The sequence below is a fragment of the Acomys russatus genome, chromosome 12 (assembly GCF_903995435.1).
Source record: "Acomys russatus chromosome 12, mAcoRus1.1, whole genome shotgun sequence".
NCBI lineage: Eukaryota > Metazoa > Chordata > Mammalia > Rodentia > Muridae > Acomys > Acomys russatus.
The window spans coordinates 8898313-9032952 of record NC_067148.1 but is presented as its reverse complement, the minus strand read 5'-3'; the positions used below and the strand labels follow the sequence as shown (position 1 = coordinate 9032952).

Genomic DNA, 134640 nt, shown 5'->3' with positions numbered 1-134640 from the left:
GCATCTAGACATAAGATACACATAAAAAACAAACAACAACAACAACAAAAAACCCCACGTCTTTAAAAAAGAAATAGCTTTCAGAATGTTGCCTTAGATCATTTACACCATTAGGGTGCTCTAAAATGAATAACCAGTCACATTTCAGGGTCCGTATTTGGACCTCCATTTTACTTACTGTAAGGATCTAGACTCCATTTTCCTCTCACCACGTATGTTCAGCAAACAGTTTGAGCTTTGACTGGTGCTACTGATCTTCACTAAAGGCCCGGATTCTCCTCCCGGTTTCTTTCTTTTTTTTTTTTTCCTTTTCTTTTCACGTTTTTCCCTTGTCATTTTCTGTAGGATTTGTGGCTGCCCTGGACTCACTTTGTAGACCAGGCTGGCCTTGAACTCACAGCGATCTGTCTGCCTCTGCTTCCCGAGTGCTGGGATTAAAGGCATTCCCACCACCACCGCCTGGCTGATAAGCACACATTTGACACTATGTGTGTGATCAGAGGACACCCTCGGGTAATAGTCCATGCCTTCCATCTTGTTTGAGGTAGGAGGCTCTTGTTGTCCATTGCTGTGGACACCAGGAGAGTTGGTCGACAGCCTCTAGATTCTTCTGCCACCACCTCCTATCTCGCTGTAGGCATGCTGGTATTTCAAATGAGCACCACCACATGCATGGGGCTCTAGGCACACTCTTGGGGTCTGTGCTCTGGTTCTTACACTTGCTTAGCAAGTGCTTTATTCACTAAACTACCTCCTCCAGCCTGGCAATATTTTTTTTAAGGTTTTTTGTTTTGTTTTGTTTTGTTTTTTTGAGACAGAGTTTCTCTGTGTAACAGTCCTGGCTTTCCTGGACTCGCTTTTGTAGACCAGGCTGGCCTCAGACTCACAGAGATCCACTTGCTTCTCCCTTTCCAAGTGCTGGGATTAAAGGCGTGTGCCACCACTGCCCGGCTAATATTTTTAAATGAATTAATGAAGTTATTTTTTAAATCTCTCACCTAATATAATAAATATCAATGGGTATAACTAATGAACAAATACTCTTTAGGGCCCTCGATGGTTTTGTGTGTGTGTGTGTGTGTGTGTGTGTGTGTGTGTGTGTTTTACATAAATGTCAAGCAATCTTGAGACCAAAAAGTTTGAGAATGAGCTCTTTATATAAATGTTCCCAAAAGCATGTTCTTTCAGGGGTTGGCCCTTGAGGTATTCTGATTCTACCTTATTTCATGGAATAATCGGTTACCGTGTTTATTTAGTTTATTAACGCCTAATTGTGGTTATTGAAATGTACTAACAGGTACACATGTGGGCTCGCATTTGAAAGGCTCACCAGCCTATGGCCCTATCATATTCTAGAACGCTTTCTGGTTTTTGTTTTTGTTTTTGTTTTTTTGAGAGAGAGCATTTCTCTGTGTCACCTTGGTTGACCTAGACTAGCTCTGTAGACCGGGCTGGTCTCGCACCACCTGCCTCTGCCTCCCAAGAGCTGGGATTACAGGAATGTACCACGCCCTGCTAGGATACTTTCATTTTTGCCGGAAGTGACGTGTTGTCAGGGGCGCTGCACGCGTCTTCCCATTCTTATTCACTCAGCATGTCCCTTTAGAAGCCAAAGGTTCTGCCAAGGTCTGCAAGGAAGAAGTACTGTTTTGTTTTGTTTTGTTCAGGTAATTCTCAAGGTTTATTTGAGCATAATACTTTTTTCTTTTCTCACCTAAAACCAAATCCCATTCTACGAAACGTACTTTGAAAAATGTCCTTCTAGAGCCAGGCGTGGTGAAGCACGACTGTAATCCCAGCACCCAGGAGGCAGAGGCAGACGAATCGCTGTGAGTTCGAGGCCAGCCTGGGCTATAAAGCGAGTCCAGGACAGCCAAGGCTATACAGAGACCCTGTCTTGAAAAACCAATCAACCAACCAAACAAACAAAGAAAGAAAAATGTCTTTCTGCCTTTTTCCAATATTTCTCTCTTGACTATCCACTATGAGGTGGGCGGGGCTATAACCATGTTCAATGTCTCTTTGGCTGTCAGTGGATATAAGTAGCATTAAGCTACAGAGGCTCGCCATTTCAATCTGAATTCTCCTGCTTGGCTAGCTCCCAATTGCTTCTCTGGCTATTTCTGCTCTTTCTCTCTAAGTGTTTACCATAGGGTTAGATATTTCAATGTCTTACATAGAAATTCCCCCAGAATCCACCTTTGATGGGGAAACGCTGTAATTTTGAATAAATGACAATAAGCTATAATAAGCATATCTTTTAAAAGTTATTTTCAATATCAGAATAGAGCCAGAAATAAGTCACCATCGTCACAGGGAGTTCCTTATAAACAGCATCCAGTTTCTCTTGTTGGCAATCAATGCTCTGATTTGTTAGCAAGCTCTACTTTTAAAACTTCTAGTGTGAGATAACTTTATTTCTTTTTGATCAAGACTGACAATATAGGCATGCTCTGCAAGCCATAAATACTGCTCCAGATCACCAGGAGAATCACTATTTCAGGCTTACCTCGATGATGATCCTGGAGTCAGGACACACCTATACACACCTTTCCCAGGGGCTGAGCACTTAGACCTGGGGGAGGAGCTGGTGCTGGTTGAAGCAATTCAAGAAAGTGAAAGTGTTGTGACCCTGGTTCCCAGCCAGGGCCAATTTGACCAACTGTTGATGTTTATTGCCAACTTAGCTGGATCTACAGTAACCAAGGAGCCAAACCTCTGGGCAAGTCTGTGAGTTAACTGAGGTAAGGAGGCCCACCCTAAACCTGGGTGGCACCATCCTGGCAGGTCCTGAAGGAAATAAAAAGGAGAAAGTGAGCTGAGCAGCAGCACTCACCTCTCCACTTCATGGCTATGTGCAGTGTGACCAGCTGCCTCAAGCTCCTGTTGCATGACATGCCCTCAATAATGGGCTGTCCCTGAAACTGGGAGCCAAAACGGAACCCTTCCCTCCTAATGTTTCTTTTGTCAAGTTTTGTTGTTGTTGCTTTTGTATTTTTTGTTGTTGTTGTTGTTGTGGTTTTTTTTTTTTTTTTTTTTTTTTTTTTTTTGGTATTTTTGTTTTTCGAGCCAGGGTTTCTCTGTGTAGCCTTGGCTGTCCTGGACTCTTTTGTTGACCAGGCTGGCCTCGAACTCACAGCAATCTGCCTGCCTCTGCCTCCCGAGTGCTGAGATTAAAGGCATGTGTCACCACGCCTGGGTTTCTCAAGTATTTTGACACATCAAGGAGAAAAGTAGTGAATGTAGGCAGAGGTGCAGAGTAATAAAAATATGAAGCAAAGCTTCAAAGTGAAAAGTCAATCAGGGCCAGCCAGGTGTAGTGGTGCACACCTGTAATCCCAGCACTTGGGGAGGCAGAGGCAGATGGATCTCTGTGAGTTTGAGGCCAGCCTGGTCTACAAAGTGAGTCTAGTACAGCCAAGGCTACCCAGAGAAAGGAAGGAAGGAAGGAAAGAAGGAAGAAAGGAAGGAAGAAAGAAAGAGAGAAAGAAAGAAAAAAGAAAGAAAGGTCAGTGAGGTAAATAAGCAGAAAGCTAGAAAAACTAGAAGGACAGGAAGAAAGAACAGCGTAGGTAAGTTAGAAGGACACTGACTGTTAAGGACATTGAGCTGTTATGGATGAATTATGGATTTTTAATGAGAAACTACTTTATTAAAATCATATGTATATTATTAATTCATATGCCACTTTTTTTATCTCATAAGAGAAATTATGAATATTCATGTTTATATTTATGAATACATACATAAAAATAATCTTGAAAGAATGCAGCAAGCTTTGCTCGGTGGTACTTCTGGAACAGGAGCAGGGGCTGGGAGTAGAAAGAGGTGATGAGAAGGAACGTCTCAGTCACCCTCATTTCTACAGCACTTCAAGTGTCACACACTGTTTTAGAGTATTATGTTAAAAGTAGAGTATTATGTTAAAAGTAAGAAAAAAGGATATAAAGCAAAATAAAATTGAGAAATACTGAAAAGCAATGTAAAAAATATGTATAATCTTATCACCACTCCACTAGAAGACCAGCATGAATTTTTTTTTCCTACCCCCTTTTCTCTTCCATTACTTTTATTTTTATATGTGTGGTGTTTTGCCTGCATGTATGTCTGTACACCATCTGCATGGGCCAAAAAAGAGTGTCACATCCCCTAATCCTGGAGTTAAAGGCAGTTGTGAACCGCCATGTGGAACTCAAACTAGGGTCCTGGAAGCATAGCCACTGCGCTTAACTACTGAACCATCTCACCACAATTTTAGATATATACATGGAGTATGCAGTAGTGTTGTTTGCTTGGAGCCTCCCATATCCTTCTGTCTGAATCCCCTCAGAGACATCTCAGAGGTCCACATGCCCTTTTATCTGCTTCTACAATCACGAAACCTTGACTTAAGAGGGTGTCTGCATCGTCCATGCAGGACCTAATATAGCCATGAGGCCAGTAGCAAATTGCTGGCTAGAGACAGACAGGCAATGTGATGGTGACTAGGGAGAGACAGTGTGGTGGTGACTAGGGAGACACAGTGTGATGGTGACTAGGGAGAGACAGTGTGATGGTGACTGGGGAGAGACAGTGTGATGGTGACTGGGGAGAGACAGTGTGATGGTGACTGGGGAGAGACAGTGTGGTGGTGACTGGGAAGAGACAGTGTGATGGTGACTGGGGAGAGACAGTGTGATGGTGACTAGGGAGACACAGTGTGATGGTGACTGGGGAGAGACAGTGTGATGGTGACTAGGGAGACACAGTGTGATGGTGACTAGGGAGAGACAGTGTGATAGTGACTGGGGAGAGACAGTGTGATGGTGACTAGGGAGACACAGTGTGATGGTGACTGGGGAGACACAGTGTGATGGTGACTAGGGAGAGACAGTGTGATGGTGACTGGGGAGAGACAGTGTGATGGTGACTAGGGAGACACAGTGTGATGGTGACTAGGGACAGACAGTGTGGTGGTGACTAGGGAGAGACAGTGTGATGGTGACTGGGGAGAGACAGTGTGATGGTGACTGGGGAGAGACAGTGTGGTGGTGACTGGGGAGAGTCAGTGTGATGGTGACTAGGGAGAGACAGTGTGATGGTGACTAGGGAGAGACAGTGTGGTGGTGACTGGGAAGAGACAGTGTGATGGTGACTGGGGAAAGACAGTGTGATGGTGACTAGGGAGAGACAGTGTGATGGTGACTAGGGACAGACAGTGTGGTGGTGACTAGGGAGAGACAGTGTGATGGTGACTAGGGAGAGACAGTGTGATGGTGACTGGGGAGAGACAGTGTGATGGTGACTAGGGAGAGACAGTGTGGTGGTGACTAGGGAGAGACAGTGTGATGGTGACTAGGGACAGACAGTGTGGTGGTGACTAGGGAGAGACAGTGTGATGGTGACTGGGGAGAGACAGTGTGATGGTGACTAGGGACAGACAGTGTGGTGGTGACTAGGGAGAGACAGTGTGATGGTGACTGGGGAGAGACAGTGTGATGGTGACTAGGGACAGACAGTGTGGTGGTGACTAGGGAGAGACAGTGTGATGGTGACTGGGGAGAGACAGTGTGGTGGTAACTGGGGAGAGACAGTGTGGTGGTGACTAGGGAGAGACAGTGTGATAGTGAGTAGGGAGAGACAGTGTGATGGTGACTGGGGAGAGACAGTGTGATGGTGACTGGGGAGAGACAGTGTGGTGGTGACTGGGGAGAGACAGTGTGGTGGTGACTGGGAAGAGACAGTGTGATAGTGAGTAGGGACAGACAGTGTGGTGGTGACTAGGGAGAGACAGTGTGATGGTGACTGGGGAGAGACAGTGTGATGGTGACTGGGGAGAGACAGTGTGGTGGTGACTGGGGAGAGACAGTGTGGTGGTGACTGGGAAGAGACAGTGTGATAGTGAGTAGGGAGAGACAGTGTGATGGTGACTGGGGAGAGACAGTGTGGTGGTAACTGGGGAGAGACAGTGTGGTGGTGACTAGGGAGAGACAGTGTGATAGTGAGTAGGGAGAGACAGTGTGATGGTGACTGGGGAGAGACAGTGTGATGGTGACTGGGGAGAGACAGTGTGGTGGTGACTGGGGAGAGACAGTGTGGTGGTGACTGGGAAGAGACAGTGTGATAGTGAGTAGGGAGAGACAGTGTGATGGTGACTGGGAAGAGACAGTGTGATAGTGAGTAGGGAGAGACAGTGTGATGGTGACTGGGAAGAGACAGTGTGGTGGTGACTGGGGAGAGACAGTGTGATGGTGACTAGGGAGAGACAGTGTGATGGTGACTGGGGAGAGATAGTGTGATGGTGACTAGGGACAGACAGTGTGGTGGTGACTGGGGAGATGCAGGCAATGTTATAGTGAAAGAAACTCTGTGCTTGTAAGGAGTAGAAAATTTCTGGGCATAGCATAATTTAGAGTTCCTTTACTAACAGAAAATATAAATAGATATTTGTGAGCATATATGTGTGAATGTAACTTTGTGTGGATATATGTGTATATGGAGAAATACACACATATGCATAATTCATATTACAATGAATGCTGGTTCAATTAGCATCGTCACTTTAAGGCTTACTGTTTTAATTCTTTTATGTTTCTTATCTTACAGAGTGTAGTGGTGCACACCTTTAATCCCAGCATTTGGGAGGCAGAGGCAGGTGGATCTCTGTGTTTGAGGTCAGCCTGGTCTACAAAGTGAGTTCCAGGGTAGTCAGAGTTACATATCGAGACTCCATCTGGAAAAAAACAAAAACAAAACAAAAGATTCCCTTTTTGAGGTAGGAGACATCTTAGTAAATGCTTCTTATGCAAGCATGAGGAACTGAGTTTGATTTCAAGTACCCACGTAAACAAGTTGGGCGTGGTGGCGTGCGCGTGTAACTCTGAGGAGACAGAGACAGGTAGGTCCTTGTACTCAGTGGCCAGCCAGCCTAACCAATATAAAGAGCCTGTCTTAAAAAACAAGTTGGTGAGATGGCTCAGCAGGTAAAGGCGCTGGCTGCATAAGCCTGATGACCTACGTTCTAGCCCTGGATCTAGAGAAAGGGGAAGGTGAAGAACACGTTTACTCAACACACATACAAACACACACACACACACACGGACACACATACAGAAAGACACACACAGAGACACACAGACAGATACAATACAGACACACACACAGACACACATACAGAGAGACAGACACACAGAGACACACAGACAGACACAATACAGACACACACACACAGACAGACACACAGACAGAGACACACATACAGACACACACACAGACACACACACAGACACACATACAGACAGACACACACAGAGACACACAGACAGACACACACACACAGACACATACAGACAGACACACACACAGAGACACACAGACAGACACAATACAGACACACACACACATAGACACACATACAGAGAGACAGACACACAGAGACACACAGACAGACACAATACAGACACACACACACATAGACACACATACAGAGAGACAGACACACAGAGACACACAGACAGACACAATACAGACACACACACAGAGACACACATACAGACACACACACACAGACACATACAGACAGACACACACACAGAGACACACATACAGACATACAGACACATACAGACAGACACACATACAGACACACACACACAGACACATACAGACAGACACACACACAGAGACACACATACAGAAATACAGACACATACAGACAGACACACACACAGAGACACACAGACAGACACACACACACAGACACATACAGACAGACACACACACAGAGACACATATACAGACACACACACACACAGACAGACACAATACAGACACACACACAGACACAGATACACAGACAGACAGACAGACAGACAGACACACACACACACACACAGACACACAGACAGACACAATACAGACACACACACAGACACAGATACACAGACACACACACACACACACACACAAGAGAAGGTAGATGGCTCCTGAGAAATAACATCTGGGGCTGACCTCTGGCCTCCATGAACATGCGTGCACACACATGTGCACCTGCATGAATACTCATTATGTACCCACATGCACACACATGTACAATATTTCTCCCATCTTGCCATATAGTGTCTGCATTTGTTCTTCTCCTTGTGTGTGTTTTTAAGGCAGTGTCTTTCTGCCTGAACTCATGATCCTTCTGCATCAGTTCTACAAGGGCTTGGAACACAATCATGTGTGTTAATAAGATTATCTACCGTGCAGTTTCTGAAATTAATATTTTAATGGCTGTGTGTGTCATTCTGTTTCGTATGTCTTATGTATATATTTATCTCCCATGGGCAGACACTTAGGTTGTTTCCACATTTGACTCATAAATTAACAAGAAAACATTCGCCCATATCTCTCTGTCCTAGGATAAATTTCATCTTTAGGATGAATACTAAGATAGGGGGCAAGGGATGGCTAAATTGCCATTGCTGCCAATGTCCATGTCATTCACCAGAATCAACAAGTTAGAACAGTTCAGTTGACAACCCACAAAGGCGTTAAACTTCCTTCCAGCTTTAGTGAATTCGATAAAAATCTCATTTCTTCCATATCCCTTTGCATGAGCAAATACAGGTTTAGGGCTTTAAAAAAAAAACAAAACTTAATGAATTTTCATTAAAACCCAAGAATAAAACAATATTGATAAAATGCAACTTTCTGCTCCTACCCAAAGACTATCTATGCGTTAGGCTACCGAATCCCGAGCTCTTTGACCAGACATGATGCTTGCCTGGCCGTGTCTGCAGAGCTTGCCCTCGGGTGTGCATTCCACAGCTCCCACCTTTGCACTCAATTGTAAATATTGATCCTCACACTCTCATACACACTCTGGGCTCCGTGGACTGTGGTCCTGGGGACAGAGCTGCTTTTCACCTCCACAGCCAGAATGATTAGCTTTGGCACCCTAGGACCCCATTGACTTGAATATTGAATGAGTACATAAATGCAAGCATGAATGAGGCATCACACATATGCTAATGAACGAGTCAACAAATAATAACAAGGAGGCATGAGGATGTACATTTCCCATCTCTGAGCTCCTGCCTCCAGGTCAATAAACTTCACATCTATATAAATCGCCTATCTGCAAAGTATGGGTGCTGATGAAACAGATATTCGTAACTTGGAGTGAGCTGCTGTGGTTGGGGATAGCTTCTGTCCTGTGAGGGATTCGCCACTGAAAGGTAATTCCCATCCTGAGGTGTTTAGAGGGCGGAGATGTGCTTCACTGTGGATTTTAGAGATGGGGCCTTTGGAATGTAACAAAATTAGATAATGAGGCTTCCTCATTGAATACTGGTGGCCTTGAAGAAACGAAGGGAGATTATTGCATCTTGTTATGATGTGTCGGTTGACATCCCCGGGAGGCCTGCTCTTTTCTGAAGAAATAGAGGAGTTATTTGGGGGAGAGGGAGGTGCTGGGGGGGGGTTGAGGTGACTGAAGGGATGGGAGGTTTGTTTGGGATGTATGAAATGAGAAGAAAAAAACCAACCAAACAACCCAGGACAAGAACCAGTTCAAAGTCAGCCTCGGTACATGGTGAGTTCAAGGCCAATTTCCTGATTACTTTTCTATCAATGTGATAAAAAACAAAAACAAAAACAAAACAAAACAAACAACAACAACAAACACCATGACCAAGGCAACTCATGAAAGAAAGCGTTTAATTTGAAGCCTATAGTTTCAAGAAGTTAGAGTCCATGACCATCACGGTGGGAAGTGTGGCAGCAGGCAAGCAAATATGGTAGTAGAGCAGGGGCTGTGAGCTCACATCTGGAGACACCACCATCTGGCAGAGTGCTAACTGAACCATGCAGGCTTTTGAACCATCAAAGCCCACTCCTGTTGACACACCTCCTCCAATGAAGCCACGCCTTTCCAACAGTTCCCCTACCTAAGGACCACGTGTTCAAATATATGAATGCGCCTATGGGGGGAGGCAGGAGGGAGTGTTCTCATTTAAACTAGCATACTCCACTCCCTGGCCCCATAGACTTGCAGCCATATCATAATATAAAATACATTTAATCCAACTTCAAAAGTCTCCATAAGTCCTTTACAGTTTTAACACTGTTTCAAAGTCTCTTCTGAGACTCAAGATGATCTCCTAACTGTAACACCTATAAAATAAAATAAATTACATACAGTGCCACAGAATATACATACTGATTAAGTAAACAGAATGAGCTAATTGGCAACAAAGCTATAATATATAAGTGCAGGTTTACTGGAAGTGGCACAGGAGAGGGGAGTACACCCTGGGGGTGGGGGAGGAAGGGAATGAGAGAGAGGGTAGGGAGGTGGGGGAAAAAGGGGGCCCTGGAACCAAAATGTCTGGTGTACATAGTGAATCTCTGGGAGAGGGGAAGCCCCGCCCCTAGGTAGTAGGCAGGCCTGCCAGCCACGCCCTGCAGCAGGACCTAACATCCCAGCCTTTTGTTGATAATAAATGAATAAGGGGCACAGAAATCTGGTCTTTTGACTGCTTCCAGCTGACAGTAGGAAGGTGACAGGGGGTCAAAGGCTGAAGTGTTGTCCAAGTCCAGGAAAAGTGGGCTATTGTATTTGCTGTTCAGGATCTGAGAGACCATCTGTGGCTAAGAAACTTCCGGTCTAGCTGATGCAGTCTGTGAGGTTTAGACCGGAGCACCTGCGTTCTGGATGCAGCACCTGGCAGATGCTGGATAATACATATGTTAGGGGCAGAAGATAAAGTTAAGGAATTTACATTTGAAACTGTTAGGCCCATGGTCTTGGTAGTTGGGGGAGGGGAGTCCCAAACCCGGGAAATGGGGGAGGAATACTTATCTGGAGTGTGACCTGTGGATCTCCTGAAGCTTACAAGAGTCTTTTTAAGTTAGGCAATTTAAAATCTGATGTTAAAGCTCTGAGCAGTCTAAACACAACAGTAACATAGTGGGGGAAGAGTTTTTATGTACCTTTACCCACCTTACAACACCTTCTCAGCCTGAAACACTTCTTAGATCCCAAGACCTTATATAAACTTCACACTTCTCTGAGAAGGCCGATGAAGCCTTGGTTTGTGTTGTTAAACTGATCCTCAAACCCATCAGAGACCTGAGAAAAATAAATTCCCGCAGGGAGCATAATCCAAGTGGCTTAAGTATTGATTAATATGACAGAGGCTTACCCATTAATCAGATGGCCTTCCCAGTAGGCTCCTGTGGCGTCAGTGGCTTTGTTCTGAGCACAGATCTTAGGGCAGCATTGCAGCATCAGTCCTGGCCCAGCAGATCTGAGAGGTCTTTCTGCGAAAGAGGACTTTGGGAGAATGACTGACCTTATTTTTGTAGGGGCAAAATTAATGCCATATCCTATATGTAATTTATACTCTGCAGTTAATGATGGTCTGTATGAGAACTTGTCCTCTAGGTGACTTCCCTGCGTTCTGGGAATGACACCTGCCAGCACTCTACAGAAACTGCACAGGGACAATTAGATACAATTAACGCCCAATGATCCTCTGAGATAAAACAGCTTCCCTGGAGATTCAGCCTCCTGGACCCAGCCTGCTGGAAGGTCTAGATTCCTGAGACTTACAACTTTCCCTGGAGATCCAGCCTCCACCCAACCTGCCTGAAGGACTGCATTCCTGAGACTCATGACCCCAGCTTATGGTTTTGTCCTTACTTCCCTGTGACCTCAACCCCTAATTACAGTTTTCCCTTATGAACTCATTGCCCTTGAAGCTCCAGTATCACTCTCCTAGCCTGCTGCGTCAGGAAGGATGGTGATCTGAAGCTCTGAGCCCATAATACAGGACCCTGTGTACATTGCATCGGTATCGAGTCCTGGTGGTCTTTTTTGGGGATCTCGTAATCTGGGTAATCTCGGCATAACATTTTGTCTAGGCAAAATGGGGGGGGGGGGTCAACTCTCCAGGTGTCCCTAGATTGGGCCTTTGCAATGGGCCAGTTCGGGCAGATTTGCCCAATATCACAACCACATTATGCCCAAGTCTTCTTAGAGGCTTTAGGGCCACCACTAGAAGCTGGGGTCTCCATCACATTAAGCTATGTTTTGTTTTTTGTTTTTTTTTTTTTCGAGACAAGGTTTCTCTGTGTAGCCTTGGCTGTCCTGGACTCACTTTGTAGACCAGGCTGGCCTCGAACTCACAGCAATCTGCCTGCCTCTGCCTCCCGGGTGCTGGGATTAAAGGCGTGAGCCACCACGCCCCGGCTAAGCTTTTTTAAATTAACCATTTAAATGTTACTCTACAGATTCCCTGACAGGTTTGAGGACCATCATCTATAAAAATATAGCTGATCTAAACAAAAGGTAGCTCCAGGTGAGGGGAGTAGGGCAGTCTTTAGGAATGCCAGGAAAGTGGAGGCGTTCCTTGGAGGGGTTGGGGAGAGTGTCTGGGAGCATGTAGGGGAAGGGGAGGGATGAGAACACACTTTTTAAAAAAACCTGGGCAGATGTAATTTGGAAAACAAATTCATGCAGACACCCAGGGGCAACCCTGTCTCTCAGCATTTGCCAAATCATAAGAATATGAAAGTGGCATCCCAATTCGATAGCCTGTGTTTTATAATTAAGAATATAAGATATAAAAAAATATAAGATAATAAGACTATGTTTAATAATAAGATATAAGGCAATAAGATAATAAGGTATCAGGTACCAGGCAGCAGAGATTATGTTATAGAGGAGTTTATTAAATGAACATGAGGAGAGAAAGAAAGGGAGAAGGGGTACCCCAGAGAGAGAGAGAGAGAGAAGAGAGAGAGGGGGGGGGGGAGGGAGAGAGAGAGAGAGAGAGAGAGAGAGAGAGAGAGGAGAGAGGAAGACAGAGGAAGAGAGGGGAAGAGAGAGGAAGAATAAAAGGGAGGGACGAGGTAAGATTGTCCTTTGGTACAGCCCTGAGCAGGGCTAGGCCCCCGTGGCAGGTAGGAATGACATCACAGGTAGGCAGACTGAAGCAGAATCCTAACACTGTGATTGCTTAGTTTGGTGAGGTAAATCCACAAACAGATTGCTCCAGAACATGAGATTACCTCGGAACAAAGGCCTGGTTTTGTTCTGGCAGACGCGTTCTCGCATGGCCATGTCTACACAGAGCCAAGTCCAGGGGAGTCCCGGACCCCCCATTCAGATACCTGATGTCTCTCAGCAGCCGCTGGAGGTACAGGATAACTTACCCAGCGCAATGTTGCATCGTGCGGAGAGGGAGGTGGGAGAAAAGCCATCCCCTCACCGCCCTGAGTCACCAGGCTGGGTACTAAACTTCTCCCAGGATTAAAGACATGGACTCAGAGCAGGTGGAGAGCGATGAGGTATAGGGAGTGTGGCCCCAGGAGTCCGGCCTGCCGGGATAAATAGGTCTCATCCTCTTCTGAGACACAGGCACCAGATGATTGATTAAACGAACAGAATGAGCTAATTGGTGACGAAGCTATAATATATAAATGCAGGTTTATCTCGGCACGGAAAGGGGAGGAGAAGAGGGAGCATGCGCTGGGGGCGGGGAAGGGAAGGGGAGAGGATAGGGAGGTGGGGGACAAAAGGGGGCCCTGGAACCAAAATGTCTGGCTTATATAGTGAATTTCTGGGAGAGGGGAATCTCCGCCCCTAGGTAGAGGGTAGGTCATGCCATCCATGCCCTGCAACAGGACCTAACAGTTACCTTCCCAAACTGGGGCACACTGAGGAAATTCTGAACCAAAGCAAGAGCAAAACCCAGCAAGTGCCTTGCCTCTAACATTACATTTCCTGGTGCTTTTTTTTTTTAATCTTCAAACTGTGCCCACCCCCACTTGCTCTCTTTTGTTTTAGACTTGCATAAAACATATATTTATGCATATTTATGCAAGTCTAAAACACACACACACACACACACACACACACACACACACATAATCAGAGTTAATATTAAGCTGTCTTGAAATTTCCTCCATTAAAGAAATTAGTTCATTAGTTTTCAATTTAGCCTCAGGTGGATTCTTAGGATAAGTGTTAGATTCTTCTGGCCTGCCCAAGCAATGTCTTATATCATCACCTGCCGTAGGATAGACGGACCCCACCATACCAGCTCCCCCCCCCCCTTCGCATCCCCTTTCTCTCCCTCTCTGCCCCATCTCGCTCTGAACTCATGGCTTGTTTTCTGCCTCTCCCTTCACCCCAATAAACTTCCTTATATTAGGTCTATTGTATCTAATTTCTCAGGGGCACGCCTTGCCATGGACCAACATGGTACCCCCTGCCTCCACACCATTATATGTCATAACATTGATGTCATGACCTCAGAGGGCTCTCCTGGTGTCTGGACACATCAGGATCTTTCGGCTGAGACACCTGCAGGCAACAGATTTGCTTTCTGGTCCACAGATTGTCAGGCCCTTCACCCAACCTCGGCAATTGCTGAGTTAAATGCCTCTCTGAGACTGGCCATGTCTCTGGATGAGGTTTCATTTTTCCAGCACTGTTTTTGGTTTTGCTTTCTTCCTCTCTCATCCTCTTGGCTTCTTGTAAATGCTGGTACCGGGTAACTGTGTCTGCTCATGCTCCTAGCACTGGCCCCTGTCTGAGTAAATAACAGTTTACCAGAGCAGTTCATGCCTTCTTTAGTTCAGCCTCCCCTGGGATCCTTGGGACGCCAGGAACTCGGGCTCTGGACTTAACTCATCCATCAGAACTGTGTCCTGATATAACTGGCTTCTAAACTTATTGAATCTGGCCTCAGTATACTTCCCAAGTGATAGAAGGGGAAACAGGAAAGAATTCTTCTTTTTTTATTCCATCTCCTAGATCCAACCTCCGTTTCATTCTGTCTTATCTCCCTCCTCACACTGGGTAGTTGTCTTGCCCCTAAGTATGCGACAGGTTGGGGCCAGATGGGAACAAGAACTGCAGCACACACACGCACAGGCGTGCACACACACACACACGCACAGGTGTGCACACACACACACGCACAGGCGTGCTCTCTCTCTCTCTCTCTCTCTCTCTCTCTCTCTCTCTCTCTCTCTCTCTCTCTTTTCCACTGCAACAGCTGCTCACCAAACCACCTTTGTGGTGTGTGTGGATCATTTGTCTGTGAATTTGATTCTAACTTCTAGCTGGAGTCCGATTCCTCCACATGGCTCTAGCCTTGGGCCTGCCCACGTGGACCCACTCACCCCACGTGCCCTCCTGCACTTTGCTCTCATAAGAAAAATAATATCTTAGGATTGTGCTGTAAATTCTTATCTAAGGATTTATAAGTTACTCATTGGATATGGTTTAAAAATCTATATAATCTGCAATGATATTTGGCTTTAAACTTAGATAACAAAAAATTTATAATTACATACATGATTTGTCTATGTGTGTATGTAATGAATTCCACTTCATATGTGTATATGTGCATGTAACTTGAATGCAACTCTCATTTAAAGATGTATACCCACAGAAATACAAATGTTTTAAATAACAACCATGTCAACCACATGGCTTGCAACCTGCCATGTGACTTCATCATCATAAGATGACCAAGAGGTATAAAACAATATTTATAAAAGTTCTTAGCCCTAATGAGCCCTGTGTATATTATTGCATCTTATTTTAGACTAAAAAGCACTGAGTCATTTTAAAGTGGTATGGATTTTTAATATGATGGTAGAAATTGTAAGTTTATATATATAATACTGTATATATGATTCAGGCCTGGGTTAAAATATTATTCAGATGATGATGAACTTCAAGTTAAAAAGGTCTATTCAGATTAACAAGCTAATTTATGTCTTTGCTAGTATGTGGTCATTACATGTTTATATTCTATATGTCTTAGTTATAGATCATAGACTTTTAAATTATTAGATATGGTTAAAACTCATAACTTGGGGTTAGTAATTGCTTAGATAAACTTAGCATAATCTTAAACCATGTGACATGATTCCATAAACACTTAAGTTGAGATGTATTCATTTTAGACACTGAATTGTTTACACTGATAGAACTTGGCTTTGCCTTCTGAAAATTATGATTATATTCTGTCTTCACACTGTAAAATGTACTTTATTTTTAATATAACGAAAACACAATTGAGAGATTTTAAACTTTTTAAAAATTTTGGATGCTTAGAATATTAAAAGGTTAAAACTCACTGCCTTAAAATATGTTTAGCCTTGTTTTTGCTATAATATAGCTTTAGATTTTTATAAACTGAATTATACAGGAAACTATTATGTTCTATAATGGTATATCACATAAAGGTCAGAAAAGCCCTAGTCTTATGAAAGCTACTAAATTATTGTAAACTGTTAATGATAATTTAAAAATACAAGTTATAGTCAGTCACCTTATAAATGATCAAGTCCTTTAATGTGTCCAGAAATATATTTGTAGTCATGCTAAGAACTAATGTAATTAATTACATTAAGCTTTATTTAACTTCCTGTACATATTTGCAAAGTTAAGCAGGAAGTAAGAAATAAGACATATGGTCCTTAAACAATTCAGAGATCTGCAGAATATGGCATTTAAACTGATTAATAAAAAAGATTTTCATGATATATATGTCAGCTCCTGCCAACACCCCTAATATCCTCCAAAGAAGATGATGGGCACAGAAGAAACTACACCTGAAACTTGCTTTAAATGTGGCAGAGCTGGCTTCTGGGCTGTAGCCTGCCCTTGCCTCAACTGCTGACAGCACAAACTATGGACAATGGGGCACCGGGACGTTGACTGCCTCACTTTGCTAAGACAGATGTTTCAGCAGCCCCTCCAAGTTCCTGCTTCACAGAAAAGTCTGTCAGTTCTTCTGGGGCTAGTGGCTGAAAATGGATGCCCCACCAATCCAGAAAAGGCTTAGGTGACTGCCTAAGTAGCTGGTAAGCCTCTGCCATTTTTTTTAGACTGTGAAGCTGCTTGATCTGCACTTCCTGATTACTCGGGTGAAATGTATCCTTCTCGGGTCTCTGATGGGTTTGAAGACCAGGCTAGTGAAAGATTTATCAGTTTAACAGCAGAAACCAAAGTCTCAGATGCCTTCTCAGGCCTCACTCTCCCAGAGCCACTACCACTAGGTCTAGACACAGTCTACCTTGTTACCAGACTCAAAAGACAGGTTTCAAGGTAACTTTTTACTATTCCTTTATCTAAAGAAACTCACTTTACAGTGACTGCTCTCAGTAATCAACTGTGTCTCATGGCAAATAAATGGATAGGAAAAAGTATGTAAAGCTTATGTAAGGCCTGAGGATACAGAAGCTTACGTTATGAGGACCTAAAAAAATGTTTGCGGGTCTAAGAAGGTGTTTTAAGGTGGGTAAATACAAGATATGAAGGTTAGAGAACTTACAAGGATATAAGAACGTGTTTGAGAGCCTAAGAAAGTAACATAAGGTATATAAAAGGAATGGAAAATGCTTTCGATTTCTTCCTGTTTCTACGCTACTGCTGTATTAAGACTTCAAAGTTCAGAGCTTTAACATTGATCAATGGAGCTCTGATTTATTAATCTAACTCTAGTAAAACAACATTCCACTATATGATCCACTATCATAGTTCCAAGCTCAAGATTTTAAATTCTCCTTGATCGATCTTTCTTTCTTCTTTCCCCTGAGACAGGGCTTCTTTGTGTAACAGCGCTGGCTCTTCTGGAACTTGCTCTGTAGACCAGGCTGGCCTCAAACTCATAGAGATCTGCCTGCCTCTGCCTCCCAAGCACTGGGATTAAAGGTGTGCGCCATCAACGCCCAGCTGGTTTTTCTTTTAATTATAAAAGTGTTTCTTATTGTGCTAAATTTATATACATTTAGTCTTCTGAATAGAAGGAAGAAACCCCTCTTTCATGATGTGTAATCATACTGAAAATCAGAACCAAGTGAGTGCTTGCCCCGTCTGCTTCACAAAAGGATTCTGTCTTCCCTGAGCTCACCTTAAACTGTATTCATGCTGTTAACCCAAAGTCATTTCTCAAGTGTCTTCTCTGCTATGTGGGTTTCGATGTAAATTACAAACAATGGTGATGCTAACATGTCTAAAACTTATCTCTTTTGTAAACTGAAAAAGATTCTTACCAGCTTCAGAGCCCAGCTCTCAGGGAAAATGAACTACAGATGAATACTGTCAGTCCACAGCCTAAGTTTCCCACCTACTTCCTGTTTCAGAGGGTGGGATTCCTTCCCCTTTCCCTGTTTTTCCTCCATCAGCAGGAAGCAGTCCAAAGAACACTCTGCCGTCACTTCTGCCCACCATTACCCCTTCCTAGTTCTTCATTTTTTAATTAAACAAAAAGGGAGGAATGTTAGGGTATTGGCGGTTTTGCTGGCCTGCCCTTAGGGCCCTAGCAAAGTCTTATGTCATCACCTGCTGCCAGATAACCCACCACCACAGCTCTCTCTCTGTTCCCACTGCTCTCTGTCCCCTCTGTTCCAACCCTCTCTCCCTCTCCACGCCCCCCTTTCTCTCCATCCTTGCCCCTTCTCTCTCTTGCCCTTGTGGCTCTTTGGCTGCTTCTACCTTTTCTCCAGGCCTTCCTCTCCCTCAATAAATCCTCTTTATATCAGATCTGTTACATGGCTCGTAATTTCTCAGGGGCACACCCTGGCATGGGCCTGCCATGGCATCTCCTCACCACATCATTGTATGTCATAACAATAAGAGCACAAAGTAGGCACAATCTTTGCCCGAATTCATAAGAATGGTCTCTAGCCTGGTTGCTAATATTGTTCCTCCCTGAAACCTTATTAGCTCAGCCTGCATAGTCTACACTGTTCTCCGCACTACTGTCTTCCAAGATCCTATGAGGATGCCCTGCTAAGCTCCGTTTATATTTCTTCATTAGCTTTCCAGCCAGGGGGTAGTGGCACACGCCTTTAATCCCAGCACTTGGGAGGCAGAGGCAGGTGGATCACTGTGAGTTCGAGGCCAGCCTGGTCTACAAAGCGAGTCTAGGACAGCCAGGGCTACACAGAAAAACCCTGTCTCGAAAACAAACAAACAACAACAAAAAATTACCTTTCTAGTTCAAAAATCTCAAAGTCTTCCATATTGTTTAAAATATCACATGGTCAGGCCTGTCACAGCAATAGCCCACTTCCTGGGACCAATTTCTGTCTTAGTTACTTTTCTATTGTGACCATGATCAAGGTCACTTAGAAAGCATTTAACTTGGGTTTACAGAGGGTGAGTCCATGACCATAATGGTGGAGGCCATGGCTGCAGGCTGGCAGGAAATGAGCTAGAGCGGCAGCCGAGAACTCACATCTTGCATCACAACCGTGAAGCACGGAGAGATAATGGGGGATAGTGTGGGCTTTGGAATCCTCAAAGTCCCCATAGAGGGATTTTTAATTCAACAGCAAGGCTACTCTGGCTGGAAAAACAGACACACCCTTAGCACACAGTTTTAATCACTCTGGCTGGAATGCAGACACACCCTTAGCACACACCTTTAATCCCAAACAATGAAAGTAAAGTTACTTTGCAGAAGGAAGCACCCATGTTTGAAAGTGACATCTAATTAAGAGGCAGACAAAGTGGTGGATCAAATAAAGATTTGACAGGATGAGTCAGGATACACCAAACTCTCCACAGAAGAGACAGGAAGAAAGAGGACTTAGGAGGGCAGTGCAGACAGACAGACAGACAGACAGACAGACAGACAGACACACACACACACACACACACACACAGAAAGAGAGAGAGAGAGAGAGTGGGGGCGAGGAAGAGGAGGAAGCTTTACAGAGAAATTGAAGAGACAACAAGCCAGATACAGGTGAAGACAGAATTAGTCAGAGAATGAGAAGGAGACAGAAGATTAGAACAGATTGCTAGAGTTAGTATGAGGCCAAACAGAGCAATTCAGTAAGAAACCAAGAGAAGCCAGATAGAATCAGTCAGCTTGGAGAGGAGTTTGAGCCAGGATAGCTGAGTTGAACCAGATAGCCAGAACTCAGAAAGAACCAGGAAGAATGAGCTTATTCAGCAGTAAGTCTCAGGGGCTGTAAACATTTTAGGCCTAGGTTAGATTGTAGGGAGGCTAGAAGCTTCCAGGCCTAGGACTAAGTTAGCAGACAGTAAGCCTCGAAAAGAACAATTACATCAGACAAATAAGAGTTACTTTAACAAGTCCCAGTGACATGCCTCCTTCACCAAAGTCACACTTGTTAATTCTTTCCAAACATTTTCCCCAGCTGGGGACCAAGTATTCGATGTATGAGCCTATGGGGCCCATTCTTATTCAAACACTCAGCTTAAGCTACATAGTAAGACCCTGTGTGATGATTTGAATCTAAAATGTCTCCCCTCAGGCTCACATTTTGAATACCTGGGTCCCAGCTTGTAGTACTGTTTTGAAAGTTGCATGACTCTCAGGACCTGGGGCCTGGCTAGCAGAACTAGGTCACTAGGTAAAGCAAGGCCCATGAAGGTCGTACCTTTCTTTGCTCTTCTTCACAGTCCACACAGTATGAGCAATGACTGTCTCATGCTCCTGTCACCATGGGCAGAGCCACGCCTTACTTTCTCCTTCTCGACAGGCTGAGAATCCTCTGAACTGCAAGACAAAACAGACCTCTATCCCTTTCTCCCTGGTGATTTCTGACACATGGTTGGTCACAGTAATATGAAAATGAAACCCTAGGGTTTGGTGCCCAAAGCCCCGGGGCTCAATCCCCAGAATCTTAAAAGGTAGAGAAACTACAGTATGGATGGATACACACACACACACACACACACACACACACACACACACGCACGCACGCACAGGCACACGCACACACACATATGCACACATGCACGTGCACACACATTCCATGTTCCCTGTCTCTTGCTTTGTGACCCTTAGCACTGGCTCAGGACCTGCCAGAAAGACCGTGACCATCTATGCAGCTCTGTGACCTTGGAGGTCCAAAATCATGAGGCAGAGTAAGCCTCTTTCAAAACAATGACTGAGCTTCTGTTAAGTGTTTACTTATAGTAGCATACATACATATACCCGTGCCTTCTAGGAATATCACAACTGTATTCCTTTTTCCTCCCTTATAACAAAATGACAATTCTGGAAGTTAAGGAAAAAGACGAGTTAAGGTAAAGTCCTTATCACCTTATACAGGGCCTGGGAACTCTTTGGCAGTACTGTTAGAAATGTTCATTGGTGCAAACATTCTGGAAATGATTTTCAGAATAGTTGTTGCATTTATCAATATAGCATCTGGCAAGGCAATTCAGTTTCTAAGGCTTTAGCTCCCAGAATGCTTATATAATGCACCGATATAAATATAAATAGATGTTAGTTGCAGTATGGCCTCTAGTAATAAAAAATTGGAAATAACCCAAATATCCATCAGTGAGAAATTAGATGAATAAATAATGTTAGATCCATATAATGGGACATGATATAGGATTTTTGAAAATGATATAACCCTTTGCTTACTGACATTTAAAGGCATATATTGTAAATTATTTAGTGATAATAGCCAAGTTGCAGAGCAGTTTATATACTATTAATAATCTATATTCTAGAAAAAGGGGGAATAGGCATAATGGAAACATGAGAATGTGCTTTGTCCAAATCCACAACACTACCTCTCAGACTGGTCATTACCGAGAGCCATTCACCCATTTAATTAACATGTATTGAGTACCTATCACTGATTACATGAAGGAATGCAGCCGAGTTCTGCAAAAACCAGGGTCTGGGTGGTTGAGGGTTGGAGTAAAAATGGAAGTATTTTTGAGGAAAAACAATAATGAGTAGCTGCCATCTCAAGTCATGGGCTGAGAATTTATTTACTCTTTTATCTTAGAAACTCTTCATAAGTGTAAATATACCCTTTGAAGGAATCCAAATGATGTAAGAAACAAGTTGAGCAAAATACCAGAAATTTCCAATTTAAGCTACCTGATCTATACACATCCCAGTCATAAATACCTGACATTGTAGAGTAGATTACAGACATCGTAGGCCTGTGTTGGATTATCTTTCAATAGATACTGTGCACTGAGACTGCTCTTAAAGTCCGGAGGCTCCCATGCATCCTTGGGCTGCAACTCAGACTTAGGGTTGGCTGGACTTATTTTAATTAGGGCAACCCACTGGTAGAAGTTTTTATTTGGGCTAGTGATTACTTTATTGGGTTACTTTTGTTGTTTTATTTTGTTCTGTTTACTCATGGGAGTCACTACAAAACAAACTCTCAGTCTTGCAAGGCTGTTCATAGGGACAAATCCTCTTCCTGCCCACTTTTTATGCTTTGCCTAGACTTTTCCAAAGGTATCCATGCCAAACACTTTTCAACTTTACTAAGAATTAATTGTCACTTATGACTCAGCTCCATGCGCCACTTTACACAACTTCAAGGTCTTTATTGTTTGTTCCTTTCCATTTATTTTCAAGTGGTTAAATTGATCTAAACCCGTATCTGACCGAGTAAGCCTGCTGTATAGAGGCAAAGTTCACTGGATTAGTGCTGTGTGTTTTATTGCTATAGTGCTGTGCAGAATCAAGTGACTTTGTTTTTTTAAAGGCTTGTTTTTTATTTTTTTTAAATATATATGTATATATGTGTATGTGTGTATATACATTTGTATGTGAATGGGCAGTATATGCATGTGAGTGCAGGTGCCCATAGAGTTCAGAGGCATTGGACCCTCCTGCAGCTGTAGATATAGGCAGATGTGGACCACCTAACATGTATGCTGAGAACTAACTCAGGTCCTCTGCAAAAGCAATAGGTCTTCTTAACTATCGAGTCATCACTTCAGCCCAAGTAGCTTCCTTTTATATGCCAGTTTTGGGCTAAGCCTTTGAAGTATGCTGCATAATACCACAGGTCCTTTCTCCTAGAGAGCAGATCCCCCTTGTACATATGGTTATAAAGACACAACCTCCAAAACCTGACGGCAATTTTTAGTGATGTGCCTGGGTGCTTTCTTTAACTGAAGTAAGCCAGGAGAAAGGGGTGATAGATGGCTTATAAGTCCCTTGGGCTACAGAACATTTTTATATATTCATGAAGAAACATTTCTTTGGGAAGAGATGTAACACAGAGTTGAGGGGCAGGGTGTCACTCTCCTTGCATCTATGGAATTCAGCAGTGTCCTTAGAACACTGGGAAACATTACTCTTAGCATACCCCTAAGTGAGTGTTTCATAGTGGATTTCTTCAACACATGTAGTAGTAAAAATTTCTTCCAGTCGCCATATTTTAGAGTGAATGTTGACAAATCAGAATGGCACGAACAAGGAAAACTATTGCGGCTGTCCCAGGAAGGCAAGATCATGGTTTTTGCAGAACTCGGCTGCATTCCTTCAAGTAATCAGTGATAGATACTCAGTACATGTTAATTGAATGGGTGAATGGCTCCATGTAATGACTAGTCTGAGAGGTAGCATTGTGGATTTGGACAAAGCACATGCTCAGGAATTTGCATAAACTAAGACCATTTCAGGGCAAAAAGAGTATTCCTATTCAGAGAAAATGGGGGCCTATTGAAATGTACGTATAGATAGATGATTACATTTGTTTTGGTAAGTGAAGATAGATGACAGCTGGGTTAGAAGGTTTTGAAATTGAGGTGGTCATGGGGCTGTTGGATGGCACTGTATCTGTGTGCTCTTAGCTTTCTCTTCAGCACGAGGATCTATAACTCAGACTGAGATGATCATCTTTCTAATGTAGTGAATATGCTTCAGGAACAAATGTTCAGTGGACACAGAACAGTTTACCAGACACTATTGCTCTCTTCCTGAATTAGTTGAAACTGAAGCCAAACATGGGTTCTTTATGGCTATGATGCTTGCATGGGAAGAATTTGTGTAGTTACCAAAATCATCGACTGGAACGAGGTCCCATTTACTTTTCAGACTCCATTTGTCACACAACTTGGTGTTAGCAGTTAAAATTTTATTTCTAGATGATACCTTGCCTAAGGATGAGATGGTAGGAAAAAAGGGGGCAATTCTGTTTGGCTTTTAAGATCAGGCAGTCAATTTGGCAGCTGGGCTTATATAACCTTTAACTTCTCCTAATTAGAAACCTTTTTTAAAGTACCTGGCTCTCCCTAGGATGCCAATTTGCTGGAGACATCTGACTTCAGCTTCCATGTGAGAAGTCAATTTGAAGGCTTAGCCAACAAAAATAACAGAAGCTTCCATTTCTGAAGCAAGCTAGCTTCCATTGTTGAGCCATTTTGGCTTTAACTCCCAGCCTGACTTAAGTTTAAACTCATTTATCTTGATTATTATACACCTTACACAGGCACCCCAATTCTCTTTCAAATAAGTCCAACTCTCATCAACCGCAGAGGGACAGAAAGCAGTCGGAGAGAGGACTGTTTTTCTTTCACTGATGTCAACAAATGGATTTGTTACTTTTTCATTGCTATGGAAAACAACTGTCATGAACAAATTAAAAAGGAAAGATTTATTTCGGCGCCTGGTTTCAGAGGTTTCAGCCCATGAAACCCGTGGCTATTATGTTTGTGACAAAGCAAAAATATCATGACAGGTAGAAAAAGTATCATTGTCATTAAACAGATTATGGGCCCTTTTCAATTGTCTATAAGTTAAAGACACGTATTGGCACCCCTGATATCAAACTTCAAGTCCTATTGAGTGGTGTCTTCAATTCCTAGTGCTCTTAAAGTGTCACTGTGGCCCTGGTCCTCACTCCTTATTGGTGCGTCATTTGCATGATACACACAGTATTATCCCCAAACTACCAACCAACAAAGTGAACCAGTTTATTCCCTCTTTCTTATGAATTAGCTTGGAAATTCTAGTAGAAAGATTAAAGAATGGGGGCATGGGATCTTGGAGTAAAGTGGGAAAAATTCAGACTCAATTAGAATTTGAAACACAAACTATCTCAGAAGAAGTGTGATTAGATGTATTGGGTCTCATATTACTGCAGCGCTGCATTTGACGCATAATTAAAAGCTAATGAGTTACCTTAAACTAAAAAACCACATTTGCCGTGCAGTCTGACTTGCAGGCAGATTGTGCTCCAAATGTTCATTTGTAAATCGAGAACTTCACACTCATCAAATCAGGAAGAAAGGGCATGTGAAATAAAATACAGTTCTGATTATATATAATTACAAAAATAGCTCTTGGAAGTAATTGCCAGCAGATAGGCGAGATGCTGTCATTGCATGAACCTCTGCCTTTTGAATTTTGTGCCGAGTACATGTGATATTTATTCTTCCTGAAAGGTTTGTTTTATTTTAAAATGTTAACAGCAACAGATATATATGTGTATATACATACATATATATATACATATATATACACACATGTGGGAAAGATTAAGCTTTGTCACAGGTGGGAGCAATCTTGGCGGGCTTTACCCTTGGGGCACCCCATGAATACCTTGTGACAGACTGAGTGGAGCCATCCTGGGTCTGGAATTCAGGAAGCAGACCTGGGAACCCCACCTGGACTATTGTCTTTCTAATGGACCCTCACCGGGAGAAGGAGCCAGTCCTTCCCACCTGACTCAGGCAGTTGGGGAAGAGAGAATAACAAAGTCGGCTGCAGAGAGAGCGTGCAGGGGCAGCGGACCAGCTGGACCAGCATGCAGGCCAGAGAGACACCTAAGGACCCGTCCCGTGGAACGGCTACCGAAAGGTTCACTCTTTTGTCCCTTTAACCTTTTTCCTTCTTGTATAAGCTAGTTGGGTTGTATAATAAAGTTTAATTGCTAAGAAACAGAGTCAACAGACACACACACATATATATATGAACATTTCTCTAGTGTGAAATTGAATATATATTATTTCTTTAAATTCTGGCCTCTTTCCTTGTTCTGCTGTTGAACTTAAATCTGTCTGGTGTGGTGACAACAAACTTCACATGATATCTGTCACTGTAAGACATGTATACGTTAGTTCTCTCCCAGTAAAAGCAAGTGTGCCATCGTGAGGTACGCTGTCTTGCCTTAGCTATAGCAACTTCTTTCTCAGGAGTGTTTACTCTTTGCCCTCTGATGGCCTCAATTTTCCTAGGTGAAGGGATATCCATTAGTACAAACCCTTGACTTTTCTATCCAGCTTCTAAGCAGGCCCAGTGCTGCCAAGCTTCCAAGATCAGACACCATTGGGCAACATTCAGGGTGCCTCTGTCATGGACTCTCTTGGCTTCTCTGGAGAGACTTACCTGATGATGAGTGTGTGGAATCAGGGATTGGGCAGTGAGAGGTCTACCTTGTTCCTTTCCTTTAACTGGGGACCTGTTGACATTAAGAAGCAGTATTGTCTCCTGGACACCCAGGTAGGTGGCCAGCCTGACTGGGAATGTCAGTCTAGTTGTAGGGTTCAGGATTGCTCAGAGATGGTCTTCCAGCAAGCAACATATGTCCACCTGAATCTCTCCAGGACTCAACAGGAAAAATAGATAGCATGTTACATGTCATCATCTTGCCTGTTCTTCAGTGATGCGTTAAAAAATAGGGATGATCTGGGCGTGGTGGGACACAACTTTAATCCCAGCACTTGAGAGGCAGAGGCAGGTGGATTGCTGAGCATTCGAGGCCAGCCTGGTCTACAAAGCAAGTCTAGGACAGCCAAGGCTACAGAAAAATCTTGTCTTAAAAAAACCATTAAAAAAAAAAAAATAGAGATGAGGAACTAGAGAGATGAGTCAGTCCTTAAAGATCTCACCACACAAATATGAGGACCTGAGTTCAGATCCCCAGTACCCACATAAAAAGCCAGGCATGGAGCACGTGCTTGTAATCCCAGCACTGAGGAGCAAGAGGCGAGAGGACCCTGCAGCTTTCTGGCCAAGCACTTTAGCTGAGTCAGTGAGCTCCTGGTTCAGTGAGTGACCCTGTCTCAAAAACAAAGTGGAAAGTGATTGAGGAACACAGTCAATATCAAACTCTGGTCTCCACTCACATACACTCATGGCCTGCACATGCACACACAGTAACAGAGTCTCTCTCTCTCTCTCTCTCTCTCTCTCTCTCTCTCTCTCTCTCTCTCTCTCTAACACACACACACACACACACACACACACAGAGTGTCTCTCTCTCTCTCTCTAACACACACACACACACACACACACACACACACACACACACACACACCCCACTTACAAATTAGGAAAAGAAACGATTTAATATGTACTTAATGCCTGTTGGTAATTTGAAAATAATGTTAAAACGAGGAAAGTCTAATATTAGGCTAACTTTCTGTGGTTTATTCATTCATCCTTTCTGTTTTTGTCCCTTTTACTACTGCCTGGCTCCACCTACAATCTTATTTCCATATTTACTTGATCCATCCCTACTCCATTCAACTGTTTAATTACTTTCCATGTGCCAAAGTAAGGATGTAGCACTCCCAGATGACGAACACAGAGCATGGAGGGAGTGACAGTAGCACACATTGCTAATGTGTGCTGTATGGCTAACAACGGTTCCAGAGAAGCAGGCAGGAAATTACAGAGGCATCTGTGCTGGATAGTTACTTGTTTTGTTTGTTTGTTTGTTTGTTTTTTGTTTTGTTTTGTTTTTAATTCTCTCATACATTACATCCCAACTGCAGTTCTCCTCCCTCCTCCATCCCCTAGTCTCTCCCCCACAACTCCCCTCTCCCCCAGACCCACTCCCCTCAGAAAAAGAGCAGGGCTCCCAGGGACATCGACAACACTGCAGAACAAGCTACTTATAAGATAAGTCATATACCATCACATCCAGGCTGGACAAGGCAACCCAGTAGGAGGAACAGGGTCCCACAAGCAGGCAAAAGAATAGCGTATTTGTCATCAGAGGGGCTCCATCCAGCAACTGATGGGAGCAGATATGGAGACCCACAGCCAAACATTAGGCAGAGCTCCTGTAGTCCTGTGGAAGAGGAGAAAGAAGGATTGGAGGAACCAGAGGGGTCAGGGACACCATGAGAACACTGCCCACAGAATCCACTGACTGGGACTCACGGGCTCTGGCAGAGATCAGGGAGCCTGTAAAGATCTGCCCAGGTCCTCTGCATATCTGTGCTGGATAGTTTTATGTCAACTTGACCCAAGCTAAAGGAGGGTATTGGGGTTTGGTCTGGTTGCTGCCCAAATGAACAGACTTATGTACCCCAAAATGTTTGTAACCTTGCCTAGAGACATATTCCTGTTTGACCAATAAAAAGCCAACACACCAGGGCTGGAGAGATGGCTCAGAGGTTAAGAGCACTGTCTGCTCTTCCAAAAGGTCCCGAGTTCAATTCCCAGCAACCACATGATGGCTCACAACCATCTCCAATGAGATCTGGAGCCCTCTTCTGGCCTGAAGGCCTTACTTTCAGGCAAAACACTGTATGCATAATAAATATATCTTTGAAAAAAAAAAAAGCCAACACACCTGGGCAGGGCAAATGGGACAGGCATGGCTAAGGTTCCTGGGCTTGTGGGACAGAGAGGTTCTTGGGGAAGGAAGCAGGCAGAGACAGGAAGTGGATCTTGGGAAGGAGATGAGAGAGAAGAGGAAAAAGGAAGGAGGCTGCTACCATGGGTTAGGTGGAGTAAGAAGCACATGGCCCATGTGGATGGAAGATTTGTCCCAGATGAAGAACATTAGCAAGTATTTGGGATTAAGGATGGGAGGTAGCTTGATAGAAATTATTAGAAGCATGGGATTGGGACAGATAGATATGGGAGATTGTCTGCCCTGCCCCAGGTGAACCAAGGCTATTTTAAAATATAACAGATGTCTATGTTTTTATTGATTGATAGTAGGTTAGAAAATACTACCATAGTAATTATAGGCTAATAATCAACATTTATAAGGCCATGCTTCTAAATTAACCACAGCAGGAGGGAACCTCAATTAAGAACATTTGTTCAAAGCATTAGCTTGCAGGCAAACCTATAAAGGCATTTCCTTCACTGCTTGGGAGGGGCCCACTGTGGGTGGGGCAAGGGTCCTGGGTTCTCTACACAACAGAGCAAGCCATGAAGAGCAAGCCAGTAAGCAGCACTCCTTACTCCCCAGCGGCCTCCACTCCTGCCTCCTGGTCCCTACCCTGGCTTCCTTTGATGATGAGCTGTGATGTCTAAGTGTAAGCCCCAACTTGCTTTTGGTCATGGTGTTTCACCACAGCAATAATGACCCTACAACAGCATCCAAGTGTGACATCGAACACGTCTAGGGCAAGTCACAAAAGGCTCCTTCAGGATGTAAGCCTGGGAAGCATCTTTAAAAAAAGAAAAGGATAAATAAACAAATAAATAAAATTTGAGACAATATTGACACTTTCTCATCGCTGCTTTCATCTGTGACACTATGCAGGAAAGCATCTCTGTTTGGGAGCTTCTTTGCAAACTTTGTGTCTAGCCCAATTATGTCCCAAAGTGGTAAGTGAATTGTCACACCCAGGACCAATTCAATCAGTCGGGGCAAAGTCGGTAAGTGCACAGTGTCTTGTTCTTCTGCAGAATCCGGTAGGCATTCTGGGTGCCACTTGGAGGGTTCGGAGTGTTGAGCTCCTACTGCCCATGGGAAAGATGCCTAGGACACAGCTATTGTGTATCAGTCAACCAGACTCTTCCCTGTCTCACAACACTGCGTCCTATGGTCCGCTAGAAAATATTCTATCTGTTGTCAAATCTCCTCCATATGCCCTACATTCAAAAAAGACCAAAGAAAAACACTAGCCATTCAGAAATAAAGAGGAATGGGTCCTCTGAATGGGGTGTGAATTCTGTTAGAAAAGTGAGCCCGTATATCAATCGTGCCAGCTAATCTACCATCTCTGTTGGCTTCTTGCTTTGAAAAGATCTTTTGTTGTGAAATGCTTCCTCTCTACAGCAGCGAGGTGCCTTTTGTGTAAATGTATGATTTACAGGATGAACTGAGCACCCTGGTACCCATCCCCCAAGATTACAAAACTGGGCAAACCCACTGCTTTATATGTCCTCCCCTTCCAATCTCACAAGTGTGTTTTGTGCTGTTTGTTTTATTATAGCAAAACACTATGTAATAGTAGCCTAAGTATGTCTCTCTAAACAGTATCTGGTTTTCTCCTTTTCTTTCGGGTTTTCTCCATGCCATAGGTAGTTTCAATTGTCAGCTTGACACCTGAGAAGAGGGAACCTCAAGTGAGGACCGGCCTCCATTTGTTTGGCCGGTGTCTGTGTCTTTAGGGCATTTTCTTGATTGCTGACTGACATGGGGAGGGGGGGGGCAGTCTAAGTTGGGCAGTGTCATCCTCCAGCAGGTGACCCTGGGCTGAATATGGGAGGTGAGCTAAGTAATCATGAGCTTGGAAAAGCCAAGTGAGCAATGCTTCTACTATGGCTGCTTCAAGCTCCTGCCTCAATTCCCGCATTGGCCTCCCTTGACAGAACATAATCTAAAAGTTGAAATAAGGCCTTTCTTCCCCAAGTTGGTTTTGGTCAGTGTTTTATCACAGTATTTACTTAAATTAACTTTAAAATTTATTTGATCTATTCTTTGACTTCTGTGACATTGATAAGATTTTTTGTTATCCATGAATGTTGTTTCCCTTTTATTTAGATTTTTGTTTAGTTCTTTCAACAGAGTTGCTTTTTCCATACAGAGGTTGTGTATCTGCTACCAATAATTTTTTTTTTTTTTTTTTTTTTGGTAGACAGTTTTGCCTTCGTGGAAATACAATTCAACTTTTACAGGTTAGTTTTGGGAACTGGCATGTAGAATACTAATTAATAAAACAACAGTTTTCTTTAACCCCGCTAGCTTCCAAAATAATTGACCCAGAGAGAATATGATTTATTATTAAGCTATAGGTACTATGCTGGACAGATTCTGAGCTATTCTAATCCTACTATTCTTAAAACCCACATAAAGCCAATCACTTGCCAATCTGATGACTAACTGGTGGCTTCTGCTCCATAAGTCTGTCCTCTGGGCCACATGCTCATCCTCCGTCTTGCCTCAGGGCTACTCCTTTCTCTCTTGTTTCCTCTCCTCTGGTCTCTCAACCACAAGCCCAGGAACCTAAACTCTGCCCACTCATAGGCCTCAACATCTTTATTTAGCCAATCAGGGATAGTTGGGGAACATTCCTTATAATCACGGTTTACAGCAGATAGTTCAACATTCATAACGATACCCACAGCAGGGTAGTAACCAGATCTCAGGTCACTGAAATCAGCATCTGAAAACACAGTACATGAGACCTTCCTCCAACACTGGCAATTTTATAAAAGTCTAAGTCCAAAAGTGTGTCTGGCAATCTCCTAAATTCTCCACACAGAAGCCTGGCAGTGGTGGTGCAGGCCTTTAATCCCAGCACTTGGGAGGCAGAGGCAGGCAGATCATTGTGAGTTCAAGGCCAGCCTGGTCTACAAAGCAAGCCCAGGACAGCCAAGGCTACACAGAGAGACCCTGTCTCAAAACAAAACAAATCTCCACACAGAAAATTGTATTGTGTACAGATTGCCTTTATTTTTTATTCCTTTTCTTCCTGCTTATCTTCACTTTTAAAATCTTCTCATCCTGGCCAAGTGAGCATCTCTGTCATAAAATAAAGTAATAAAAGTCATATTGTTACACTTCTTCATTGTTTAGAGTTTTCACTTTCATATCTACAGATGAGGTTGATTTTTCCTTTTTGTACTTGATTTTTTTTTTTTAAATCAGGGCATTTTAATCTCACAATGGGAGTTTGAGTGGCCTTATCCTCTGGAAATATGCAAGTATTGAAATCATAATCATTAAATTATCTTTATTACTCTTTGCCTGTCACTTGTTGAAATAATTATAATTCTTTTGTGAGGACTGAACGTTTCCTGTCATTGAGTTTAGTGTGTTTCATGTTCTTGGTGAATTTTGAGCATGCATATTTATTCTTTCCTGTTATAGTGTGTTTTTATTTATTGCACTTGAATGTAGGCTAAAATACCTGAGAACAGTGCTTTTGTTTTTGTTTTGGGGGGGGTAGCTTTTAAATTTTGTTCAACTTTTGTTAGGACGACCAACCTTTTCTCTTTCTGGAGAAAATTTGTAGATTAAATTTTTCTAGAACCTCCATCTATCTCATATATTTTTCAAGGTTAAGCTGTGGACGTGTTCATCAGACATTTGAGAGCACATTGGCCATTGCACATTTGCCTTCTGAGTCATCTTTACCTTTTTGAAGTTGTTTTTACATTTTAACTACTTTAAAAAATTGAAACTGCATTTATTCATTCACTCATTTATCTGGAGAAGGCAGCAGGCACAGCTCACTTATGGAAGCCATGATGTATAAAGAATCAACTCTCTCCTTCCACCACGTGTGCCCTGGGGGTTGAACTCAGATCACAGCGTTGGTGGTAAGGACCCTTACTGAGCCAACTGGCTAGCCCCGTAGGTGTATTTTTAAAAATAGTTTTATTGATATATTTTGACAGATAACAAATTGCACAGTCTAAAGTGTGTGTAAGTTTGACATATGCAAACCACCCATAAAACCATCACCACAGTTAAGGTAGCAAATACACCTGTCACCTCCCGTGTTTTTCTCATGGTCCCTTATAGGCCTCTTAAGAGTGCTCTAGAGAACTGTAGTCTCTATACTGGCTAATTCGATCACTATTCCTGCCCCGTTGTAAACTTGGGGGCACAGCTGACTCCCTGCTGATGCCCCCTTTCTGTCCTTGGGTGGATTCGTCACACCGTATTCTAGGTGCTCTGTGCAGCTCTGTGGGGCCTGTGTTCTGCCTGCAAACTCCAGCTGGTTGGTGTCCTAGCCTCCTCAGCTCTGTATCATCAGGGAGAAACAACTCCTTAGAAAACTAAAGAACCTGCTGGACTCCGACTTGCTTCTCACCCCCCAACCATAAGCTAAAACCACCCAAGATGGCAGTAGCTTGGGCCACTGGTGGGCTTTTCTCGTTAGTTTCCCACTTCATAAGAATCATTATCCTTCATTCTGATGTCCAATATCCTGAAAATTGTTGTTTCGCCTGTGTTTATCTTTAAATGAATGTGTTAACTGTTCTTGGCTTGCCTGACTAATCATTTCAAGCAACGAATATTTGATAACCTTTGCTCTTATATATTTTTCAGTTCTATTAATTTGTTCTCTTTATTTTTCCTTTATTCATTATTAAATCCATTTTCCAGTAATATTACATACCTTCATTTTCTTATGTATGCATTTAAGAGAATAAGAATCAATTTATCTCTTGGGCTACAGTCATCAGATTGTTTCCCATCGTTGATGTTTAAGGAATTCCTAAATTATATCCTGACTTTCTTTTCTTTTAAGCATTAATTTCTAGAAACATTTTAAAATATCTAAATAAATCTTCCTAGGTTTTATTAATTCCTAACATATAACTAGAGAAAGTCATCCTTCAGATACTGTTGTCAGAGGGCTGGAGAGATGGCTCAAAGATTAAGAGCACTGACTGCTCTTCTAGAGGTCCTGAGTTCAATTCCCAGCAACCACATGGTGGCTCACAACCATCTGTAATGAGATCCTATGCCCTTTTCTGACCTGCAGGTATTCATGCAAGCAGAGCACTGTATATATAATAAATAAATAAATAAATAAATAAACAAACAAACTTTTTTTTAAAGATACTGTTGTCAGATAGTAGTACACACACACACACACACACACACACACACACACACACACACTGAAAGTAGCTTATAATTTGTAGCAGATGTAATACTCATGGTACCATCACCATAATCAAAATAACAAACGGCCTTATCACCCTCAGCTTTCTCATGTCTTTTATCATCTTAGCCCAATATTTGGTTCACTCAGGATTGGCTCATACAGATGATTGTTAAGATAATATTATCTAGGGCTGGAGCGATGGCTCAGTGGTTAAGAGCACTGCCTGCTCTTCCAAAGGACCCGGGTTTAATTCCCAGCACCCACATGGCAGCTCACAACTGTCTGTAACTCCAAGATCTGACACTCCCACACCAATGGACATAAATTAAAATTAAATAAAATATTTTTAAAAGATAATATTATCTAATAGTAACTGAAAACTCAGACTTGAAATGTGTAGGATGATAAAGCAATTTTGTAACTTACTTCACACGGGACCCTGTGGGAAATGGCTTCAGAGCCACCAAGAAATTGTTAAGGTCTTAGTGCTGTGATCCTGCCGTCTTTCCATCCTCTAGGTTAGTTGTTCTTCTAGTTGCTCTGTGGCTACCCTCCCTGTATGCCAGTTTACATGCAGATATAAAGATGCCAACAGCAAAAATGCCACCTCCTTCTGTGTGCTCTTAAGAGCAAGGAAAGATTTTTATGTATGTCCCTAATTAGACTTATGTTCCCTGCCCTCATACCATGCCATTCAAAACTACGAAATGCCAATTCAATCACTTCTGTTACAGAGCTGGAGCTGAGGTGACCCTGCCCAGAAGTAAATTATCTTAGGAAAGAGAAGGTTCGGGTCATAGAGAAAGAGGAAAAGAATGAGACTTTTGCTATATGAAAGTCAATCAAGAAACACTATCACAGGAAGAGCCATTAAAAAAAGAAAGAAAAAACCCACCAGCCCCAAGATCTCATCAACTGTGTTGGAGTCTTTGGGGCTTATGTAATGGAACCACATAAGAGCTTGTCTTCTTAAGTGATGGGTTCTGGAGTTATGGAAGGCAAGAATTTGCACCCCTTCCCCACAAGGAAATGATAGCCTATAAACTCCTCTTCAACGCATGGCCCATGGTGTTCCCTCATGATATATTCAAGGGAAATTATTAACCAAGTCATTTCTCAACCTTAAGTACATCCTTTAACAGAGGAGAACTGAAAGTGGTCATTTATTTCAGCTTTATTGAAATATTAGTCTCCTCCCAAATTAATTATCTTTATTGAGTTTTTAGATAGTAAAAAAATTACATTTCACTCTGTCAGCTAGCTCCAGCTTTTCATCAAATTAAAGGGCAGAAGCCTTACTTCCCTCGAAACACTTTTTGTACAGTTCTATAAATGTAAGAGACTGCATAAAATTGTGATTGTAAAGTAATTAATTTACTCTGGGAACCTCTGGAGCTATCTTTCTCCCTCTCTGGTATCCACTGGAGGGAATATTTTGGGACTAAACATTTCCATAAAGGCAATGTATATCCTTATACTTTCACCTATAAATCATCTGCCGTGGGGTAAAATGGTTTCCACAGCCATCAGGGGAGATGCAAATGGCAGAATATTGTCTTGGCTTTATTCCTGAGGTTCAGATTTCAAGACAATAGATAAAAGTGGATGGATAAATGGGACCCACCCAAAAGCAGCAGGAATAGAGGCCAGGCTGCCAAAACCAAAAGCCTGTTTTCCTTTCAACATACCCAGCACAGCACTACATCCTCTGTAAGTGTCCAGTCTTCCAACAGCCTCTGTGGATTGATGCATTATTACCCCAACTTCACAGACAAAGAAAACAGGGTCTAGAAAGGTTAAATAATTTGGCCAGATGCCTATTGTATTTTGAGATAGTGCTGTTGCCAGCTTTGGTCTGAAGTTTACCCCACTACCTTAAGGCAAGCATGATAGATAAAATCCATCCAAATTTAAATAATATTTTTCAAGTCCCTTCTATAGTTCTTGACCTGCTCCTCCTCCTCTTCCTCTTCCTCCTTCTTCTTTTAATCTACTTGAAAAGATGGAAAGTATACAGAACCAATCACTGATACCTCCTTAAATTCTAGAGCCGTGGCCCTCATGGTGTTGTATTCAAACCAGTAGTGACAACGGCACAAGGAAACTTGTTAGAAAAGCAAGGGTCTTATCTCCACCCAAGACCTACCACAGAGGAACCTCTGCAAGTGACCACAGGATCTCTGTCATAAAGCTTTCCAAGTGGTTGTGTTAAAAGTATACTCTAGCAGTCATGTTTAACTGCCTTGACCTTGTCACATGACATTGTCATCTACCAAGTTCACACTGGACAACTGCATAATCAAGACACACACACACACACACACACACACACACACACACACACACACACACACAATCCCACCCAAAGTTCTCATAATGCTTTAAGTAAATTTATGATTTTGTCTTGGGCCATACTCATAGCTGTCCTTGGCCACATGCAGCCCATGAGCCATGGGTTGGAGATGCACATAAAAGGACATCCAGCTATAGTGCAGTTCTCTTCCAGCTACTGTATGCCTCAGGTCAGGGATAGGTCTGGCCCATGCCTCAGTCCCTGCTTAGTCTTGTTGAGCGTCTGTTGAGCTCTTCTGTTGGCAGATTTCTGTTGAGTTTCAGAGGCTTTGTTGCTATGCCTGTTGCTGAAGATTCAAGGATTTCTGCAGCAGATAAGTTATTGCAACCATTTCTTCTTTTGCCTCTAGGTTTACATGGCTTCTTCTTTTCATCCCTTGTCCTGTTGTTTTTACCTCTTTCTTTTTTTGGATTTTTCTCACGCACACTGTGCTCTGCATGACACATTTTCTTAATGTCTTTTCCTTTCCTGCTCACTCTCATAGTGGGGTGGGCTATTAATTACTGCAAAGGAAAATGTCATTTTGGAAAAAAATATAAGCACTAGCTTCTTGGCAATATAAAAAAAAAGATGCTTCCATTAAAAGCAATTCCTAAACATCACCAAAAAATGTGTTTAACATATTTTTCCTCTAAAATCAAAAATCATTGGCTCTCTCAATGGAAATGCCTTGAGGCTGGGATCACATGTAATGTACGTGAAATAGAAATGTACATCAATATAAAGATGATGTTCCCAAGAGCTTCGCTCATTTTTAAAATCTTGTGGTAAAATATGTATACCAAAAATGTCATCCCCTTCAGTGTACAGATCGGTGGCATTTAATACGTTCACATAGTTGTGCAAGTGTCACGACCTTCCGTCTATGTATCTCACTTTGTAGAATTGAAACTCTGACCTCATTAAGCAATAACTCTATCTACTGCTACAGGAATGGAGCTGCTTATGGTTTCCAGGCTCCAAGAATTGTACCAAGTACACAAAAATAGAAATGGGATGGTTTACAGAAAGGCACAGTAGAATGGGAGCGGGTAGTGAGGAGGAAGAAAGACGCTCACAGGAGGCTCAACAAGCTTTACAGAGTATTTACAGAGTGCCTGCCTCTCCTAGGTCTGTGTGTCACCCTTGCGATTTCTCACTGGTTGCTCAGCTTACTGCAAGAAGCCCAGGGACTCACTGCAGTGAACATTTGCAAGTAAAGATGTGTGGGCAGAAGGGTCCACTGTGTGACACACTGTGATGCACTGCAGCTCCCATGATGAGATTTTTTTCCCCTTGTTTTTTGTTTGTTTTTTGGTTTTGTTTTATATTTTCTTTTGGGGGAGGTTGCAAGGGCAGAAGGCAGAGAGGAAGGGATGGGAGAGGAGTGGGATTGGAGCGCTTGGTGTGAGCTTTACAGGGAAACAATAAAAAGTTAGGAAAAGGGAAAAGAGAAAAAGAAGGAGAAGGAGAAGAAGAGGAAGAGGAAGAGGAAGAAGAAGAAGAAGAAGAAGAAGAAGAAGAAGAAGAAGAAGAAGAAGAAGAAGAAGAAGAAGAAGAAGAAGAAGAAGAAGCAGCCCAGGTGGGGAAGGATTTCCAGTTTTTCTTAGCCAACTGGCTTCTTTCATATGTAAATCTGCTGCTTTTCCCAGTCCCTCCTTGAACACAATGCTTTTTTGTCTCATAAATACAATCACTCTGTGTATCTCACCACTCAGGATTTGTCCTTCCTAACTCCCCGCCCCCTCTTTGCATCTCATTAGGGTGCAAGCATGTAGAATGTGTCTGAACTCCCTTCCTGTGTGTGCACATTGTGTGAGGGTGCCAGCTTCTCCTAAGGCATCCACCCGACTCAGAACAACTTCACAGGCAAAACCTCACCCTGCTCACTTGGGTTGCGACTTCTTCCTTCTGTCACTGTGCGGTTGTGACCCTGGAGGCAAAATTATTTCCGTGAGGGACACTGTTTACTTTTACATATCATCGTTTAGCCCAGTCAACTTGGGGGCACTTAGATTAGAAAGGGAGACAGATAGTGGTGAGGAAGAGCGACAATCTGGCGCAAGGAACATTTAGGGTGCTTAATAGCCCACTTCCCTGTCAGCACCGTGCCAGCTCCGCCCCCCCCCCCCTTCCCCCCCAGCCCCTCTTCCCCCATCCCCTTCCCCCAACCCTCTCCCCCTGCCCCCCCTCCCCCACCCCCTCCCCCCAGCCCTCTCTGTCCCCCCTCCCCCTGCACCACCTCCCCCCTCCTGTGGTGCAGCAGTTCTTTGCACTTTGTCCCTTAGGCTCAGGCTTCTCTCTTTTCTTCCACTCAGACACTGTGTCTCCGGGTGTTGAGGTCTGCTCCCCTCTCAGCTTTTTTTCTTTTTTAAAAATTTAATATTTTTAATTAATTAATTCATATTACGTCTCAATAGCTATCCCATCCCTTGTATCCTCCCATTCCTCCCTCCCTCCCGCTTTCTCCCTACTCCCCTCCCCTATGACTGTTCCTGAGGGGGATTTCCTCCCCCTGTATATGCTCATAGGGTATCAAGTCTCTTCTTGGTAGCCTGCTATCCTTCCTCTGAGTGCCACCAGGCCTCCCCATCCAGGGGACATGGTCAAATATGGGGCACCAGAGTTCATGTGAAAGTCAGACCCCACTCTCCACTCAACTGTGGAGAATGTCCTGTCCATTGGCTAGATCTGGGTAGGGGTTTGAAGTTTACTGCATGTATTGTCCTTGGCTGCTGCCATAGTTTGAGCAGGACCCCTGGGCCCAGAACCGCCTGTCATAATGTTCTTGTAGGTTTCTAGGACCCTCTGGATCCTTCTATTTCTCCATTCTCTTAGCACTGGGCCAGTGGCGCAATGGATAACGCGTCTGAATACGGATCAGAAGACTCTCAGCTTTTCTTGACTCAGCTTTGACAACCTTGTTGCCTCTTCAAAACAAGACACCTGTTTATGTCCTTACTTTTGTTCTCTCCCTCACTAGGTGGTTAAAGGGATTCATCTCAGCACTACACACACACACACACACACACACACACACACACACACACACACACACACACACGAGGGGGCATCCACCACCATCCTTCTAGCTAGTCATCAGAATATGAGAATAAGAAGGGAGCACAGCAGTTGGAAATCCTGGAATAGAGCTAGCAGATATGGGCACCTACCTGTAAACACCTGTTTGCCTAAAGCCTTGTCATGTGATCCACCCACATGATGGGGGGGGGGGGAAGAAGTAGCAGATTGAAATCTCAGGTGAACTCCGCCCAGGCAGTCTCCCTGCTGGCTCCTCTCTCTTCTGGGGACTCTCCAGAAGGGGGTTCTTGGAGCCTTTGTGATGTGCCTCCCTGAATTCAGGATCTTAAGAGCAAAGCTAGAGACCTGTGATCCGATCTTCCGTGTGCACTGTCCCCTGTAACGCTCTGCAGCATGAATCCCAATGAATTTAACTTCTTGGAGGCTTTTAAAAAATTAATTTATTCAGAGAACTCAATTGTTCTCCCATCACTCGTATCCTCCTACCCTCCCACCCCCAACCTATTACCCTCCCTTAGGTCCATGTCTAAGGGGATCTCCTCCCCCACTTTATGGTCACAGGCTAACAAGTCTCGTCTTGGTAGTCTGCCTATTCTTTCTTTGAGTGCCACCAGGGCTCCCCACCAAGAGGAGGTCGTCAAATATGGGGCACCAGAGCTCATGTCAGAGTTAGTCCCTGGTCTCCACATAACTGTGGAGGATGTCCTGTCTAATGGCTAGATCAGAGTAGGGGTTCAGTGTTCACTATTTGTATTGTCCTTGGTTAGTGCAATAGTTTGAGCAGACAGCAGGCAAGGACTGAGCCATAGGGCTTTTCAATGCACAACGGCAACTGTAAGTTCGAAAGCAGGCCCTTCAGTAGCAGAAAGAGAAACCGGTCACACAGCTGTACAAACAGGTGCCAAATGAAATGCTCAAGGCAGCTGCATCGGACTTTCAGTGGGATGAGTTCAAAATCAATTAAGCACAGGAACCATGGGTGTCACCAAAATACCCTTCCCTTATTCACTGTCCCTGATACCCACGATGAAGCATAAAGCATGCTCATAGCTCCTCTTAGACGTCACACCTTCTTTCATTAAATCAAAATTTATAACTGTCAATTCTGCTCAATAACCAGGCTTTGACAGAAAGATGGCAGTCTTTATGCCAGTGAACTTCTTAGCTTGTCCTTTCTCCTCTGGTACCAGGAAAACAGCTTAATGAGACCGGCACTAGTCTTCCTATAGAGGCAAATACTATGAGGCCCATGGTAACAATGGTTAATTTTCCTTTATAGTACATGCATATTGGAGTTGTATGTTGACGTGGGTGGAGGCCAGAGGTCAATCTCAAGTGTCATTCTTTAGGAGACACAGTTTCTTACTGGCCTATTAGGATAGCCTGGCTGGCCAGGAAGTGCCAGCACCCTCCTAGGTTTGCCAGTGCTAGAATCATAAAAATACTACTTGTCAAGTTTTGTTTTGTTTTGTTTTGAATGCGGTTTCTCACAGTAACAAGAGCTTCCTTTTTGTTTGTTAGTTTTTTGTTTTTTGAGACAGGGCTTCTCTGTGTAGCCTTGGCTGTCCTGGACTCGCTTTGTAGATCAGGCTGGCCTCGAACTCACAGTGATCCGCCTGCCTCTGCCTCCCGAGTGCTGGGATTAAAGGCATGTGCTACCACGCCTGGCTGAGCTTCCTTTTTTTTTTGAGCCTATAATATAGCCAGTATTTTACACAGGTTTCTGTAATCATTTTAACAACCCCAAGAGAATAGTTTTCTTCCCATTTTGTGGATGAGAAAACTGAGGCTGGAAGAAATCAAGTAATTTTCCAGATGATAAAACAGAGCGTCATAAGTAACAACAGAGCCAGGGCTGCTTGCATCACAGGTAGATGCACCATCATTTGGAAGTCTGAATTCCTTGGAGAGCCCTTCTGTTTCTGACAGGACATGAGTAACTGGCACGAGAAAGCTGACCAATCAACGAAACAGCACTTTCTTACCAGTGTCAATTTGCTCCCACCTTCTTACCGTTGTGTCTCAAGCAGATATTGATTCTTCAAGTATAATAGAAGACTCTTTAATAACACTGTACTTGTAAAGTGTGTTTCCCCTCGGTGGCCTATCATCAGAGGAAGATGCACTTGAAGGACTTTGTAGCTGAGACACTTAAATGGTAAGAATTTCAATTCTGTGCAAGATTAGCTTTCTGAGTTTCTTGTATAAACTGCTCTAATATTTGAATGACTGTTACTCTGGTCTTGGCTCTCTAAGAGGTAGTAAGATTGAAAATAAACGTAAAGCATTTATATTACCTTAAAGTTACGTAGATGGAGTTTCTCTATGCACATGTGTTTGACTATGCTTCATAAAGTATATTAGGTAATTATTTATAGTGGCTCTATTAATCAAGTTGTCATAATATTGCGTCAAACAGTGTCACATTATTTACTATATGCACAGTGATATATGGGACTTGGGTTAAATTCGCCACATTTAGCCCAAGTTTGGATTATAAGCCTAAAATTTCTTTGCAAATCTCCCTGCCAGCCAGGTTTCTTCACTGATATAAATTCACATTGGCTAACATTAACACTTACATAAAACAGCATTGACTATGGAATGCTGAACTGGCTATCTCCTAGTTCAGGGGCTACTAATCACGGCCAACAGGCCAAGTCTGCCCATGCTCACTGCTCTCTCGTTCACTTGTCTCACCTGCGTTGCTCTCTTCTTGCTACAAAAGCAGAGCAGCTCAGCTGTTTATAGAAACTTTATGGCCCACATGGCCAAAGATGTTATTTATTATCTGCCCCTGGTCCATGATTTAGTCCAACCTCGTTAGACTAGCAGTAAGGTCACATGTCTGGATCCCTCATCATTGCTTCCATGCATTGGTGAAATACATGAACATATATTTTAACCCAAACCTTCCCAGGTTCAGGGCAAGTACATTGGCTTCACACATTGTTGGTATCCCGCTTTAACACAACCATATGTCACTGGTACTCTTTTCAACCTAAGGCCTTTGATGTTAACTAAGCTAATTTCTTCAGCTCATGATCTATTCTCTAAGCCCCTTTCAAAAGCTCTAAGTATTGAAAATCGTTTATAATATATCATTTGCCCTTGGATATTAAGATATTTTTAAATACTACAAATTTTACATTTCGTGGCAAGAGGCTCCAAAATCCAGGGAAAGCCTTTAATTACACTACAGAGTGTTGCTTAAATAAATTAAGAGATTAATTCCATATACTTGTGGAGCACTTCCAATTACTCCCTTTATTGGTACTTAGGTATAAAAAACTCCCGGATTCTCACAGAGCACAGGCCTTTGCAAAGCTTGCCTTGTTTGGAGCCAATAATACATAAGCAGAAGATAGATGCACAGGAGACAACAAATGATGGTTGTGTTCTTCATTCTTCCTACTGGGGACAGTATCTGAATTTCATTATTTTCATCTGATATTTAAACCTCTTAAATGATATTTCCATTAAAGCACATTTTTATCATGTATGTCATTGCCCTTCCTCAAATCCTACGGTTTAACAAAAAAATAATAATAATAAAAAAATAAAAATAAAAAAAAGTTTAAATAGAGGAATACTGTCTTTATAAAATACATAAAAATCCTGAATAACAAAATAATGCTAAACCAAGATTTTCATATTTATATGAAAAAACCCAAATATCAATAGCTACTATTTTGGGCATCATAATTTTTATCCATAGTAGGTATAAATCTGTGGAACAAGGGCTGATGTTATAATAATAGTATTTTCCCCATTTTAATAGAAATCCAATTATTTTCCCCTCAGTGCCTCTTCTTTTTTTCCTATCCTGTATGCTATTTTATCTCTTCAGATAAATCATTTCCTGTCAGGAGTTTTTTTTTTTTAATCCGTTTATTATAAATTCCCATTGCTTTCTTATATTATTCCCAAGAAGTATGAAATTTCAAATTCCCAAGAAAAATGAATATACTGAATAAAATATGCATCAGACAGGTTGAAGCACACTAGGACTGTCGGTAAGTCAAACCGTGCTTTATACTCACAGGGTGCTCCTCACTTTTGCACACTCTAGCTCCCTCTACAAGCAACCCAACCTACAACCCAAAAGATTCGATTTTTCTCCCTCATTTTAGCTGCGAGAGACAACACAAGCAGAATTGCGTGTTGGTTCCCAAGGCTGGGTGACGCTGCTGCCTCTCACTGTGCAGCAGCACCAGAGGCTGAACGGGTGGAGAAGGGTAATCAGCTTGAAAATCCTTATTTTGTTTTTGATGATCTCCTCTCTGTTGCCATGGAAACCGAGCTGGCGGCCACACAGTTGCCAGAATTACGTGTTCTTGTTTTCTTTATAGCTTTAAAGCATCAAAGAAAAGGTGAGGTTTTATGATTGTAACTGTACAATCCGACTTGTTTTCCAAACAAAATTTTAAACAAATATTTGTTCATTACCTGCCCCCTAGAAGGCACTGAGGGGTATAAGCGATGTGTGTGGGAGTGCTTAACCAACCCAGTCTATTGTATAGTGGATTAAAAAAAGAAGAAGAAGAAAAAGAAATTGAGAAATAAGGCTTACTTAAAAAACCTGTAATAAAGCATTAAATCTGGCATGATTTGGTCAGATAAATCTTGGAAAACAATTTGATTTCCACACCAGGCAGGACTCTCCTTCTCTTCCTGAGCACTTAAGTCTGGGTGTCATGGGTGCTGCCTTGTGCTGAGAGGACAGTCTTTGCCTTCAGCAAATAAAGGAAAAGTAAAAGGAGCTTTAAAAAGCTAAGAGGTTTTCCTGAGAACTTGAAATACCAATAAATTTAATACTTATTTTATTTGAGGGGTGGCTGTTAAGTGATTATGTGATCCCTTTTCGTATGGAAATTCACATTAATTGAAGCTTAAAGGCTTGGCAGGGCCTGAGGATGATGCTCATTTAGGATTCCTTGTCTAGCAAGCACAAAGCCTTGGGGTCTGGCACCTGCACATCTTAAAATTGAGTGTGGCAGCCTATGCCTGTCACCCCCGTACTCAGGAGGTGAGAGGCTCATGAATTCAGGGTCATCCTCGGAGTTCAGGGTTAGCCTGAGATACATGAGGCCCTGTCCCAAAATGAGACAGACAAAACAAGAACAAATAACCCAATCTGAATATATTTAAAAGCCTGTCATAGGCTTTCAGAAATAATTGATCAAATAAATTTGACCCAGAGGGAGAGACAACACACGCACCAGAGCGGAAAGTTCTGGAACTTCAGTCTCTGATCCTGTGCTCCTTATGTGTCTGCTAAGCTACCAGGTGATGAAACTTCAGTTTCACAGAACTCGCTTGGGTGAGCTCATCGATCACAGTGACCCAGGCTGCACACTGAAAGAAGCAGACAGGCGAAGGACATTGAATCATTCTAGAGGAGACTGGGAAGGAGCCACAAATCTCACTCTTCACCTGGTAACATGGGTGCTGGGGATCCAAACTTGGGTGTTCATGTTCATGTAGCAAGCATTTTACCATCAGAGCCACGTTGGGGGTTTAATGACTCGGCCTCATATTTATCTTTTATCTCAGTCTCCATTACAAAGGTCGGCCCAAGTAGCTGATTAAATGTTTTGGTGACCACATAAACTCTATTTTTGTTTTTGCCCTGATGAAAGACATACTGCAAAATGAGAAACCCATATTGGCTGAGAAGGCCAAGCAATATTGAGGAGCAGTAGAGCAGAACCCTGCTGATGAGGTCTGCACTATTGATCAGGTCTTTATTTATTACAGCTCATTTCTCAAAACAGCAATCCGGAGCGTTCACGGTCTCAGTCCTGAATCTGTCAGCCCTGTGTCCCACCTTTGGAGTTCTCCCTCAGACAGGAAGACCATCCAGTTGGGGTGCCCTCATCTTCCCCAACTCAGGCTTTGTTTTCTTCCTGGTTTTATATTCCAGAGAAGATTTTTCTTCTCCTCATCTTACTCATCTGATGGCATGCTCTACTAGTTCCATATCTGTCCATTCATATATTCTTTGTTGTCCTTCTATTAAAAAAACAAAAACCAACTTTCATACAAACAGCTGACTAGCAGATACATAGGTCAGAAGGTGGGAAGAGTGTTGGTAGTTTGTATTTAACATTCCATTTCCTATTTTTTTTTTTTTTTCTTCTGGTTTTTCGAGACAGGGTTTCTCTGTGTAACAGCTCTAGCTCTCCTGGAACTCGCTCTGTAGTCCAGGCTGGCCTCGAACTCACAGAGGTCCACCTGCTTCTGCCTCCCAAGTGCTAGGTTTAAAGGCACATGCCACCACCACCCGGCCAATATTCCATTTCTTAAAACACCTTACCCAGCCTTGTAGTGGAAGCTTGTGGTTATGTTATGTAAACATGTTTTTGCTTTGATACCAAGTGTGGAATGTGGAACTGCCTCTAACTTAGCCACATGTGATAACAGCCATGTTAGAGGGCACAGTGTGGTCTTAGTCAGCTGGGAACTGCCTCCTGCTTGGTGGCGTGGTCTTTGCCAGTGGAAAACATCCTTGTGTGGGACTCTGAGAGGGTATAAACAGGGTCCAGAGGTGGGGGGAGGGGGAAAGGAGAGAGACAGAGAGAGAGAGAGAGAGAGACAGAGACAGAGAGACAGAGAGAGAAAGAGACAGAGAGAGAGAGAGAGAGAGAGAGAGAGAGAGAGAGAGAGAGAGAGAGAGAAGTTGCTTTGAGATGCTCCTAGAGAGAAACGTTCTGGAAAACGTTTTGAGGAGATTGCTGCTGAATCGTTGTGGCCGCTGGTGTTTGCTGCTGCTGACTGCTGGGATCTTGGTGACAAAGAGTGGAACTGCCCCAAGGAACTGAGTCTAAAATGTTCTACACCACCTGTCCTACTGATTTTCTTTCTGTCCTACCTACAGTCAGTGGGTTGAAAGGGAAGTAGAGGTATTAAGGAACCCCAAATAAAGTAGGTTTTAAAAACTCAAAGCCTATGGAGCATTCTCTCATCTTCTCCCTCTCATTAAGTAATGATCTCAAAAAGATTTTTCTTTTAGGATTGAACAGTTTTAGGTGGAATGATACATAGTATTTCCAAACAACTGGTTTAAATGAAACCTGTTCCTCTATCTCAGTTCTACTCTCTTATTCCAGTCACATAAATTATTTTTTCTTTTATATACTCCTCCCTATAAAAACAGGGCATGTTTAATCGCAGCTGAAAAATTAGTAAGTGTTGAATCTCGGTAGACCACAGTGATTATTCACAGACTCAAACAAAAATCGTCATCCCAAAGAATAAAATATGTGGGAGCAATCCAGATTTCTCAGGCTATTTTTAATATTAGAAAGCTCCAAGGCCTTCAAGTTTACTCAATGGGTTAAAAAAAAAAAAAATGCTTGCTGTCCAGTCTTGATTACCTGAGTTTGATCTCTACAAGCCATGCGGAGGAAGGATTGGACTGACTCCCACAGTGTGTGCAAATTGACCTCTGACCTCCGCACCAACATCATAGCATGCTCCCCTCCAGTACATAAATGTAAAACTATCTTCTTAAATTAATAAAACCCAGAGTCAATAAATTACCCTAAATGGGCCTAGCTACATTTGCAGCCTTTACAAGGGAAGCAGAGGGTCCTAGAGTATATAATTCTTTCTAAAGGTAAGCTTGTAAACCAAAAGTACAGAGTACTTAAGAAGATCTGGGGGCTGGAGAGATGGCTCAGTGGTTAAGAGCACTGGGTGTTCTTCCAGAGGACCTGAGTTCAATTCCCAGCAACCACATGGTGGCTCATGACCACCTATAATGGGATACGGTGCCCTCTTCTGCCATGCAGGTATGCAGGAAGACAAAGCATTCATATACATAAGTAAATAAATCTTAAAGAAAATCTGATATTGTGTAAGAGAGACATTAGATATAATATCCGGAAGAAATGGGTAATTCTGGGGAATACAGAATTAAATAATCTTTGGGAAAATGTCTTTATTATTTTTGTTCTGTTTGCTTCCTGTAGTGCAGGCTTGTGGAGGAGCTCACTCTGTCGCTGAGCATCACCTCCTTTTTTTTTGCAAGTGCTGGGGTTACAGGCACGTGCTGTCACTCAGGGCTTATGCGATGCTGGTTTTATTCATACTAGCAAGCACTCTAACCACTGAGCTATATCTGAGCTCTGGAAGTGCATCCAAGCTACCTGAAGAAGTTTTACAAAGGGGCTTGGAGCTCATAAAGTAAAACAAGATATTAAAAAAAAAAAAAAAGGTGTGGTGGGGGGGGAAGGGGGCAGATGAAGTCAAACAGGATGGACCATTCATGAAACCTAAATGCTTGAGAGACAGATCCATGAAGACCAAGTTCAAGGCCACCCTGACTGCGTGTAAGACATAGACCTAGGTTTACCCTTTGAAGAACATCTACATTTATTTCCACAGGGACCACGCCAGCTTGTACGCCCAACAGCAGTGAACTAGGGTCCCCCCCCCGCCCCCCGCATCCACACCAGCATTTATCCTCATTTGTCTGTTTGGTTTTGATCTTAGCCGCTCTGATTGGGGTAAGATGAAATACCAAAGTAGCTTTAATTAGGGTTTTCCTGATGGATATTGATGAAAAAAATAATATATATGTATATATATATTCCTTAGCAATTTGTATTTCATCTTAGAAAATAGTTTAGTTCCATGCTTCATTTTTTAAAAAAACTTGGGTTTTGTTTCCTTGATATTTATTTATTTAGTTAGTTCTTTGCATATTCTAGATACTAATCTTCTGTCAGACATATAGCCAATGAAGATTTTTTTCCCTGTCCTGTAGGCACCTATCACAGAGGTACTCCTTTACCCATCTTCATTGCTGCTCTGTTCACAATAGCCAGGAAATGAAAGCAGCTTAGGTGCCCGTCAACTGATGAGTGGATAATGAACATGTGTGACATTTACAGACTGGAATATCATTCAGCTGTCAAGAAAATGAAATGCACAGGTCAGTGGATGGAGCTGGAAATAATCGTTCTGAGTGAGGCGATCCACATCCAGAAAGACAAATGGCTCCCATTTTCCCTCATTGGCAGATGCTAGCTTTGAATCTTCACTGTTTACCAGGAGTATACATAGGAGTGTTGGAATTTGTAAGAGGTCTCGGGTGTGCCTTTAAGAGGTGAGGAAGACAGAAAGTGGGGCGTAAAGGGGTAAAATGGAATAATGCAACAGGGAAGGGTAGGTGGGGTGTGGGGCGGGAGGGCAGGATAGAGGAGGGAAGTTTGTTAGGGATAACTAACACTGACGACCTAATACTGTAAAGCCGCCTAAAATACATACGTACACACATATAAAAAAGAATTTAGATGGGGTTATCCTTTAATGGGACGACAATACCTCTGCTAGATGACACAGGGTAACAAATAGTAACAAAACACAGAGCCCCACAACAGGTCAAGATGCTGTGGAGCGCTCATCTGCATCACCTCTATATCACACCCCTCCTCCTAAGGCTCAGGGAATGGAAAGGCTGTACCATAGGTGACGGGAGACTGCAAGAAAACAGTGTCTCACGGGCGCGGCAGGGCAGTTGCACATATGACGTCATAGAAGTTGTGATAACATACACAAGAGCCGCACAAGCTCAAGCCGGACACATTCCAACATGGAATGAGGACGTGTTCACAGTGTCCCGCGGAAGCTTCTGGGACAAGGAGAGCCAGGTTTAAGGATGCACCCTCTGGTAGGTAACGGTGCTGCAGCGGATGGTCACACACCCAGAAGAGTACGGGTGGCATGTACTGGATGCACAGGTTTACAAACAATGAGGACAGCAAAGTTGAGAGGGTAGAGAAGGGTGTGTGCTGGGAGGAGTCGGAGCAAGAGGGCTGAATGCAAATACCTTGTGTGAAAGTACCAGAATTAACAACAACAACAAACAATATGTGGGTTTGAAAAAAGACATTCTATGAGGCACCAGAGTTCGTGAGAAAGTCATACCCCACTCTCTACTCAACTGTGGAGAATGTTCTGCCCATTGGCTATATCTGGGTAGGGGTTTAAAGTTTACCGCCTGTATTGTCCTTGGCTGGTACCTTAGTTTGAGTGGGACCCCTGGGCCCAAATCTGCCTATCATAATGTTCTACTCGTAGGTTTCTAGGACCCTCTGGATCCTTCTACTTTGCTATTCTCCCCATGCTTCTCTCATCTAGAGTCCCAATAGGATGTCCTCCCCTCTGTCCCAGTTTCCTGGTAAGTGAAGGCTTTCATGGGACATGCTCCTTGGGCTAGTATGCAGATATAAGTGAGGGGGAGACCTGGTGACACTCAGAGGAAGGACAGCAGGTTCCAAGAGAGACCTTGATACCCTATGAGCATATACAGGGGGAGGAAATCCCCCTCAGGAAACAGTCATAGGGGAGGGGAATAAGGGGAAAATGGGAGGGAGGGAAGAATGGGAGGATACAAGGGATGGGATAACCTTTGAGATGTAACAAGAATAAATTAATAAAAAATTTAAAAAAGAAAAAGAAAAAAGACATTCCAAACATAAAAATAAAAGACCCATTTGCTAAATGGGATGAATAGCGAGCACCATTTAAGCGCACACGTCGCAAGGCAGATTCAAGCATCACATTGGAAGCAAGAGAAACAGGGAGACCTAAGAGGCTTGCTGAGCAGGAGGCCAGAGGGACGTGCTCCAAAATAAACCTACCAGCCTCACAGAAGCACGGGCACATTTGAGTAAGAGAGTATTTAAAGTGAAAAGGGCCAATAAGTTTCCAGAACTGGGGGGGGGGGGGGGGGGGGGGGGGCGGAGGGGAGAGGTGAGTCTGTACATTTAAAAAGCATTAGAAACCCGAAGGAGAACAGGGAAATGAAGCCATGCCTTCAGACAGTCTACTGAGATTACAGAACGTCAAGGCAAGAGAAAAGTCCCTTAGAGATTATTTTTTCTTTTCAAAGAAATGGTAAGCTGGCTGTGACTGTCCTTCTCAGTCATCATCAGCAGATGCCAGAAAACAATAGAGAGCTAACCTCAAAGCTTTGAGGGAAATGAACCATTCATATACAATTCTATCGTCCACTACAGTGCTGTCAACCACGGGCAAAATAAAGACGTTTGCCTGCGTGTGTGTGTGTGTGTGTGTGTGTGTGTGTGTGTGTGTGTGTGTGTACAAGTGCTCACCAAAGCAAAAGACTGATGTTGGGTTTATTTCTCAGTTACTTTCCATTTTATTTTTGAGGCAAGGTTTCTCACTGACCCCAGAGTTCACCGATTTGGCTAGGCTGGCAGGCCAATGAGTGCCAGGGATCTACCTACCTCTGCCTCCCTAAGCTGAGGTTATAAGTGCATGTCTGTGTCCAGCTTTTTATGTGGGTGCTAGGGGTCACACTCACGTTTGCATGGAAAGCCCTTTCTCAACTCAGCCATCTCGTGAACCCCACTGTCAGACATACATATCCTATACGGTTAACCCAGAGCATCTTTTTGAAAGAACAACCACAGGATTTAACTCAGCACGAATGAGAGTGCAAAGTACAATAGCTGTTACGCATCGCTACTGCACCAAGTGCACTGTAGCTTTCTGCCTTGTCACTGTCCAAGTATAAGAAAGATGCCTGTGACATTTACTTCTAAGTGTCTACCTGACACAGTCTAGAAACACCTGGGATGAGCATCAAAGAGGAACTCTCTAGATCAGGCTGGGTGCTGTTTCATGCCCGTGGGTGACTTTTCTCCACTGGGCTAACTGAAGTGGAAAGACTTACCCTGAAAGTGGGTGGTACCACACCCTGGGTTTGATTTCTGAACTACATAAGAGTTGCAAGATAAAGCTAAGTATAGGCATGCATGTGTTAGTTCGTTTCTCTCGGTTCTTTAAAAACAGGTTTTTTTTAAAAATTATATGTCTTGCTGGCATGTATGTCTGTGCACATGTGTACAGTGCCTAAGGATACTGAAGAGGGCAGGAAACCCCCTAGGACTGAGTTACAGATGGGCCAATCTTGGGAATCACACCCAGGTCCTTTGAAGAAGCAGTCAGCGCTGTTGACTGGGGAGCCAGGCAGCCAGCCCTGTTCTCTCTGTTCCTCTCCAGGAGCTTGCCACTCGACTTTGCCACAATGTGGACTCACCTAGAGTTGTGAACCGAAATAATCTCTAATTCCCCTAAGATGGTTTTTGGTCTTTGTTTTTGGGTTTTGGCCAGAGTAGTTTATCATAGCAGCAAAACGAAACTAAGACGATGCTCAAAGTGAGAGGTAACCAACCAGTCTCCCGATAAAGCAGGAAATTTACCTCAGATATCAACCAGATTGTGTCATGAAGTGTCAGTGCATTTACAGAGACTTTACTGCATCACCTAACACACACACTTGCAGACAGAGACTATGCTGGTAAGTGCATATGAACCAGTCTTACTTAATGCATTTGAGAATGTGAATTGATTAGGCTGACAATAGTGCTTTTTATTTTAATAAATTAATAAGTTTTGGAAAGTAGCAAAAAATAAAAATAAAAATAAAAAAGAAATCTAAAACAAATATTCATCTCCCACTTCTGCCTCTACCAAGAAGTGAACAATGTCATCCTTTTCTTATATTCCTTGAAGACAATTTATGTACTTTTTACAGCTGAAAACATACTACATTTTTTTTATGGTAAGAAAGTATTTGTTTTTAATTCTTAGACAATAAATGATGTACATCTAAAACACATGGAAAAATCTTAAAACTAGACAAGAAAAAGCCAAATCAACTAAAAAGAGAGATCAGTAATATTGGAGTAGATAGCACAGACACCAACAGATACCAGGAGATCTGCTTGAGCTATGAAGTACTTGGACAGGTTTGATAGCATAAAAAGACACCCCCTCACCAACAACAATAATGAAAAAAAAAAAAAACTTTGTTCACAGCAATGGAAGAGACAGAAAGGCAACCTTTCCCACTTCATTTATTTTTCTTTGTCTTCTTTTGGTCTTGGAACAGAGAGCCTCTGGGAAGCTCAGCACCTTGTAACTGCAAATGCAGTACTCCTGAGATCGCACCACAGGGCTGTTAAAGCAGGCAGTGTGGGAACTGCCAACAGCACCTGGACACACTGGTGTAGATGTGACATAAAGGCAGCCCACTCATCATCACTGGACGCACTCCAGCATCCTGAAGCCACTTATGAAAGAAATAAGATAAAATCCTGGCAGAGTTTTAAAAAAATCAGAACAGCGTAGTTTAATGAACTGGCAATCAAACCATGAGGCGTTTAATCAAATATGGTTGAGACTTAGATCCACATGACAAGTTTTGTATAGATGTTTGTGGTTGCTTAGTTTATAATTGCAAAACCTGGCAGCCGTCCTTTAATACGGAATGAACATATTACATTTTTAATTTCATTTCTTACCTTTTTCTTAGCATTGTCCATTATTAAATTCTTTATAACATCCCTGTACCAGCTACATAGATTCCCATAGTATATGCATTGTAGGTACACTGTCATTAGATCTCCATGGCACTTCAAATATTTTCTATAACATAAAACTAAGGTGTGATCAATCGTTTGGATTATTTCCCAAGCAGAGAGTCCCAGACCAGTGACTCGTGCCACCAAGTCTGCGTGGTGTGTCTCTGTCCCTCAATCTTTGTGACCCTGATGCTGAGGTGTGGGAATGATTGCCCAGTGTCATCAAACAGCACACTCCTGCTCATCCTCTGCGGGCCTCTACTGCAGCCTTGAAGTGAAGCCATCAGCCTCTGACTAAGCTCCCGCTGACAGGAGCTGACCCTTAAAGTCTCAGCTCTTACACGACGACGGAAGCTCCACAGAAGCTCTGCCTTGGCCTCTGAGGACTTGAACTCTGTTCCTGTGAGACTGGGTGGCTTTTGGAAATGCCCAGTTACAACCATTCACAAAATAGGATGTACCTTTCCCATGAAACAGCCCTCGCTCTGGTTTTCCTTTTTCTACATAAGGCACCATGGCTCTCCTACAGCTGCCTCACGGAGTCATCTCTGAGTCTTTTTTCCCATGGTGTAACGGTGACATATTGAGTCGCTTGCTCTCCAGATTTCCTCTGCTTTGTCCTATTTTAGGAAAAAAAAAAATGTTTTCAATATATTCTCTTCAAAGGTTGTTATCATTTTTGAAAGTAAAACAAATTAAGATATTTAAATTTTATTATGAAATTATCAATTTTAGATTAAATAAAAGTGGTAAATGTATAAAAGCAGATACATTAAAACATAAATGGTTAATATGTTCTCTCATGCTGTTCTTAGGTTGGTGGTTTGTTTACTACCTGTCAGACGTGAGCTACATCACCTTTTTTTATTCCTTTGAATTTTTATTGCTTCTTTATTCTCTTGCACTAAAAATATTAATTCTCAGTAACAGTTTATTGTATTTGTTTGATCCTATAGCATAAAGAAAATAGTCCCCCAAATAACAACACGTACAATAAACCTGGAAATTAAAATTTGGGTTTTTTTCCTTTTGTCTTTAGACTGCATCTCACTAATATAATGAATACACATAGTCCTGTGTCTAAAACCACTCGAGATAAACATTTTGGGGGAAGAGGTACACTTTAGCTAACAGTTTTATGGAGTTGTGTTAATTGTCTCAATTGCTTTTAAGTTATTTTATTTTTGTGGCTGGAGAGATGGCTGGGGGCGGGAAGGGGGGGAGCACTCATTCCTCTGCCAGGGGAGCCCAGGTTGGTTCCTAGCATTCACATGTGGCTCACAACTACCTCTAGCTCTGGTTCCTAGGGATCTGATACCCTCTCCTGACATCTACGAGACACACACGCACACGTGCAGGCAAACAACCATGCGCAGAAAATAAAACAAATGAATCTGAAGATTTTAAAACTTACTTTACTCTTGACTGGCTACTGTGTCTTGTGGTTCAGCTTAAAAGGAGATTAAAATAACCCATAAGAGCTATTATTTCTGCTCTTGCCTCCAGCATCTCACTCCCTTTACCTTACTAACACTTTAGCTCTCCTTTCAGTGTTTCTCCTTGTTACAGAGAGTATGACCAAAACTAGGATGTTTTTAATATATGCATTCTTTTATACCTTGTCTTTCCATTAATGATATATGCTAGAGATCTTTCCACGTTATTTACCCAAACTATTTCTCAGTATTTAACCTCGTATTGCTCTTCATTTCAGGGCAACAGAATCCCTCCTTCCTAGACCATCGGGATGGCTCAGAGGACAAAGTTAGTTGCTGCCAAGCTTGGCAACCTAAGTTTGATCCCCGGGAGGCCACATGGTCGAAGAGAGAACTGACTCCTGGATGTTGTCCTCTAGTGAACCTACACGTTGTCCCTAGACTTCCGCACCTGTCTGTGACACACTTTGAAGAAAGCCTATTAACTCTGAATGGCTCCCATTTATCAATGTTCAATAGTTTCTACTGTCTGTTGGGTAAAGCTCTAACTCCTTTGTCTACTATGTTCCAGTTCTACTTTATCTTCCCAATCCTACATACTCCAAATCCTTGTTAAGTCTTTCATCATGAGCACCAACTCAAGAGGATGACAAGCCAAAGGTGTCTAACTCATGGCCTATGAGGATATCTATAAATGTGGCCCAACACAAAACCACATACTCAGAACATTATAAGCTTTTCTGGTTTTACTTTTAGTACTTAATTACAGTTTTAAAAGTCAACTTGGTAGGTGACAATGTCATGTCACAGTGTTCAAAGGTTGATAGCACTTTGGTCCAATTTCTTGTCAAAGCACAAATCTAAAGTAGAGTGACAGAGTTTGTAGTAAGTGGTGACTGGCTAAAAGATCATTTAGATTTAAGATGGGAGTGGCCATGAGGATGCTGTGTGCATCCTGTATTTCAAGGCTTCTTAGAGTTTTTTTCATTCCATACCTCTTAATGCCCAAGAAAATTTAACAGCACTTAGGCATATAGGTGAATATAAATAGGTATTGAACTAAAATGTTTACTGATAATAAGCCATATATTTATTTAAAAATTCTTTTATATATAATTTATAATGACAAAAGCAACTTTGCATACATGAGAGGGATATGCTTGTTCATTTTTATATAAAAATTAAATCATGAATAATTTAAACTATACAAAAGAGTATCTTCAATATTTTTCAGAGTTGATTTTATAATCATCTGTGTTGAGAAAGCCACTTCATATAAATATGTCTTGCAAAAGGGTAGAAGTATGCTTAGGGTCATTTCAGAAATTGTTGGAAATTCTTTTAAATTCCAAGCCAAAATACATTTAATTAGTTCTTACCAAACTCAAGTCTGAATTTAAACAGCAATTTTAAAAATCAAAGATTTTAATACAGTATAACCAAAGATATATGAATTTGCTGTCTAAATGCTGAGGAACAATGGTAGGAAAGTATTAGAAATGTCTGTCTTTCATAATTAAACCATCACATTTCTTTCTTTCTTTCTTCTTTTGGGTTTTTATTTTATTTTATTTTTGGTTTTTCGAGACAGGGTCTCTCTGTGTATCCTTGGCTGTCCTGGACTTGCTTTGTAGACCAGGCTGGCCTTGAACTCACAGTGATCTGCCTGCCTCTGCCTCTGCCTCTGCCTCTGCCTCTGCCTCCCGAGTGAGTGCTGGGATTAAAGGCATGCGCCACCACGCCCAGTTTAAACCATTACATTTCTAGAAGGGCAGAAAACCTTGTATGAAGAGTGAAGACACTACAATTCATAGCATAGAGTAGCCTTGGATCTGTAGCCACGGGATTCAGGCATCATGGTATGGTGTGAAGGGCCGCATGGCAGACACTGAGCACAATAGGCTCAGAATCAAGGCTGCAGCAAAGCTGTGGGATGCCACAGGAGCCAGAACGCCAGAAACACCTTGGACTTGTCATGAGTTTGACTTTGAGTTAGATTTTGGGTGCTGCACGTCCAGGAACCTTTTACTGTTGCAGTTTTTTTCACTACTCTCATATTTAGTCACAGGACCCCCGGGAGGGGCAACCACCACCAGTTTAAGAAGCCGTGGTAAATGTCCTGATGTGACTTTACTTTTGAAATCCGAGATCTATCTACAAATCATCTTTTTATGCTCGTTACTCTGGGTTTCTTGCAATTAAGAGAACCTTGACTGTAGTCCAGGCCCTGAGGAACTTCTGACTAATTTTAAAAACTTAATTTATTATTTTTATTTATTTAATATGTATGCATATTTTTGCCTGTGTGTGTGGCTAGTGCCATGGCGGTCAGAAGTGAGCGTAGGATCTCCTGTAACTGACACTACAGATGGTGGTCAGCTACTATGTGGGTGCTGAGAAGAATATCAAATACTCTTGACCTCTGAGCCAACTCTCCAGTTAAAAATGACTAACTTTTTGATTTTTAGGTTTTTTTGAAGCACTCTGTTTACAGGCTGGGCTGATCTCTCATTTTTATTTTGCTACCTTGGCTTTCAAGTTCTGGCCTCTGAAGGATTGGATGATGGCTGAGAGGTAAAATCACAGGATTAGTAACATTTAGGTTACGAAGTTACTAGAAGAAATTACATGGTATAGAGTGAAAGCCCTGATTGGCAGGAGAAAATTCTGTGGCAAATGGCCTTAGGGACGAGGGCAGAGTTCTAGAGCAGGACCATGCAGATCATGGAAGTCTCTGTTGAATTTGCCAACTAGGTCAATGGTTATCATCACAAGAAACAAGTCATTGGAGTTGGGGGTGAAATTTGTCTGTTTAGGGAAGTATGGCTGGAAGGTAAGGAGGGGAGAGTACACAGCACACTCCAGGGAACCCTGACTGGGTTAAGAAGGTGGGGGTGACAAGTAATAGCTATTGGGAGATTTCTTCTTCTTCTTCTTCTTCTTCTTCTTCTTCTTCTTCTTCTTCTTCTTCTTCTTCTTCTTCTTCTTCTTCTTCATGAATAAGACTTAAGCACACTAACATGATTTGGATAGAGAAGACAGAACAAGAGACACTGGCAGAAACCTAAACTTGAAAGAATTAATGTCTTGAAAAGAAATGGGAGTGTGTGGGAGACTGGAACCTAACTAGGCAGGGTTGCTTTCAATGTCCTCTAAAGACAACAGAGTACAACACTAATGCTCACAGCCTGCCAGGAATTCTAAACCCATTAGACATATCAGCTCACTCAGGCCTGAGCGGAAGCAAGAAGCTGAGGCAATGCATACCTGAAAACCAAAATTATCTCCGTACATGTGAAGACAGTCTAAAAGGGAATGGAGATGAGATATAAACAGGAGCAGAAGCTGTTCAGAAGACAGACCCAAATACTTTTGGACAGTAACTAAAATGTCCGGGTCATCTTTCTCCACAGTACTCAGACACGCCAGGGTCGCCGCTCAGAACCAGACTATACTGGTCCATAACAGGGAGTCTGGACTTAGAGTAAGATTAAAAGATAAGATTTTTAGGAAAGTTGGCAGCACTGCCGGGGATTTGGGGGGGGGGGGAATGAGTGCTCAGAAGAGTGAGGTTAGATATTAAAGTGAAGCCTGAAGGAGATACAGTGATGGATAGGGGAAAACAGAGTGAAAGTAGGAGAGAAGGATTATAAACAATCTCGGTTTGGTGGCCAATGCCTGGAATCTGCACCCTTGGGAGGTGGAGGTAAGAACGAGCTATACAAGACCCTGTCTCAAAACCCACATTATAACCATGTGGAATCAATTGTCTTCTCGGCCTACTTCCATCTCTTTTGCTTTCCCTCCCCTCCAGGTGTTCTCCCCGTGTCATCCAGGCTGGCCTCACATTTGTGGTCTTCCTGCTTCCTGCTTCCTAGTGCTGGGATTACAGGTGTGTGTCATCGTCCTTGGCTTCACCTGACTTTATATGCTATTTCTTGGTGGACAACCAAGGTAATAGGCTGCCAGGATTTACAAGAGCTCCCTGGCAAATAAACTCTAGCATCTTTAGGTTCATTTTTTTCTTCATGCACCAGTCCCTGGGGGTGCGAACATCCTCGCTACTCAAAGTGCAGTGTCCTGGCCAGCATCACTGAGATCACCCCAGGTGTCTGTGAGGCAGCAGAATCTTGGGTCTCCTCCTAGAACCACTTTCAAATGTTTCACATGTCTATTAAGCATAGGAAACACCGGATGGGAAACATAGGAAACTATAGGGATGGTTCAGAAGTAATGAGCACTTGCTGCTCTGACAGAGGACCTAGGTTTGGCTCCCAGAACCCACAAGGCAGCTTATAAACCATCTGAAACCCTAGATCTAGGGGATCCAATCCCTGTTGTCTGGTCTTTGTGAGAACTCTGTGAGTACATGTATGCACGTGCATACATGTAGGTAGTCGTACATCTAAAATAAAAATAAAGACTGTCCGAATAAATTGGTGAGGGAGTATGAGATCACCCATCCTGAGCTGGGTCAGGAGAGCTGGGAAGTACCATCTATATGGTACTAGTTGGGTAGGTGGGTAAGACAGGACACCACAGAGTCGTATACCATAGTTTCATAGAGCAACTGAGCCTAGGCAATACGACAGGACTGGGCTCCTTGAGAGGTTGTTGTACGAAGCTATGAAAGTGAAACCCAAGCTGCAATGGAGCCCCCAGGATTGTTAGAGATGCCAGAACCATGAGATGTCTGCCAAGGATGCATGTGTGGAGTGGAGCTGACTCAAGAGAGAGGCTGTGATGCTCCTGACTCAGTGGTTAAGAGCACTTGCTTCTCTTGCAGAGGACCTGGGTTCAGTTCCCAGCGCCTCTATTTCAGTCCAAAGCTGTCTATATAACTCCAATGGAACTCCACTTCCAGGGGGTCCAGTGTCTTCTGGTCTCTGTGGGCACTACATGCCTATATGTGTGCAATTGCATATGTGCAGGCAAAGCCTTCATACACAAAATTAATAAACAAAACTTTCTTTTAAAGAGGGGTTTATGGTCTGCAGACAACAGAGCAGGAGGGGCTTAACAACCTAGGCCTCTTAGCACCCAGATGACTTCATCACGTGGTCTAGATGCCTGGCATAGAGTTAAAGAATATTATGTTTGCTCTGCTGAGATTTGATCTGCTTTGACCTGATCTTTCCTTATTCCTCCCTTTTGGAAGGAGAATGTTCACTGTGTACCATCATATGTTGAAATTATGTCATGAAATTTCTGTTGTTATAGGTACTCACAGTTAAGAGATTGCCTTAGTTGCAGAAAAGACACTGTCGCCTAGTATTGGGGCTGTCGAAGGTTATGGGGACTGCTGAAGTTGTGCTAAATGCATCTGCATTGTGAGAGGGGCATGATCCCTTGGAAACACAAGGTGGAAGGTAATTGTTTAATAGTAAGATTGAGTGTCAAGTTGACAAGGGGTGAAGGTTAATTTTGTCAACTGGATGGCATTTAGAATCGCCTTGGAGACAAATCTCTGGACATACCCGGGAGTGATTTTCTACATTAAGTTAACTAAAGTGGAAAGTGAAAAGGGGGAGCTGAGCCCTGGCATTCGTCTCTCTTCGCGTCCTCTCTGCAGATGCAAACTGACCTGCTGTCTCAGGTTCTGCTGCTGTGATGGCCTATGAGCTGGAACTGTGAGCCGAAACAAGCCCTTCCTTAGGTTGCTTGGGCCAGGATATTGTCACAGCATCGGACAAGTAACTGATACACCAAGCTGAGCACACAGAGCATCAGAAACAGACATGGCACCCTTAAATGTGTATTAGCTAATCATTACCCTGCTAGTCAGTATTACCCAGAATTCCCTCACCTGTTATCCTGGTCCTTCCAAATCTACCTACATATAAGCTCACCTGTCCATTTCCCCATTACTTTCTTTCTTCACAAATATTCCATATTCTGTAGCTAGTTGTATTTGCTTAGATCCCCAAGTGTTTCTGTGCAGGGCAAGAAAAATATCTACCTTATCACTTTACATTTAGATCACAGCTTCTTTTATTTTATGTGCATTGGTCTTTTGCCTGTATGTATCAGTGTGAGGGAGTCGGATTCTCCTGGAACTTGAGCTATGGACAGTTGTGAACTGCGATGTGGGTGCTGGGAAACCCGAGTCCTCTGGAAGATCAGACAGTGCTCTTCACCCCTGAGCCATCTTTCCAGCCCCTGGATCATAGCTTCTTACTTTTGAATAGCAGGGATTTGAATAAGATACACAATAAGTTCTTTTCAGCATTAAAATTCTTTGATTTCACATATCATAGCCAAATTTCCTCAAAAATATATGCTAGAAAATTAGTCTAAGTAAAATGAAATCGAGTCAGTGCCAAAACACATTCTAAGTAAAATTCTGAAGTTATACACACACACACACACACACACAAACACACACACTCATCTGCTGTGTCTGGTCAGCTTTTAAGGACTGACACCTCATAACATTCCAGCGTTTTGAAGCTGTTAACGTATATTAACCTGCTTTTTAAACTCCATCCTTTGTGTAAAGACAAATTGAAATCCTTCAGAATGAATTAAGTCACAAGAGAAAGATTGGAAGCATGAACAAAATTGCTTTCTAAAGTCAATGTGGAACCAATCCCCAGAGACATAGGGGTGGGGGTGGAGGATCTGGACAGCACCGCAAATCAGTGTCAACCTGATCCTGCAGATGACAACTGGGGACATCATGTTGGTGGGCATTTTCACAGTGGTTTTTTTTTTTAGAGGCCACCCTTCGTATGATTTAGGCTTCCATCAAGAGCAGGATTTGCTCCAACTGCTGTGGGGTTTATTTTAATGAGCCGGTGCTTTCAAGTGTCGTTACCTACAGGGCCCAAGTCGGTGGTCTAAGAGGGAGAATGAAAGCTATTTGTCTCCTCAGGAATCAAGCTAGCTGGTCCGGGAAATCTTGAAGGGAAATTGCGGAGGCCCGAGGCTGTTCGAAATTGAACAGGAAGGGGGTTTGAACTGTTGCAGGGAAAGGTGTCCGCGGTGTGACAGCCACTGGACAAGTCTTTGATGTGCTGCCTCCCTTGGCCAATCAGCACAGGATCATTAACAGCCTCAGGACTTCAGTGCGTTCTTCTTGCCCCAGGCCAATTCCTTTGGTACTCCTCCGGCCCTTCCCTCTCCAGCCTCTGGGATCTCGCGCTCCCATCCCCCTCTCCCTTCCTTCCTCCACTCCACCCCACCCCCCTTCTCCCTTTCCTTGCTCCCTCTTGTTTCTCTCTACGTCCTCCAGCCCAGCCCACTCTGCTTTCTCACTCCATCTTCTCAGGCGCACATTCGCGATCCGGCTGCAAACGCCGCCTGCAACCTCCTCCGTGGGCGGTGCCGCGGGATGGCTGCGCGCAGGCGCGCTGAGCGGCGGCCGAAGGGGAGGGAGGATGCTCGGCGGGCTCCGCGCAGGCGCGCGCTGCTCTGCTGGGCACGGCTTGGCACGGGCGTCTTTCCCTCGCTCTGTCTGGGCTGCAGCGCTTCTCCAGCGGTGGAGGCGCTCAGCTGCACCATGTTTCTCCACTCAGTCAACCTCTGGAACCTGGCCTTCTATGTCTTCATGGTGTTCCTGGCGACCCTGGGGCTGTGGGATGTCTTCTTCGGCTTCGAGGAGAACAAGTGCAGCATGAGCTACATGTTTGAGTACCCCGAGTACCAGGTATGGCCCTTCCTCACCTGCGCGCTCGCGCCTCCCGGGCTCCTCCCCGGCTCAATTGGACTTTCCCGGGTCGGAGCCCTCCCGTCGCTTGAAGCCAGTCTCCTGCCTGGTGCTGGGCTGGGTGTCCTCGCCTCCGAGGCCGTTCGTCCCCTACCCCTGAACTCCCAGACCCCGGACCCCGACTTCTGGCCCTATGGGCACTGCCTCTCTCATCCCCAGAGAGCCAGCCTGGGTCCTTCTCCCCAGTCCTTGTCTTTCTGGGACCCTCCTTTGCTTGCAAGGAGATGAATTCTCTTCGCGCCCAGTGATGGGCACGTCAGATTTTCGCTTTTCTGGAAAGAAACCCAGCGTCTGCAGAGTTGCCAAGGCTGATTTTAAAAAGAAGCCCTGAGGTTTTACCTTTGGGTGAAGTGAAAGTCTGGCCTGATAAATAATTAAACTGAAAACTATTTAGTTTCCTCTTGTCGAGAATTTTGCGGATCCACCTGTTCTGTGGGTTCTGAGTCCGTGGGCGTGCGTACCTGTGTTTCCGCATGGCTCTCAGCAGTGACCTGCATAATCTATTATGATATCTGTTATAATCAGTTGCATGCACATTCTTTTTCTTGGTGTTATTTTGGTTTTTTTTCCACTAGGTTTAACAGGATCTGCCTCCCCTCTCACCGCACCCACCGCCTCCATTCCAATTTGAATGCTTTCAATTAATTGCTTCATTTGTTCTGCGTAGTAGAATCTAGAATTTCATTCATGACCAGCTGTAGAAAGAGATGATGACAAATTACACAGCTGTCAGGAGAAATTTTCCTCCGGTGATATTTTTCTTGAGATTTCCAAATGAATCTCTTAATTTTGGAGTATCTATTATAATAACACCTATAAAACATGCAAAATACGTTTTGATAAAGTGCATTCTTGGTATACTTTGAAGATCACAGCAGCTGTTTCTGTAGGATGAAGAATGGGGATCAGGGTTGCCACTGTGTACAGGTCCTTACAGAGGGAGCCTGTTTGATGCGCCTCTTACTTACATTTAAAAACTGAGGCTTAAATTGCTGAAGATCATCCTTTCCTGTGGATGTTTTCTAGTAAAAGAATTCCTACCTGGATTTTGCGTCAGTGTTTACGAAGGAGTGGAAACACGGAATTTCAGATGCTGTTAGAGATTTTTTAATAAGTTGGTGTTAATTCCTAAGCTAATAAACTGATGTGATGTTGATCTGTTTATGTGCATTAGAATCGAAATAGTTAAATATATAATCTGTAGTTCTTTTTCATTGTCTACGGCTTAATAATTTGGAAACTCAATTAGACTGAAGTAGGTTGCTTTAGTTTAGTGTTGTTACAAGAAAATCATTTTGAAATACCAGTTACCATTTATTTTTAGATTTCCCACAATTATTGAATCTATTTTAATATTTGCAGTGGTAGAAATTGCCCGCCTTTATGTTGGGAACAAAGCATATGGGCTCACAGATGTGTTTCCTGCCTAGAAAGAGAAAATTAGTATCACTACCACAAAAGAGCTGTCGGGCTTTCCTGCTGAGTCCTGGGTATTTAGTTATTTTTGGTTCAAATCGCCTTTTTGGAGTTTGACACTTACTAATTTGTGTATACAGTAATAATCATAGTGGTAAGTATTTTAATACACCTTTTTAGCAGACATTATTATTTGTACTTTTACTTTGAATGAATTATGTTATTTTACTAACAGAATTAAGGCCTACCTAGAGGAATGAGCCCTTTTGAGCAAATAGTGAGATTTTAACATAATCAAGCTCATCAAGTTAAGAGCCAAATGGTTTTCATATGAATAGAACTGTTCTAAAGGTAGTTTATCTCTTGCCTTTTAAATGAGCGTTTCTGCAGCTTTCTGATTGCTCACAGCTCGCTATCCAGCAGGTGGCATGTCCTACTCATTGCATTCTCATCTTTCTTGAGGCCTTTTTGTTTTTCTTAATTTTTTTTTAGTTGCTTTTTTTGTGTCTTTCTTAGCTTGTCATCAGAAAATGATAAATGGCATTTTTTAAGTGAGTGACAGAATCAAAACCCTTTGCAAAAATGAACATTTTAGCTTAAAATTGTGTACTATCTCTATTCATCCTTTGCCTGTAGCTTCCTGGATGCTCTTATCTGGAGTGAACTGACTATTTTACGGTTAGATCTCAAGTCTACCGCATCAATTACAGCTTCTTACCTTATGATGCCACTAAAGCCAAGCTGCTGGTCGGCTGCACATAATTTTAGGCAAGTTGTAGAATTGCAGAAGAAATACCCGAGTTCTTTTCTCTCTTAGGCTCATTTGCCTCTGTTCATGTGTGTGACCTAATGATTCCTCTCTGAAAGGAAATGTTGATGCTGGGAATAGAAACCATATTTTATAACAAGGCATGTTGATGTTTATTTAGACAGTTGTTTGTTGGATGACTAGATACATTTGGCATGAGAAGGAATTAGTGATTAAAAAGCCTCTCTTTAATGTATATATTTTAACAAGAAGGGAGGCAAGAATGTAAAAATTAGTTATAATGTAGCAAGAGGTCATGTCCAACGCTCTGCAGAAAAGAAAGAATATGCATGTTGTATTGGGTTTTCAAAGGCTTTTGAGAAAATGTAAGTTGAGGGGCTTGAAGAAATGGCTAAGCAGTCAAGAGCACTTGCTGCTCTTGCATAGAGCTGGGGTTCAGTTCCCAGAACCCACATGTGGCTTGCAACCATTCCTAACTCCAGTTCACGCTAGACACTGTCACCATGCAGGCAAACTCCCTCTCTCTCTCTCTCTCTCTCTCTCTCTCTCTCTCTCTCTCTCTCTCTCTCACACACACACACACACATGCGCACACACACAAACATGCACGTACCCCCCACTGACACATACACACTCACACATGCACACACACACTCACGCATGCACTCACACACTCACACTCACACTCACACGTGCACCCACACACTCAACCACTCACACGCACACACACGCAACCACACACACACACACACTCACACATGCACGCATCCACACACACATAAATAAATAATAAATTTTATTTTATTTTAATGAGAGGCAAGAATATGAAAATTACTTATAATGTAGCAGAAGAGGTGAATTTGGACATACAGGTCATTTGGTTGGCATGTATGAAGGAGGAAGGGCACCAGGATATATTATCTGATCAGCATTTATAATGTATTACTATTGATGTGAAGGGGAGAAAATGATCTATAAATGTATTTGCTTGGATATATACAAAATATTTGGCAGCACATATAAGTTGATTAACACTGGTTCTCACCTGGGGTGGGGGAACTGGATAGCCGAAGGACCATGGTTAAGAGGCATTCTTTTCAATGCCTATTTTTTGAAGTTGAAAAATGTAAATATATTAAACACAAATTTTAGAACATGGCTTGTGTAAGTTATAAAAATGAGGTAGATGTTGGAATCTTTGTTTGTTTGTTTTTTTGGTTGTCATGATTTGCTTTGTAGACCAGGCTGGGCTCGAACTCACATAGTCCTGTAAATGCTTCTGTGGTATAGTTGGCCTGGTTTTGGTAATATCCTCAAAGGAATAGTCTAAAATCTACACAAATGATTAGAATTCTTTTTTGAGCCGGGAGGTTTTTTTTTTTTCCTTGAGCAGTATGAACAACATTTATTGAAATTTATACAGTCAAATGTTTCATCAAGTACGTATATGTTATACATTTCTAGATCATTAATGTATTCATATCTGTTTAAACCTGTGATTCAGTATAATGGCTTATTTTTAATGATTTCTATTATGAGAGAGAGAGAGAGACAGACAGACAGACAGAGACAGAGAGACAGAGAATGGAAGGAAGGAAGGAGAAAGAAGGAAGGAGACAGCAGATTCGACGACGCACTCCTATAACTCCCAGCCCTTGGGAGACAGGGAGGAAGATGGGGAGTCAAGACCAGCAGAGCCTACGGAGTGAGAATGTGCCTCAAGGAGGGGACCGGAAGCGCTTGCCCTTTGCTATACATCTTTAATAAGTGCCTGCCCTTTGAGGATGACATTAAGAGCTTGCATATCTTATAGTGAAGGATTTGCAGAGTAGCTTCCGGCTCGCCGACACCCTATGCCCCTGGCCTATGAGTGGAAACTGAGGCTGACTCAGTGCAGTGTGTATGGTAGGACGGGTGTGCACATCTTGAGCAAGACTTTGTTGTAAGGTTCGGATTATTTTGCTAAGTCATCACTGTTAAAGCATCAAACCAACCTCCTGGGGCTGTGGAAATGACGTAGTAGATGCAAAGCTTGCCATGCAGTCATGAGGGAGTCCTTGGGTTGATCCCAGCACACAGGTAAAAACTTGGGCGTGGTAATCTGTGCCTGTGATTCCAGAGCTGGCTAGGCAGCGGCAGGCCAGGCAGCCTCGCCGAATCTGTGGTCTGAAGGCTCAGGCACAGCGCAAATAAATAAGGTGGAGAATAATTGAGGAAGATACCCAGTGTTGACCTCTGGCTTCTGCATGCACACGCACACAGGTGCACACACGTATCATGCACATACACACAAATGATGAACATCCACACACACGCATAACAACAATAACGATTGCGTGCTTTGTTTAAAGTTGTAACAGCTAGAGTATTTAGGTGGGCCTGAGTAAAAGGAGCCACGTAAAAAGTACTTTAAAATGGAAAAAAAAAATTGGTTTGATCATAGAAAGCTCTTATCCTCATCTCAAGGCATAATTGATAACTGATTCTAAATTAAATGTATTTTCTACTCTGGTGCCTCACATTTGACCATGCCCCCTGGAGGGGGAGACCTGGTGGCACTCAGAGGAAGGACAGCAAGTAGCCAAGAAGAGACTTGATACCCTATGAGAATATATAGGGGGAGGTAATCCCCCTCAGGAACAATCATAGGGGAGGGGAATAATGGGAAAATGGGGGGGGGGGAGGAATGGAAGGATACAAGGGATGGGATAAACATTGAGATGTAACAAGAATAAATTAATAAAAAAATAATGTAAAAAAATGTATTTTCAATTATGTTCATGTTCAACTTCCTGACATATACCAGAGGCAGACCATTGTCGGGGATCATTTTGACTGGTTGGCATTGTTAGAATTTCAACTGTATGTGTTTTATGTTATATGAAGGTTGCACCATTCAAGATCCACCCACATAATTTAAGAGTAATTCCCTGTATGAAAAATGATAAGTAAAACTTGTTTTGTACATTGAATGTGGTTTATACCATTGGTGATATTTGTATATTTTAGCATTTCAAAGTATTTTTTTAGTTTATATTTGCACTGAATCTGAGTTGTATTAATAAGTGATTAAAATGGACCTTTTCCATGTATTTATTTTCTGTAGAAAATAGAACTTCCAAAGAAACTGACAAAGCGCTACCCAGCATATGAGCTGTATCTTTATGGAGAAGGGTCGTACGCAGAAGAACACAAAATTCTCCCTTTGACAGGAATTCCTGTTCTCTTTCTTCCTGGTAATGCTGGAAGCTATAAGCAAGGTAGGTACTGGAGGGAAAAAGTCCAAGCTGTGAAGTTCAGTTCCAGACTTTGAGTTATGTGCACACTGCGTGAATCAAGTCAGAGAAATGAAAAGCTCGCTTTGGTTAAGGACTATGTCCGACCTACTGGCACGCCCACGTGTCTGCCTCATCCTTCAAGAGAAAGCACACATCAAAAATACAAGGCAAGGAAGAGATGAACACTGCTTTGCAAAGAATGAGAAGAATCAGACAGCATAGGGTAGAGCAAATAGGATAGTAGATAGTAGAAGAGGGGGCTGGAGAGATGGCTCAGAGGTTAAGAGCACTGGCTGATCTTCCTGAGGTCCTGAGTTCAATTCCCAACAACCACATGGTGGCTCACAACCATCTATGATGAGATCTGGTGCCCTCTTCTGGCCTGCAGGCGTATATGCGGGCAGGATTCTGTATAAGTAATAAATAAGTTAAAATCTTTAGAACAGTAGAAGAAAGGTCTGCATCCGAAATGAAGCTACTGAGAATGGAATCTGAAGCATTCAGTGGGAGATAAATAAAATCTTACACTGCACTGAAACAAGAGAAGGACCATTTTCTTTCCTTGCACAGAGACATGCAGCAGTGTGGAGGGATTGCAGAGTGGTGGGCAGAAAGGTGATGAGTTCAGGTTCCAAGTTCAGTGCTGGCCTGGAGGATGTCAGGAGGCCATGGCATACCAGCCTGATATCCCAATCTGTAACTAGTCTTGTTTGTAAACACAATCTGCTCTGGTCCTTCTAAACACATAGGAATTGTTAAAATGAGCCCAGACTTGTTTCAACATGTATGGTAATTACTTATATATGGCTATTGTTCATCTACAAAACACTTGTGGAGTATGGGCCACGAGCCAGGGAGTATTCTAGTTTTAAATATCCCCTATAGAGCACGACGGTGAGTTCCTTACTCACCAAACACACATTCTTACTGGGAAGGCAGCCCTCAGTAGACGCTTTGGTAATATTAAAAGCTACAGGAAATAAATAAGGAAAACACTGAAGGAGGCAGAGGGTTAGTTTAGATGAGGTGGTCAGGAAAGGCCATGCGAGGAGAGCGTGAACAGTGCTGTTTGGGGAAGTCTCTGATGCAAGTGTATGTTTGGTGAACTCAGGACCAGTATGACCAGAGAAAAATATAGTGAGAATAGAAAAGTAGCTGTGACCTATCTATAATGTCTGGGAAAGGCTAAATATTTATTTGAGAGGGATGTGAAACATGGATACTTTAGGTAAGAATTTATGTAATCTGATTTTTTTTGTTAACCATCATATTTGAAATAATACACACATATGTTTATAGTTATGACAAAGTGAATTTACAGAGAACCAAAACTTGAGTGAAGAAGTAGAAAATTGGCAGCATCCTGGACACCCCATGCCTTTTGTCACGACTGAAGCATTCTCCCTTTATTCACACATATGTATTTCCACAATTCTAACTTTAAGGTAGTCATTTTCATAACTTCCTTTATAGTCTTAAACTTAAGTGTGCATCCCTTGTACACTCTTGACTTGGGTTTTTTTTTGTTTGTTTGTTTGTTTTTGTTTTTTAACTTTATGGTGTATAATCACCCAGGATGTATTCTTTTGTGCCTGATTTTCTCCACTCTGTTTTGTCTGTAAAAACCCCCTAAGTTACTGTATGGACTGTAAACTGTCCATTTATTTAACGCTATATAACTTGTTCTTTTCTGTAATTTTAAATAAAGGTAATTTGTATAATTTCTGTATAAAGGTAAATTGAATGTTTACCTTTATTTTCAGTTACAAGCAATTGATGTCCTTCTACACACATCATAGCACACGCTAGTTTCTGTATTTGTGGCTGTATCCTAGGAATATTAATTCTCCATCACAGGTCGTACATATCCTCTTATCTTTACTTATTACACGGATTATATTCTTATAATTGGCATGTGATACTTCCCTTTGTAATACCTCTTTGACAACCTAAAATCATAGACTCAAACTTCAGCAAATCTAACGAATATGATTTCTTTTTCGTAAAGGACCACTATGGCTCTGCTTTGAAGAGAATATGTTCTTACAGGGCAAGAGGGGGAGCAGGAACATCAGTAGTCATCAGAGAAAGGCAAATCAAAATGAGACTACTCTCTGCAGAGATACTAGGATAGCTATAATAAACAGACAGGTTAAAAAATAAAAAAGACAGGTAGCAGCATGTGCTAGCTAAGATGTGGAAAAACTGGAATCTTTGCACGTTACTGATGGGGATGTGAGGAGATGAATTATGATGTGAATTCTACAACATGGATGGACCTTGAAAACATTCTAAGAGGTGAAAGAAGCCAGTCACACAAAATCACATGATGGGATTATGTCATTTATGTCACATGCTCAGAATAGGCAAATCGCAGAGACAGAGTAAGCCCACACTTATTAGGGAGTAGAGTGTGGGATTGGAGAGGGACTGCTCACATGACTGAAATACTAGATTTCAGAGGTGGTGTGCAACACATGCCAGGAGGTAGACAGACAGACAGACAGACAGATTAGGGATGGTGCATGTGGACATGTATAGGTGGAGGCCAGAGCTCACCATTGGGTGTGTTTTTTTATCACTCTTTTACCTTTCCATTCCTTCCTTCTGTCCGTCCGTCTGTCCGTCCAGATTTACCTAGACGTCTGGTGAGCGAGAGTCCAGGATACTCTGTCTCGGCTGCCCCAGTGCTGGGAGTGTGTGCCACTATGTCTGGCATTTTACGCGGACACTGTGGTCTGAGCCTAGGGTCTTCGTATTGGCAAAGCCAACTGAGCCATAGCGTTGGCTTCTAAACTGAAACCATGAGTGCGCATCACACTGAAGTTTGTTTACGTTCACGATGGGCCGTTTGTTAAAAGCTTGAAAGGGAAGTTGGATGACATTTCAGCATGTTCTGTCTAGTGAACACGCCCCTCTTACGTTGCAGTCCGCTCTATCGGCTCCATTGCACTTAGGAAAGCAGAAGACATTGACTTCAAGTACCACTTTGACTTCTTCAGTGTCAACTTCAATGAGGAGTTGGTGGCGTTGTACGGCGGAAGTCTTCAGAAGCAGACCAAGTTTGTACACGAATGCATTAAAGCCATCCTCAAACTCTACAAGGTAGGAGGTGAATATGCAAATCAGTAGTGTAAGCTGTCAACCTCTTTTTTTTTTTTTTTTTTTTGTAAGGACACAAAAAATACTTGTTTATATTGAACTTGAAACAAAAATACAAAATGGCAGTACTTAAAAAAAAAACACGTGGTATCTTCAATTCAATGCTAATTTAAAGATCTAAGCTGAGTTTGAAACTTCCTGGTTCCTTGAGAGATCCCATCTCAGAAGATAGGGTGGAGGGTCCATGAGACCACTCAGCAGGTAGACACCTGGTGTGGTGACCTCCGTCCAGTCCCTAGAGACCGCCCGCCTCCCCAAGTTGTCCCTGGTACTCATATGTGCACATGTGCCAAACAACCTCAAATCAAAACCTAGGATGACTGAATTACTACCTGCTCAATAGGTTTTAGAGAAAGGCATTTCATCAGGGATAAAGGTGGACATTTTAAAGACTTTGAGTTTCATCCTCAGCCCCCAAAAGAAGGAAACTCCATAATGATGAAAGGGTCCATTTATCAAGAGAATGAAACAATCATTTGTGTGCCTTCCAAATCCTTCCAAATTCACAAAACAAAATCCAGTAGAACCCAGGGAAGAAGTTAGCACTATTAGCACAATTAGCACAAATGATTCCAGTTACTGATAAGAAAATCAGTAAAACTATGGATTTGAGCACCATGCGCCAGGTTTTGCTATATAATGTTTATTGATAATTTTAGAACATTACACAACTAGAGGAACATAATCTTTCTCAATGAATAATGAACATTTACTAAGCTGTGTTCTACGCCAGGCCATATGTTGAGTCATGTGTATTAATAATCAGATATCAAAGTACAAAAACCATGCAATATATTTTCTGAAAATACCAAAGTCAAATTAAGTTAAACACACACACACACAACACACACACACACACACACACACACACACACACACACACACAAAAGCTTCTGTTACTTCTAGATTACCCAGTTTTTATTTTTAAATTTTTTTTAATTTTAATTTTAATTTTAATTTTTTTTTTACAATTTATTCAGATTATATCCTGGTTGTTATCCCCTCACTTGTGTCTTAATGGTCCTCCCCTCCCTCCCTCTTTCATCCTATTCTACTCCCCTAGACCTCTGACAGAAGGGGACCTCCTCCCCCACCAGATGACCACAGTCTGTCAGGTCTCATCTGGATAGCCTGCTCCCCTTTCCTCTGAGTGCTGCCGGGCCTCCCGACCAAGGGGAAGTGGTAAAATTGGGGTCACCAAAGTTCACGAAATTTGAAGATACTTTGAGTTGAGTTAAAATGAAAGTGCACATCAGAATTTATAACATTTTGTACAGTTACAAAATTGTCAATAGTAAAAAAAGAACCTAGAAGGTTAGATAATGATTAAAAGAAATATTTGTTTCTGAATGCTTTCAAATCATAAGCCTTTATAAACTGGGGAGAAAAGAAAATTAATAAAGTTAAGTAGAATAAGGAAATAAGGTGAAAGTGGAAATTAAAGAAATATAAAACAACAGAAAAACTAACTTCTGCCAGCAGTTGATTCTTTAAAAAGATCAACAACTTGGTAATTATAGCTACACTGATTTGAAAAATGAGAAAACAAAATAACAATATCAGGAACTAAAGATGATACATTTCTACAGAGCCTACACATTTGAAGAGGTGATAAGAGAATATGCACACTTTCATGACCGTAAATTTAATAACTTGATCATATAAAGTTTTTGAAGCATAAATTGTAAAATTGACATAAGAAGAAACAGAAAGTCTGTATAACCCTGTATCTGTCAGACTGAAAAATTTACCATTAAGGAAAACAGGCTAAATGACTTTCAGTGAACATTTAAGAAAGAACAAATACTGATTTTAAAACAACAGCACAAAAACTTCAAAAGAATAGAGGAAGAACAGGCTCAGTTTTTCAGAATAAAATAAAATTCTATTTTAGAAAAATGTAGAGAGCACAACAGTCATTGAAAAATAAACTAAAGAATTAATATTCCTTAAGACCATACACACAAAATCCTCAACCAAATACTAGTCCGCCAAACTCAGCAGGATAAAAGTGTAATGTATCATGAGCAAGTAGAATTTACTTGCAAGAATACCAAACTGGTTTAATGCCTAAATGAGTCAGTATAGTCCATCATAGGATCCTGTAGAAAGCCATTTGACCACACTAGCAACTGTCCATGGCTTAATGTATAGGAAAAGGAATATAAATTCAATGTAGGAGGAATAGAAATTAGCACTCTCTTCCTGAGTAGTCATGAGTGTATGGAAGGGGAAATGCTCCTCTTTAGGTACAGGTAAAAACTGACGAGATGATACATGCCACCCATAGCTAACAAACCTCAATGCCATATAGTAGGTAGTTTATTATTTTTTCTATTTCTGCTTTGGATTTTTATAATGAACACATTAAATGTATAATACAACTGGTAAATATGTTTCGGATAAGATGCTGACAAGGATTTCTGTTGCAAGCAAGTACAGTAAGAGTTCTAGGACAAGTGGCTCTCATGGAGTGGATACGATACAGACATGGAAAGGAACATTCTGGGTAGAGAAGACTTCATCCACCACACAAGACTGAGTACATACTGAGGGGTATAAACCAAAAAGCAGCTCGGGTGGGTCAGATAGGCAATTGTAATGCCCCCCCCCCACCTTCCTTTTATCTAGGGTGGTATGGGAGATTGGTTGAGCAGGTTTTTGAGTAGAGAAGTGACACACTCTTACTGAAATTTTTATAGTGTCCTTCTGGTTATATTAGAGGATAAACTGAAGGGACGTAGGGTAAATGCAGGGAAAGTGCGTGGGAGCCCATTGAAGAAGCCTCAGGCAAGAGCTAATAGTGCTGTAAATTAAGTTGCTAGCAACTGAAGCGGTGAGAGATGGACAAATTGGTGTTAGAGGCTGAGGCAGCAATCTTTGCTGGTGGATGGCAGGTTCAAGTTCTGTGCGAAAGAAAAGGAAGAGTTAAGAATGTCTAGCTGGGCGTGGTGGTGCACGCCTTTAATCCCAGCACTCGGGAGGCAGAGGCAGGCAGATCGCTGTGAGTTCGAGGCCAGCCTGGTCTACAAAGTGAGTCCAGGATTGCCAAGGCTACACAGAGAAACCCTGTCTCGAAAAAACAAAAAAACAAAACAAAACCAAAAAAAAAAAAAGAATGTCTACAATTTTCTCGTTTGGACAACTGAAGGGCTTGAATTGCCTTTGATAGGACTGTCTAGAGAAGACCTGGAGGCAATAAGGTCTAGTTTAGACAGGTCGAGTGGAACATGCATACGTATTCCTGGGCTGCCAATTGTACAACAGGAGCTCAGGCAAGGTTAGAGCTCAAAAGAAGAGACCCAATCGAGATTAGTTGGGAGTTAGCAGTAAGTATGTGTTTAAAGCCAGGGGAGGAAATGAGATTCCTAGTGCCGCCAAGGTCAGTGTGTTTCTGTCGGGTGGGAGAGAAGTGAGGAGGGCTTGTAACACATGGCTGCCACACAGTGAAAGGACACAATGAGAATGAGAAGGAAAGTACACGGGACAAAGGCTGAAGAAGGCAGGTACAAGCTTCCCACAGCTCTCACCGGGTGGGGCAAGCAGTCAGACTTCAATTCTTCCATCAGCAGTGAGGAACATTGGAAACGCAATGTCCCAAGTTTTTACTGGAGGCAGATTCTGATACTTCCCGCCTAACACATAGCAGAATTCTAGCATGGAGGACAACCTTCCTAATGCTGTGACCTTTCATAGAGCTCCTCATGTTGTTGTGACTGTCCCCCCACCCCCAACGATAAGACTTTCATCGCTACTTCATAGCAGTAATTTTGCTACTGTTACGAATCATAATATAAATATATGCTATGCAGGATACCTCATATGTGACCCCTGTTCAGCCCCACAAAGGGGTCGCAACCGACGGATCGAGAAACGCTGATCATAAGAGTGGCAAGAACCCTCCCAAAATATAAGGTTCCAGACTGAACTCTATAGCAAACTTGTATTTAGTTCATTCTAAGGGTAGCATACTCAGGCCTTCCATGTCAGCTCTCTCTTTTTTTTGCACAATAACAGAAGAAAAGGTACATATGAAGAATTAGTATTGGGTGGGGGCTGGGGAGGAGACAAACCTTGGTTTAGTAGAAAGACAAAGAAGAGCAGTGGACACATACTTTTTGTTTGCTTGTTTTTGAAATGCTCTCACTATGCAGTTTTGGCTGACCCAGAACTCACTGCATAGACCACTGGCTGGCCTTGAACTCACCGACAGATACCCATCTGCCACTGCCTCACTAGTGCTGAGATTAAAGGTTTGTGACACCACACCTGACAAACAAAGATTATTACTGTTTTTTTTTCAATTAGTTAATTTCATGTCTGCTTGGATGTCTGTGCACCATGTGTGTGCTTGGTACCCGTGGAAGCCAGAAGAGAACACTGGATACCCTGGGACTATAGGTGCAGGCTGTTGTCCTCATCTGCCATGCAGGTGGTGGCAGTTGAACCCCAGTCATTTGGAAGAATTAATGAACTTAACTTCTGAGCCATCGCTCCAGCCCCAAGAAAGGTTATCTTTAAGGCATACCAACTTAAAGAATTACGTAACCAATGAATAAACGTTTAAGATGCTGCTTTATTTTTTAAAACTCAAATCCACCATAGAGAAATAATTTGAAGAGATTCCATACTGTACATTGCTACAACAGCCATAATTGTTTTGTCTTTTAAAACTATTTTCAGTGCCCAGTATTCTGATTTCTTCTGTATTATGAAACTTAATATTCTAATATATACTTAATATTCTTATACCTCAGATTGTATGCAACCTAACAAATAAATATAAACATGATTCACTAACTCAAGAATTCCATGTTCAGCTTTGAAAACCATAACCCAAAGTGTAATTGTTAAAGTGACATCACGTAAGATTACTAACATACTGTTTAAATTGCGCGAAAACAGATTGTCCCAACTCTGAGGGATGCTATTACATTGCTCATATGCAAACAAAAGCACTAAGTAATTTTCTTATGATACTAAGATTTCTGTCATGATGATTGTTTTCTTTCTTTTTTTGAAATAGGGTCAAGAATTTGCTCCCACAAGTGTGGCAATAATTGGTCATTCTATGGGTGGCCTTGTTGCCAGAGCATTGCTTACACTGAAGAATTTTAAACAAGATCTGATAAATCTTCTTGTGACTCAAGCCACCCCTCATGTGGCCCCCGTGATGCCCTTAGATCGTTTCATTACTGGTGAGTACCGTTACATTAAAACTGGCCTCTTCTGTCCAGGGTGGCGTAAAGTCAGTGTGGGTATTTCCATCAGAGTTTTAATTTATTTTTTTAACTCTGGGTGTGAAGCAGTTCATTTGCAAGTCAACGCCTCTAATTCTCTCAGCGTCACTCGTCTCTTTCAGTCTAAGCTTATCACTGAATGCCAGTGGTTTTCTTTTTCCAGCCGCTTAAACACGGTTGGCATGACACGTGTTGATCACACAGGCACACCCTGGGTGCTGTAATGGCTCGTGTTGATCACACAGGCACACCCTGGGTGCTGTAATGGCTCGTGTTGATCACACAGGCACACCCTGGGTGCTGTGACTTCTGTTATTCTTGGGAACAGTTCTTTGTCTTTTAAGAGTCTCTTATGTGAAACTTGGCACGTCAGAATCTTACAGTAATAAAATTAAGAGATTTTTGTTACTAAAGTTGTTTGAATCTTTTGTCGTGCTCCTAATAATCATGAATGCGTGTGCATTTAGGAAAAGAACCAAAAGCTGAGAATCGTATTTGTTAGCACCCTTTCTATTGCGTTTTGCACAGCACGTACAAATGAGCCATGCAGTTGAGTTAGAAATGATTTCAAATACACTTAAAATTAATCTTTCAAGATCGAATCTCTTCTTCTTTTTTTCTTTTTTATTTTTATTATTTATTGTTTTGAGAGTTCCATACAACACGTTTTGATCGTATCCATTCTCCTCCCCCAACACTTGTCTGATTTTTCCCCAACTCCCTGCCTATCCATCCTTTTGACTTTCTTACTCCTTTAATCCCTCAAGACCAATTTGTGCTGCCCAAGTATTCCTGGATGTACGGTCTTGCACTGGAGAGTGGTCAGTTCATCTGAGGCTCTACTTTTAGAGAAAGATGATTTCTCCTCCTCCCAGCAGCTAATAATTGCCAGTAGCTCAAGGGTTTGGGGGTGGGAGTGTGTGCCTAGTTCCTCTGTCCTGGCTGGGGATTTCGTCTGGCTTGGCCTTGCACAAGTTTGCAACCTGCTGTTGAAACCCACTGTAAGTACATAAGTGCACTCCCCTCCTGTGTCCAGAAGCAAATGTTTCCTTCTAGCTATTGTCTGCTTCAGCTACTGCACTCTTTATTTTTTTTTTCCAGACTTAAAATATTTTTATTTAATTTTTAAAAATTTTATGTGTGTTGGTGTCAGATCTTGGCGTTACGGGCAGTTGTGAGCTGCCATGTGGGTGCTGGGAATTGAACCCGGATCCTTTGGAAGAGCAGGCAGTGCTCTTAACCGCTGAGCCATCTCTCCAGCCCAACTGTGCCCTTTCTCCTCACTCTTTTCCAGTGATCCCGAGCCTTGGGCAGCAGGGTGCAGTATATGTCTTCCCTTTAGGGCTGAACATTCTGTAGCCTACTATTCTCTCCCTCTTGTCCGGTTACGGGTCACCAGGTTAATCACCATCTTTTGCAGATAAAAGCTTCTCAGGGTGAGGGGTGGGTGAGAGGTGTATGGATCTGTTGGTAGAATGACAAATCACTAGGAGTCAGTTTAATCCTATGTCCATTTAGTAGCATAGGTTTTCCCCTAAGGCCTATGACCTATCTGGGCACAGGTTTCTAGCCCAGAAATGGTACAAGGTATGCATTTCATCTTGTGGAGCAGGAATTAAAACTTGATCAGAAAGTTACTGGTTGCTCCCATGATGCTCCTGCCACTATTGCACTAGTGGGCGTGTCTTTCCAGGCTAACCATTATTGCTGCTTTCCTGATTTATAGGAGAGCATAATTGATGATTACTTTTCTCCTTTGTTAGGTTACATAGCATCTTTTAGCACTATTAGAAACAGCCAGTAGGATGAAGCTTCCAGGTCTGTATCAACTTGATCTCACCATGTTCAGTGACTCAGTCATGTGGCCTCTTCAGCAATAGGATCTCACCGTCAAAAGAGCCTTGTATTTCCTAGACAAGTTGCATCCCCACCCCTGAAGGATGTAATTTTCATCCATACTGCCAAAGTCCTCCGCTTTGCCTTCTCCAGGGGAGAAACCGGGACAGGACGCAGAATCCAGCATTCACTTTACCTCTTGGGCTGCCTAGCTGATGGCTCAGGCAGCTGATCAATAGGAATGATTGAAAGTGGAGGGGAGGGAGTCCAGGATTCCTTCGCTAGTGACTTGGGGCTGGCTGTGCTGCTAATGAGGAAAACTGAAACTGACCGCTTTCCTCCTGTGGCCAGGGCTGTAAAAGCGGCTTGTAGTCAAAAGCTGCGAGGGGGGTTGTAAAAAGGCTTTTTGATCTGAGATCAGCTTCTGTGCAGGAGGAACAAGCCACTGCGGGAGGCCCTCAGCAGCCTTAAGTACATCTTAGAAGGCTGATGGTAATGCCCCAAGTCTACTGACTTATTTGGGGATCTCCAGGGAAATGAGAAATAGGAGAGAGATAGAAAATAGACCACACACACACACACACACACACACACAAGTGTTCAAGAGGAAAAGGTGGATGAAGTTAGAAACTTCAACCCGTACATACACATAGACAAACAATTAGACATAGAGACCTATACATACTGTCAATGGACGATACAGAAGGAGCTCCTTACATACAGTTGACATACATTCATGCAACATATGTATAAAAACCAGATGGGCACATTTACGTGCAAATATCTATCTATACACATATGTACAACTCATGGAGGAAGCAAATTCCAGCGCACTTCAACCCCTGTTTACTGTCTGTCGTAGCTTTATCCTTCTAAGACAAAGCTCTCTTTGTCAGAAAAGGAACTACCTCAGAGTCAAACAGAGCAATTATTCACCACAAGATGAATGCAACAGGATAATGGGTTACATGCTTATTCATTAAAAACTAAACATTTCTTATCTGTGTATCTATCACATAAGTTCATAGTGAGTTCAGAATAGCAAAGGTTGACAAGGCTTAAAGGTAATAAGATCTAAGAGGTTACAACAAGGTATCTGACTTTTCAATTAGGACTGACCTGGCTACACGTTAGGCAGCTATTTCTTAGTGTGTAGTGAGTTCAGGACAATGGTTTTATGTGTCTTTCATTCCAAGATTAGTTAATTGTCTCTTCTCAGCATATACAGAGACCCCTGACTTTATCTCTAGAGCTAGAGTGAAAACATACCTGAGTCATAAACCTGTCTCAGGCCTGTCTCTGTCCAAGTGAAGTTTATGTGTCAGGGACAAGTAAAAAAAAAAAAAAAAAAAAAAAATCACAGAATTCCTAGCAGATTTAGTTACTCTGCAGGAAGGGCTGAAAAAGACACTTGAATAGATTTAGGAGTCATTATCAAGAATTATAAAATCATCCTCATAATGATTCTGCAAGAATCTGCCTGGCAGAGAAAAGCAATTACAACAGCATAGGCAATGAATGAATGAATATATATATATAATCATGCCATATATATTACACACACACACATATATATTCGTATATCTGAAGGGTACAGGAAATAGGAGCATGGAAAAGCAATCAGCAGCAAGAAGCAATCCAGAGATGAGCCCCCTAGGGGCTTTGCCTACTAGGCCACGCCCATCACAGATACTGCAGAGGTGGGCACCTCCAGTTAGCTCACTTGCTTGCCTGTTCCTACATGATTGGCTCCTAACACAATACTGTCAGGCTTGATTATTCTAAAGGGCAGTGGTGGTCTGCCTCTAATACTGCCAATGTGAGAACGATTCTTATGCTCAGGGGACTTTTCCTGGGTTATAGGAAACCTGTTTTCGTCCTACTTTCTGATTTCATATTTCGTTAAATCAGAATTAGAGTGAAAAAAAAAAAGTATCTAAGTAGTCATGTATTTAAAGTTTTTTGAGAGATATACATATGACTTGCAGAACAGATTCCCTGTTTATATCTTTTAATGAGGAAAGAGGTCCTGCACTGGGCCCATCCTTAGAAGGCCATCCCTCATGTTACCCCTCCTCACAGAGTAAGAGGGATACGTACACTAAACAGCCTTTCTCCTTGTAGCTCATGTCTTATTCCCAGACCATGGCTGAGGAAACTAACCCACCAGGTTGCTCATTTGCTTTATTTTTGGAGAGTGTTCATGTAGCCCACTGACTAAACTGAACTTACCAAAGCTGAGGATGACTTTGAACTCTTGTTCCCCCTGCCTCCCATTGCTGGGTTTACAAGTTTGCAATACCATGCCAAGCTCAATTTTTCTTACTCGTGTGTCCCAAGCTCTTCCCAGGGCCTATGTTGGCCTCTTACATGTTTTTATTCTAAGAGCAGGTATGCACGCACAAACCTGAGTTGGGCTGCAGCCAAGGTGTGGCTCTGCAGTGGGGCTTGGGCGTTCATACAGGGTTCTCGAGATTTCGGATAACGTTAGCTTGGGAGGAGGGAGAAGGTGACACAGCAGTGGACCAGAGCTCTGCTCTTCTGTGTTGTCACAAGCTGGTGTCTAGCTTTGAGGTCTCTGAGAATTCTTAACTTTAACTCGCTTACTAAGTTATCTCAATAGCTTGTCAAGAAAGGACTAGGAAACAGTTAAATCAGTAGCTTCGTAACTATGATTTTGACTTTTAATAGTTTTTAGCTCCATTGATGTTTGCCCCAGGTTCTCTGTATGCCAGGTCTTGGTAGACTTGGTGACGTCTCAAGTGCAGACTGGTGACATCTTTAATGAGAACGTTGTATAGCAAATGTTTAAGCCACGAGTGGGATCTGATGGAGCAATGCAATGTATTAAGTTTTGATGCTGAGAAAAAAAAAATGAGATCTCCTTGTCCTGATCAATGCTAATCTTTTCTTACTTTTCAAGGTTGACGTAAAAGATTGTCTGGAAACTTATCACTTTAAATTTACTGCCAAATTTAATGGGTAAAATTCTAAGCCCGAGGTTTTCTTCAGAAATGTAAAGTTATTTCCTAATAGTAACTTTATTTCCTAAAGTTATTATGACACAATCCTAGTCGTAAGAACCGAAGTAATGGAGTGTGGTAGTGGTTGTCCAAAGCAGGGTTGTTATGCCTTCAAAGCCTTCTAAAGCTACACCTTGACTGGGGAAGTGTAAGTCTCTCCTGAAGACCACTTTATAGATCATAATGTATTTATAAAATGTACATATTTAATGTATACAATATGATGGGATTGAATGCAGCATATAACATGAAGCTAGCACCACTAATGTCTCCTTAGCAGCGTCTACACGTTCTTTGTTACGGTCTGTGGAGCATCAGTCTTCTTAGGTAGAGAGATGTTTTTGCAGTGAACTTAATGAAAGTTGGTACAGTTTGGCCTTTTTCTTTACTACACCTTTAGTGTCTCTCAGTATTTGCACTGTAACTTACTGCAAATGTGGGAATAAATGCAAATTTCTCAAAATAAGAAAATGCGAATAGCCTTACTTCTAGACCAAATAACTTAAGCAGGAATACAGATAATTATTATATTAGTCTTATAAGTATGGTTGTTTGAAATGACTTTTCTCAGAGCTTCCTTTTTATTTCCTTCCAGAGTTTTATATGACTGTAAACAACTATTGGGTTTTAAATGCTCGGCACATAAATTTGACCACGCTTTCCGTGGCTGGAGGATTCCGGGATTACCAAGTTCGTTCAGGACTGACTTTTCTACCCAAATTAAGCCACCATACCAGCGCCTTATCTGTTGTGGTAATTATTTTAAAGATTCTACGTAGTAATATGGTAGGCACAATGGAACATCAAAAGGGAAGTAGTGTCTACCCGCTTGTAAATGAGAGCTGAGTTGGTGGAGAAGGCCGTGTGTGTGTTTGTGTGTGTGTGTGTGTGTGTTGTGTGTGTGTGTGTGTGTGTGTATGTGTGTGTGTGTGTGTGTGTGTGTGTATGTGTATGTGTGTGTGTATGTGTGTGTGTATGTGTGTGTTTGTGTGTGTGTGTTTGTGTGTGTGTATGTGTGTATGTGTGTGTGTATGTGTGTGTATGTGTGTGTATGTGTGTATGTGTGTGTATGTGTGTGTGTATGTGTGTGTGTATGTGTGTATGTGTGTGTATGTGTGTGTGTTTGTGTGTGTGTTTGTGTGTGTGTGTGTGTGTGAATGATGGTGAATGTGTTGAGAAGGTAGTATAGATGCTTATGCAGAGAAAGTAAAAAGAGCGTTAGAAACTTTAATGAAAATGATAGTCTCTCATCCAAATAAGAACCTATGCATCGATTAGAGATGTGACTATGAGAAAATATGGATTAAACACAGGGGGTTCTGGTTACACCTGAGTGTGATGGCATAGAACATTATCTGCGGCATAGAACATTAACAGAATGCCAGACACACCCCATCCTCTTGAACACTAACTTTGAATAAAGACTTGCCAATTTCCAAATAAAATGATTCTCCTTGATAGTTTAAGTACAAGTAAAATCCCAGTTAACTTGCTGATTACCATTTTCCCTGTCCTGCCAGAAGTGTCTTTTAGAGTGTCTTGTACAATTAGCCATGATGTCATCTGTTAAGCTCTTGACTTCAAAGGTGCAGCCCTGTAGAGTGTGGTCTACCAGTGCTTTGTGAGACCATGGTAGAAAGTCACTGTTTCCGAGTTGTTTGTATGTATTGTTGCTGTGTTGGAAAGGTACCCATTACTTCTGCTCACACACCATTAGAAAAAAGACGGCTACCTTTTAAGAAAAAAATTTATTTGTTTGTTTGTTTGTTCACTGTACACCCTGAATGCAGCCCTTATCCTCTTGATCCCACTGTCCCACCCTCTTTCCCCTTCCCCCCTCCCCTTTTTCTCAGAAAAGGGGAGCCCCCTCCCCATCAACCCACCCCAGCACATCAAGTCCCATCAGGACCAAGTGCATTCTCATCGACTGAGGCAAGGCAAAGCAGCCCCACTGGGAGGAAGTGATCCAAAAGCAGACAACTGCATCCGTCTGTGTCAGAGACAGCCCCTGCTCCACTTGCTAGGGGACCCACATGACAACCAAGCTGCCCATCAGTTACATATGTGTAGGAGAGAGGTCCAGACCACGCATGTTCTGTGCCTAGTGCTTCAATCCCTGTGAGCCCCCATGGGCCTAGGTTAGTTGACTCTGTTGGTCTTTTTGGGGAGCTCCTGTCATCTCCACATCCCTCTGTTCCCCCGCTTCCCCCCACCCCCCACTTCCACAAGACTGCCTAATGTTTGGCTGTGAGCCTCAGCACCTGTTTCAGTCTGCTGCTGGGTGGAGCCTCTCAGGACAGCTATGCTAGGCTCCTGTCTGCAAGCATAGCAGAGTATCATTAATAGTGTCAGGGCTGGCTCTCTCCCAAGGGGTGGGCCTCTAAAGCAAGAGAGGCCAAGGGATTTATTTAGCCACACTGTTTGCTGTAAAGAATGAGTGAATTTTAGTGGACAGTTAATGGTTTCAAAAGGATCCACCCTTATAAAACATATTTATTCATATTAATTATATTTGTTCTTTGACAATTCCAGAAAAGAATATAATATATTCTAATGACTCTCCCACCTCCTTTATCTCCCTTCCACCCTTACCAAACTCCTTCTCCACGAATCTCTATCCCATATTCACATCTGTTTGCTTTGGTTGTGACCTGCTCAGTTTAGCGAGGGCAATCTGTGTGACTGTGAGTTTAGATCTATCCATTGGAGCCTGATGGTCTTACCTGTAGGTACACAATTGCCCAGAACCTGCCAGTAGCCAGTAATTCAACAGTAAGGGTTGGATCTCATGAGCAGCTCCCCCAGCCGTAACTGACTGTTGGCAGGGCTCTTCTTGTACAGACCCCATGCCCGTAACCACTGCTAGCATGAGCGCAAGCTGGCATTGCCTGTGTCCTGCCTAGAAGATGGCTTTTCACAGCTGCTCTCCCTGTAGCGGGGCTCTGCAGTGTTCTCTTAGCTTTAGAGGAAGGGAGGGGTAGTGTTTGTGTTGCCTTTATCAAGTCAAAGAAAATAAAGTATTTTTATATCCTTGGTAATGGTAAATGCTGTCACTAGTAGTTGAATTATTATTCTGCTCGGCAACTAATAAAGTCTTAGAACCCTAGAGAGCTCAGGTTGTCAGAACTTTTAGTAATTTATCAACAGTAGTTCCTAAGTATATAAAGTGCCTATAAATTTATAAATAAGAAGGGTAGGGAGGAATAAGAGTTATAGAGCATGGAAATGATCAATATATCTTGTCAACATGCGGAAATGCCATAATCAAACTTCTTTGTGTAGTTAATATATGCTAACAAATGTCCCTGAAGCACACTCCTGCTTATAAAATCACATCTTAGAACCCACCAAGTAGTAGTTTACTCAAAGCTAAAATCCTAAAATATCTATTGGAACTTGTACATTTATGTAAAAGTGTGAGAGAAAAAAAAAAGAACTTTTACGTTTATGTAAAAGTTTTTTTAAAAAGCCTTATGTAAGAAAGATTCTGTAGTTAATAAGATTCTCTAATAAAGATTCTTTGTTAAAGGGATGCTAAGGTCAGCTTTTTAATTGTGTTTTTTTTAATTTATTCATATTACATCTCAATTGTTAGCCTTTCCCTTGTATCCTCCTATTCCTCCCTCCCTCCCGCTTCCCCACTTCTCCCCTCCCCTATGTCTGTGATTGAGGGAGACCTCCTCCCCCTATATATGCTCTTAGAGTATCGAGTCTCTTCTTGGTAACTTCCTATTGTGTTCTTAAAATGTTAGATGTTAAATGTCAGCATTGGGTCTGTGGTTATGCTCATTTCTAGAGCTTGAGAACCAGACAGGACATTAGAGAACTATTATTGCAGGAAATAATAGTTTCATCTTTTGTAAAAATGAGCGATTTCAATTAAAGAATTACACAATATAGTGAGGTTAGCAGTATGTGTTTCTAAATAAATAGTCTGAAAAATCCAGCAAATAGTAACTGTGGTTGGGTTTAATTCTTTTCCGTTTCCTTTCAGAGCTCAGCAGTGCCTAAGACCTGGGTCTCAACAGATCATCTCTCCATCGTGTGGTAAGTTTTTTTTTAAAAGATTTTATTTATTTATTATTATATATATACAATATTTGCCTGCATGTACACCTGCAGGCTAGAAGAAGGCATCGGATCTCATTATAGATGGTTGTGAGTCACCATGTGGTTGCTGGGAATTGAACTCAGGACCTCCAGAAGAGCAGTCAGTGCTCTTACCCTCTGAGCCATCTCTCCAGCCCCGTGTGTTAAGTTTTAACTGGCACTGGCACCCACGGATGCATTGTTTGGTTTGCCAGCTCTCACAGAAGCTGACCTATGTATAGTAAGCCCGAGAATGAAAGATGAACAGGGGTGTAGAACTCAAAACCTGGCTGTTGTTTGCCTGATCATGTTTCCTAGACAGCATCTTCTGAAGAAGTAAGATCGCTCTGAGCGGCGCCAGCATCAGATACTAAATGTTAGGGTTTGTCATGGCCAGGCAGAGTCAGCCGCGCCCTGGCCAATCACTGCTCTCGGATAGAGTTAACGTAGTGATGGCTGCGAGGGAGCAGCAATGGAAAGCAGTGGAAACTAGACCGGTACCCAGTGTAAGGAGAAACACGAGAGATTCCACGTGGATCAAGAAAAGCTCCTTGTTCTCCGGCTTTAAGAGTCTATCATGTCCTTCCTCTGCCTGCACAAGCCACAGTGTCTTTAAGATCCACACAGTGCAGGCATGTGGGGTGAAGCATACATAATGTGTACCCTAGCAGGAAGCTACACGGGCGACAGAAAAGCTATTCTGCTATCAGGTGCCCAGAGAGATTTAATTTGCTTTGATTTTTATAGGTGTCAACCTTAGTCTATGCACTTAATAAGAATGGTTCGTTGAAAAACCTGCTTTAGTGTGCCACATTAAAGGGGTATCATAAGCATAATAATATAATATATTCCATTAGCTAATAGAATTGTGCATATTTGAATCAAAACTGGCAGCGGATGGCTTCTGGGGGGGGCATGGTGACTGGTGGAGTCCCCATTCCCTTATGCGTGTATGGTGGGACTAGCTGGATTTAGTGAGTTAAGAAATGAATTAACTTTAAGAGGAGGGCATGGAGCTGGGAAGGAGATGTGACATAGATCTGGAGAGAACCGGGGGGTGGGGGGCGGGGAGCAAGAGAAACTATGATTGCTTCTAACGTGCATTTTAGTTTTTTGTTATGTTGTCACATTAGTAACAATTTCTGATTGAAAAAGTAAGTATTTATTTTAAGAAAATTTAATCCGTAGCATTTTCTCCTCCTCCTCCTCCTCCTCCTTCTTCTTCTTTTTTAGGTGTAAACAATTGCAGTTGACTACAATTCGAGCGTTCTTTGACCTTATTGATGCCGATACCAAACAAGTATGCCTTTTTTAAACTGAAAGCTTATTTTAGCAAAGTGGATGCTTGTGTTAACACTAATAGATTTAATTCATTTTAGCATGGAGGCTAACAGAAACCTGTACCTAGTATCAGTTTAAAGTAGTTCTGAGAGCTGGACGTGGTGGCACACGCCTTTAATCCCAGCACTCGGGAGGCAGAGGCAGGTAGGATCTCTGTGAGTTCGAGGCCAGCCTCATCTACAAAGAGAGTTCCAGGACAGCCAGGGCTACACAGAGAAACCCTGTCTCGAAAAACCAAAATAAAATAAATAAGTAAAGTAGTTCTGAAATGGAAATAATCTTGGTTTCTTCTGATGTAATATATAAACCATTCATTCGGGAAGCAGTGACACTAGGGGCTCTTTTTAACTCCCCTCAGTTCTTTTCTGTGAAATTCAGAAGATTGATACATATCCCTCCAGCTCTTATTTTTAAGAAAAATACTTATTACACACTATTTAATAATCTTGGTAACATATTATGAGCATTCTAACCCACCTTGGTAGGTACTCTTGAACCATGTTTTAAAGTTTTCTTTAGCACATTGATTATAACAAAATGTATGCAGTCACTCACAGCTCACCCTCAGCAGAGAGTCCCCTGTGTCCTGCCACAGGTGGAGCCATTTCTGTAATGAGATCTCATGGTATCGAGTCTTCGAACCGTATCCTGACCTGACCGTCATGTTCCTCTTTCACCACTTTATCCTAATGACTGCTGGATGGTTGTGGTAGGGATGCTTTGGGCATAGTTAGGAGGCTTGTGCTCCTTAGCTTCCGGTTCCTCTGAGTTGGGAAGCAGCTGGTATCACTCATCTGAGTCGGGAAGCAGCCGGTATCACTCATCTCCGGCTGCCTTCCCCCAGGTCATCTTGCAGTGTGTCTCTGTCCCGTGGGAATGGCGTTGAGAGCTGTGGCTCTGGCTTCCTCTTCCTCCTGGAGAAAGGCTTAGTTTTTGAGGAAGTCTGCGTTGCACAGCAGAGCAGTGCAAACCTCAAACCTTAATAGTTGTGTGACTTTAGATAGATTATTTCTCTGTGCCTTAGTTCTTCCTTAAGATGCAGATGAATAGCATCTCGCAGAGTTCTTGTGAGGGCTGGGGTTGACAGCGCATTGTTTTAGAGCAGTGCCTGGCTCGGTTGTAACGTTGAGTATTATCCAGAGCAATGCTTCGTCAAATTGTCATGGTGTATATGATCTCACTATAGTTATGTTCTTTCTAGATAACTCAAAACTCTAAGAAGAAACTGTCTGTTTTGAATCACCATTTTATAAGACACCCAGCTAAACAGTTCGAGGAAAATCCATCCATAATTTCTGATCTAACAGGTTTGTGGTAGTCACCTTTAAAGTAAACCTTCTCATAGTTATTTTTAATAAACCTGTTATTAGTGCACCGTTGTTAGTGTTTGGTTCTAGTGGGGAGCTGGGATACTTCAAGTATTATGGTCCTACTGTTTACTGATTTCCCTATTGTGGTGCTAACTAGTTCTTTGTTTGAAGCGGAGGGGGGGGGGGAGTAGAAAAGCAAATTGTAAGATACTGATAAAAGTTTTGTGCTGGAAATAACTCGATAAATAGAAAGGGATTGGAGTTACGTACCTGCTCACTTCTGCCAGTCACCAACAGAGAGAGCTGTGTTATTTATAACATCTTCATTTCTCAGTGTCATCTGTTCTTCACCCTTCTCCTGAGTAGCTAACATATCGCTTGCTTGATGCATTTGCCCTGAAGCGTATACCGCTTTACTCATTTAAGGATTCCAGGGGAAAGTGATGCTGGCTCTCTTCTATGTGGAAAATCCCCGTAAGTTGCAGGCGCCGAGCGGATCCGTAGTGCTTTGCTGCCGTGAGCGCTGGCTGACGTGAAGCCCAAAGAGTGTGCGCCCGGGTCTTATTCTCCAAAGTAGCCGGGGTTCAGGGAGCCTCTTGCTTGTTATTGTTAATAAGTATTTGTCAGAGTTCAAAAGAGAAAGAACATTTGTAATGTGGAAACACAACAAAGCAAATAAATTAATTTCCTTCACATTAAGGGACATCTATGTGGGTTCCAGTAAAAGTGTCCAGGTGGACCTATGTGGCTTATAACGTAAGTATTCTATCAGTGTATTTTTGTCCAAACTTATGCTCATATTTATCTTTAAGAGTTAGGAACTTTTAAGAACAAATCACACCTAACTTTTCCATGATTTACTAATAATTACCTTAATAATAAATATTGACCTCTTCAGTTTACCCATTTCATCGTAAATTTGGGCCCTTTTTCTTTGTTGTTCAATTTATTTCATTAAGGCCTGTACATCCATGTTGGCGGATATGTCCGGTATTCCTCTTCAGTATATTTTCCACTCTTTTATTTTCTTTGAAATTTATTGACAAAATATCAGTCACTTTTTTTTTTAACAAACAAGATATATTTATTTATTATGTATATAGTGTTCTGCTTGCATGGACACCTGCAGGCCTGAAGAGGACACCATATCTTACTATAGATGGTTGTGAACCACCATGTGGTTGCTGGGAATTGAACTCAGGACCTTTGGGAGAGCAACCAGTGCTCTTAACCTCTGAGCCATTTCTCCAGCCCTGTCAGTCCCCTCTTAGGATAGAATTTCATGCAGGGTTGATTTTGCTTATTGCATTTCTGTCACTATTCAGTATATTCCTTTGCCAGCTTTCCTTTGGTTTAGTTAGTAATTGGATCTAAAGCTTGATAGACTCAACTGTTACTAGTTTTACTTTCTTTTTCTAGACTTTCTTCTTGATAAATAAACAGTCTGTAGGGAATGCTTGAATTAATTAAGAGAATACAAAAATGATGATACCCTGTTTCTCTCTCATTTATATATTAGGACTGCATAGAAAAATTTCCCCTTATCTACTAAATTTGTCAAACATAAGACAAATCCCAAAAGAGGAATGATAAGTGCCTGACTCTTGGATTTTACCATGTATGTACTGGCTGTTAGAACAGTGAGCTGCTTGATCACACTCCGCAGGCGTGACTGTTGTTAACACCTGTGTATGATATGCTTGCGTTCACCCAGTTCATTGGACCTAAAGTTCTTCTTTGCCTGACAAGTTGAAGCCAAAGAAGTGACAAAACATTTCAGCTCAATTTTTGCATCTCCTCCTCCAGGGCTTGAATTTTCTGTTGAGTTAAGGAATTGGTTTATTTAGAAAATGGTACCTGCCAACCGTAATCTGCCCTATGGTTACTAGGTTGTTGTTTATAGGACCTTTTCAGTAGCCAGAGTGATTGAAAGTTCAAACGTCACAGCCATGCATGGTGGTGCACACCATACTTTTAATCCCAACACTTGGGAGGCAGAAGCAGAAGCAGAGGCAGGAGGATTGCTGAAAGTGTGAGGCCAGCCTGATCTACATGGCAAGTTCTGACCCAGCCATTGCTACACATTGAAACCCTGTATCAAAAACCAAACCAAAACAAAAACAGTAAAGAAAGGTAAATCACGGCACTCACAAATGCACAAATGCAGATGCTTCCAAGACGGTTCTACCACAGAATCTTCACTTGACCTCTTTTATCGCCTTATCCTTTACCTTCCGTTCCTAGACATTTGGTTCTTAGTGACAGCAATAATGTAATAATTATTTATTCGTGTTACCATGATTTTTTTTTTAATTTGAAATTATTCACTCATTATAGTTAAATTCTTTTCTCTCTTTTTTAGGAATCTGATAAGATTTATTTTACCTTTCCCCTTGCAAATCATAGAAAAATCTACACCCACGCCTACTGTCAGAGCACCATGCTGGTAAGATGATTGGCACATCTTATTTAAACGTGAAAAGCTGTTGTTTACTGGTTTTTACTAATGGTCTAATAGGCAGGACTAGCTATAACTATCATTACGTTTAGTCGTTGGGAACATTTGTTTGGAACAGTGTTTTGATTGAGAACTGTTAGGCACAGGATAATATTCCATGAACTTGTACATTCAAGTCTTCCCGCCCATTCATCCACCTTGGATTTGCTGTACTCAGGGTGAGGAATTGAAAAATAAACCTTTGTTAGTTTTTAAAGAATAAGTATGGTTGACAAAGCTGTCCTGGCGGGGTTTTAGGAAACAAACCCTGTTTTGCTGTTTGGTCACATGCTAGAGTGCAGCTGCTTTTCATAGCAGACACTGTTTAGGACAGTAGAGTGACTGCAGTACAGGCTTACACTCTCAAAGTGGTGGCTGTTTCTTTATAGTAAACACCTGCTAAACACACATATACTAATTTGGTCCCATAAAGACTAAACAAGCATCACCCTTGTGCAAAGATGGTGTATAAATTTGTGACATTTCTTTTTTTTTTTTAACCATTGAGGTCTTTTTCCTCTGTTCTAAATTTTGGTTTTGCTATGTCTTGGGATTCTTTCTTTCTTTCTTTCTTAAACAGGGTCTCACTATGCATTCCTTGCTAGCCTGGAGCTCTCTGTCAGGATCAGGCTGGCCTCGAACTCAGAGATCCACCTGGTGCTGTCTCGCATGTAACTGGACTTTTGGCTACTTTATTGGGCTCTTTTTCCTACCACTCTTCTCCATCTCATCCCTTCAACCCCCCAACACTAGGTAGGAGAGAAAGAAGGTTAGAGGGGAGAGGGGGCATTGATCTCATTAGACTACTTCCTGTTGATTGGGGCATCAAGTTCACTGGGCCCAGTTTGGTCTGTGTCATCAGGATATCTCCAACTGGCAAACAGCAACCAACAAACAGCAACCAGCAGTAGATCAAACAATAAACTGCGACCAGCAACAGCAGCAAATAGTGGCAGCAGCAAGGGGAGCAGCAGCAGCAGGGGGAGCAGCAGCAGCAGGGAGAGGAGCAGGTGCTGCCTCTCTCAGGACTCTGTCGTGTATATGTCCTCTGAAGAGTTCCCAGAAGTCCAAATGTAAACTATCTTTACCTGGCAAAATCACACCTCTGCCAGAGCACAAGACAAATTGTTAACTCCTGTGGGCAACCTGAAGCAGCCTCATATTCCACACCTGGGATTAAAACAAGAACATAGTCACATAACATCAAAATTCTCACTACTCTCCCAAGTACTGGGATTAAACAGTGTTTACTGGGGGGCTGGAGAAATGTCTCAGAGGTTAAGAGCACTGGCTGTTCTTACAGAGGTCCTGGGTTCAATTCCCAGCAACCACATGGTGGCTCACAACCATCTATAATGTGATCTAATGCCCTCTTCTGGCCTGCAGGTGTACATGCAGGCAGAGCACTGTATACATAATAATAAATAAATAGATCTTCAAAAAGAGGGGGGGAGGGAGTGTGTACCACCATTCCCAGCTCAGGATTCTTTACATTATATTTTCATTTTTCATAATTTAATTCTTTATCTGTTAAGTTTTTGTTATCTGCATTATTTATATGAGGCTGAGTCTGGCTATGTAGCCCAAGTTGGCCTTTCTGCATCGTACCCAGACTCATGAGTAGCTGAGATTCCGTGTACACATGTAATTATATGTTTTACATGTATACCGAACTCAGACCCACTATGTTACTTTGCCAGAAGATGTTGCCATCTGATGCATCATATATAGGACAGTTTTAAAGAAAAGGTGTCTGTGGGCATGGTTCTAAAGAATGCTACATTTTAGTGCAATTACTTGCCTCTTATCCCTCTTAGATATCAGCATCTCTCAGCCTAAAATCAGGATAGGCAACTGATTGTGGGGGAATCTTCTCCAGAGAATGATATTTTAGGATATACATTAACAATGTGCTGATAAATTTCCAACTAGGAGGTGTGTTGGTTACTTTCGTTGTTACTGTGGTAAAATACATGGAAGAGGCAGTTTAAGGAAGAGTTTGCTTTTGCTGTGGTTTAAGCGGACACCATCGTCATGGCAGGGAAGGCGAGGCAGTCCCTGGCAGCAGAAAGTGCAGCTGGGATCCCTCAGCGCCCACCCCACAGCATCCCATTTCTCCCAGTAAATCCTCACCTCCTAAAGATTCCGCAACCTCTCAAAATGGTGTGGCTGGCTGGGACACAAGTGTCTAAAACATAAGACCATGGGGAATGGTTCCTATTCAAACCATAGCAGGAGGTCAAAATTATATTGAGAAAAAAATACTTGTCAAGTGCAGACTGTTGCATTTGAGTGATCAGGGGTTGTTTTCTGTACTTAATGTCTGTGGGTGCGCTGGTTTAAATTAGAATGGCTCCTATAGCCCCAAGTTGGTAGAACTCTTTGGGGGAGGATGAGGAGGTGTGGCCTTGTTGGAGGAGACTTGTCATGGGGTGGACTTTGAAGTTTCTGAAGTCCACACCAATCCAGTTCGCCCTCTCTGCCTGGGCCTGTGGCTTGAGCTCCAGCACCATGCCTGCTTGCCTGTTGCCGTGATCCTTTCTGTGATGGGCATGGACCCATGAGCCTCTTGTTAAATGCTTCCTTCTGTAAGTTGCCTTGGCCATGGTGTTTTGTCACACAGCAGCAGAGCAGTAACTAAGACAGTGAGTATTAGTTACCATAATATGTGAATTTAAAATGTTGTTTTGTAGGGTTCCCCCCACCCCCACACTCTGCCCCCAGACAGGGGCTTCTCTGTGTAGCTTTGGCTGTCCTGGACTTGCTTTGTAGACCAGGCTGGCTTCGAACTCACAGCGATCCGCCTGCCTCTGCCTCCTGAGTTCTGGGATTAAAGGCGTGTGCCACCGCACCTGGCTTCTTTTGGTTTTTGAATAGACTTTGTAAACACTGGTTGGATGGAAGGACTGATTTCTTCATCGTTTTATGTGTGACTCTAAGGCAACTCATATGGTTGTCTTGACAGCACTTCACGTCACCCTAAACTCTGGTGGGATTTCAGTACCATCAGATCTTCATATCAGTTTTGCTTCCATAGAACTTGGAGTAAAAAAAAAAAAAATCTCAGGTGCTGGTGCTCTTTAAATAACCAAAGCTAAATGTAGGATGCTTTGTTTGGGAAAAAAAAAAAAAAAATGAAATCAGTTCTCTTTGCAGCATCGAGTTCTATGCCTGTGAAGTAGGCACCTTCAGTCTCCAGCACTTGCAGTTGGCTTTCGCAGTGAACACATTGCTGGTGGTGCAGGAGTCGTGTCCTGGCAGCCAGTGAGAGCGCAAACGATAGAGTAGAAAGCTGTGTATAGGCTAACTTTTTTCGACCGAAGGCATTGGTTTTTAATCATTTTTAACTTTCTGGCTATGAGTACTTGTTTCTAGAACAGTCTATCTCTAGTTCACGCTTACTTTTGTTAGAGTGTAGGTTACTATATGTCACTGAAGTGTGAACGTTATAAAACTGAAAGTCTAGGGCAGCAGTCAGAAAGACTTCGATGATGGGCTGTACAGATGCCCTGTGGTCAGTCTCCCGCTGCTGCTGTGGGTCAATTACTCATTCAGTCCGTTCAAGTTAGCACTCTGCTCCTGGCCTGTCCTTGACCTGTGTGCCTTTAAGAAAACGTTGGATGTTTCTTCATCACAAACTACTGCTTTATTTTCCTTGATCCTAGCCATCGATGTTCCAATATGTTAGTTATTTCTATGGATGTTGTCATATGCGACAGGAAAAGTATTAGAAACGTTTGCTTTATATCAGTTTTCTGTTATTAACCAACAGGATACAAATAGTTGGATTTTTGGCTGCATAAACAGTACTTCAATGTGGTAAGTCTTTTGAACCAATTGTTCATTTTTCTTGACACAAACAATAATCAGAGATTAAAATTTCAGAATAGCTATATGCATATATATATGTATACACACACCCATGTATATATGCACATACACATATAATACTTTTTCTCTGTTTTTCTTTTTGAGATAAGGTCCCAGTCTGTAGCCCAGGCTGTCCTGGAACTTTTGTGTAGCCCAGGCTGGCCCGGACCTCACTGTTATTATTCCACATCAGCCTCCCCAGCACTGAGATTATAGACATGAACCACAGTAAATGGCCAGACGAGCTTTATATACTCATATGTTTGTTTTGCTGCTGTGTCAAATTATAATTTTCATATTTTAAATTTTAATTTAATTTAATTATTGTATATGTGCATATATTGTGCATGTGTGTGCATTCATGTGTGCTCTGTGCGTGCTCTGTGTGTACGGGTGTGTGCATGTGTGTGCATATGTTCTGTGTGCATTGTGTGTCCATATGCATGTGTGTGACTGCATGCTCTGTGTATGTGTGTGCATGTAAGCTCTGTGTGTACATGCCTGTGTGTCCATGTAGTCTGAGTGCATGCATGCGTGTATACATGCATGCATCTGTATGCTTGCACTTGCATGAGTACACATGCTGTGGCATATGTGTGAATTTCAAAGGGCAGCTGGTGGGAGTTGGCTCTCCTCTTTTACTCTGGATTCAGTTGGTCCATATTGTGCTGCAAGTGCTTTTTCCCACTGACTCACCTCACTGGCCCTGGCATTGTTTCTTAAATAAAAAGAAAAGGAGATTATATACTGGTAATTTTTCACACATCTAATTGGTTGTTAGGAAAAACCAACATTTTTTTTCACTAAGGGAACTCTGTGGACATACACATTAGACTACGTGCTCACTGTAACTGTGCAGGCTGTCATCCACAGGGCCACAGCTGTTGCTCTTTTAGTCTGAAGTTTATTTGGAAAGTGTAATGCGTGAACATGTGTCCTCTAATTATATCTTCATATTTATTTCAAAGCCGACAAGGGGTTGATTTATCGTGGAAAGCTGAACTGTTGCCAACAATTAAGGTAAACAGTAGCTTTAGAATTTTATATTTAGGTAAAAAAAAAAGCATGCGGATAGACGTATTAAAATGTGCTCTTTAAATAGTGTTAGAAATATCTTCTTTAGAAATATATTTGCAGAACAGCAAACGATTGGCCGCACTTTGTTTATTGAGAATATGCCTAACTGGCTTGTCTTAGACTGTAAACCAGTTAGTGTATGCTATTGAGAATTCATTTCGGGAGGGAGGACCTTGCAGTAGGGAGGTGAGTGTGTCAAAGAGACGCTGAGTAATTTTCTCGATTACATCACATTGTGGTTAAGCAGTTGGGTAACTCTTGTGGCTAGTTCTGCAGGATGGTAAATCACAGCACACTTATCTCCTAGTTGCTACTGACTTCCTTAAGTCACTCCTGCCACTTAGCGAGTCTAAGTTAGTGAGCCTTTTTATTTTGGTTTGGTATGGTTTGGCTTGGTTTTGATTTTTTGAGACAGGGTTTCTTTGTATAGCACTGACTGTCCTGGACTCGCTTTGTAGACCAGGCTGGCCATGAACTCACAGAGATCCACCTGCCTCTGCTGGGACGAAAGGCATGCATGTGCCACCATGCCTGCCTGCAAGTCTCTTTTAAAAAGATTAATTTGTATATTCTCAAAATCTACTGTGGAAAACATAAAATATGTCTATAAATTGATGCTAATATTTGTTGTAACTTCCTTTTCTGTTTTGTTTTTCGAGACAGGGTTTTTCTGTGTAGCCTTGGCTGTCCTAGACTCTTTTTGTAGACCAGGCTGGCCTCGAAGTCATAGCAATCCACCTGCCTCTGTCTCCCAAGTGCTGGGATTAAAGGTGTGTGCCACCACTACCTGGCCTTGTTCTAATTTCTAAATTGTGTTTATTATAATTTACAGTTTCTTCTGGGCTTGGTGGTTTCAGTCTTCAAGTAAATCAGTACCATAAAAATAAAATATATTTTTCTACTGAACTCAGATTTGAAACGGAAGATTTCTGGCTAGGCCCAGTCCTCTCCCGATGATACCAACTGAGTTATTTTTTTGTCTCTCACTGACACTAATTTCTTTATCAAGGCAGCAGTACTGTGGATTAAATTCATGTCCTCTTTATCACTGAGTCACAGCCTCAGCCTTTAACTTTTTACTTTTGAGAGCGGGGTGGCCTCACTAAGTGCACATGCTGCCTTTGGATTCCCTATATAGCTCAAGTGGGCATTGAACATGTCATCCTCCTGCCTCAGTGTCCTGAGTAGCTGGGATGTTAATTTGCATAAACAATGCACTCTCTTAGTTGCACCAGCAGAGAGCAACTTTCAGAGAAGAATAATGACGTCAGAAAGACTAGTTGCTTCTACAACTTTGGTTTTGTTTTTTGTTGTTGTGGTGGTGGTGGTTTTTTTCTTTCTTTGCTCTTACTTCGTGTATATTCATTTGGAAACGAATATTATTTGTATTTGTAAAATAAATATATAAAGAAGCGATTTTACTCAGTATCATTAAAAAAAAAAAAAAAATCTATCCTTGGGTCTTTCCTAATCTTCCAGGCAAAAGCAAACCGGACAGAAGTGTTAGGCCGGATGCTAATTGTAGGCTTGTGTCTCATTCTCTTGGGATACAATGAGGATTTCCTTACATTTCCAACTTGGAAAGTCTTTCCGTTTTATAATTTTGGAAGAAATAAATGACTAAAGACCTTATAAAACATGCTCTGCCGTGTATTTTAAATATGTTTCTTAGCCAGGGCTCAGGAAGCAGAGAGAGGCAAGGCGGACAGCAGAGCAGTTGAGGCCAGTGACGCTGTACAATGCGGACTTGTCTCTGTATCATGAGACCTTTTCTCAAAAAATAAATAGATTTCATAAGTAAATATTATTCTTTTATAAATCTACAAAGAGTGAAAATGTGTTTAACACACTGTAGGTCCTGCTTGTTCTTAATTTAGTAATCAAATGTCTTAATCATAGGCAAAGAAGCTGTTTCCACTGTCTCCTTTTTCACAGTGACTTCTGGAAGGGAGGCTTACTGTACTCCGCAGTCTTAAGTCTAGTAAGATAATATTAAACGCAAACGAACTTCCCCATTATACTTAAAGTTTTCTATATCACGTATTAGTGATTTTAAAAAGCAGCGCAGTTTTCTTTTAAACCATACAAATGAAGATATAAAACAAAGTATGGTGGCTCATGTATATGTGTCACACGGTAAATTCAAGGCCAGCCTGGGATACTTATGGAAACCCTGTTTTCCAAAAGTTAATGATAAATAACAAACTATCTTAGGTAACCATCAAGGAAAGTATACAGTACTTGTTTAAAGGAAAAAAAACAAAAACAAAAACAAAAAAACCAAAAACAAAAACAAACAAACAAACAAAAAACAACCCAATGTTAATGTTGCCTGATACTTAACAAAGCTCTTACATATTTAAACAGACTAAGGCCACCTCTAAGATTTTTTTTTCCTGAATAAAAATGCCCTGAAAGGCCTCAGGCTGGCACTCTGTTTGCTTAGCCTCTCCCCTGCCCCCATGTGACCAGGGTTGTGGTCTGAGGGATCGCTATCAAATGCAACTTTCATTTCCTGAATTAGAATGATGTAATGCATTCAAATCGGGCGGCAACTTCAAAGTAACCCCTTCTCCACACCATGGGCATACAGATAAATGCAATGAAATGATTAAGAGAAAACATTTTGTAGTTTTTCAATGAATATTAATGCCATTCTGAACAAGGGTAATGCTGTGAAAAATCATCACCCTGAGGTGTCTCTGCCGACTGTATTTTAATAAACAGGTGGAACACTCCAGGAAAGCACAATAAATGCTAAGTGTTGATATTGAGAACACATGTTTAGTAGCTGTTGGTGCGGGCTGCAGCACAGAACAATCGGTCTCCCTAATTGGGCTATATTCATGCTCGCTGCCCTGTGGTGGGGTCTAGCTGCCTACAGCTGTAATTTATGTGGCCGCTTTTACACTCTTCAGTTTCCGTTAGGACGTGGGAATTTGCTGCCTGGTTGGTCTCTGGTCAGGCTGGTAGAGGACCGCCTCCTCAGGGCGTTAGCTTCTGCACCTCTTCCTCCTTGACCACATTGGTTTCTGAGAAAGTGAAGAAAGCAGGTGCCGGGAGGAACTTCTTAATGCTCACACACTCATTCCTATTCTGCGTCGACTTCCAGACATAAAGCTGGCTTGAAACCGAAATCTCGGCAGTTATTAAAAAGGCTAAGTCTCCTACCTGCCCAGTCATCACATATCAGCTACAAAAATATGGTTTTAATTTAGTGGAACTCGCAGTTGTTCACTTGGTAAACTGTGTGATCGGGTAGTTTCTTCGTCATGTACTAAATGTCTTGTTGCATGGTGTTCATGTACCCAGTGACCTCTTGCTACGTCAGCTAAGTCAGAATTCTCTGAGCTTAGGTTGTGACTTTCCTCCCACATTTAGAAATGTTTGAATATTCTTAGAAATTTACTACCATGAATGTAGAAATAATACTAAAATGCTCTCTGTAATAGATAGCCGAAGTACAAAAAGAAACATCCAACACTTGGAACCAATTATATAAAACCTTAATTTTAATGTTTTATCTGAAGAGATGATTCAAGAAATATTTTAGATTGTTTATATTTAGCAGAAGTTACTGTAAGTCTATCTTTCTGTAGGATTATTGACCTGGAAATGTAAATGTGGATATAAATTTGATTTGTGTATGTTTTTATGGAGGTGTGGGGATATGCTGAAAGTTAAATTCAGGGCCTCATGCGTATACAGTAAGTGCTTTAAGAGATGATTTTTTTTTTAAATTAGCCCATCAATAAATACATTTTTGTGATTTTTTTTCTTTGACATGCATCAAAAATAAAAGCGGCTTTGTATCTCCACCTTTATTTTCAGTCTCTGACGTTAAGGCTGCAGGACTACCCATCCTTGTCCCACATTGTTGTCTATGTGCCGTCTGTCCATGGAAGTAAGGTAACAGATGGTTTAAGGTTTGTATTGGCATGCTTAGAGATGCTCATGTGAAACTTTATTTTAATGATGTCCGTGTAGGTACTGGCTTATCTAAAACGATGGCCAGTGTGGTGATCCACCGTAGTAAGTCCTTGAACTAAGCAGAATAAATGCAGATCCTTTTGTTCTTGGTGAGAACTGGCTCCACTTTGCCAGTCTTTCCAAATCTGTTGCTTGCTGGGTCTCATTTTATGTACAAGACATCAGGAATTAATAGGAAGCACAGAAAGGACTGTATCATTTGTCATCCTGCTATGTAAGGAGAAAAAGAAGAATGATAAGAAATACATAAAATAAAGTCAGAATATAGAACGTACATGAAAAGTGCAAATGCCAAGAATATCACTGACGGAAGAAGGGATTCAGGAATATTTAAGGGAAAGCAGAATATTCTAGATTAGTTCTGTCAAGCTCCAAATTACTACCATGTTTGGCTATTTAAATTTTAAATTAATTAAAATAAAATAAAAATTCAAATTTCAGTCCCTTTTTTATACATACATACATATATATATCAGAAACCCAGTAGTAACATGGCTACAAGAATTGTAATTGATAGTGCTTTCACGCAAATCAAAACAAAACAAAAACCAGTGAATGAGAAAGCATGGTGTGGGAAACAGTGAATAAGTAAATCATTGTGAAAGGGTGGCCAGCAGCTATAGAGTAATAACAGGTTGAAGGCAGGGCTATGGGATCCTTGACCGAAGTGGTGAACAGGAGCCAATAAGCTTTAAGCTTTAAGGCAGAAAGCTGTAAGCTTTTCCACGGAAAGGAGTGCTGGCATGGCTTTTTGTGGTAGAGGATGGGCCTGTAATGCAGGGGTAAGCAGCACTGCAGGGGGGTTGAGGGGCTCCCCCTCCCCCTACCCCCAGACCAAGGTAGGAGTAGGAATAAAAGGCTTAGGAAGTTGAGAGAGTGACAGGGAAGCAAGTATTGCTTTACCTCCCTTCCCACACTCCTGGCAAATTTGTACTTAATCACATGACACTTCTGATTACTCTTTGAGGAATATTCCTATTGCATTTTAAATATTTGCTAATTTCTTTATTGTTATCAGCATACTATGTACTCTGAGATTAACAACCAGATTCCTTTTTTTTTTTTTTTTTTTTTTTTGTATCTCCAATATTCAATGAATACCACATTAAATAAAAAAAAAAGAAATGAAAATCAGAGTTTTTTGAGTGAGGAAGTTGATGAGATTTGTGACCAAAATAATTAGGAAAATTTAGAAGAAATTAGGGAAAAGGGAAGGGAGTGTTGCTGTGAGTTACCTAGAGTCTCACACGTACCTTTAATGGATTCATTGTTTTGCTTTGCTTAGCACAAGTAAGAGGTAGTTCAGCATCTTCAATAGTAAACATTCTCTCTTTTTTTTTTATTAATTTATTCATATTACATCTCGATTGTTAGTCCTTCCCCTGTTTCCTCCCATTTTTCCCTCCCTCCCGTTTCTCCCCTTCTCTCCTCCCCTATGTCTCTGGGGTCCTCCTCAAACTAAGGATGGAGTAAACATTCTCTTTAAGGGTTTTTCTGTCAGGTAAGTCTGTTTTAAACAAGTCTAACAACTTTCCAAAACTTGAAAAGGCCTTTTCTGGTTACACCGGAAATCACAAGACATCAGCAAGCCTTTTCTGCAAATAGGTAATTGTAGCAGACTGATAAATCCGCAGTACATCCTAATCCCCTTCAGAAAATAACACTGCTGTCTATGCTGTTGCCCACTAGCTCCCACTAGTATGATAACAGATCTCTGATTTCTGCACATCTGTGCCTAGCCCATCCTCAGAAAGCTGTGTCCAGAAGGGGGAGGCAACGGAGAGCTTGCACTTTTCTATGAACAAAAACAAACTACAAGCACAGAAACTGACTGGCTTTGGATATTTTAGAGAGAGACCTTTGGGCTCTGTCTTTCTCAGTTAAAGATTTATTTTATTATGCAAAGCTAACAGCAGAGGCAAATTTCAAAATTATAAAAATAAAAAAATTTAGTATTTTAAATACCTTTGCACAAAATGATTGAAATTACCTTTTAAAAACTGCTTCACTATCTCATGATTCACCCAAAAAGTGCTTTGTAAGAATATGCATAATGCTGTTCAGTAAATGATTTCTCGTCTTTGAGTAGCTCTTTTCTGTAATGGGAGCATTTCTGCTTTGCCTTGTGAGAAGGAAAGGAAGCAAAGCAGTTAGCACAGTGATGGTTCTTCCTGTGTGCACGTGCACGCAAGGCTAACAGCAGTCTCCCTCACCTGGTTTTCAAATTCATAAATACTTGAGAGTCTATCTGTGGGCAAAGGGATAACACAGCTGAGGTACCCAAGGAGGAGCTCTCATGGAAGCCTGAGGTGGACGCCGATGGCTTCCATCCTCTTGAGACAACAAACTGCCTTTTATCTATTGTGAGGATTGTATTCATGTTTTCATCTCCTCCTACGGGACAAAATAATTTGATGGTGTTTGTGGTTGTTTAAATCTGTGTTGCCTTTCCAGATCCTGCTCCTTTTGCAGACAGGTGAAAAAACAGTTTCCCACACATGTCTAGAAATCTTACTAAAAAGGAAATGTTGTCAACATAAACATTGTAGTGGCATGCCACATTCTAGGCTTCCTTTTGTGAAAAGCACACTTGTTCAGGGGTGAGAACTCATTTTTCCATTTTCTGTATAACTAACTGGCTGGCCTACAGTAATCTCAGGAAAACAGCGTTAGCTATAGATGAGTGGCTACAAATGCCTTTTATAGCCTGAGTAAACTATAGATACCTAAAAAAGAAAAATATAGTATTTAATTAAAAAAAAAAAAAGCATAAGTAACAAAAGTTATGTTTTTGCTTTGACTAAGAAAGTACCCAGAGATGTGCTACGTCCTTCATCTTAAATTACCTCTGCATCGCAGTGCTTTGATCCCCCCTTTAATACCCTGCATCTAAACAACACCTCATGTTACAGTTAAACTTTGCAATGGATTGTTATAAAAATGACCTTCAGATAATTTAATGTATTTGAATAAGAAACTGCCTATCTAGTCTTCTTGGCATAGCCTGTGCTCGAAGAGTTCTTGCCAGAGTTATAAAAGAATCAGTAGGGCTTTCGCCAAAGCTGGCGTTTATTTTCCACACAAGCGCCAAGAATTTTGAGTTGAATTCTACGTTTTCTAACAAATCAATGTCTTCTATCTCAGTTTGTTGTAGACTGTGAATTCTTTAAGAAAGAAACGAGATCCATACAGCTTCCTGTAACTCATCTCTTTTCATTTGGTAAGTATTTTGTTTCTGAAGCGGAGGCACAGCTTTTTGCAGCACCAATTTCCGTTGCCAGTCGTAGAGTTTTAAATATTAGCTGTTTAGAGTAGAATTCTTAGGAAGCCATGTGTTTAGTGGTTTGGGTCAGCTTCTGAGGACTGAACGGTAGAAGGGCTTGTGTCTTAGTTTCTCTTCTCTTGCTGTGATGAGACACCGTGACCAAGGCAACTTATAAAAGAGAGAATATAGCTAGAGCTATGTAGAATATGGCAGAGCAAAGGCATGGAGGCTGCAACAGCTGCGAGTCACATCTTGATCCCAGAGTAGGAGGCAAAGTGAGACTGGAGACCACAGCAGGATTTGGAATCCTCAGACCACACCTACCTGACAAGGCCACAGCCCCAAGGGACTCCAGCCAGCTCAAGCATGGCCAACATGGCCAACGTGGCCCTGGCAGGCCTCATTCTTCCCTCCCATTCCTCTCTGCATTGCTAAAAACAGATTATATTCCTAAAGCTAGGTCCCAAGGTCTGTTCCTTTATTTGGCCACTTCCTCTTCCTGAGGCTGGCCACCAAGACCCAGTTATCACATACTGAAGTCCAGCAATGAAAAGCCACCTTTGGCTCACCTAATTAACATGCCCAATTAAAATTAAACACCTCATCCTAAAACAAGGTTTCCCCTTGTACCGTTACAAAATGCCATGTTCCTATGTGCCCTGTCTGTCTCCTTTCTACCCAGAAGTGGCCATTTGTCCTTGAGGACAAATATCACTCCTCCCTTTCTCCTTTGTTCCCTTCCCTTCTCCTTCATCTTCTACCTCCTGTCTTTGTCATTTACTTCCTGTCCTCTGTCCCCCTGGAGAAAATTTATCTCCATTGTGCTGAGAATTTGGTCTTGGGGTTCCTGAGCTGATACAGGTACTAACAGCCACACCTCCTCCAATGAGGCCACACCTCCTCCAACGAGGCCACACCTCCTAATCCTTCCCAAACTGTTCTTTCCACTAGGGACAAAGGATTGAAGCACATGAGTCTATGGGGACCATTCTTATTCCCAACCACCTCTGTATTTTTCCATAGTTATATTAACTTGCAGTAACCAAGAGCTTCTATATATGTAGAGTATTTCCTTATGTGAAATTTATACTAATACTGGCCCATTTTATAGTTCTTATCACAGGACAAACTTTGATTTATTTATTTATTTATTTTTATTACCTAAACAAGCCTCTTTGTTTCTCTTTCTGATCCTGTGCTTGTGCCTTCAACACTGTCATGGTGATTTTCTGCTCACCAATAGGAAATCATACCTTGGTCCTGTCATGAGCACACAGCATATCAAGATTGGTGTCTGTCTTATGAAAGTTTCATGACTATGTGTCATTAGGGTTTTATTATGTGTATGGCTGTTTTGCCTGCATATATCTGTATGTATGTATGAATACCATGTGTGTACAGTATCTGGGAAGGCCAAAAGAGAGCATCAGATCCCCTGGAACTGCATTTACAGATGGATGTGGGCCATTGTGTGGGTGCTAGGAATTGACTGGACTTGGGTCTTCTGGAAGAGCTACCAGTACTCTTAACCACTGAGCCATCTTCCCAATCCCCAATTAAATGTTCTTATAAGCTTTATTTTGAAAGAATTTTAGACCTATAGACATGTTATGAAAGAGCACAGACTTCCTTTATAGCCTTTCCAGTCTTCCCCTGATGTTAACCTCTTACATAAACCTAACATTTTTGTTTGTTTTCTAATGATGGCTTGCTATGTGGCCCAGGCAGGCTGGCCTTACTATGTGTCGCTCTCCTACCTAAGCCTCCCGAGGGCTGGGACTGCAGAGCCTGCTTTACCATGTTTGTCTAACACAATCTTTTTTTTTTTAATTACTTCTATGCGTGTGTATCTGTGTTGGGCACACGAATGTAGGTGCCTGTGAGGCCGCAGGTGTTGGATCCCACTGGAGGTGAAACTACCTGATGTGGGTGCTGGAACCAAACTCGGGCCCTCTGCAAGAACTGTGCGTGTTCTTCAACACTGAGCCATCCTTCCAGCTCCACAATGCAGTTTATAATCTAAATTAGTATTGGGACAATCATTGATAAGCTGAGCAGGCTTGGTTTGTTGCCAGTTCTGTCTCTGAGCCTCCTCCAGGTGCCTGCGTCGGGTTTAGCTATATCGTGTCTCCTGTAACATTTGTCAATTCCTCGGTCTCTCGGTGGCCTTTATCACTTTGAAACATTTCAAGGGTACTCAGTTACTTGCGGAACGCCCCTTAGTTTGCGTTCGCTTAATACGGCCACATTTTCGCACTGAGCTTACGTATTTTTTGCCAAGAATACCACAGGAATCATGTGTCTCCCTCGTGTGGCAGAACGTGTGGTGCTAGTAAATCTAATTGCTGCTGCTGTGAACTTTGACCTTTGGTTAATTAAAGTGGTATCTGGCAGATGTCTCCACCATGTTAATTACTGCTCTTCCTTTACCATTAATATCTTGGAAGAAACAATTGGAAAAATGTGCAGCTTATTAAACTTTAGCATACAGTGGGCCAGCTGTTCCTTAGCAAGTAATTACTGCTGCAGTCTCAGCTTGTTGAAATCCTGCCTGAGATAGAGTTTGCCCCATCTCTCTCCTTTACTCACTTGTTTTTCAATACAGGATGGACTAATGGGTGTATTTTGGGGGGCAGGGCTCAACAGTGGGGTGCTTGCTTAGCATGGACATTTTATTCATGGCGCTAGCGTTGTGGTGTTATATGCCCTTGCTTAGGTTGTTCCAGCTTTAACTTTCGGGGCTCTTAGCTTGGTTCCTGTTTGCTTTCATATGCCACACCCGTCTACGTGCATCGGAGTCAGCGTGCAGCCCTGGCTGGCCTGAAGCTTGTCGCCCCCTGCTCGCACGCCACCACCACATCAAGTTGTTGAGACTTTTCTCTCGGCCTCAAACCTTTTTTTTTTTTTTTTTTTTTTTTCTCTTTCGGTATTTTTTTGAATGTTATTTAAGCAGGCAAGCACATTTTTTTGAAAGTTCTCTGGTATTATAAATAATCGCAGTGCTTTTCATTCAACAGGGCTGTCCTCAAGGAAGGTGATACTAAATACGAGCGGCCTGTACTACAATATAGAGCTTCTGAACTTTGGACAGGTAATTCTCATGGGCCGAACGGGAAGATGCTCAACTTCATTTGCTGGTTCATTACACAAATAAACTTAGGTTTGTCTTTGCTTTTTCTGTCTTTGTCAAACTCTATCAGATATACCAGGCTTTTAAAGTCAATGTGGCCAGCAAGTGCACAGGGAGCAAAGGTAAGTACATAGCACTATTGTCTGAAGAGCCAGCATGTTTGCTTTGAATTCCTACAATGTTTATTTTATGTCTTTTCTTCCATACATTTTTATATGGAGTAAAATTAAATATACAATCCTGGAAAAATATTTCTATTTTCAAGGGATTTAACATAGACTCTTTCTTAATAGCAAGCCATAGTTGTATGTTTAAAAAGTGTGATATATTTTGGGGTGGGTAGGATGGTTTCAATTCCCAGAGCCCATGTAACAGTTGGAAGACGTGAATGATTCCGTTACGGCTCTCTGACCTCCACATGAGCATCATGCACAAACAATAGTAGTCGTAAGTTAAAAGGCCGAGCATCTTATTGTAGGAGCACATGTTTTAGATGTTTAGTTTGTTTTAGTCTCAGTACGACTCATATAGCTTCATATCTTTTGTGGGCCTAGTGTGCAATAACCTTTTATGCGCCACGCTGATGGTTTTGTAAACTGGGCAGTTTACATGTAGTAGTCTTAGAGCTTGTGTACGAGTTAAGGTAACATGCAGAGGGATGCTTCTCTCCTTTCTGTCTTAACAGAAGAAATAACTAGTATCTATAAACTTCACATCCCCTGGTCTTATGAAGACTCACTAACCATTGCACAGTAAGTATATGGAAGAATTTACATCAAACCTTGGTGTTTTAAAGGAGAAACCTGTGCTTAGTTTACTTAAGTCATATGCATGATTAAAGTTCGTTTTAGTAAAACGTATGCACCCTTCAGTATCATGCCCATTATTTAAAATAAAGGTAGTTGTAGGACTTAAGTCCTGCTTGAAAAATGAACACCTTTCCTTTATCGCCATATTCCCCAAGTGCTAGAGGGGGCAGCCACCTAACTGGGAGGTGAGTGAAAGTGTCCACTCATGATGGTGCATCTGTCCTTTACCTTCCTCTACGTTATCTCTGTATGCTGTGTTGAGGATTGACTTAGCCACAGCTGTGCTCCAGCGTTTTATATCTGAGGACTGATGGCTCAATAATCTCTTCAGGGTTCCATCTTCCACAGAAATTTCCCTGAAACTTCATGTTGCTCAGCCGGAAAATGACAGCCACGTGGCCCTGTTAAAAATGTACACGTCGTCAGACTGTCAGTATGAGGTAAGGCATGCATTTGCAGGATCACGTATTGTCTAATTATAGACAAGCAGCTGTCTCTGGTCTATTAGCTGCAGAAACATCCTGATGTGGAAGCCGGTAAGTGTGAGGAAGTAAGACATTATGTAGTTTCCACTTTGCTTCTTCAACCTCTTAGTATTTCTGTAGATAGACTGAGCATGTGAGCATCTTAGAGAAATGGAAACTGCAGGTTATTCTAAGTTTTAAAGCCCAGAATTAAGAATATTGAAGAGCTTTATTGAATTAGTTGCATGGCTTTGCTACAGTAATTGACATGGTGCAGACTTGTTTGTACCAGTGCGGGGTCAGCTTAAGGATCTCACTTTTAAAACATCTGTACTCTTTTCAGTGGTGACATGATAACATCCTGGCTTATGTAAATATCTGAGTCCCGGTTAGGAGCCCCAAGTATTTGGATTCTGTAGCAAGACTAACTTCCTTAGGGTAAACTCTTAGGGTTGACTCTGTCCCTGTGACTGCGTTCAAGTGCACCCGTAGGAATTGATTTGTGTTTCATGGAATTCATGGCTATTTTACAGTCTGTTTCTAACAGTGATGGGTTTGCAGGTCTACTGTGTTTTTCAGTTTGCAACTTTGCATTTCCAATATTAAAATAAGAATTGTCTTGTCTTGGGAGGCAGAAGCAGATGGAGCTCTGTGAGCTTGAGGCTAACCTGGTCTACATAGTGAGTTCTGAGCCAGCCAGGGCTATACAGTGAGAGCCCGTCTCAAAAAAAAAAAAAAAAATCATGTTATCAATTTGGCTTTAAATACTGCACGCTCGCCAAATGTCCGTGTTTTTGAAAATCACTATTACATATTTTCAACAAGTCTGTAGTTTAGCAAGACACAGGCATGCTGTATACAGCTGTATAACTTGCTTAAGAAAGGACTCTTTTTCCCAGATTTCTTAGTGTTTCTTGATAAATATTATATAAAGATTTACATTCTTTTAACGAATAGGGTCTCTTCCTAACATAGTGTAGATAATTAGGTATTCTAGTTAGTAAAGGGTTACCACCCACAGACCATAGCATTCATCCAGTTTTTGAGGAGGGTGTATACTGGAAAATTTACAGAATGGTAAACTGTATTTTAAACAATTAAAATTATAGTTTAATATATTCTTGAAGATTTCTTATTTAACTGTTAAAAAGTCATAATATTTAAAATATATGCAGAAGTACTCAATTTTGTAAAACAGTGAAATGAGTTTAGGAAAAATAATCTCTCTTTTTTAATAATTATTTTATGCTAGGTGACAATTAAGACCTCCTTTCCACAAATACTTGGACAGGTAAGAGAACTCAATGCAGGTTGGTTGGTTGGTTACTGTCTTATGACTTGGAAGGGATTGCATTCTTTTTCTGTAAATAGTGATTTTTAAAGTAGAACCTCAGTCAATATTATTAGAACTTGCAGAATTGTATAATAATTTTAAGATAGAAAAATTAATAGAAACTAACACAACAAAATTTTTATTGCTGCTTTGATTTTTTTGATCTTTGTGTTTTGTGACTCAAGCATACTGCTTTCTTGAATCATAAAATAAATTAATATTGATAATTTTGTACTTGGCCGTGATTGTATTTCAACTCTTGCAATTGAGTTAGAATCGTTTTTGGGTGCATTGTCTCATTTGACCTTTGGAACAACCTTTTGAGGACTAGATTTTAATTATTGTAAAATTTGTGAGCATAATAAAATTCAGTTAATATGTAAATATTTTGTACAAATCATGAAGAAACAAGTAAATTTTAGTTTGAGTTGTAAAATACCATCATAAATACTTAAAAATCTATAAGGAATCAAAGAGCCAATTAAAAATTATTTCCTGTAATACAAAATAATTCCTGTTCTTAGTCTTCTAAAATATGCACAGGGCTTGTCACTTATGTACCTTAGAGAGAAGGTGGACACCGCTTATCCACATTCCCGTGGCCCATATTTCAAATCAGAGATGATTCAAGCTAGCTTAGTGTGCAGTAATCAAAGACAATTATACCAGAAGAGGACAAAGTAATACTTATCTTCAGATATGGAAATCTGTCTAAAAAGTAAGGTTGTATGAGTGTCACAGGATCGAAGGCCTGTGCTTTTTAAGATGTCAAATAAAGAACTGTGTTAATTAAGTCCAAAATTACAAAAATTAAAAAGCACACGTTCTTCCTTTATCCTCAGTCACTCAGCATGCAGTTCCTAGGAGAATGCCCTCAGATGTGTAATGTGTCTAACTCGTTTGATGTATCTGTAATTTTAGGCTTATTCTTTAAATTAGCACACATAGTATTATTAGATGTCATTATGACATTTTCACATGGTGTTATGATAGATTCTTCTCCCCACTGAGGTCCCCTCGTCCTCTCCTCAACTCTTTCCCCATCTCTTTTCCACTGCGGTGTTTGAAGGGTCACTGCACACACTGTGACCAGCAGAGCGAGGCAAGAAGGAAGTCTGGTGCAACATGGCTCAGCGGACAGTTTTGGTTCAAACTTCTGGAATCTGACACCAGGAATTTATTTTAGGCCTTATGCAAGCAGAGCACAACTTCAAAGTACTTTCCTGGTGACAACTGATCAGTCCTGTGTGTGCAAAAAAGCTTAAGAGATGGCTACACTAAAACTCTTGTACTTCTGTGAGGCTGGGTCAACAGAGGAAGCAGGCTCCGGGCAAACAGTGGTCCAGGAAGGACAGAACTGTAGAGTGACTAAGAGAAACACAAGGCTCTGGAGGAGGAGGAGGAGGCGTGGCCTGGCCACACAGATAGTGCAGCAGGCACCAGGCCAATAAACGCTTTGCTCCCTGCCTTCTGGGCAAGAAAACAGGTTAGACATCTCTTTCTTTGAAGGAAGCATCCCTGTGTGTTTAACCTTCCTGGTTTCTCTAGTGCTCCACCTCTATGACTGCCTCACATTTTCACGTCACATGTGCCCTTATGCCCTCTGCCTCTTGCTCGGCACCTGTGTTTTGCCCTCTTTTGGTTTCCTTTTTAGTTTTTCTCAGCTTACACCAATTTATAGGCATACATATGTGCATCACAAGCTAGGATATGCATGAGGATGTACGTTTTTATATTATCATTATCTTTTTGAGTTTGTGTCACCTTGCTATATATCTAGGTCCGCACATTTCCTGCAGATTTCATAATCTCATGTTTGTGGTTGAATACAATTCTATTGCATATATATGATACACACACACACATGCACACGCACACATGCACACACACACACACACACACACACAACCTGTTTATCCGTTGATGAGGTTGCTCTGTCTCCTTGTTGTTGTGGGTGTAAGCAGTGAACATGGATGTGCGAGTTTGATACCTTTCTTTTTCTAACTTTTTTATGAATTAAATTTGTTCTCCTCCCCTACCCTCACTTGCTACCCACGCACCTCCTCACTACAAATCTCTCACACTTCTGTTTGTTTTAGTCTGTGACCTGCATAGTGGAACTAGCGCCATCTCCTGGACCGTGGGTTTGGAGCTACCCATTGGAACCCAGTGGGGCTACCCTCGGGTACACAATTCTCCCAGAACCTATAAGTAGCCAGTAGTTCAGCAGTAAGTAAGAGGTAGAGCCCATGATCCCTCCCACACCCGTGACTGACAGGGCCAGTCTTATACAGGCCTAGTACAGTGGCCACAGCTGCTAGGCGTTCATGATTGCAATTGCTGTGTCATGCCTGCAGGACGGCATTTCACCCCCTTCTCCTTGCCTTCCAGCGCTTACATCCTTGCTCCTCCCGTTTCTGTAATGTCCCTGAACCTTACAAGGGGTGGCATAAATGATTTGTCGAGGCCCAAACGTCAGCTGTCACTTATTCTTAGTCTCTTGAGCAGCCATGAATCTCTGCCTTCACCACTAGTCACTGCAAAGAGAGGCTTTTCTGACTAAAGCCAGGAGCGGGCTCTGTTCTTGGTATAAACATAGAGGTTTAGAAGACAGTGCGATGCTATGTCCGTTCCATTAAACAACCGTGGTAAGTTCTCCGTTTGGGCCTCTCACCTTCCCAGGCATGGGTTAGCTTACTGCTTTTGCAGTACTAGGCATAAATTAATTTTCTTCTGGAGAGTGGGCTTCAAATCCAGTCAGAGGATCATTATGGGCTGACGCCATAACAATCGTGTCACTATTGCTAAGATGGGCACATCTGGTCAGAAGGGCTGGTGTGTAGCTAGCAGACTTTACAGCTGGAAAAGTCCGCTGGCCACTGGCATCACACCTTCTGGTGCTGGGATGGCAGCCAGTGGAGAGAGGTTCCCTGCTCACTGCCAGCCTGCTGTCCGTGAGTCTTGCCGGCAGGATGTGTTGCATCTTCAGCAGTAATGCTTATTCTTTCGGTCTTTCTGGTAGGCAACTATGGGAACTGCTACAAGACTTTTGTTTGAGGGGTCCTCTGGGGCATGCCTTAACAACAGCTCCCACAGCCATCACTGGACACTTTGTTTAGTGACACGCTACTTCTAGGAGCAGCACTGTCTATCCATGCAGTCATATTCTCTCTCTCTCTCTCTCTCTCTCTCTCTCTCTCTCTCTCTCTCTCTCTCTCTCTCTCTCTCTCTCTCTCTTAATTGGGTTTACATGAAAATAAGTTTCTGTATCACTGTTTGAGGTAAGTTTCATTTTGGTTAATCCCCCACACGTCTTCCACCACCCCGTCCTAGTCCTACTTAAACTTCCCTGCCCCAGAATTCTCTCTACTTTCCTCTTTATCTGTCTCCTGCTGTCCTTCTTCCTTTATGGCATCATGCCGTAATATCCCCTTTCTAGTTTACTTACACGCACGCATGCACACACGCACGCACGCATGCACGCACGCATGCACGCACGCACGCACGCACGCACGCACGCACGCACGCATGCACACATTATAAGTGTGGTCACTGCAGGAAGGAAACCCGGGGTTTCCTGATCTTTACATTTTAAGGGAAATTGAAATCTGGGTCTTAAGGATTTCGGTTTTTACTGTTGACATATACTTCACATTTTAAGCAAACAGTATGCCATGTGTAGCGTGTCTACAGTTTAACGCTGACTGAAGACCAATTTTTGATTGCTGAGTTAGTGCCTTATGGGCCAGCTGTGTTCACATCAGGGTACAACATGCTCCTAACAATGGCCCTTTGTCGTTAAAAGAAATCCAATGTTCAGAATACCCTGTAGGGCCTCATCCTGGATTCTAGAGACAGTCAAGGATGTTCATGGTTGATAGCGACTCCTGTTTTCGGTCACTTGCTGGGTGCCAGTCACCATTTCCAGCTGTAGCACGGTGTAGGTGCACTTCCTGGAGCTTCTGACCCCTGTGAAGGAACTGCTCTCCATCTCGCACTACTGATGATGTGTAATATGACGTACAGCTCAGCGAGAGGTAAAGCGGGACACAGCCCCGAACACAGCGGCTGCCTCGCTTCACTGCCGTAGTGTACACTGTTAGGTTCAAGCGAGTCTACTGTCTCGGCCTCCTAAGAAGCCGCACGCCAAGCCTCCCTTCCATTCTCCAAGTGCGGTGTTAGCAAGCAGTGACTATTGTTGAGGTCACTTGGCTGCAAATGGCCTTTTCCATTTTATTCATTGTTTTCACTCCTTCCATTGCAGCTGTAGGTTGAGCGTAGGCTCTATAGGTTACAACCTTTTCTAATCTTTTGACCTGAAAGTCACTTCTCTATCAACATTTCTAATTGCAGAAGGCTCTTCTTGGTTTCTGAGCCTAACTCTGTTTTGACTGCTCGGTAGGGACTGGGGAGAACTCCCGCCAAAGACTTGGGGACATGAGGCACGAGATGATCCATCTAAAGTGCTTCTGAACCACTAACCACTCAGTAAGCTTGCTTTGAAAAGCACTGGGAAAGTAAGGAAGATTCTGGTTTTTGTTTTGGGTTTTTTTTTTTTTTTTTTTTTTTGTTTTTGTTTTTTTTTTTGTTTTGTTTTGTTTTGTTTTTTTGTAGTTTTACACACTTTTGTGTGAGGCTTCCATTGCCACATGCTTTATCTATCTGCCAGACAACTTCTGTTTTAAATAGACACCATGGGATGGAGAAAAACTTCAAGGTAAATTAGTGCTAACATTGAGAGAAGCACTGAATGTGTATATGTAGAAATACCACACAATTAAGCCTGTCATTTCGCGTAGGCACCATATGCCAGTGGAACAACTGACCTAACGGCGCCTTCAGTACCAGTCGGCCGTATGCGGGTTGTGTCATCCTGAAGCTTGGGAACACAGTGGCCGGGAGCTTAGGCTGAGCTTAAGTTCAAGTGTCACAGGAACTCCATTGTAGTGAAGGGTAATCACTGCAAGGAAGGACTCCTGATGGCTTACTAGTGAGAGTTAGCATCCCAGCGGCTCTATTGTTGTAGCCACCGATGAGCATTGGCGTTGTCCCCCATCTTATTGATTAGCACATAGTGATGAAGTAAGTTAATTGTACTTGTAGTCGTGCCAGGTGTGGACCGTCCGTGCCTGAGGTCTTCTGTCATTAAAGTAGAGATGAAACGCACTTCCGAGGCTTGTTTTTGAGACGAGAGCATAGGATAATGCACAGAAGATGCCAGGTATCACAAGTGAACAGAGTGTGCTCAATACAGATGCTTTGAGAATAGCTTGTAGCACGGGAGCTCGCTTACGCCTCTGGTGAAAAATGCGCACTTTTAGCCGGGTGGTGGTGGTGCATGCCCTTAATCCCAGCACTTGGGAGGCAGAGGCGGGTGGATCGCCGTGAGTTCGAGGGCAGCCTGGTCTACAAAGTGAGTCCAGGATAGTCAAGGCTACACAGAGTAACCTTGTCTCAAAAAACAAAAACAAAAACCCAACCAACTCACACGTTCCTATGTTGCTGTACATCAGTAATACTTACTTACTTAGAGTTTTGTTGTTCTTTGCTAGAAACACGTGTCGTGGCTGTGTCGGGACAACTGTAAAGACCAACCTTGTTTATTTTGTGTGAAATCACACGTGTTTCCTCAGCCGGGTATTCCTCAGCTGACGTCTGCTTTGCCTGTCTCCTAGGTGGTTAGATTTCATGGCGGAGCCCTTCCTGCCTACGTTGTATCCAGCATCCTTCTTGCTTATGGAGGACAGTTATACTCTGTCTTCTCAACAGGTAAAAACGCTTACCCCTTAAAAGTTAATGTTGCTTTAAACTTTACAGTAAAGCCACTGTTGGTTCCATGTCATTTTCCCTTGTTGATGTCTGGTTTTGTTTTTCCAGTACCAGGGATCAAAGCTAGGGCCCTGTGTGTTCTAAGAACGGCCACCCCTGGGCTCGTGTGCTCATGTGCATTTAGGCTGTGCTGGATTAGAAGGCATAATAAGAGCTTTTCTAGAATTAACCACCACCTTGGAAACTCCACAATAGCATGTGACCCTGTGACCAGTCTGCTTCCTGTCTTTTCAGTTTTATCAGTACCTTTGTCTTATATAAAGGAGCAAAAGTTACTATATACATTTTAAAAGGACTCATAAAAATAAGGAAGAGAAGAAAGGAAGGGAAGTGGGAAGGGGGAGGACGAGGAAGGAAGTAGGAAGGAGAGAGCCAGAAGGACTGGAGGCGGGGCTAGCAGTGGCCTCCATTGTCAATCCATCTTAAAGCCTCCAGTGCTTTTCAGGTACGATTCACACACTGCAGTTTGTCATGAGATTTAATCGTTTAGTTCAGTAGCCACGGCTTCCCGCAGGCCCACCACTGCCCCTTGTAACGAAAGCACTCTGCTGTCCTGCGTTTCTCACAGTTCAGATTGTGTTCATCGCATCCCCATGATGGACACGCTCTTCTGTCTTCTCTATTTTCTAAGACACACGTTGGTAGTTACAGCTGTGGGCGTCAGAGTCTCTTCTCGCCCACACTCCTCCCTCATGTAGCAGCAGCCGGGGCACTTGTGGTGATGAACTGGGCAGCGGTGTGCACACGCTGTGGTCTCACTTCCAGTCCTGGCTTATTCCTCCCACTCCCATCCTTCCATCTCTCCTCCTCCTTTCCTTCCTCGCCTTCCCTGTGTCTCTCCTCCCTCGTGTCCTAGCCATCCCTTTTCTCCTAGTTTCTGAGCCGATGCCTCATTACTGCTTGTTGAAGCTCTTACACGTGTCTGAAGAAGACAAGGTGTGCTTCCTGCCACGTGGCCTTGCAGGGAAGGTGGGGAAATCTTAGGCTTAGTTCTCCGGTTCTGCTCTGCTACTGCCCAGAGAAGCTTGTCCACAGGGCCAGCAAAGCGGAGGGCAGGGTGGCTCTGCAGAGGTGTGGGATGGGGAGAGAGTGAGGCCAAGCTATGTAATGCCAGGGGCCCTCCTCACCATTTCTCTGTACCAAATCTTTTTTTTTATTTCTTACTACTCGGTTCTTTTAATGATCTTCAAAGAACTCCAATGCCCTTTAATAGCGTCTGTGAATTTAGTGTTAATATTTAGTCTGTTAACCTGTATGCCAAGGAAAGGAAAGAAATGTGGTCTGTCCCAGAACTGGCCTTTTGAACAATTACCATACAAAGCATGAAATATCATAGTGGCTTTTTGCAAACAAAGTGTGCTGCAATTGGTACCCCACCTCCCCCGCCCCCCGCCACTAATCTCTCCTCATGTCCTGTGTCCTTTTGTGGTCCCCCAGCTCCTCGGCACCTTCCCATTTTTTTCCTTGGCCTCCTTTGTATCTTAGGAGTGACTCTTGTTTGTGCCCATTTATATGCACACATACATATACATACATGCAGACTAAGTTCAGCACATAGAAAGAACATGCAGCTGTTGCCCTCTGAGTTTTAGACCTGGGGCTATTCTGGCAGGAGGACATGAGCCAGCCTATGATATATGTTTGCTGCATTTTGAAAAGAGACATTTCAGCTAGGTGGTAGTGGCACACGCCTCTAATCCCAGCACTCTGGAGGCAGAGGCAGGAGGATCTCTGTGAGTTCGAGGCCAGCCTGGTCTACAGAGTGAGTTCCAGGACAGCCAAGGCTACACAGAAAAGGCTTCTCAGAAAAAAGAAAAGAGACACTTCGTACTGCTTTGTTCCCACAGACTGATAGTTGACTCTGACTCACAGAATTGCTGGCTTGTCTGTGGAGACGCTAGGGATAGTTGGAACTAGCCGTCCTGGAGAATGTAAACGTATGCATATGCCTCAAACAAATTAGGAGGTAGTCATGCAGCAAGTATGCAAATCATGCCACCTGTAGATTGTACCCACTAGAATGAGTATAGTAAAGGGATAATAATAATAATATGCTAATAAGACCGAGAAGAGACTTGATACCCTATGAGCATATACAGGGGGAGGAGGTCCCCCTCAGTCACAGTCATAGGGGAGGGGAGGAAGGGGAAAATGGGAGGGAGGGAAGAATGGGAGGATACAAGGGATGGGATAACCATTGAGATGTAATATGAATAAATTTTTAAAAATTCAAAAAATAATAATATGCTAATAAGGAAGTAGAGAAGCTGCAGCCTTCGTACACAGCTGTTGAAAACCAACCTGGCTGTTCTGTCCTACCGTAAACTCAGCATCTCTGTGTTTAGGAACATGCCAAAGAGAATTGAAAGCTTTCATCCATATAAGAACATGTACACAAATATCCACAGTAATGTTTTCATAATATTAATAATAATTATTCATAATAATCATAAAATAAAATATTCATGATAATTTACAAGCAAAGCACTTGCTAAGAGATATGAGGGGCTGGGGAACTTGCCTGGCATGCCTTCACAGGCCTCACTAGGCTTGATCCCTGGCACCTCAAAAAAATTCTATACATGTTAAAATGTGGTTGAGTCTTGACAAGTGTTGAATGAAAGAGGCTAATCACAAGGCTAATACATGATTTATTCCATTTATATATGTGTTCAGGATAGGAATATCTATAGTGACAAAAGATAGATTAGTGATTACAAACAGTGGAAAATTTGAAAGCAAATGAGGGAACGAGCACGTCCTGAGACTGATCGTAGTGATGGCACATAACCAAATAAATATACCAAACGCCATTGATCGAGTGGACTTCCAGTGGATGGTTGTATGGCGTACGAATTATATCTCAGTAAAAGTATCTAAAGTCACGTGTCAGCATTTATAAAAATATACATTGATAAGCCCTGGCTCTGACACCTACATTTGCTTGATAGATGAGGAGATGTGTGGATTACGGTGAACCTTTGCAAGCACTCTCTGTGGTAAAGCTATAGACCCATACAGCTTTGGCACACAATGGTGTTCTTTTGTGATACCTTACTGCTGGCATTGTGATACAAAGTATCTTTGTTTAATTACTGTGAATTCTTTGTTTCACACAAATGATTTTCTTTCATCGCCAGGTTATTGCTTAGAATATGCTACAATGTTGGATAAAGAAGCCAAGCCATACAAAGTTGACCCATTTGTAATTATGATTAAGTTTTTGTTGGGGTAAGTTTTATTGTCTGTGATTTTAACATTGTCTGTAAAAAATGAGGTTTTTGATTCGTAATGTAATACGAACTTTCATATATATTTGGCAGTTGATATATTTTATTAAATTGGAATTTTCTTTTAGGAAAAGGCCCAATTTATGTCTGTCAGTTTTTATTTTCAGTAGTGTAATCATTTCAAAAGTGATTATAGATTTTTATTTTTATTATGTATGTGTCTAAAAATCTAAAAGCTTAAACTTTAACCTAGTTAATATCTGTTGCTCACATCTGGTAATTTTTTTTTTTTTTTTTTACTAAGAATCATTTCTTTCTCATTCTGTCATTCTAAATAGCTGTTGACTTCCTGACTCGAAGCAGCTAAACACTGTATTAGTTCACATAGGGACTGAAAGGAAGAAAGTAGTCCTGCGGCCCTGGACTCCCATACATAATGGTCATAGACTCACTGTTCAAAAGAATTAGGAACCGAGGACAGATGAGTTCACTTGGTGGGTAGAAGTGCTCACTGTGGACATGTGAGTTGGAATCCTGTACCTCTAAAACCCCAGCACTGACCGGGAAAGGACAGTGGATCCCAAGAGCCTGCTGGCTGGAATAGCAAACTTCAATTCAGTGACAGACAGACCCTCTCTCAAGGGTCTCAAGGCATAGAGCTGGAGAGGAAGATACTCAGTCTGTGTGCAGCACACGCATGTGTGCTCACTCACGTGCTCACTCGCGTGCACACACTCATACATGAACACACACAGAAGGGAAAGAAGTAAAAACCACGCGTGAGTGCACACACACTTGTGAACCAGCAGGAGGCAGGAAGATCTACACTTCACAGCCAGCTTGAGCCGCATGAGCATGTGCGTGAAAAAAAAAAAAAAAAAGAAGAAGCACGATTTGTTTTCAGTCTATTTTGCAAACTATTTTAGCACTTTAGGGGCTCTGGTAAATGGCTAGACATCTCAAGTAAACCGCAGCTAAGCAACAGTCGTTGGGCTCTTGTTTGGTTGTGCGTCTGTTTTATGGTTTTGTTTGTCCGTTTTACAGGTATAAGTGGTTTAAGGAACTCTGGGACGCGGTGTTGCTGCCGGAGTTAGACGCCATCGTTTTAACTAGTCAGAGTATGTGCTTTCCCCTTGTGTCCTTGATTCTCTTTCTGTTTGGAACATGCACAGCGTACTGGAGCGGCCTGCTCTCTTCCACCTCTGTGCAGCTCCTTTCTTCGCTGTGGCTCGCCCTGAAAAGGTAAAGTTATGCTAAAAAGCTTTCTTACCGAGCTCAATGAGGAAACTGTAAGAGCCAGGTGTAGGCTGGTGCAAGAGCTTGTGTCTAGTACTTGCCAGCACCTGAGTTTGATCCTCGGGACTGAAAAGAGGACAAGGAGAGAGGAAGGGGAAATATGCCATCTTATGCACACACACATATACATTTCAATAGGGAATCGTAAAATTGCTAGTCGTCACTCATTTTGTAAATAAGGAGGCTGGCTTCTGTTATCAAACTCGAAGGTAGGGCACTTCTGTCCTGGTCCTTACCACCTGGACGCATGGATAAAGCCCTGAGAACGGCGGCTGGAGGTGTGTTACAGTCCCACGGGCAGCTCGAATGTAAGGTTGCTTGGCGCCTTTCTGATGAAACCCCAAGTCTAGTTTTCTTTTCAGTCCTCCCTGCGTGCAGCATGGCTGTGACATGGTTTCCTGTAATGGGGGACGTTACACGGACTGCTTCTTCCCTCGAGTTCTCTGGTCCTTCTCAGGTCTCTGTCAGCGAGATCTCAGGCATTGCAGGCAGAAATGTGTCCTTCTGTCAGGGCTGGGCATGCGCGGCACAGGCGCTGCCAAGGACTGTCATGTTTCCTTCCTTAGTAAAAGTCACAGGATGGCTGAAATAATCATCCTGGTGTGTTATAGACATGTTTATGACATCTGACCTTGATTGAGAAGTGCTTCATGCATTTATTCTGTGTTCCTCACAGCAGAGCAGCTGGTTGAGCACTCTGGGCTCAGTGCCCATCTGAAATGCTCAAGCCGTTAGGCATTTCCAACCTCAGACCCTCTAGATTTTGAAATATTTGCATATACCTAATGAAAAATCTTGAGGATGGGGCCAACCTCCAAATACGAAATGCGTTTGTTTTATATCACTTTATACGCGTAGCCTGAAGATTATTTTACACCGGTTTCCTTAGTTCACGTGTATTTTGGCTGTGGCCTACCAATGAGGTCACGGATTGGAATGTCCTTTTGTGACACGAGGGGTCCTCAGCCTTGTCTTTTGTGGACTATGTGAATACATATATTTACTGTATTTTAAAAACTTGGCTCTTTTTTTATTGCAGACCTGCTGAACTTCCAAAAGACATCAAGGTGATGTCGCCAGACTTACCTGTTCTGACAGTTGTCTTTCTCATAGTGAGTTGGACAACTTGTGGAGCGTTCGCCATACTTCTGTCTTATCTGTATTATATGTTCAAGGTATGTTGGATCAGTAAAGCCAGAGGGCCTGGCCTTTGTGTTAGTTACCTGTAGATCGCCTCATGGGCACTATTAATGAAAAATTGTGATTTTTTTTTCTGAATGCAACCTTTTTATATCAGAAAGGTGGGGCAAAGGTTTTTGGTTTGTTCAGTTTGGTTTGGTTTTTGCACCTTGGTTATTGAAGTTATACTTAGTTAAGAATAGAATTGAAATTATTGGTCTGAATTGGGATTTTGGTTAAAACAAAGGGAGAGAGATGTAATCTGTTTTAGGTTGCTTTTTGCTCTTACAAATATTGGCTTTTTAAACATTTTACTAGGCCAGATCCACTCACACCATTCAGAGGATGAGTCAGAAATGGAAACGTTTTGTTAGGTTTTTTTTTTTTTTTTTTTTTTTTTTTTTTTAAAGATTTATTTATTATTATGTATACAGTGTTGTCTGCATGTACACCTGCAGGCCAGAAGAGGGCATCAGATTACATTACAGATGGTTGTGAGCCACCATGTGGTTACTGGGAATTGAACTCAGGACTTTTAGAAAAGCAGGTGGTGCTCTTAACCACTGAGCCATCTCTCCAGCCCACGTTTTGTTAGTTTTAATCATGTCCCAGCCGTGTATAAACGCGGACATGTGTTGCTGAAGAATCAGAGGCAATGATAACAAAGATGAAGCTGCTGGTTTTATGGGAGAAGCAGAAAACACCGAGTAAGCTACCAGCTCTGCAGGGCATCCAGGAGGCTACAGGCTACATGCGTGGTGCATTGGTCATATGAGTGCGCTGTTGACCCCACGCTAGATAACTGTTTTCACTTCTTTTTAATATATATTTTATTAATTTATTCATATTACATCTCAATTTTTATCCCATCTCTTGTATCCTCCCATTCCTCCCTCCCTCCCATTTCCCCCTACACCCCTCCCCTATGACTGTGACTGAGGGGGACCTCCTCCCCTGTATATGCTCATAGGGTATCGAACCTCTTCTTGGTAGCCTGCTGTTTTCACTTTTAAACAAGGTTCTCTCTGCCTCTTTTTAAACACGAAGATTTGCACACTGTCAATTACTTTTAGTTTTCTAACGAGAGCTTCTGTGCATCTGAAAAGCTGTCTAGAGTTACTTGAGTTTATAAATGGTATGGTTAGGTTCTGGTTTCTTTTTTTTTTTTTTTAATTAGATTAAAAAAAAAACTGTCTCAATAGGCAAAACTCCCTCAGATATTTAATGTAAGGGAAATAATAAATTTATAAATGTTCTTCCAAGTCTTGTAGGTATTTTACCACCACATACAATTAAATATTTTTATATAATATTGAATATGGTCAAACTCTTGACCTATGAGACATGTAAATTGCTGTAGCAACTCAGTATTTGAACATAAATGCACAGGATTTAAAACGTCTCTGAATATTCTAGAAGTTTGCGTTGTTTCCTTTTTTGTGTTTTTCTTCCTAAATACATAAAAGTTAGCATTTGCTGTGACCTATCTTTCATAAAATACTGTTTTTCAATGTTTAAATGAAGCCTGGTTGTTTATTTTTTTAAAATGTTTTCATTATTGCTTATTTTTATTTTAGGTGTATGACTGTTTCTTCTGCACTGTGTGTGCACTGCCCATGGAAGCCAGCAGATGGCATCAGAACCCCCAGAAGTAAAGTTAGGGAGGCTTATGAGCCCTGTGGGGGCTTAGAACCAAACCAGGCCCTATGCAAAAGCACTTAGTGTTCTTGGTCACTGGGCCATATCTCCAGCCATATTTTTTAAGTTTTCAGATTATAATGCTTCTCAGTTTTAACTTTTTTAAAAAGTCCATTGTTTTTCTTCCAAATACAAGTAAAATTAAATGAATTTCCTCCTCCTAGGTTGTTCATCTCCAAGCCAGCCTAACAACCTTTAAAAACAACCAGCCAGTGGTAAGTTTTAGTTTCTAACCATATAGTTAGTATGAAAGTGTTAGAGCCAGAAACGCGCTGAAGGAAAGACCCCAGACTCAAATGGTATGCCAGCAGCAAAGAGCACTTATTCTACCGAAATCGAGCATGCTAGGGTCACCTCTTAGACACAATAGCACCCACCAGGTGAGCTCGAAGGCTCTCTTTAAAGGCCTTCAGGGGAATTCCTGGGGGCGGGGTTACTTAACCATTAGCTTGCTGGAATCCACTTAGATCACATAATGACAACCCAGGTGAGCTCACAGGCTCTCTTTAAGGGCAGTGAAGGGAATTCCAAGGAGGGCTAACTAACCATTCACACTAGAAAGCCTGCAATCTGAGAAAATGCAGGCAACCTACCCTCAGTAGGTCAGAGGTCAGGAGTTAATCATAGGGCAGGAGATGTCCAGGCCTGTTGTAAATCTTCCTTAAGCAATTAGACCAGCAGTAAACTAACCTTAAGCAATCTCCAGCCACATGGTTAGGCTGTTTCTCATTGGCTGCCCTTTTTCTGCAGTATTTCCAATGACCACTGAGCTCATTTCTGAGGAATGGAGGCTTAGGCCTGCTCTGAACTGACAAGAAACTGAAGCCTGTTATAGAGCTGGCTTGGCCCCTAGATCAAGCCTTTTGGGGCCTCAGTGTTTCTCAGGAGTTTTGAATATGGGTCCCTCTGGGGCCCCACAAAAGTACTTAAGAAAGCTTACATTTGATTTTGTTATTGATGTTGTGTTTTGAAGTTTAGGGGTAGGAGGTTAGGATTTTATAATGTTTAAAAGTAATTATGAATTTAAGTAACTTTAGGCAAAGTTGAAGAATATTAAAACAGACTTGACTCGTGCTCAGTTTCACTTGTTCCTAGGTTACCTTCATCACTTGCTGTGTTAAAAAAAAAAAAAACAGCTAAATTTAAATTTTATTTTGAGTTATTCCTAACAATAAAAATAAGAAGTGAAGAGAATGTAGCTGACCATGGTCACACAGCCTGGCATTTCACACAGCACACAGGAGGCTGAAGCAGAGAGACGGTTTGAGCCCAAGAGTTTGAGACAAGCCAGGGTAACATAGCAAGACCCCATCTCAAACAAAACAAAAACTAATAACACTCTCATGATGAGAGCAATTTTAAAATACCTTTAACAAAGTAATCTCGGTGTTTCATTTATGTTTGGTAATGAAAAGATGGTTTAGCAATTTAGTTTGATTCTAAACAATATCTTGAAATTATTTCTGATTATTTATATCTTGACATTCTTGTTTTTATTGCTTTCTAGAATCCCAAACACTCAAGAAGAAGTGAAAAAAAGTCCAACCACCATAAGGACTCCTCCGTGCAGAGTCTTCGCTTGTCTGTCAGCGATGCTGAGGACAGTCTGCGCATGCACAGCACCGTGATCAACCTGCTGGCGTGGGTCGTGCTGCTCAGCATGCCGTCCCTAATCTATTGGTTAAAGAACCTTAGGTGCGTTTCTTTCTGGAATTACTGTTTGTGGAGGTCAGACAATAAATCTTAATAGAGCCGGGCTGGGTTCCTGACACTCCATGGGGAAGATATATATTGCCTGGGATTTGTTTTCAGTGTGTTTCCATTCCCTCGTTAGCTGTAAGTTTTGAGATAATATTCTCCAAAAACCTGCCAAAGAAAATGATTTGTAATTTTTACAAAAACAGTAATATATAAACTACTTTTATTATATGTGGCATATAAAATGATGGGTTTCATTGTAATATTTCCATACATGCCTGTTACTATGGAGGTCACCTTCTCTTGTCCCAGATTCTCTTTCCTGTTGGTCCCTTCCTCGTACGAACACGTACGAACAGCCTTTAAAAAAAGTTAGTATGAGCTGGGCATGGTGGTGCACGCCTTTAATCCTAACACTCGCAAGGCAGAGGCAGGCAGATCTCTGTGAGTTTGAGGCCAGCCTGGTCTACAAAGTAAGTCCAGGACAGCCAAGGCTACACAGAGAAACCCTGTCTCGAAAAACAAACAAACAAACAAACAAAAAAAAGTTAGTATGATGCCTAGGAGTAAACCTAACCAAGGAGGCGAAATGAAGCCCTGTTAAAATGTATTTGGAAGCACAGTGGATTCCAAATAGCCAAAGCCATCCTGAGTGGAAAAAGAATACTACGTACAACAGGGGTGCCAGCAAATGACCAACACAGAATATCAACAATTGCAAAGTTATGAATGCGCTTAGATGCTCATTAACATGAATGCATAAAGGAAGTTCAGCATGTTTACACAGTGGAGTATTCAGCCATAAAAAACAAAATCATGTTGTTAGCAAGAAAATGGACGGAAATTGGAGGTTATTGTGTTAAGTGAAATAAGCTACACTCAGAAAAATGGATATGGCATATTTTCTCTAACACGTGAAAAATTTCAAAAAGATGTGAAAGTACAAGAAGGCTGTTTGGCATCCATTAGCATTTTCTCAGGATCCACTTGAATCCGTTGATTGCTTTGTACAATACAACCATTTCTACAACATTCACTCTGCTGATCCGTAATTATAGAAGATCTTTCAAGCCTCTAGGATTCATCTCAAATCCTTTCTTTGGTGGTGTATACGTTTCATTATAGAGATCGTTAGCCTCCTTGGTTTATTCCTGGCCATTTGACTGACTCTTTAAAGGCTGTTTGTCCATGGTTTTGTTTTTCTGATCTCATCCTCAGTGTGTTCCCTACTGGAGAATTGAAACGTGGTGGGTTTTGTGTGCAGTTACTTTGCTGAAAATGTTTATGAGATCTGAGAGTTCCCTAATGGAATTTTTGGGGTAGAGGATCATATTTTATTCTAAGAGGGATAGTTTGACCTTTTATTTTTATCCCTTTTATTTTATTTTCTTGCTTTATTGGTCTGACCAAAACCTCAAGCATTCTACTGAATGAGAGTAGGCAGACGACATCCCTGCAGCGTTTCTCCCAGTCAGCATTAAGTAGGTTGGTCTGTTCTTTACTTTGATGAGCTATTCTTGTCTTGGATTCTTTAGGGCTTTTTCCTGAAAGGATACTGAATTTTATCAAAGGCTTTTTTTTTTTTTTTTTTTTTAATCTAATGAGATGATCATGTGGGTTTTGCCCTTGGTCTTGTTCGTGCACTAAGTTATGTTGTTTTATTTGTGCGTGTCTGCGTCCTTTCATTCATCCCTGGAATGAAAGCAACTGGATGACATCTTTTGACTGTGATGTTGAACTCAGTTTGAAAGTGATCAAGGATTGTTGCACTGTTTCATCAGAGAGATGGGTCTATAGTTTCCTCTTTGTTGCATCTTCATCGTATTAGGGGACATGCCTGGTGCTGTTTTATATACTATTTGGGAGTGTTCTTTCTATTTTGTGGACTGAGCTGATAGAATCAGTCTGTCCCTGGGCTTTCCTCTGTTGGGAGACATTTTCCATTGCTTGTAATAGATCTGCTAAATTGTTTATATCCTCTTGGATCAATTGTATGTAGATCAAAGTCTGTCTAGAAAATTATCATTTTCGTCTTTTAGGTTTGTTTTTTTTTTTTTCAGTTTTATTATTATACAAGTTCTCAAAATAGTCCATAATGATCCTCCAGATCTCAGTGCTATCACTTCTCTTTGTTTTTATTTTTATTAATTTATTTCTCTCCTATTGTTATGGCTAGCTTGGCTAACAGTTTGTCAGTATTGTTTACCATTGCAGAGAACCCACTGTTTATCTCAGTGCTCCCTTTTATTGTTTCTTGAGTCTCCATTTCATTCATTTCTGTCCTAATGTTTATTACTTCTGTCTACTGATTTAGAGTTTAATTTGTTCCGTTTTCAAAGACCTTCGAGCACATCATTAGGTTACTTGAGATCTGTTTTATTTTGGGGTTGTGTGTGTGTGTGTGTGTGTGTGTGTGTGTGTGTGTGTGTGTGTGTGTGTGTGTGTTTAATGTAGGTCCTTATAGCTATAACCTTCCTGTTGAATCTCTTTATCCTAGAACTTCTGCTAAGTGATGTTTCGTTTTCATTTGATTCTACAGATTTTTAAATTTCCCTTGATTAAAGAAATCAACCCAACTGATCACTCAAAAGCATATTGTTTAAATTCCATGTTCTTGTATCATTTTTATAGTTTCTTTTTGTTGTTTATTTGAATTTTATTCTGTTATGATTTGATAAGATACAAAAAAATTATTTTAGTGTCTTAAAATTAAGACTTGTTTTAAGTCCTAAAATGTGTTCTATTTTGGAGAAAGTTCTGTAGGCTGCTAGGAATGTATATTTCACAGATGGTGGGTAGGATATGCTAGTGGTATTTATTAAAAACATCTTGTATTTGAAGTAATTTAATCTGAAATTTTAAGGAGGGGTGTGTGGATACATGACCAAACTTTTGATGAGGGAATGTGGGTGGCATCCACTGTTACTGTACCAGTAGCATTTATTTTATGAACTTTATTGCCCCAACAGTCATCATAGATATTTTTAATTGCTATGGGGGTACTTATCTTATTTTTAACTTTATGTATGAGTGTGTGTGTCTGTGTGTGCATATATCCACATGAGTGCAAGTGCATTTTGAAGGACAGAGGCAATCGATCCTCTGGTGTGGTGGTTGTGACCTACCCGACATGGCTGCTGGAAACCAACTCTAGCCCCTTGCAAGAGTAAACCGCACTCCTAAATGCTGAGCTGTCTCTCAAGCCCTTGATATATCTTCTTGATGGACTGTTTCCTTCATTGATAGTACGTACCTTCTTTACCTCTTCAGACTATTTTATTTTTCATGACTTCTGCTCTGTCAGCTACCAGTGTGGCTACTTTTATTTACCTCAGATTGGAACGATTACCTTCCTATCCTTGCACGTTCACTCCAGGCATGTCTTTGTCAGGGAACTGAGTTCCTTTCAGAGGGCACACACAGTTCAGCCAATTTATATCTTAACTGGATAGTTAGGACTGTTTGTGTTAGTGCGATTATTGGAAAGTGTGCACTAATTTCTCCCTCATCTTAGAAGTTCACTTACATACTGTTACTAATGTTCGATTCGTTCGTACGTCTCATGTAGTTGCTGACTTTCTGCTGAGATTCCCTCCATGGTTCTCATGCCTTGGGTGTGTCTTTCTTCCTTTTGTGCGTGGTGTTTCCTTAAGTACCTTCTTCTGCTCCTTTCATATCCCCGAAGTACTCTCGCTAGTCCTTAGCATGACGGTACTTGGTTCTGCTTAAAATCAGAAGGATAACTGCTGCATGTCCTAGTTTGCCTTGTGTTAGGGGGACACCCTGACCAAAGCCAACTTGAGGAGGAAAGGGTTTGGCTTACAAGTTAACAGTCCGTCACTAAAGGAAGGAGTTAAAGGCAAACTCCCGGAGTCAGGACCTGATGCAGAATTCCTGGAGGAACAGCTTGCTTTCTCATAGAACCCAGGCACACCTGCCCAGAGACAGCCCTGCTCACGGCGGGCTGGCCCCTCCTCTATCGACCATTGCTTTGAAGAAGAAGAAAAAAGCACACCCCAGATATGCCCACAGGCCAGTCTGGTGGAGGCAATCCTCAGCCGAGCTTCCTTCCTTCTGGGTGACTTGTTTATGTTGATTTAAGAAAAGCTAACCAGCACTGGGTAAGGTATCCTAGTTAGCAGTTAGTCTGTGTCAGGGCTTGCATCAGTTCAAGCCATATGTGCTGGCACACACCTGTAACCCTAGCATGGAAGAGTCTAAACTGTGGGGTTCAAAAGTTCAAGGTCAGCCTGAGGCAGAAAGTAAGCTCCAGCCCCATCTGGGTTCCACAGCAAAATTCTGTGTCAAAACCAACCGAAAAGGAAAGATATCACCTCCCTCTTGCGTATCCTTTGGTGTGCCTGCTGAGAGACATGCTGTCATTCTGAGGGGCTTCCCTTCAGATGGGGCTTGACATCTTTCTTACCACTGTCCGTGTTCTTTGTTCTGAGCCTCGTGTGTTTAACTGTAGTAGGATGTAGGGCGGTTCCTCTCTCATCACGTCCATACATGGTTCTTAAGGCCCCTTATAACTATATGCTGATTCCTTTTCCTAGGTGTGGGGGATTTTCTGTGTAAATTTCATCGGATTGGACATATTTCCCGAGTTTTTAGTTTCTGCCTCAGTTTCCTCAGATACACTACAGAGTTTGGCTCCTTCATTTCCCAGGAGCCCTGGGTGTTGTGCTCGTAACTTTTGTTTTTTTCTTCCTTTCTCACCCGCTTGCGTTCTTTTTCAGATGAATAAGATTATTTCATATCCTTGTCTTCCATTCCCTGGCATTCTTTCTTCTACCTGATATGGTCTATTGTTGACTCACCACTGGATTTTTATAGTAATTATTGAGCTTTTCATTTCTACGATTCTATTTGGCTTTTTCAGAAGCCACATGTCTTTTCTGAGTCTCCCACCTCAGTTGAATTTCTGATCCAAGCCTTTTATTGAATCTTTAATATATCCTACTGCTTCTTTGAACCTTCTTTGAAGCCATTGTCTTTTAAAACAAGGCTTTGGTTTCTTTGCTATTTCAACCATCTCGGTGTCTTTTCAACCGCTACAGTTATGAACCTTCTGCAAGATTAGGGTGCCCATTTCTCACATCTGTGTTGTGTCTTGCTTGTCCGCTGGGGTTGGTACTTCGTCCAGTTTTACGTGGGGGAGCCTTTGTAGCCCATGGTCTTCTCTTGAGGACTTAATCCCAGTGTTGCTCAGAGAGAGGAAAAGATACTGTCAAAACCACAATACTACCACAACAAAACAGACAAAAACAACTCAAGTCACAACAAAACAAATCAAGAAATCAATTCAGAACAGTTGATGCACACCACTAACAACCACAGAAAAGAAAGTGGTGAAAATTATAGGTAATAACCTATAAGGTTAAAAGTCAGCAAAGGTAGAAATCGCAATAAAGGAGTGTGATAATGGAGGGATAGGAAAGAGAGAAGAAATAAGTAAAACAAAGAGCACGATAGGAAAGGAACAACGGAAATATCTGAGTGCAAAATAGAAAACATTAAATACAATTAGATGAAGATAAAAGGAATAAAATATGCAAGAAAGTTAAAATGATACAAAATACAATGGAAAGCTAAAAGAACAACAAAATGAACAATTACAAATCTCAAAGATTTAAGGGGGTTTTCCTTCTAACACCGGCATGCGCCATATGTAGGATCATAACAGGTACCACCATATCTGGAGCTGTATGCAGCTGAGGGCCAGGTGGCTTAAGGGTATGTGGTCCTCCTCAAGGCTGCATGCCCTTCAGAAATATGTCTTTGCCTGCCGAGCACTGTGGCTTGCCCAGTAAGGTTCCCACTCGCTTCCAAGACCCTTTCCTACTTTGAGGAAAACAAGCAGAGTCCTATGTTCTAACTTGGATAGGCACACTAAAGACATAGAGATTCTATTGAGTGAAAGTATGGCAGAAAATCCAGGGAACCTAGAATCTGCCTCCTGAGCTCAGTGCCTTCAGACCCTGTCCAGCAGGGCAAGGAAGAAACTGGGGAAATCAAAGGATCCACCAGACCTGAGTTCAGAGCCGTCAGACTTGCCCACTAGCAAACCTCATGTGGCCGAGGGACAGCTCCAGAGGCAGCCCACAGCAGGCTCGGAGTTCAGAGCTCAGAAGCGCACACGCGATGAGGCTTGACCCTCACTGACTGGTGGGCCTGCGCACTTCACAGCCAGCCCTAGCTGCTGTTTATCTGTCCCCTCCCACCCTTGCCAGGGCCATCCCTTGTGGTCCCTAACCCTAACCCTGTTGTCCTGGCTGCCCGGCTCACTCGTGGTTGGAACTTCTGGTCCCTCTCACATCAGGCTGAAAAATCAAAACCAGTTAGGAAACAAAATCAAAGGTTACCTGATGTTGCTGTCCCTTCTCTGGTTCGTATTTTAGTCAAGATCCACAATTTTGTTCAAATTTAGTCAGAATTGAGGAAAAGGCCAGATTCCCAGTGGCTATGGAATTCTGCCAATGACTGCAGGTTGAGGAAACCATGAATTTTAAAAGCTAAGGAGAATTACTGTACTCCCAGCCTCCATACAGGGCCATCTTAACATAGTTTAAGTCATTTGTTATTCAGAGCTGTGTGAGCCTTTTAGTTAGGTTTGAGTGTCTATTTCCTTAGGCTTCCCAGGCATAATACACAGTGTAAAATCCCAAGTGCAAGGACGATTGAAGAGCAGGAATTGTTACTAGTGTCTTCATGAGCAGCCTAGCATCTTGTGACTGTCTTGTTACTGGGCCTTTTTTTTTTTTTTTTTTAATTCATTCATTTGATTCTGATCATTTAAAACTGCCTGTTCTGCTTTGTTGGTAAACGTTTTCTTTTTATCCTAGGTATTATTTTAAACTTAATCCTGACCCTTGCAAACCCCTGGCATTTTTCCTTATTCCCGCTATAGCGATTCTTGGAAATACTCACACGGCTTCAGTAAAGTCAAGGTATAATGGTTTAAGTCATTTCTTCCATCTGTCACTGAATGTTAGCACTTTTATTTCTTGAAGCTTACGCTTTATCCATATTTAATTTGACTGTTTCTAAAAGTAAAGCCACAAGGCGACCTATCATTTACATGCAAGTGTAGTTCATATGCAAATATATTGTGCTTGTTTTCTTAATTGTAGTAGTTTTGTTAGAAAATAGTGAGTTTTTCTTTTAAAATTTAACTCTTAATGATATGATATCTAAGATTTTACTTCCCAAAAGTCTATAGGGGTGAGATGTAAGAAGACGGAACTATAGCTAAAGCAGTGACCTTCTGCATCAGCTGAGTACTAGGTACTTAAGGATTAGGGTGGAGTCAGCCTTTATGGTTGTGTTTGGGTCTGAGATGGGTCTTTGCCCTGGGAGCCCTTTCAGCCCATTCAGAGACTCCTGAGGGTGTTCTGGTGTCAGGCGCAGCTGGGAGAGTGTTGCTGCGGGACTGGGCTCTGAGTGGCGGGAGGGAAAAGCCAGAGAACCCAAATCCAAGGTTATCCTCAGCTATATAGAGCTGATGGCCAGCCTGGGCTACATTGGCCCATGTCTCAAATAAATAAGAGCAAATCTTGACTTGGCCATTTAATGGCTCTGTGTTTATGGACTTACCCTCTTAGCCTCAGTTTCTCCATTTTGAGAGTGAAATCAAAGGGGGTTTACCATGATTCTTTTCTTGGAAAAACAGTACTTCCCCTGCTGTTTGTTTAATTAGGGGTTTTTCTTCCTTTTTAAAATTTGATCTTGCTGTTTTAGGTAGTATTAAATTAAGCACTTTGGAGCCAGGTGTGTTGGCACGTGCCTCTAATTCCAGCACTCCGGGAGGCAGAGGCAGGCAGATCTCTGTGAGTTTGAGGCCAGCCTGGTCTACAAAGTGAGTCCAGGATAGCCAAAGCTATACAGAGAAACCCTGTCTCAAGAAAAACAATCACATTATTTAAAATCACTTAGAAGCCAGATGGTTTGGCATACTCCTATCAGCCCAGCATTTAGAGAACAGAGTGGATCATGAGTTCAAAGCCAGCATGGGTCATATCATATATCGCAAAACCTTATCTCAAAAAAAAAACAAACAAAAACAAAAATAAGAGCTGGGAATGGTGGTGCACATTGCGCAATTTGGGAGGCAAAGACAAGCAGGTCTCTATGAGTTTGAGGCTAACCTGGTCTACAGAGTAAGTTTCAGGCCACCCAAGGCTACATAATGAGTTTCTGTCTCAAACAAATCAAAATAATACATCAAGTAAAAAAATAATAATAATAAGAGGATGATCAGAAAAACCATAAGTAAATGAATAAAATGTAAATAAATACCAGTAAATAAATAAATAACATTAACTTTCCAAAGCTGTATTAAAGATTAACATATTTCCTTGAGGCTCACAACGTAGTTTGTCTAGTAATTTGTATTTCTCTGTCTCTTTACAGTAAATTGCTGAAGACTGCCTCACAGTTTCCGCTTCCTCTGGCTGTTGGTGTGATTGCTTTCGGCTCCTCCCACTTATACAGGGTTCCGTGTTTTGTTGTCATCCCCCTTTTATTCCACGCGTTGTGCAACTTTATGTAGAGCTGGAGCTAAGAGTGATGGAAACGATCTATGCCTTTAGGACCAGTGAGACCGCGAACACACCGCCCCACCAGCGCCAGCAGTGAGGTCCTTTGCAGAAGACAAGTCTATTTTTACAGTATTGAAAATAGGAAATTAGTTTTGTAATGCTTGAGGGGACGTAGTTGCAGCATGACTCACCTTGTGACGTAGCATCTATGTGTGTACTTGTCATAGCTGAAGAAGGTAGTGAAGGGACGTGGTGGCCTCTGTCTTCGGGACTCCTGTACATACTGGTGAGCCATCAGCAGCCACCCCAGGAACCTTCCTGAGGCCCTAGAGATGCACTGTTGCTTGCAGTCTCTGTGAAACTTCCAGTTTCACCAGGCTTTCCTTTAAAAAAAAAAAAAGTGGATTTTATATTTGGTATAATTTACATATTCAAAGTAAGTCTTAAAAGAGTGTTAAAAAGTCCCAACTGTTTTCTCAGAAGTAAAATAGTCACTAAGAGTCTTTGCTCGGTTTTTGGCAGCCTGGGTGAACTAAGCCTGATCTGTCTTTGAAAAAGAGCCTCAAATCAAAGGGAGACTTTTTTGTTAAGCATAGCAGTTCAGTTTCAAAGCAATGATTATTTCCTGAGCCTTCCAATATGAATTTTACTGTGTATTCCTTGTGAATATTAGAAGCACTAAACAGATCCATCGAAAAATCTGTTACCAAAAGAGTCCTCCTCCGGGTTCTCCATTGGCATGGCCTCTGCGCCAGGTTTAAATCCTGCCCCAACGGTTGCCAAAAGTGCCTCCAGTCATGACAGATGATCACAGCGACTAAGTTCCAGAGGCCGGAACACCTCTCTGGGTTTGCGTTATCTTTTGTCTAGTGGGCAGGAGGGGTGTCCACATAAATATAATATTGCACTTGATGTAAAATCTGTATAGTAATGGAGGAACAGTGGGCAACCGTTACTCCGTTAGTACTGACAGTGTGAACACTGCCTGAAGAGACTGCAGACCCCCGGCACTCAGTTAAGGATGGAGTCCTCATTTGCAGAGAGAGGTGACTCCTAGGATGCTGTTTTGCCAGTGCAGGGGGAGGGGGATAACATTTTCTTTCATTTCCAACTATAGTTCATTCTTAGCCAGGTCGGGAGACTGAAGAATATAGTTGCTCTTCGCCTTCAGTTAGAATAAAGTCAAACCGAGGCAGATCTGCTTCTTGGAGCCCTTCATTGAGATGTGTGCCTCTCCCTGGGGCCACCCAGCATCAGTGAACGTACGTCCCTCCTGGCACCCGGGAATGGTTCTTAGCGAGCCAGGCTTCGTCTTATCTGCGATCACACCGGTTATCTCAGCCTCTCAGCAAACACTGCCAACCAGAGGACTGCTTCCGCTTCCGTCACTTTAGCAACCCGCCTCGTTTCCCCTGGGAGTTCTTCAGTGGAGCTTTCCTTTTTCAGCATTAGTCACAGGATCATATTATTCCCACAGAGGTTAGTGAGTTTGTATGATTCTGCTGATGTCTCGATCAGCCTCATCCTTGCTAAGTGTTCCTAGTTTCATTTACTAAGACTTTAAAAGGAGAGCCATTATGCTAGACATGGCAGACGGTTTAGTCTCTCGTTCCAGAAGTGTCAAAAGGAATTAACTATGCCGTCATGTTTATTCAGTACCCGAGAGTGCGTGGATAGATAATGCAGTTTCCTCATGGCATTCCACTCACATTTCTAAACAGGGACAGACTCGCTTACATTTTGCTAGACGTGTGCAGCCTCTCTGCACTCGCCATCTCTCATTCTGTCTGGTGACATTACAGACAAATCTCAACTTGGTGGTAACTGAATACTTAGTTTGGACACACGTCTGTGCTTGGTCTTAGACTTTTTGACAGCCATGATTATTTATTTCTGAGCTCTAAAGTCTCCTAACTGCTCAGTCAGTACTGCCCATGAATAAGATATAGCAAGTTTGGTTGTTTACTCGGAGGCAGTATGTATTAATGCACACTAATGTTCACATAATTTTTTTTGTCTGAAAATACTTATTCCTAAGCCCGAATGACTTATTTATGCCAGCAAAAATATTCCAGATAACAATGGTCTGGGTCTTTGGCCATTTGTCACCTATACTCACAGATACACACTCATACATGGACACATACGGCTGTGCTTTGACAGAATCCTCGTCAAACATTTAGACACAAAGAGCTAGGTAGACTCTGTCTGATCAGGAATATTGCTATCTCTTAAGAAAGGAAAATTCTTTTATATCAACATCTCATGTTTTACACAAATATTATAAGCAGGAGGTTAATGCAGCAAATTTTAAGTTCCACTGTTACGATTTTATTTTTAAGAAATTGGCTTTTAAAGTAAATGTCGTGCATATTAAACTACTGGATTCTTGCTGGTAAATAGATTGGGTATACACCAGACACTTAAGAACATCAAGTGCTTGGTAATTTTGAGACACCTCCATACAGTTACTGCTATTATAACCTTGACCTGATAATCTTTTAAAGATTCGTGTGTGTGTGTGTGTGTGTGTGTGTGTGTGTGTGTGTGTGTGTGTGTGCGCGCAGGTGCTCATTGCGGCCAGCAGGGGGCAGTGGATCCCCCAGCGCTGCAGTTACAGGTGGTTATGAGTTGGCAGATACGGATGCTAGGAACCAAACTCAAATCCTCCAAAACGGCAAGCACGCTTAACTAAGCCATCTCTCCAGCTCCTGGACCTGATAGGTAGATAGAAATGCCTGCTGCAGCTGTGTGTGCAGCGTATGCACGAACACACCAGGCACCGAATCAGAAGCCTGTATACGTTAATTATGTTCTCAACTATTGAGCCACACACACCGTCTGGATAAATTTTGTGCCAAAAGTAAGTAAAATTTACTCTTCTTAGTTATCTCAGCATAATGAAAACCTTCGTAGCAGTGATTCTAAAGAAACTGTTGATGTTGGGTAACACTGATTTTTGAGGCCGCCCTATTATGTATATTAATCATGTATTATTAGCCCTTTTAATCATTCTCATGTTTTAGTTATGGAATTTCATAACTACAAATGGATACCCTTTATTGCGTGAACCACAATAGTATCTCTATGGTTTCACAGTGAAGAAAGAGAAGCAACTCCAGCACGTGGGCCTGGTGAGCAGCGCTGCTGAGTACGTGGTCACACACGTCAATGTGACACATCTTCACAGCGCTCACAAAGTAGCACAAGACCGACTGTCTTATTTATTGTCAAGTCTCTATACTTCTTTTTAACCCTTTAGACTTATCGCTTGGCGCAGGATGTGCTCATTTCAGCCCCCCACCCTCTTAAATGCCTCTTATGGATGATGCCGAAGTGAAGTGGGGCTCAGTTTTCAGTGGTTCCTCAAAGCTGCAGGAGGAATGTGGGAACGCGGAGGCCTGGAGAGATGGCTCAGACAGCGACGTGCCCGCCTGCAGTGCCAGCGTGAGGACCCGAGTGTAGAGTTCCAGGATCCACATGAGAGACTGGGCTAAGTGGTGTGTGCCTGCAATCCCGGGTGATCTCTGGGGGTCGCCAGTCATCCAGCCTAGCCAAATAGAAAAGCTACAGGTTCAGGGAAAGATCCTGTCCCAAAAACTAAGGTGGAGCACAGCTGAGAGGAAGACACCCAGCATCGACCTCTGTCCTCGCCCTCTGAGCTCTCCCTGCACCCGTGTGTGTATCCACACACAGGAGCACATACGGAATTAGCATGCGCACGCATGAAAACACAAAAGATGTTTGAGAGGTGGGGATCCACCAATGCCAGGAGGTAGGCTAGG

At 42.1% G+C, this 134640-nt stretch overlaps 1 protein-coding gene across 1 annotated transcript; it reads left to right on the top strand.

The window, feature by feature from the left end:
• The first annotated feature begins 61158 nt into the window (after positions 1 to 61158).
• Positions 61159 to 131082, top strand: Pgap1 (post-GPI attachment to proteins inositol deacylase 1). Its single transcript, XM_051153823.1, has 27 exons — positions 61159 to 61426; positions 66778 to 66931; positions 69879 to 70054; positions 75138 to 75309; positions 80806 to 80963; positions 84205 to 84257; positions 85533 to 85599; positions 86842 to 86947; positions 87651 to 87706; positions 89313 to 89396; positions 93220 to 93266; positions 94286 to 94337; positions 98226 to 98303; positions 101529 to 101604; positions 104667 to 104740; positions 104850 to 104901; positions 105465 to 105531; positions 105920 to 106028; positions 107305 to 107343; positions 113061 to 113154; positions 116355 to 116445; positions 117489 to 117686; positions 118780 to 118915; positions 120782 to 120832; positions 122125 to 122312; positions 129161 to 129265; positions 130728 to 131082. Exons 1-27 carry the CDS (start codon positions 61280 to 61282, stop codon positions 130864 to 130866), a joined length of 2769 nt encoding a protein of 922 aa, XP_051009780.1. The 5' UTR covers positions 61159 to 61279; the 3' UTR covers positions 130867 to 131082.
• Positions 131083 to 134640: the final 3558 nt, after the last annotated feature.

Bases quoted from the DNA above. Each gene is read 5' to 3' on its own strand.
- Pgap1 (XM_051153823.1), top strand. From the start codon at position 61,280: ATGTTTCTCCACTCAGTCAACCTCTGGAACCTGGCCTTCTATGTCTTC. The intron at 94,338-98,225 runs GTAAACAGTAGC...CTTTATTTTCAG, and splicing joins AACTGTTGCCAACAATTAAG to TCTCTGACGTTAAGGCTGCA. The intron at 101,605-104,666 runs GTAAGTATTTTG...TTCATTCAACAG, and splicing joins AACTCATCTCTTTTCATTTG to GGCTGTCCTCAAGGAAGGTG.